Source organism: Dromiciops gliroides, chromosome 5 (assembly GCF_019393635.1).
Source record: "Dromiciops gliroides isolate mDroGli1 chromosome 5, mDroGli1.pri, whole genome shotgun sequence".
NCBI classification, from domain to species: Eukaryota; Metazoa; Chordata; class Mammalia; order Microbiotheria; family Microbiotheriidae; genus Dromiciops; species Dromiciops gliroides.
This window is the reverse complement of record NC_057865.1, coordinates 297,270,094-297,414,272: the sequence shown is the minus strand read 5'-3', so window position 1 is coordinate 297,414,272 and position 144,179 is coordinate 297,270,094. Positions and strand designations below refer to the sequence as shown.

The 144,179-nt window shown below is 47.4% G+C and overlaps 1 protein-coding gene across 6 annotated transcripts; it reads right to left on the bottom strand.

Moving 5' to 3' along the window:
* Positions 1 to 49,277: 49,277 nt before the first annotated feature.
* BRD1 (bromodomain containing 1) lies at positions 49,278 to 118,560 on the bottom strand. 6 transcript variants are annotated; one of them, XM_043965601.1, is made up of 13 exons: positions 118,509 to 118,560; positions 114,099 to 115,485; positions 98,415 to 98,571; positions 89,367 to 89,498; positions 88,976 to 89,104; positions 88,092 to 88,404; positions 81,400 to 81,660; positions 75,537 to 76,028; positions 63,102 to 63,237; positions 61,737 to 61,858; positions 52,665 to 52,774; positions 51,718 to 51,872; positions 49,278 to 51,165 (listed from the first exon to the last, which is right to left on the bottom strand). In XM_043965601.1, exons 2-13 carry the CDS (start codon positions 115,469 to 115,471, stop codon positions 50,982 to 50,984), a joined length of 3,564 nt encoding a protein of 1,187 aa, XP_043821536.1. In that variant the 5' UTR covers positions 115,472 to 115,485; positions 118,509 to 118,560; the 3' UTR covers positions 49,278 to 50,981. The 6 variants fall into 6 exon arrangements, 5 of the variants coding, with proteins under 5 accessions (XP_043821536.1, XP_043821534.1, XP_043821537.1 ...); XM_043965599.1 differs by lacking the exon at positions 118,509 to 118,560 and adding an exon at positions 117,785 to 118,008; XM_043965602.1 differs by lacking the exon at positions 118,509 to 118,560 and adding an exon at positions 117,785 to 118,008 and having other exon boundaries at positions 75,537 to 75,794.
* Positions 118,561 to 144,179: the final 25,619 nt, after the last annotated feature.

Here is a 144,179-nt window from a genome sequence, read left to right as displayed (position 1 = left end):
GCTGTCATTGTCATCCCCATTTTACCAGTGAGGAACTTAGGGCCAGACACCAGTAAGGATCAGAGGACTCACGGGTGGGTCTCCAGACTCCAAGGATGGTATTATTCTACAGTCCTAAATAAACCACCCAGGTCAGAAGACTTGGGATGCAGCAGGCATAAACCAGGGGGTTTCAGCCCTTTCTTCAGTAGCTATCTCCAAGGAGAAGCTTTATTCAGCTTGGCCCCAACAGGAAACACTAGGAGCAACAGGATGAGGACAAAAAAGGGAAGATTTTCTTTCTTTTCTTTCTTTCTTTCTTTCTTTTTTTGGTGAGGCAATTGGGGTTAAGTGACTTGCCCAGGGTCATACAGCTAGTAAGTGTCAAGTGTCTGAGGCCAGATTTGAACTCAGATCCTCCTGAATCCAGGGCTGGTGCTCTATCCACTGTGCCACCTAGCTGCCCCTAGATTTTATTTCAATAGAAGGAAAACCTTCTTGATGATGCAAACCATCCCAAGGTGGCATTGGCTGCCTCTGTACATGGTGGGTTCCCAATCACCAGAGCTCACTGGTGTGCAATATAGAGGGGATTCTGACTTACTCAGGTACAAATCAGGTCAGCTGCTTTCTGAAGTCTGTTATACCCAAGCATGCTGCTGTTCCAGGAATCTGCTAGGAAGGGAAAACTTCTTAACAATGAACACTGTCCAAAAATAGAATGGGCTGCCTGGAGAGGTAGTGAGCTCTCTGTCACAGATGGTCTTCAAGTGGTGGAGACAGGATCAGTATTTTGGATAGGTTCTACACTAGGGGCCCTCCAAAGTTGTTCCCAAATATGCAGTTTGATCATTCCACAACTAGACTTGTGGTCAGATAAATTCAAGTAGACCCAGAGGGGCTACTCGAATTTATCTGACCACAAGGCCAGGAAGACAAGCCATAATGGGGCATGCAAATGTGCTGACAATCCCAGTAATTAGTTTAAAACAAGACATGAATATGTTAATCTGATTCCTTTTGGAATTTAAATACCCATAAACCCACATCTTGTCAAATGGAACAGTAATTTAAACATTAGACAAATCCATTAGAATATTTACCAAGCCCTAGGTGACACCCAGTCATTATAATCTCTTCTTGAAAGGGGCCCAGAGCAGTGGAGGGGGGTGATGGGGAAAGGCCAGACAGAAAGATGGAGAGTCAAGTCAAGCATCAAGGAAAAGTATCTCTACTGCCCTGCTGCCCCTCCCTCAGGGCAGGATCCTGAGTCCATTGTTCACCCCATGGCTAAATTGGAGCCATTAGCAGAACATGAGAGGTCTGGGTGGGTGGGGACATCTGTTTCAGACCTCATGGCAGGCAGAGAATTATATGGGTAATGGGCCACTGGGGTTGAATGATGGCTGCTTGCTCCTTGCCAAAGGTGACGCATAATGGCTTGTTCCGCAAGTCTTGATGTCATTAGACTTCCCTTCTCCTTGGACTTCCCTTTCTCCTGCTGCTTGTGCAGCTTCCTCATGAAAAGCCTTCATTAGCCTAATAGAAAATTGGCTCCACACCCTGCCCCCTATAAAAGGGGGAACACTTGGTTCCATACTCTAGACCCCAAAGCAACCTCAGGGCTAATGAGCAGGAACAAGAGACCTGAAATGTGGGGACTCTCAAGCTGCTCATTAAACCATCACAGAGTTGAATCATCCAATGATAATGGAGCTCAAACTATTTCTTGAATTCAAAAAGTTTTGCTAACCAGCCAGTCAATGACCCGCATTGAACAGCAAAGGAACACGCCCACCACTAGGGTCTAAGTCCTGGTTTAATTTGAAATACCTATAAAATAAGGGGAGGAAAACAGGAGTCCCACTACCCTGGGCTATGAACTCCATCACTTGGGAGTTAACATGCTAATGGAAAGAATGATGCAATAATTAGAGAATTATGGGAAGGGACAATTCACTCATTCAACAGGCAACCAATCATTCAACAAACACTTATTAACCCTTCTGTTCAATGGAATGCTATTTCCTTTAGCATTTATCAATCTCTGTGGGAGGTACAGGGGAAAAGCCAAAATTCAGACGAAATAGTTTCTGCCCTCATAGAGCTGAGTTCTAAAAGGGAAGGAAAAAACCCACATACCCAGAATCTCAGAGGGGACGTGATCTGTTCATTTCCACCTCTACCTGCACAGTTGCTTCTCCTGTATCCCACACAGTTCCATCCACCCACCCCCCATTTTATCCCTTCCTTTCTGTTTCCACAACCACCCAGACCTTCCACAGACTGTGTGTCCTTATTAGGGTCCTCATCTCTCCCACTAGAATAGAAGGTCTTTGAGGGCAGGGTCTGATTTGTTTTTCCCTTGAATCCTCAGAACTCAGCCTGGTACCTGGCACATTGTAAGTGCTGCTTGTTGACAGTACCATCAGACACCACACAAATACATCCATATACAATCATTCCATGGTGTCCTGGAAGTTCTCATTGACTGCTGAGGAACAAACCTCTACATCCCCTTTGCCTTCAGTAAGTAGTGCTTTTCCTCTGATCTTCTGGGTACTTCTCTCTAAGGGGCTGCCCCCTCTCAGGTCCTCAAAAATGGCTGTGTCGGGGGCAGCTCGGTGGCACAGAGGATAAGGCATTGGCCTTGGATTCAGGAGGACCTGAGTTCAAATCTGGTCTGAGACACTTGACACTTACCAGCTGTGTGACCCTGGGCAAGTCACTTAACCCCCATTGCCCCACAAAAAAAAAAAATGCCTGTGTTTCTCTCCCTTTCCACAAGCAAAACAGTTCCCAGTTTGAACAGTTCTTTTAAGGAGATGACTCCATGGAGAGGCTGGAGAACCACTTGTTGGAGATGTCTCAGAGGGAATCACTGCTGGTTGTAGTAGAGGCCCCAGAGGGCTCTTCATCTCTGAGACCTTGTGATATTCAACTGGTTAAGGTGCCCCCACCTCCAGTGCTTTATTGAGACACTTGCATTTTCCCAAAGGACAAGAGTTCACCACCTCCCATCTGGGCCACAAGGTAATGACATTTTAATAATTGATAGCACTGTCATCTTCCATCTCTTCTGCATAAACATACTGAGGGACGTCTCCAGGCTTACCTCAGGAAGAAGAAATCAGCAATGAAAGGGGAGGGGGAGGAGCAGTGATTCATCAATGGCCCATTTTTTTTCTCTGGGCATACAATGAAAAAGCAAAAACAGGCCTGGCTTCTTTTCTAGCCAGTCCAATTTCTTTCTGAAGGCCCATCCTGGGGGCAAGAGAGCAGAGATACTACTCCCTGGTTCTGCTGGGCTCCCCAGGGGGCACCCAGCTAGAGATCTTAACACAGAGAACATAAACCTGTTTGGGTTTTTTTAATAATATTTGACAACTGTTTGAATATAATTGCTGTCTTTTGTAGCCCTTTACATCTTGTTTTGTGCATTTAAAGACATAATGCTGAGAATGGGTCCATAGGCTTCACCAAACAGATGGCCCAGGGGGCCCCTGATACAAAGAAAGGTGCTCTGACCTTCTCCCATTACAGATGCCCAGAGGAGTTTGGGGGCTTGCTCACAACCACACAGTGTGTGAGTGCCAGAGCCAGGCCTCAAGCCTGATATCTGCTAAATCGTGGCTGCCCCCCCCCCCCCGCCCAAGGTATCAAATGGCCCAGCATGGGGAGGGGAGCCCTACCCTTTAACTCAGGAGACTTCTCCTTTTCTGTTGCTTCCTAGGTCTGTGACAAGTGGGCAAGTCATGTAACCTTCATGAGCTTCAGTTTCCTTATCATTAAAACTGAGGGATATTCCTTCCCAGGACTGTTGGGTAAAGTGTACTTTGTAAGCCTTAAAGGATCATGGGAATGTGAGTTATTGTTATTAATAGTATTACTTATAGTAAAGTAATAATAATAATAATGTGTGAATGGAATTCCTGCCCTGCTCTGGCTCCTCGGTTCTTGCTGCTGCCACAGAGGGGCCTAGAAAGGACAGCTCAGGCCCATTAAGCTGAGAGCTTCCAAGGCTGGGGCAGGGGAAGCTTTTCCAAGGCCCCAGTAGTCTGTTGCTGTCATCCTTGTTCTCCCGCTGAATGCAAAATCGGTGTCTTCTTCCTCTGTGCAAAACCACCCTAATGAAGACAAAATGACTTCTCTAACAAGTGTTTTCTCCACACGGCACACAGCCACCAGGGATTCAGAGGAGATTGGAATTTTAAACATCCCCACAACCCTGAGGAGCTGAAATGATTCCAGAGTCACCTCCGGGGCCTGGCTGTCCTTTGGCTGTCAGCGTCCCTCCACCATCAAGCCCACTGGCTACTCCCCAGGAGAATGGGGCTGGGGCAGAGCTGGCCCCGGCTCTCAGAGGATGGGAGGCTTTCAGGGGAAAGGGCATATACCCCGACCCCTTTGTCTTACAGAGAAGCAAACTGAGGACCCAAGAGTCACACAGTATATTTGTATGGTGACCCAATGGAAACTAGAGCCCGAGGCTGGGGTTTATCTACTCTGCCCACCTGCCCTCACTGTCCAATCTCTCATAGATGCCCAAGGACCAGATCACATAGAAGCCTGAGACTTGTTGTCCCCATCTGCAAAATGGAATACCTTCTCCCTTCATGCCGTCTATACCATACTCCCAATCCATTGCACATTTTTTAATTAGTCAACAAGCATTTATTAAGTGCCTACTGTGTACCAGGCCCTATGCTGCATTCAGGGATTCAAAGACAAAAAAATGAAAACATTCCTGACTTCAAGGAGCTGAGATTCTATCAGAATAGACAACATTAACACGTGTAAGTAAATACAGAGGGGGCAGCTAGATAGCTCAGTGGATAAAGCACTGTCCTTGGATTCAGGAGGACCTGAGTTCAAATCCAGCCTCAGACAATTGGCACTAGCTGTGTGACCTTGGGCAAGTCACTTAACCCTCACTGCTCCACAAAAATAGTAAAAAGTAAATACAGACTAAATCCTAGATTGGGAAAGGTGAGCACGGGGAGGAGATCAGGAAAGGCTTGGGAAGAAGGCGGTACCTGAGGTGAGTCTTCAAGGAGAGCAGAGAGTCCACAAAGCACAGGAGAGCATTCCAAGTGCCAGGACAGCCCGTGCAAAGACATAGAGGGAGGAGAGGGAGAACTATGTGGGAGGGACCACAAGAATACCAGGCTGCACAAAGGGAACAATGTATAATGAGGCTGGCCATTTCTACAATATATAGAAAACTGAATCAAATGGATGAGAACACAAGTCATTCCCAAATGGAGAAATGGTCAAAGGATATGAACAAGCAGTTTTTAGATGAAAAGATTAAATCCATCTATAGTCATATAAAAAAGCTCTAAATCACTATTGATTAGAGAAATACAAATTAAAATAACTCTGTGGTATCACCTCACACCTATCAGATTGGCTAATATGACAAAAAAGGAAAATGATAACTGTTGGAGGGGATATGGGAAAATTGGAACACTAATGCATTGTTGGTGGACTTGTGAACTGGTGCAGCCATTCTGGAGAGCAATTTGGAACTATGCCCAAAGGGATATGGGGCTGTTCATACCCTTTGACCCAGCAATAGCACTACTAGATCTGTATCCCAAAGAGATCATAAAAGGGGAAAAGGTCTCATATGTACAAAAATATTTATAGCAGCTCTTTTTGTGGTGACAAAGAATCAGAAATCAAGGCAATGACCATCAATTGGGGAATGGTTGAACAAGTTGTGGTATATGAATGTAATGGAATATTATTGTGCTGTAAGAAATGATGAGCAGGCAGATTTCAGATAAACATGGAAAGACTTAAGTGGACTAATGCTGAGTGAAATGAGCAGAACCAGGAGAACATTGTACACAGTAACAGAAACATTGTGTAATGATCAACTGTGAGAGACTTAGCTCTTCTCATCAATACAATGATCCAAGGCAATTCCAAAAGACTTATGATGAAAAATGCTCTCCACATCCAAAAAAGAACAATGGAGTCTGAATGCAAATCAAAGTATAGTATTTTCACTTTATTTGTTGTTGTTATTTTTTCTTTCTTGTGTTTTTCCCTCTTGTTCTGATTTTTCTTTTACTACATGACTAATATGGAAATATGGATAACATCTTGGGGAGGGGGGAGGGAGAAAAATTTGGAACTCTAAATCTTACAGAAATTAATGTTGAAAACAATCTTTACATGTAATTGGAAAATAAAGTCCTACCAAGAAAAAATTAAAATTAAAAAAGACCCCCAAAAATGTATAATAAGGCTGGAAAGGTAGGTTGGGGCCAGAAGAGAAGATTCCTCAAAAGCCAGACAGAGGGGACAGCTAGGTGATGCAATATATAGAGCATTGGCCTTGGATTCAGGAGGACCTGAGTTCAAATCTGGCCTCAGACACTTGACACTTACTGGCTGTGTGACCCTGGGCAAGTCACTTAACCCTCATTGCCATGCCAAAAAAAAAAAAAGTCAGACAAAGGAGTTTATGTTGTATCTTAGAAGTGACCAGTAGTGGACTAAAATTTATTAAGAGACTACCATAGTCAGACCTGAGCTTGAGGAAAATCACAGCTGTATATGGAATAAATCAGAGTAGGGCAAGTCCTGAGGCAAGGAGTTCAATTGTGAGGGCATGGCAATGACCCAAGCAATAGCTGATGAGGATGACTAAGTACAAAGAAGGGGGTGAATGGGAGAGATGTAGAAGGCAGATGTCAAAGGGAGATAGAAATAGTAAGATTGGGCAATTGTTTAGAAGTGGGAGAAGGGAGAAGGGGAAATTAAGGATAACATCAAGGTTAAAAACTTGAGGGGACAGCTAGGTGGCACCGTGGATAAAGCACTGGCCCTGGATTCAGGAGGACCTGAGTTCAAATCCAGCCTCAAACACTTGACCCTGGGCAAGTCTCTTAACCCTCATTGCCCTGCAAAAAAAAAAAATCCTTGAGGGACCGGAAAGATGTCGGTATGATTGATGGAAATAGGAAAGGCTGGATTTCAAAGGGCAGGTTGGGAAGGTGAAGGAGAAGGTGGTGAGTTTGTTTTGGGGCATGTTGAGTTTCAGATGTCTCTGGGAAATCCCAAAGGCAGTTAGTGCTATGGGACTGAAATTCAGGAAAGAAGCAAGGGCTTATAATCATCTGCATGGAGGTGGTAACTGAACCCATGGGAATTGATGAAGTCATGAAGAGACGTAGAGAAAGAAGAGAGGGGAGCTCTGAGTAGAGCCTCATACTGACACGTCTTGCCTCAGTGCATGCAAGAAGAGCTTCTTCCATACCCAGGAGTCACTCTCTCCTTAGCTCCACACAATGAAATCTTGCTCTTCAAGGCCCCACTCAAACTCCACCTCTTCCATGATGCCTTTCTGATCTCCTCACAACTCCTCTCTATAGATGATAGGCAGAGACTATCTGGTTTCTCTTCTTCCCATCTACAGTGCCAACCACACTGTAAGTGTGCACATAGACACACAATCAGGGTTTGCTGAACTCAGTAGAAATCTTCAAGGGGGGCTGGATGCCTACTTGTGGGAAGTGGTGTGGAGAGTTTTGTTGTTCTGAGGCTGGTGGGACAGAATGTCCATAGAGACATCATGATGTAGTGGGAAGAATATTGGATTGGAGTCAGCAGACCTGGGTTCGAATCCTGACTTTTGCACTTACTACCTAGGGGTCTTTGTGTTTCTCCTCTCTTCCTAAACCCTGTGGGCCTGAGGCTTCTTATCTGTAAAAAGGAGGTTGGACCATGATTTCTAAAGTTCCTCCCACTTTGGGATATGGGGAATTGACTTGAACTGAACTCCTCAGCGGTCTGGAGGAAGACTAATACACCAATAGCCTGGAATAGGGTATGATTATAGCTTGGAACTTGAGATACTGAGTTCTTACCCAAGAAGGGAGGGGCTCTCCCTGGGGCCCAGAGGCAAATGAAATATGTACTTCATTAGCATGAGTAAGAAGACTATAATGAAGTAAAGTAATATGGCTACATTAAAGTAATATGAGAAAATGAAAAACAAACAAAAAAGAAAAAAACCTAGACCCTGTGACTTGATGAAGCATCTCCCACACCAAGAAGGCAGGAGTTCCAAGGATGCTTGTCTTGTCAGTTTGCTTATTAAATGGGTCACGTTCACATTCATCAACAGCCTGAGACTCCCTATGCAGATAAATCCTGGGGTAGATGGCAATCAATACATGGAAATTAAGTCTTCTGAGGAAGAGCTGAGAGAAATGGAGAGGTTTTGCCTAGGGAAGATCAGAGCATTGAGAGACACAGCACCCTAGACTCTTAGGATGGTAAAAAGAACTTTCAGGCATGGGTGGAGAACCACAGTAGATAACCCTTGAGGAATAATGGGGGGGGGGGAAGTGTCAGAAGACTGGAGATGAGTGAAATTCCTCCCAACTTTCAAAATATGGGAGAAGTCAAATTTTAAAATCTGTAGACCAGTAAACTTGGTGTCAATCCCTGACAAAAATCCTAAATGGATTACTAAACAGATGATTTGTGAGCCCTTAGAAGAGAAGGAGATAATTACTCTAAACCCTTATTACTCTAAATCAGCATAGGTTCACCAAGAGCTTGTGATGACAGACCAAGAGCATTTTTTTTAATTCCAGGGTTGCTAAACTGATGGATTATGAAAATACTGGGCACAGTATATTCATTCATTTAACATATTTTAAGTGTATACTGTATATAAGCAGTCTTTTGGGCTCTGAGAGGTATAAAGTTTAGGAAAGACAGTCTTTGACCTCAGAACCTTACAATCTTGTAGGAAGATAAGACAGAAACAGAGAAAACTATAATGTATGATACCATACAACAATATACATATTCACTCAAGGCTCTGATAAAGAGGTGCCCCTTCTACTTGCCAAGGCCAAGCCCTTTAAATGCACCCTATATACCATCACTTTCCGTCTTCCTAAGCAGATTGCCTCTCCATTATCTCTGCTCTCTCTAATCTTTTATCTCTTCCTATCTCCTGGTTCCTTCCATGCTGCCTACAAATATGTTCATTTCTCTCTTACCCTCAAAAAGTTTTTACTTGATCCAACCATCATCATGAATATCATTTTATGTCCCTCTTCCTTTTCATAGCTAAACTCCTTGAGAAAGCCATCTACACTCAGCATCTCTACTTCCTTTCTTCTCACTCTTTTCTAAATCCCCTGCAGTCTGTCTTCTGACCTCACCATTCAACTGAAACTACCTTCTTCAAAATTACCAATGATCTCTCTCTCTCTCTCTCTCTCTCTCTCTCTCTCTCTCTCTCTCTCTCTCTCTCTCTCTCTCTCTCTCAGCAATAAGGGTTAAGTGACTTGCCCAGGGTCACACAGCTAGTAAGTGTCAAGTGTCTGACGCCAGACTTGAACTCAGTTCCTCCTGAATCCAGGGCAGGTGCTCTATCCACTCAATGATCTCTCAATTAACAAATACGGTGACCTGTTCTCAACACCCTTCTTTAGCCTCTCTGCAGCATCTAACACTGTTGACTCCATATCTAGATGTTTTCTGGACTTCTGTGACACTGCTCTCTTCTGGTGCTCTCCTTCCTGCCTGCCCATTCTTTCTCAGTCTCCTTTAGTGGATCTAAATCATTGTCATAGCCCACCCCCACCCCCCAATGTGGTGTTCCACAGGGCTTTGTCCTGGGTCCTCTTCTCTTTTCTCCCTATACTATAGTCCTTGGTAATCTTATCTGCTCCCATATGTTAAGTTTTCATCTCTGCCTATCTGGTAAGGAGATTATTTCTGCTGAGTTCCAGTCCCATGTGTACAACTTCCTATTGGACATCTTGCCAACTGGACATCCCATGGACATCTCAAACTCAATACATTCCAAACAATAATTCATTATCTTTCCCCCTCCCCTCTCCTGAATTTCCCTATTACTGTCAAGGGCACCACCATCCTCCTAGTGTTGACTCCTCACTTTTATCCAACCCCTGTATCCAATCTTTGGTGACATCATGTTTTTGCTTTCACAAAACCTCTCCCTTCCACCCAGCTACTACCTTCATTCAGGACCTCATCCATTCTCCCCCAGATTTTTGGATAAGCTTCCTGGTTGGTCTCCTTGCCTCAAACCTCTCCACACTTCAATCTATCCTTTCTGAAAGCTTTTATCAAGTGCCTACTATGTGCCAGGTACTGTAGTAAGTGTTTTACAGATATGATCACTTTTTTTACTTTCATGAGGACCCTGGGGGCAGCTAGGTGTCGCAGTGGATTAGAGCACTGGTCCTGAAGTCAGGAGGACCTGAGTTCAAATACAGCTTCATACACTTGACACTTACTAGCTGGGTGACTCTGGGCAAGTCACTTAACCCTCATTGCCCTGCAAAAAGGAAGAAGAAAATAAGAAATCACTAATCCAACATAAGTCACCAAAATATTAAACTATTCCCTTTCCTCTTTAACAACACTGGTCATTCATTCAAGCCAGACAACAGCATAGCTCACTGTCCCTGTTGCTTCTCCTTCCCAAAGTAATGAATCCATAATCTAGCTACTGAAACCTGAATTCTACTATAACATATGTCACCAGTACTGCAGGCAGGCAGGCAGAGAGACAGACAGACAGACAGGGCCATGCTATCTGACTCAAAGGGGGCCTGAGATAGTTGAACAAGGGACCCCAGACCTGACAGACCTCTGGGATTACAATGAACAAAAAGCTCTCAGCATCAGCATTTCTTCCTCTTGATCTGGAGTTTCTATCCTTCATTAGGAATAAGTAACACAGCCAATGGAAAACCCATCCATTCTCCATCCTTCCCCTCCCCACTCCCACCTTTCCTTCCAAGTGCGCTTTGCCTGACACAGCATACTTCTCATCTGATATATCTCAGCACAGGGGGAAAGGCTGCCCTTTTGGAGTATTTATTTGTTCATTCATTTTTTGTGCCTTGTTTTTAAAAAAGAGCATACAGGACTGCAATAAGGTGGGGTATGCAGTATTTAATAAAGCCAGCCCAATGGGGGAGGAATCTTGCTTAATCATTAATTGATGGAGTCAGACTAGACAGTGGCTCTACCACAGAAAGTCGGTGGGTATTAATTATCCCCTCAGGCTGTAAAAGAATAGTCAGAACCCTCTCTCATGCTGGTAAGAGGCAGAGTAGGCACAGCTAAGAAACTGAGTCCCAGGCCTCTGTAGAGGACAGAGTGTGTTCAGAGCCTTGAAGGGAAAAGAGCCAGGGGAGGAGGAGATGGGAGAGGCTCTGGGTGGGGCTGCTTGAGGAGGCTCAGAATCAGGAAATCGACAGGGATGATTGACCTGCCTCCATGCAACTTGCTAGGGAAACTGAGTCTCTGTAAGAAGTTGTGGAAGGCTCCATGTCTGTTCAATTGGAATGGTGGATCCTGGCCTGACTCCTAGAATTTTGACATGTTTCTGTACCATAAATAGACTAGAGCGTCCTAAAGCAGGCTTTTAACCAAGGGACTTAGAGAAACAAAGAAAAAGGCAGGTCTCCCCAAAAGGCCATCTTCTTGTGGCAGAGAGGCTTAGAACTGAGCCATCCAAAGGATATGGGCTCAGAGCCTTGTCTCAGTCTTGTCTCAGACTGAGCCTCAGTCTCCCCATCTGTAAAATGAGATAATTGAAGCAGAGCGTTTCACGGGACATTATGGAATTCTGGGATTATTATTCCTGGCTCCATCTGTGGTCTTTAGAGCTGGGGAGCCAGGGACTCAAGAGATCATCAGGATTGAGCCAAAAGGCCATTCAGGGGTCTTTGATTCAACTCCTCTTTTCATAGAAAAGAACCTGAGGTTCCAAGACTTTCAGCGGCTTGCCCAGTGTCACACAGGTGGAATTTGAGCCCAGGTTACCTGATTTCAGGAAAGCCAGGACTCATGCCCTTCCAACTCCGTTCTGAATTTATGTTTCTAAACCAAGAGAGCACATGAAGGAGAAGCCCCCTGGCTCCCAGTACCTCCTGGCATAAGAGACTTATGCGAGGAAAGGATCCTTGTCTCCCTAGCTGTCAGTTTATTCAATGTCTGGGGGGAAAGAAAACTGTTGTGGGGCTGGGACTTGCTCTGCTTGGTCCCCAAGGGAAGAACCAAGAGCGATGGAGACAGATTTAGACACCAAGACAGGCAATCCTTCCCAGCAGGGAGCATGGTGCGGAGGTGGGCTGCCTCCAGGGGGAGTGGGCTTCCCATGCCTGGAGATCTCAGGCGAGGTTGGGGGACTACTTGTTGGGAGGGCATAAAGTGAATTCTTGATCTAGAAAGCCTCCAAGCCACCTTCTGACTCTCCCCAGAAAAGAGATCTTGGTTCCAGGAATGATTCCTTCCCCAAAGTCACCCAAATCCCAACTCCTTAGAACTTTCAGCAGCCCCCAACCTGCTCTGAGCAAATTAAGACTTACCTAAGGCAGGCAGAAGGCAGAGCAGTTTCTTCATGATTAAATTAAGTAGCCATTCCACCAGTTTCCTTGGCCAGTCTGCATGGAAGGACATCTATATGCCCAAGTGAAACGCCGTATATATGTGAGTGCTTTGGGGAAAAGGAGTATATTTAGGAAAGAATTGAGCCATATGTTGGAAAGAGCTCAACACAGCTGTTGGCAGCCTCCCCTCCAGAGCTCCAGGGGCTTCAGACTGAGATTCCAGTTGAGAAGAAAACATCAGAACCCTCCCCTCCCTTTGTCCAGCCCCAACAAGGAAGCCACCCCTTACTCTCCACTCATCACCTAGAACTCCCCTAACGGTCATTCCAGAAGCTTAGGGTGGCTGACATACCTGGAGGACATGGGTCAGATCTTTAAAAGAGCCCTCCCCACCCTGTGAGGGGGGATGTTGCAGGGATCACGCCACCCCATTTTATAAGTTAGAAGCTTTTCCAAAGAGAGAAAGTCATCTGTGCAAGGTTTACACAGCTGGTACCTGCTGGAGCCAGGACCCATCCCCAGGGCTCCTGCTTCCAAGGCCAGGATCCCTTGCCTGGTCCCAGGCCACCATTCAATAGCCTGGGCCTGGCTCCAATGAATGGGAAGATCTTTCCTTTAGACCAGGGATTAGGACAGGACCAGGAACAATGGGGAGAAGCCACAGAAAGGGGAATTTAGACTTGATGGCAGAAAAAAACGCCATATGAGAATAACCACGAAATAGGACAGGCTGCTTTGGGAAGTAGTGAGCTCCCCATCCCTGGAGTGCTTAAAGTATAGGCTGTGAAACCACTAATTAACAATGTTGTAAGGAGATTTCTACTCAAGTATCAGCCATAATAATCGTACCTCTTCCTTTGGCACTTTCTAAATATTTACAAAATGCTTTCCTCAAAGCCAACCTCTAAATGATATAGGACATATCATTATTCTCTGGTGACAGGTAGTGAAACTGAGGCTCTGAGAGGAGAAAAAATTTGCCCAAGACCCCTTGAATGGGATGCCTTCCAGGGCCCCCCTGCCTCTTAGTGTATGGGAGTCAGTGACTCTCCAATTCACACCACTCACCGTGGAAGCTCTCAATCCTTGTTATTTAGACAAATCACACTGGGAAAAATAATTGTTGGGTTCTCAACTCAGTTCCAGTTTCAAAGTCATCATTATCTCCACCCTCTAATTTATTCTTTATTAAAAGAGAATCTTCCAATATACCGTTTTTGCAATAATGCTAGTCTGATCAGTGCTAATTGCCTTAATTGAGCTGTTTATACCTCATCTAAGCCATTACTGGATAGCACTTGCATGTGCACTTCGATCCCCTAATTGCTGGGTAATTACAAGACTTCTACTCAGCTCTCCTATTGTTGAACTCAACTAATGATGTCAAATGGGCAACATTCCCTGGCATCGTCTTTGGGCTGGGCAAGACCATGACTCAAGCCAAAGATTCTCCAAGTGTCCATCTCACTAGAACCCAGTTCACCTGTGGCCAGTGTTCTAAAGGGTCAGTGCTCCAATAAAATGTCCCCCTTTGTGAGTTTGCAGCTCTGTGCCAGGAATGTCACCTATTCCTTCCCTCCTCTCATCAGTGCTTTTTGAATTCCTATCCATCCTTCAAGGACCAGCTCAAATGCCACCTCTTCCAAGAAGCCTTCCTAGCTTCCTCCAGCCAGAAATGATTGTCATCCTCCTGTTTCCCACAGCACCCTGTACCTTCCTTACTGAATAGATCCTGTTCTACTTTGCACTCATCTTACTTGGATATCACAGAGAATCAGAGCTTCCGCACTTAAAAAAGAAGGCACCCAGTCCAACCCATGCCTGAGCAGGAATTTCCTCTGCTATTTCTCTGAGAAGTCATCCCCCATTGACTGGGAGTACACTCTCCCCTTACACCACCTTCATCGCTGGGGAATGTGGGGTCTCTCTCCCTCCCTTTTTGTTTTTTTTGGCAGGGCAATGAGGGTTAAATGACTTTCCCAGAGTCACACAGCTACTAAGTGTCAAGTGTCAGGCTGGATTTGAACTCAGGTTCTCCTGAATCCAGGGCCAGTGCTTTAACCACTGCACCCCCTAGCTGCACCCTCTCCCTTTTTTATTAAAGCAGTATCTACATAGCATTCAGCTCACCAAGCTCATTTCTGAACATGATGTAGCTGAGGGCTGGGGGTACTGATGTCTCTGCCACCTTCAAGCTTCCTCCAATCCATGCCAGGACAACAGGTTCCATGAGACCATTCCTGTTCACCTGAATTCCAGAAAGACCCACCCACAGTTTCCAGCTGTGGGACTTCTGGTGTTGCTCTTCAGGACTTTCTACACTACCCAGGTCATACCCATCTTCACCTAAAAGCATGAAAGGATGGGTACAACAGAGACCCCAAGGAAAGGGTCATGCTCACACAGCTCAGGTGGGGAAATAAAGTACTGGGTCCTCACTCCCCACCAAGAGGCAGCAAGAAAGAGAAGAAGCCTCCCTTTGGCTGCTGAGTAGGGTGCCTTTGGAATGCACCCCAGTTCTGGGGAGCTCAACAACCAATCAGCTGACCAGAATCACTTACAGAATGTCTGCCCAGGCTCTGAGTAAATGAGTAGAGCCCTTCCATTGCACATTCTCATACCTTTCCAGAAGTACAGTCCCCAGGCTTCTCCATGTGGGGATGGACTCCACTGAGCACACTGTGCATGCTCACCAGCCACTGTTACATGTAATGGGCAATAACAGTGCTATAAGAAACAGCCAATAGGAAGCAGACAGGGAGACAGGAGAAGACTCATATGAACTGATGCAAAGTGAAGTACCTAGACCCAGGAAAGCAATATGAATAACAACTGCAAGATGGGGGAAAGAGACAACCAAAACTGAATCCTATGAAGTTCTATGACCCCAAAGAGAGATATAAAGAGATGCCTCCCTTACTTCTCTGAAGAAAATGGAACATCAGACTTTTCAATATGTTGTCTGTTTCTTGCTGAATTTTTTCCTCTCTTTTTTATTCTTCATTATAAGAGATGGTTCTCTGGGAGAGGGAGATTCATTGGGAAATGTAGATGATATTAAAACAAAAGATACTAATAAAAACATTTTAAGATTTTAAGAGATGAACCTAGAAAGGTAGTGTGGCATCATATTGTGAAGGGTCGTGAATGTCAAGCTAAGGAGTTTGAACCCATCCTTCAAGGGCCAATAAGAAGCAATGGGGAAGCAATAGGGAGTCCCTGGAGTTTCTGATCAGGGGAGGGACATGACTGGCTCTTTGAAGAATGAAGATTATTTTTTGAATTTATTATATACTTTATTTTTTGTGTTAAAACTCTAATTTCCTTTTTTTTTGAGTTCCAAATTTTATCCCTCTTCCCCTCTCTCTCTTCCCCTCTCCTTGAGGCAAGTGAACAATCAGACTTAGGTTAAACATGTACAACTATGTAAAACACTACCATATTAGTCATTTTGTGTAAGAAAACTTGAATAAAAGAAAAATGAAAAGAGTAAAAAATAGCATGCTTCAGTCTGTGTTCAATCAATATCAGTTCTTTCTTTGGAGGTGAATAGTGTGCTTCATTATTAGTCCTTTGGGATTCTCTGGGATCATTGTATTGCTGAGAATAGTTAAATCTTTCACAGTTCATCATCAAACAATATTGCTGTCTCTGTGCACAATGTTCTCTTGGTTTTGCTCACTTCACTATACATCAGTTCATACAAATCTTTCCAGGCCTTTCTGAAATCATCCTGCTTGTCATTTCTTATAGCACAATAATATTACATCACCATTATATACCACAGCTTGTTTAGCCATTCCCCAATTGATGAGCGTTCCTTTGATGTCCAATTCTTAGCTACCACAAAAAGAGCTGCTATAAATATTTTTGTACAAATAGGCCTTTTTTCTCTTTTAGAGGATGTCTTTGGGATATAAACCTAGCTGTGGTATTGCTGGATCAAAGGGTACACACAGTTCTATAGCCCTTTGGGCATAGTTCCAAATTGCTCTCCAGAATGGTTGGATCAGTTCACAACTCCACCAACTGTGGATCGGTGTCCCAGCTTTCCAACATCCCCCCAACATCCATTTTTTTTGTTATATTTACCACTCTGATAAGTGTGAGGTAAAACCTCAGAATTGTTTTTATTTTCATTTTTCTGATCAATAGTGAAAATAAATATTATTTTAGTCATGGTACCTGAAAGATTCCTCAAGAGAAAAGACAGTGGAGGAAGGAAGATCTGTGACTACCTATGAGAGGCAGGTGGTACTGAAAACCAGGAGAAAGGAGGAGGGAACAGAAATGAAAAATCAACCAGAGGGAGGGAGACCTCAGAGGCACCAACACTTTGATTCAAACTCAGAACCCTCAGATTAGACTTGTGCCATCACCCTGCTGTGCTAACCAGGTAGCAGTCAGTGTGACTTGGGGGAAATTCTAAATTAATTAATTAATTAATTGCTTTTTAAAAAAATCCTTGGTAAAGTGACTATCCAACCTCTCTTAAAAACCTCCACTGAATATTCCCTGCCTCACAAGATTCCTTTCCGACAACTCTGACAGAAGATGTTTCCTTACTTTGAGCTAAAATCAGCCCTTTGCTGCTTCCCTCCCATTCCTAGTTTTGCCCTCTGGGGCCAAGGAGACCAAGCCTAATCATCTTCTAGATAAGAGCCCTTGCCAACATTTGGGGAGAGCAGCCCTATCTTCTTCCCTTCTCCAGGATGAGACTTCTCAGTTCCTTCCACTGATCCTCCTGTGGACTTCTCCCTTTGTCCTCCTGATCCCTCTCCAGTATCTCAGGATGCTTCCTAAAATGCAAAGTGTTGAGGCCCCAGTCCAGTGCTCCCTCCACAATGGAACCCAGAGACCAGGCAAATAGCCCTGAGCAGGACATGGGATGGAGCAGGTCTCGACCCCAGGCAGAAAGCGAGGGAGTGGGGCAGACAAGCTGACCATCCCCAGCAGAGTCCTGGCTGCAGGCATTGGGAAATCAACCACAGGAACAGGTCCCCTTTCCTCAGGAGACCTGGCCAGCAAAGGTTAAAAAAAAAAAAAAAACAGGGGCACAGGTCTAGAGGAATAAGACAGGAAACCAAAAAGGGCACTCAAACACAGAGAGGACAAAACAGGGACCCCAGCTCCTGGAACAAGGATCTGAGGCCAGAACAGCTCAGCTGCAAGGCTGAGCTGAAGCTGAGTTTACCCACCAGGGCAGTAGCCCAGCCAGACCACATGTCCTCGTCAGTTCTCAGCACCATGATTGAAGGACCCTGGTACGTTGGACAGTGCCCAGAGGAGGACAACCAAAATATTGAAGAGCCTGGAAACCCATTGAAGGAAGAGGGGATATTTAGCTGGGAGAAGAGTAGGGGGGCGGGGGAGGGGAGTGGGGGGGGGAGGGGAGGACATGACAGTTGTGAGATCCGTGTTAAAGTCCTTGAAGGGTGTCATGGGGAAGAGGGATTGGATTTGTTCTTCTTGGCCCCAAAGGGCAGAACCAGGAGAACTGGGGGAAAGTTTCATGGGAGCACACATTGACTAAACATAAGGAAAAAAGTTTAGCTCTACAAAGTCTCCCTTCCTCACAGAGCAACCCCTCAAGTCCAGTCAGGGACAGGACATGTAGACAAAACAAAATGTTCTTTGTGCTACATTAGACAGGAAAGCCCAAGGGGCAGCTAGGTGGCACAGTGGATAGAGCACCAGCCCAGGATTCAGGAGGACCTGAGTTCAAATCCGGCCTCAGACACTTTACACACTTACTAGCTGTGTGACCCTGGGCAAGTCACTTAATCCCACTTGCCTCACCAAAAAAAAAAAAAAAAAAGAAAGCCCAAATTCCTAGAGGAAGAAATGGGGTCTCCAAAGGGGATTCTTCTGGGCTGTCCCTCTCTCTGCTCCAGTCTCACTAACAGGGGTCCATGTCTACTGCTTCTCTGGGGCTGCAAGAACATTTGTCCCCTCAGGGATCCTGAGAAGCAGGGACAGAAGTGTCTGGAGGACACATTTTGCCTCTTTCCCAGTTTGGTTGCACTAAGCAATACAGAGAACAGGATGAATCTGTCAAGGACCAGGAACCAAAACTGGAGATAGAGCCCTCACAGGCAGAAGACAAAATAGGGCTCAATACTAGGGAGAGGAAAAGGAAGTAAGGCATAAAGAAGACACAAATGGGGCCAGAAGTTAGGGGTGAGGAATTAGCCCCATCCTTCAGTCACCAGTAATCTCCTCCAAGAAGCCTTCCCTTATCTCTCCAGCTCCCAGGAACCTCTCAGATCTGAGAGCCCTCACTTGGGCTTAGTAGTTGTTCATTGACCGCCTCCCCTGCTTGGGAATCCTTTTATGTGTGTGAATCCTGCCTCCTGGGCATAGGAAGCCATTCGATCGAGAGCCCGAAGGCGCTCTGAGAGATCCTCTAGGTCAGCAGCTCTTCCCCTTTTTTGTGCCATGGCCCCTCTGACAGCCTGGTGCTGATTCTCCGAATGAGCTATTAAGTGCATAGAGTAAAATACCGAGGAAGGCCAAAGAAGCAATTATATGGGAACACGGCCATCAAGATGTTTTTTCTCATCCAAGTTCAGGGACCAGCTGAGATCTATACACAGACTCCTTGGGGAAATCTCCGAACCTCAGGTAAAGAAGCTCTAAGTCTGAACTACTGACTCAGGGCCTCTTAACCTTATTGTGTCCTGGCAGTGAGTCTGCTGAATCCGATGGACTACTTCTCTCAATCACATTGTTCATTGCATAAAATCAAAGAGGGGATAGCAAAGGGAACCAAAAGTTAGTGACAATAAATGTCATGTTTTTCCTCTCCAAGTTCACAGACCCCCTAAATCTATTCATGGACCCCACAGTAAGAACCTCTGCTTTATAGTCCAACCCCTTCCCCATAGATTTGGAGATCAAGGAAGGGACTTGCTCAAGGTCACACAGCTGTGAGGGCTCAAGGCAAGTCTCCTGACACTAAGTCAAGGGCATCACTGGGCTGCTCTGGGGTGTCTTCAAGTCTTGGGCCATTATTCTCCCTACCCTCCAGGATTCCAGCCTCTTCCTCCTATCCCCAGCCGCCCCCTGAGCTAGGGCAGATAAATGGCCTGGGGATCTCTGAGGGACAGCCATCCCCGAAGCATAGGTCAGAGAGAGAGAGAGAGAGAGAGAGAGAGAGAGAGAGAGAGAGAGAGAGAGAGAGAATCCTTCCCCATGCACTCGTATCTTGAGAAGGTGAGGAGTAGCCTGTCCTCAAAAGAGGAGGGCATTGGGGGCGGGGGGGGGGGGGAGACAGGGGGTAGCAGGTCTGTCAGTTAACCTTCCCCTGGTCCCCTTTAAGAATAAGCCTCCATCTCCAGTCGCATCCCTAAGCCATGGAAACCGCCCGAATCTTGGCTCTCCAAGGTGAGCGGAAAGGGCTGGGGCCGTGCCTGGTCCTTTCGCGCCCCCGTGTGGCCAAGACGGGAAGCGGCGTCGACTCTGCTGCCCAACCAGTCTCTCCCAATATCCACAGAAGCAGTGTCTGTGTGTCTGTGGACGTCAGGAAGGCAGGCGGCCGGGGGAAGGGGTGCGGGTGCGGGGCGCAGCGAGAGAAGCTGCCCAGCCCGGGAGGGCAGCCGGACCGGAAGAAGACCAAGCGAGCTTCGGACAAGTAACGGGGCTTCAACACCCTGCCATACACTCAGCCTCTCACTGATTTCTTTATTCAACAAACATTTTTTAAATGCCTACCGTGTGCAGAGCCCTGAGTCGGCCCCGGAAGGGAGGAGATGGGGAGAAAATTCAAAGGAGAGATAATCTGGGGTCCCTGTTCTGCTGGAGCTCTCACCCCAATAGAGCTGAAGGGCATACAGAGCTCTCTGATACCCTGGTACTTATAGGAGGGGGGTATTCTATCAGGGTAGGCTCCCTGGAAGAGGTGGTGAGGAAGCTGGGTTTTAAAGGAGGAAGTTTCCACCAGGATCCTTAGCTTCCTTCAAGCCTCAGGTGAGGAGCCACCTCCTCCAGGAAGCCTTTCCTGATCCCCCACCCCCAGAGGTCAATCCTCTTTCCATCCTGACATGACTTCATATTTCATTGACTTCCCTGGGTACATGTTGCACCTCCCCAGGAGAATAAGTTCCTTGAGGGCAGGCACTGTTTCATCTTTGTGTCCCCAGTACCTTGGTCACAAATTAGAAACTTATGTTTGTTGGGTTGAATTGAGTTAAATTCTGTGTTTTCCAAAGAAATAAGAGTTTATGATTTTAAGCACCATGAGCTTTCCCAGCGACCCACCTGGAGTGGGACTTTTCTGAGGTTTATCCCATCGCTTCCTCTCTTCTTATTCAAACAAGGCACCTGATGATTATTGGTCATTCCTTCCTGTCCTCCTTGTAGAAATCAATCGGTCATAGGGTAGACAGAGCCCTGGATTTGGAGTCAAAGGGCCTGAGATCAGATCCTATCTCTCCTATCTCTCACCCATTTGACTCGAGGAAAAGCCCTTCCATTCTTGGGGCTTCTGTTTCTCAATTATAAATAAATTGAGGGAGTTGGATGACCTCAGTGGTCTCCAATGTGCAAACTGTAGACACTAGAAGACTTTGGAGTTATTGCAAGCAAATTCATCAGCAAGGAAGCACACCTTCTATAGGCTGAATAAACAATGATTTGTACATCAACATATCGCTGTTTTTCAAATGTATGCAGCTGCGGGTGTTATGAATCAAACATTCAATGAAAAGCACTGTGGAATTCATAACAGTTTTCTGTTATCATGTATTTCTTTAATCAAAGGATGCTGATGGCACAACTGCTTTCTTCTGAGATCTGTGAAGTTTGTATATGTTTAAAAGGAGCCCTCCAACATGGAAAGGTCAGGGACAAGCAGATGGAATGATCTTCAAGGTGCTTCTGAATCAAATATTCCATGACTGATATTCTACTAGGCTGTGATCAAATGGTAACCTTGGGGGCTACTAGGGCTTGGGGGGGCTGGATGCCAGTGATCTTTTGGTCACTGTGTCTGTTTTTTAAAATTTTTCTGTCTCCTCCCTCTATTTCAGACTGCCAGCTGTCACTCCTGGCTGAAGTCACTGTCTCTGCTTCTAACAGGACCACTCTCCCCTCCCTAATTTGCTATTTTCATGTTGTGGTTGTAGTAACCAATGAGCCAAGACTTTGTGAACTCATCTGAAAGAATAAAAGGTCAAGAACCTCAAGGGAAATAAGGTGGAGGGGGGCAGGAGGAGCAACAAATCTAAGAAGGAAAGAAATACTTCTCTTGTGCCTTTTGGTACCAGATATCAAACTGTCCTGCAAAGCTACAATCATCAAAATGACTTGAGACTAATTAAAAAATTGAGAGGTCTATCAGTGGAACAGATTAGGCACACTCTATACAAAAGCAAATCAAAAACTATTGGGAAAACTGGACAGCAGGGTGGCAGAAATTGGGTTTAAACTAGCACCTCACACCATACACCAAGATAAGCTACAAGTGAATTGTTTGGTTCTTCCTTTGTGTCTGACTCTTCATGACCCCACACCACACCCTTCTGTCCTCCACTATCTCTCCAAGTCTGTCTGTCCAAGCTCATGTTCATTGCTTCTCTGACACCATCTATCCATCCCATCCTCTGCTGTCCCCTTTTCTTTTTGCCTTTAATCTTCCTCCACATCAGGTCATTTACAGTGAATCTTGTCTTCTCATTATGTATCCAAAGTATTTATCCAAATGGATACATCATTGTAATCTAAAAAGTCATGTCATTAAAAATTAGAGGAATAAGGAGAACAATAACTCTCCTGCTCTGGCACCACAGGATTCACGAATCATTTTCCTTTTTATAGTTCTGGAAACTGGTAGTAGCAGGTGCATACTCCCCATTTTACAGAAAAGGAAATTGAGACTAAAGGGAATAATTTACTCATAGTCACACAAGCGTCAGAGCTGAAATTCCATCCCCAGTCTCTTATGTCCAAGACCAGGATTCTTTCCTCCATGCTACCACTCAGCCTCAGCCACATTCTGAACCTGTGAAGCTACCAAATGTCTGAGTTCCAGATAAATGAGATGTTGCAGAAGATTCAGTTCAATAAACATTTATTGAGCACCTATTATGCAGGCACTGTGCTAAGTGTTGAGGATACAAAAAGGCAAAAAAAAAAAAAAACCCAGTCCCTGCCCTCAGGGAGCTTACAATCTAAGGGGAGACATACCAAATAAACAAATATGTACAAACAAGCTTATATGCAGAATAAATTTTAAAATAATTAAAAGAGGGAAAGCACCAGAATTAAGAGGCATTGCAGAAAACTTCCTATCTATATCTCAACAAGATCTGAAGTTTCATGAATATGAAAATTCTCACCATCAAAGCAAATTCAAAGTGAAGAAGTGAGTCCCCCATCCCTGGAAATGGATCATTTTTTTCAGGGATGCTTATAGAGGATGCTGGAACTAAATCAATATTTCCCAGCCTCCCCACCTTAATAAATAATCTTCATGAGTTTTGTGACTATATGTGGGAAATATTGATCTAGTTCACATACACATTTATACATATCTCCAGGCTCTGCTGATTGCTACCAGCGTGATCTCATCACCCTCTCTGAGCCAGTTTCCTCTTCTGTAGACTGAGGAGGATGGACTTAGTGGCCTTAGAATGGCTTTCCGAAGGCTTCCTTCCTCAGTAGGACTTTCCAGAACCATCATTTGAATGGTCTCACCATTGAGGTCTAGGGAAGGGGCAGGTCAGTCACACTTTTGGCATGCTCCTCCCCCTAACACCCCACACCCCACCACACTCCCACAAAACACAGGATGTAAATGAGAAGCCTCAGCACCTTTCCTACAAGTGGGCAGGCAGTAGCAGGAGAGAGTCCTCCTAGTGGTCTGAGTTGTTGGACACAGACACAGGAGAAGCCCGATACCAACCCTAGCTGGACAGTTTTACCAGGGGCCAGCCAGAGAGGGAGCTGAGCTTCCTCCCTCCCAAGACAGGTGCTGGAGCCAGAGTAGTAACTCGGAATGTCTCCCCACCCCCTCTCTACCCCCTCCCATCCCAGGGAGCAGAAGAGGCCCTGAGCTGCCACTAATCACTAATAAGGACCCATCAGCCATGTTAAACCCCTCTTCTGCCGATCAATAGCCAAGAATGGAGAAGATTAGATGTGATCAATGAGCTGTGCATCAGAATTAAATTCAGAGTCAAGTGGTTCAAACCCTTTCCAGGTGACATTTCTGCACCACTCCTCTTCCATAATCAGAGTCGGCCTCCTAGCCTGGCATCCAAGACCCTCACAATCAGGACCCCGGACAATGACACCAGCCAGGCTTCTACACACTTACAATTTAGTCCAGCTTTTTAAACATACTCTTCCCTTCCCCTCACATTCTTCCTGCCATCTTCTCTGGCCTTTCCCATCCTTCAAGGTCCAGCTCTAGTCTGGTATCCCCCATGAAGCCTTCCCTGACTAGCCCAGCCCACAATGATTTCTCCCACCTCTGAGGCCACATGGACACCAGATATCCCTCAGATAGGGACAGAGAAACACAGGTGTAATGAGAGCAAGTGCAATGGAGAGGACATTGGGCTTAGAGTTAGAAGGGCATGGGATCCAACCCTACCAGCTGTGTGACCCTGGGCAAGTCACTTAAGTTTGCTTCAGTTTCCTCATCTGTAAAATTATCAAATTGGCTCCAAATGTCCTCTAAATCTATGATCCTGTCATCTCTGGATCACATTTGTCAGGATCCTGGAACATTCTAATCTATAGGGGAAGAAACTAAGGTCCAAAGAAGCAAAGTAATTTGTCCAAAGTCACAGAGAAAATTAATGGCAAACCTGGGCTTCCAACCTCATCCTCCAGTTTCTAAATGCAGAGCTCTTTCCAATGAACCAGGAATCCTTAGCGTTTTGTGTGGAAGGGCCCATCCCCCCCACAAAAAAATTTGGAAAATCTTGATTTTGAGAGAATTCTGAATGCTGCCAAAGCAACAACATGTGGAAAGTCAAGCACTCTGGTCAAGGCAAGGACCAGCTGCATCTTTAGGCGCAGAGAGGCGGCAGACAGCTGGGGCAGAATAAGGCATACTTCTCCATGCAGAGTCAATGAATTAATTTGTTTTGCATCATTGTACTTGTTCTTTTTTTTTTTTTTTTTTTTGGCAGGGCAATGAGGGTTAAGTGAGGAACAATAATGGGAAGGGAAGGGAAGGGAAGGGAAGGGAAGGGAAGGGAAGGGAAGGGAAGGGAAGGGAAGGGAAGGGAAGGGAAGGGAAGGGAAGGGAAGGGAAGGGAAGGGAAGGGAAGGGAAGGGAAGGGAAGGGAAGGGAAGGGAAGGGAAGGGAAGGGGAGTCTCATTCATCTAGGGGCTTCTTATAGATACGGTTCTAGGACAGGGATGTATCTCATGATGCCAGTGTCTTCTGGGCTCCCAAGTGTAGGCAGGGAAGTCCCAGCCTGGCAAAGGGCAGTGACAGGTTCCAAAATAGGGGTCAAGCCCAAATCTACTTACTTTCTGTGTGACACTGACAAGTCACTTCACTCTCATTTCCCCCTCACCTATAAAATAAAGATGTTGAACAATAAAATTCTGCCATTTAAAATTCAAAATAACTTGTCGATCCAGTGGATTGAAACGTCTGTGTCAAGGAAGGTTCTGCCAGGAAATGGCCGCTCTCTGTCATTGCTGCTTCTAACTTTCCCAGTTATGACAAGTGCCCAACTTGGAGTCCGAAGAGCTGGCCCTGCCCTTCCACCTCCATGAACTGTGTGCTGTTGGTCAATCTCCTCCTCTCCCCAGCTCCTTGCCTCAGTTCCCTCTTCTATAAAATGAATGCATTAGACCAATGATCTCTAAGCATCTCCCAGCTCTGGATTTTGTCATTCCACATCCAAATCTCTCTCGATTATAACTAACTGAACACCTGTGCTTTGTACAGAATGGGAAATCAATCAATATTTGTCGATCTGAGGAGGTACAACAGTTAGGGCACTGGCCTGGGAGTCTGGAGACTTGATCAGGACATAAGGGAAGCTCCATCACATGAAAGGGAGCATAGCCTTGCTCTGTTTGGGCCCCAAAGGACAGAGCCAAGAGTGGTGAGGTGACATGGCAGGGGGCAGGTTTGGGCTGCCTGCGAGGGAGAAGCTCCTTCAAGACTAGAGGTGTCTAAAAGTGGAATGAGCCGCCTCACCTTGGGATGGAAAGAGCTCTCAATTTCCCTGTGGGCAGAGGCTGATGGAAGACAATGCTGATGAGAGTCAGAGCCATCAAAGCTATTCCCCATCCTCTCCCCTCTTTCCCTCTTTTCTCCTCTCCTCTTCTCTGTCTCTCCTCCCTCCCTCCTCCTTTCTCCATCTCTGTCTCTGTCTCCCCCACAACAGGTGACAAGTTCTCATAGTCCCACTTACATTATAGTTTGATGGTGGATTCCATTGTCATCCATCAGAGCCAGTTTGGATGGGGTTTTTTTATGGGCATTGTAGAGCTGGTAGTAACTGCGACTGTCCACATGACCATTCTTGGCACTTCAACTGGTAAAATTTGCCCCACATCAATATGAGAGGCCCCTAAGTCACCATCTTTCTCAACAAGGACACTTAATGTTGTCTCTTCTTGAGAGTCAGCAAGTGACATTTAAAGCTGGGTCATTACCTTGTGGTAGCACAGATGCTTTATGGCCAAGACCCAAAGATCCCCAGATCATGGCCCTAGAAGAATTGGGAGAATAGCAGGCATAGAGCTGGAGGCAACTGGGGTGTCCCCACCTCCAACACCTGGCCCCTCAGTGTATCAGCTGAGTCTGGGTGCCCATGGTGTGTGATTCGAACATATCTGTGGATATTTGAACTTTTTCATTTACAGATGAGGAGTAAAGACCACACACAAGGCAGGACAACATGGATGAAAAAAAGGAGTCATCAGTCATGATTTGGAAGAGGGTAAATCAAGGCCTCATTCAGCCTTCCTTGCTGCCACCATCAGCCTATGTTCTACCTTCAGACAAGATCCACAGAATAAGAATGTGATCAGAAGGCAGCTAGGTGACACAGTGGATAAAGCACCAGCCCTGGATTCAGGAGGACCTGAGTTCAAATCCGGCCTCAGACACTTAACACTTACTAGCTGTGTGACCCTGGGCAAGTCACTTAATCCTCATTGCCCTGCAAAAAAAAAAAAAAGAATGTGATCTAACTCCTAGCTTCTTAAACTTTGGGTCAAATAACTAAATGTGGGGGTTGCAAAATATATATGTTTTTTATATACCTATATATCCAGGGTCATATAAAAACTTCTCAGGTAAAAAGGGGTCCCAAGTAGGAAAAGTTTAAGAAACCCTGACCTAATTAACCTCCATTTCCTAGATAAGGCCCATTATTAAAATATACAGAGGGGGTGGTCATATCAAGTGACAATTTTGTTGGAGTTTTTTAAACACTAGCATGTTTGTAAGCAACAGGGAAGTAGTCAATAGGTGGGAAATGAGTGGCGATTCTGAGGCAGCTGGTGTGCAGTAGGTAGAGTGCTGGGCCTGTAATCAAGAGGAACTTAGTTCGAATCTAGCCTCAGACATTTTCTAGCTATGTGAGCCTGAGCATGTCACTTCACCCTATTGCCTCAGTTTCCTTATCTGTAAAATGAGCTGAAGAAGGAAGTGGCAAACCACTCCAGTATCTTTGCCAAGAAAACCCCAAGAGTCAGACATGACTGAACAATGACAACATTATTATTATTACCTCCAAAGGTTGTTGTGAGGATAAAATGCGATAATATCTGCAAAGTGCTTAGCACAATGCCTGGCACATAGTAGGCCCTTAATAAATATTTGTCTCCTTCTCAGTCTTGCCATGACCCACAAATGCCCCACTTAAGCCATGTTTATGAACTCTGAAATTCCCATCATCTGATCAATCTGTTGTCATTCTACCTCTTCCTCAGCACTTCCCACCTCTGCCATGGGTCCTCACAGTGAACTCCAGTCCCTCAACCTTTCAGTTCTTTCCTAGCCAACAAGCAGCGATCCTGTCCTCTCTCCTCCATCTTGACCCTTTCATGAACCGGTCCAGCTCCACACCAGTCTCTGCTCTCCAGCCCCTTGACCCTAACCAGCCAAGCTTCAGCCCCAGAAATTCCCCATCATCAGTCGCCTTCACTCCTATACAAGCGCTTCTGAAAAAAGCAGAAGGAAATCTTGAATCTGGGTTGACTGGATCCACTACTACTTCAAGGCAATCATTTTGTACACCTAATTAATTCACCATTGCAACTGTCCACAGTGGCCCTTCCAAACCTTTTTAGCCCTCCTCAAACTTCCCATGGCTCTCCTCTCACCCTCACAGCTGAGAACTTTACTGGGAAAAAACCTGTGAGTCCCTCTTCTTGCTTCTCCTCATCTCTCACCACTCAGATGCCTTCTGCCTCCCTCTCCTCCTTCACTCCTGTCTCACATGAAGAAGTGGCCTTTCTTGCAAAGGCCAACCCTTCTATTTGTTCAAATAATCCCATTCCATCTCTTCTCCTCCAGCAGATTAACCCATCTGTCATCCCCACTGAATCACTTATCTTTGATCTTTCCCTGTGGACTGCATGTTCCCCTACTGCCCATCCCCATTGGATCCATCCATTCCCCTTGGCCATCATTCCATATCTCCCCTCCCTTTTGTGTGTAAAGAATTCATTATTATTTGAGGTTTTTATGACCCCATCTTTTGACTAGAATTTTTTAAAAACCTCAGCGCACACTGTTGTAGCCATCACCATGGCGCTGGCACCTCACGTCATCACCACTTGCTGATGCCTACATGGGCCCTTCTTCCCAGCAGACCCCAGGCTGACCACACACAGCCCTCAGCCAATTGGCTGGCCACTCTGACAGTCACATGACTGCTCTCACTGGGCTTCCCCTCACTGGAGATCTTCAGAGGTTCAATGGCTACTTACTGAGATAAGGTGGGTGGGTTGGACCAGCCAACCTCTGGAATCCCCCTGAGCATTGAGATGGGATGCATGTGAAAATGATGCGCAGGGCAGTAAGATTCCCCTGGATGGGCACCTCTTGTCTGAGCTCAGAGAGCAGAGTCCACCTTCCACAGATGCATTAACACTGGGAATGGCCAGCACCACTTCACCAGGCTTTCATTCCTTTAGGGGATAAGTTTTCAAGAGAGACTCATACTTAACCATCTTTTAACAAGTATTTCTTACTCCCCTTCCCCAACCCCTGCACCCCCCAAAAAAATCCATAAAGGTTGGAACTGATTGAAAATTTGGAATTATAATGGCATAATCTATCAGCTCCCAGTCATTCCCATTAACAAGGTGGAAGAGTAGAAGGCCTCTGGGAAGGAAAGGAACACATTGATTATTTATCCTCAGCCCTATTAATGCCTAAAGCAATGAATGAAGAAATTGACTTTAAGCCATTCTACCAATAAATTATGTTGTTTTCAAGAAAGAAAAAACAATTAGGTTCTATTAAAAGTGACATATGATTTCATTATTCTCAGGAATAGTTTGTCAGAGTCAAGGGAGGAGGAAGAAAAAAATGAGTGAGTGAATGAATGAAGGCTGAAATCTGACATAGAAAGTGGGAGGAAGCAGCCCAAGATGTCCTGGAGGCAAAATATACCACCAAAGAAATGCTCCTAAATTTAGAGATGCCAAAATCTGCTCCCCACACCCATCATGGATCCTCTGGTCCCTGGACTGAGTGGAACTAAGCACTTAGTAAATGTTTTCTAGGTATGTTAATGAAAGATGAATGGATGTGTGGTTGGGTGGGTAGACAGATGGGCAGACAAGTGAGCACTAAACAAAGAGATGACTGTATGGATGCAGAATTGAGTTACTGGATGAACAATGAAAGTCAATAAATGAACAAGCGATCAGGTGAATAAATGGATAGATGGATGGATGGATAGATGGATGAACAAGTGAATGAATTAACAAATAAATGAGTGGATAGAAAGATGGATGAACAAGTGAGTGAATTAACAAATAAATGAGTGGATAGAAAGATGGATGAAAGAATAGATGGATGGGTGGATGGATAAATAAATGGTTGAGTGAATAAATGAAAGGCAATAAACTAACAAATGATTAAGTAAGCAAATGAATAGATAAATAAGATGGATAGATGAATTCACAAAGGAAGATGAAGGGGGGAAGGAAAGAAGAGGAAAAGGAAAAGATAGTAGCAAAGTTTTTGCTGGGGCGGGGTGTGACATGATGTTATGGAATCTCAGCCATCACAGTTGATTTTCTTCCGAGGTATATCAACAAACCTGGCTAGGTAAACAAGTTTGTTTAATTGTAAGAAGATTGAAAAAACTTGTAAGAAGATTGTGTCTTCTTAGAACCCTAAGTTTCAACTCAGTGAAGTGTCAAGATGTAAAGTAGGGTATTCCTTCTCCTTTGGGGGATTGTCTTCTGATGACTATCCCCACAGTTTTGAATCCACAAATCTTCCTTAGTGCCTCAGTCAGCCCAAACTCAATCACCCACCTCCCCCAGGCCCTCCTCTTGGGCATCTGGTTTGCCTAGCACATCCTCCACTATATCTCAGAACAAGTCTAATCATAGGATTTTCCAGTGAGTGGCTCCTGAGCCATCCCGAAGGGCTCAAACTTTAGCAAGGCTCAGCCAAGAGCCATGCCTATGCATCTATTGGTCATACACCATAAAGAGCAAGGCAGAGCTTCCATGCCAGGACATACAGGTAATAGTAACCCGGGTCCAGTGCTGAACAGCATGCCCAGATTGGGATTGTGTCTGCTGTGAGGGTCTGAGCCCTGGGAGGGATGCTCTCTAACTGCTAACCTTGGGTAAAAGTCATTCCCTCTTTGGGAGTCTCAGTTTTTTAATCTGAAAAACAGTGACAATACTCACACTATACCTGGACCATCATGAGGAAAAAAACTCAGTAAGCCTTAAATTCCTTCAGAAATTTGAGCTATTAATCAATTCACAAGTACTGGCTTTGTACTAGGCACCATACTGGTGTGGAGGATAGATATACAAAGAATGGAGTCCCGGGGACAGCTAGGTGGTGCAGTGGATAAAGCACCAGCCCTGGATTCAGGAGGGCCTGAGTTCAAATCCAGCCTCAGACACTTGACACTTACTAGCTGTATGACCCTGGGCAATGTTAAGGGCTAAAATTCTAGCTAGACTGTCTAAAATCTAATGACTGGTTGCCAATAAATTATAAGCTTTAGCAAGAGTTAGGATTTTAAGCATTTATTAAGGAGAATAAGAATTTGATAAAGAGAGAGAGAAAGGCCTACATTCATCTATCTATTAAAGGGAGAGCACATTTCTAGCTCCGCTCTCTACCAGAGTCCAAAGGAAAGAGAGAGAGACAGAGCACCCGGCTCCCCCTTCCTCCTCCCACCAGCAAACATCACTTCCTGACGCCAAAGAAAAGACGCATGGTCTTGCCCTCAAAGACCTTCCTTTCATGGTGGAGCTTTTCTACAATAAGTCTCCAGCAGGTGGCGTCATTCCAATCATTACAGCAAGTCACTTAACCCCCATTGCCCCACGAAAGAAAGAAAGAAAGAAAGAAAGAAAGAAAGAAAGAAAGAAAGAAAGAAAGAAAGAAAGAAAGAAAGAAAGGAGGATCCCCAACCTCTGGGCATCCTCTTGGGCTGCCCCCCAAACCTGGAATGCTCTACCTCCTCATCTCCCCTGAATGGACTACCTTCAAATTCTAGTTCAGATCCACGTTCTGCAGGAAATCTTTCCTAGTCCCCCTTAGCTCCAGTGCCTTCCTTTTATTGACTAATTCCCATTTATTCTGTCTTCATCTTGTCTGAACATAGTTGTATACATGGTGTCTCTCCCACTGGATTGTGAGCTCCTTGGGAGCCTTTCTTCATATTTCCAGTGCTTAGTTCAATGTCTGGCACAGAGTAGGTATTTAATAAAAACTTGTGGTCTGACTGACCGGCTAACCAAATCACTATATGTTGTATTTCTTTGAGTAATATGTCCCTAACATTTGACTCCAGTTTAATGAGGATTTCATGACCATCACAAAATTTGAGAGCTGGAAGGGACTGTAGAGAAGAGTCCGCATGAGCCATCCCTGGGCAGACATGTCATTTAGAACGCCCTCTGTGCAGGATCATCTAGCCTCCATTTGGCTAAGGAGAATACACAGCCCTCCAGGCAGCGCTTTCCCTGTTGGACAGCTCCCATCGTGGGGAAACCTAAATGTGCCTCTCTGCACCACAGCACACCTCCCGCCATGCTCCTAGCTCTGTTGTCTTGTCCCCCTTCTATAAATCAGCCTTTCGGTCTTCATGTCCCCTCGAGTCTTCTCCATTTCCTTCATAGTCTCCTCACCAACCAAGTCACCCTCCCTTAGATGCGCCCTGCTGGTCACTGTCTCTATTGCTCAGCATATTTTTACTTATTCTGTTAAGCATTTGCCAGTTACATCTGAATCTGGTTAGGGCGTATTGCTGCTGTGGAAGGCAGCTACAAGTCTGACACCTCCTATAGCCAGACCCCTGTCACAGTTAGGGACAGGCCAAACAGTTCTGGGTCTGGACTACAGCCATCGACGGGAGTCCCTTTCTCTCTTATCTCCGGGATGCCTTAATCTCATGTGCCCCACCCTCACCCCTCCCCTCCCCTGTGATGGAGCTGATGCTGTAGTCAAGCTAACACAGCGATCAAATTCTGCTCAAGGTTAGACTTTCCCATTTAAATAGAATTTATTTTCCGCTCAAATGTGTGGTCACACCCGAGGATGATGTAAAATAAAAACAGCCATGAATGATGGCCGGCACTGGCCCACTAACACTTCCTAAATCAGCTCTGGAGCTAATACGTCCCTCCGTGTCCGTTCCTGCCGGCCAGAGCCCCGACACAGCCCCATCTGTATTCCAGACAGCCTCGCCTCCTCTGAGCACTCATCTCCCCTCCCAGCACCAGGCTCAGATTTCAGACGCCCCTACGGGGCATCGTATCTTTGTCCGCCTCCGCTCCAGCCCCCAACCCTGAGCCGGGCTGGCTCAGGACCCTCCTTCCCAGCCCCTCCATCCACACCCACTGAACGAAGCATCAATACAAGCACCAGCTACTGGGCCTTTAGAGAAGCTCTTATCGGGGGCCCTCGGGTCACTCAACTTCCCTGAAACCTCCACTTCCTCGTCTGGGGAACTAGGAAAATAATCCTGTGTTCCGAGCTGCCCCTCGAGGACAGGGAGAGTCTGGTTTGCTTGTGGTTGTACACCCAGCACTGAGCACAGGGCCACAGGAAAGGGAAGAAGCACTGATTAAGGACCTACTGTGTACCAGGCCCTTTACAAATAGTATTTCATTTGAGCCTCACAACAGCACTGTGAGGTAGGTGCTATTATTAGCCCCATTTCACAGTTGAGTACACCAAGGCAGAAAGAGGCTAAGTGACTTGCCCAAGGTCACAGAGCTAGGAAGTGTCTGAGGCCAAATTTGAACTTGGGTCTTCCTGACTACAAGCCATCAAGATATTCTATCTACCTACCCTATGGGACTGATATGACTCCTGCAAGATAATGCACATGAAAATTCTTTACAAATATTGGCTTATCAGGGGCAGCTAGGTGGCACAGAGGATAAAGCACCAGCCCTGGAGTCAAAAGGACCTGAGTTCAAATCCAGCCTCAGATACTTGACACTTACTAGCTGTGTGACCCTAGGCAAATCACTTAACCCTCACTGCCCCACCAAAAAAATGGAAATAGCACCTGAGTTGTGATTTCAAGGAAGCTAAATTCGACAAGGCAGAGGGGAGACAGGAGTACATCCCAGGTGTGGGAACCACTTGTATACAGGTATAGGGGCAAAAAATGAGATATCTTGTGTGAGTAACAAGAAACTACCATTAAAACTTGTGGCTTCTAACTTTAAAAAATAGATAGATAGATAGATAGACAGACAGACAGACAGACAGAGATATTGGCTTATCACAAAGGGGAAACTGAGGTTCATAAGAGGGGAAAGGAACTTGCCTAGACTCACACAGTAAGTGATTGTGGTATGACTAAGATTAGAACCCAGAACTGCAGGCTCTTTTCTCCTGGTGGACAATTTAGGGTAGAAGAGGGTAAGATCTGGGTTCAAACACAAACACACATGTGCACACACACACACACACACACACACTTAGAAATTACTCTGAACAACTTTACCAAGGAGGAAAATGAAGTCCAGAGAAGCCTCAGAGCCATTCAATGAACAGGGTGCCACATTTGGAGTCAGGAAGACCTGAGTTCTAATCTCGCCATTGTCACTGTTGTTGTATCAGCTGATCTGGTTGCTGATGCCCCTATCAAAGGAAAGAAGACACAAACAGGAGTCAGCCCCATCCCAAACATAGGCTTGAAAATAGCTAGGATTAGGGGGCAGCTAGGGGGCTCAGTGGATAAAGCACCGGCCCTGGATTCAGGAGCTCCTGAGTTCAAATCCGGCCTCAGATACTTGACACTTACTAGCTGTGTGACCCTGGGCAAGTCACTTGACCCCCATTGCCCCGCAAAAATAAATAAATAAATAAAAAGAAAGAAAATAGCTAGGATTCAGAATTCTCAGATTCGAATACAAGTTTACTACTGAATTATTAGAAAAAAATTACTCTATTCCTCAGTTTCCCTAGATAAAAAGCAAATATGCTTAGGCAAAGTGCTTAAAAAAAAAGTGACTTAAACAAGTTGAGTGGGAATTAACTATTAACCCAATTCCAAGGTAATTTCATAATTTGTATGCACTTGATAATGAGCCCCAGAGTCTTCAACAGCTTTTTTAAAAATCTAAAGAGAAAATAAATTAATACATAAAGTCCTTATAAAAATATTAGGGGAAAGAAATAGCATCCAGTTTATAGACAATATTATTGCAGTATTTTCCTGTCCTGGGCTTTATAAAACCAAAAATATGTAATAAATAGATATGTCATTTTCTGTACCTGCTTATTTCTGAAATTGTGCTATTGGGTAAAAAGAATCTCGTGTTGCAAATGTGTATTTGATTGAGAGGAAATAACACACAATGGGAAATTAGCCCTGGGGTCCAAAAGACCTGGTGGGACTTGAGGCGCATGAGTCATGTGACTTTGGGGTAAGTCATTGAATGCCTCAGTAACCCAGGCAGTCTAAGACTCTGAGGTCCACTGAAGTCTGTTTGCATTGATGATTGATGGGAGCAGGGGTGTAACAAGAGTGCCCTATGCCAATAAAAAGTGTGAAGGGAAAGAGAGAGATGTTTGTTTAAAGATGTTCATGTGTGTATGTATGTTTATGTACATGCGTTTGTGTTCTTACATATACCTAGGCACGTGTGTATTTGTGTATCTATATGTGTGTTGTGTGTATATATATTTTATATATAATTGATGAGATGAATCCAAGATATCCTTAAAGCCTTAGTCTTTAAGACATTTGGGACAGCCTATATTTTAACTGTTGATTTAACATTAAAGACAAGCATCACTTAAAATCATGAAAAATTTCTGATTTGTTTTCAAAGGTAGGATTAGCTGCTTTGCTTTTAGCAGAGAGACACAGAGACAGAGACATGAAGGAACAGAGAGAGAAAGAGTAGCAGAGATACAGAGAGTAACAGGAAGACAGAGAAAGACAAAGAGAGACAGAGACATGGAGGGACAGAGAGAGAAAGAGTAGCAGAGATACAGAGAGTAACAGAAAGACAGAGAAAGACAAAGAGACACAGAGACAGAAACATGGAGGGACAGAGAGAGAAAGAGTAGCAGAGATACAGAGAGTAACAGACAGAGAAAGACAAAGAGACACAGAGACAGAGACATGGAGGGACAGAGAGAGAAAGAGTAGCAGAGATACAGAGAGTAACAGACAGAGAAAGACAAAGAGACACAGAGACAGAGACATGGAGGGACAGAGAGAGAAAGAGTAGCAGAGATGCAGAGAGTAACAGACAGAGAAAGACAAAGAGACACAGAGACAGAGACATGGAGGGACAGAGAGAGAAAGAGTAGCAGAGATACAGAGAGTAACAGAAAGAGAGAAAGACAAAGAGACACAGAGACAGAGACAGGAAGCAGACATCTAGATAACCATATCTCTGTACCTGGTTAGTTAGATTTCCCAAAATGCTCGTACCAGGCAGACTACTTTTTTTCTTTTCCTTTTTCTGTCCAAGAATGAGGCAAAATCTTAGACTGAGATTAGCAGGATTCATTGATGGAAGTAAAACAAAGAGATGTCACATGGAACAGGTCTGCCGACATCTCTGTAATGACGTCTTTTCTACATCAAGGACAGTGGTTCTACCACATTGGAACTTGAACATCTCAAGGGCAAAAGTAGTATGAGCAGAAATAGAAACATCACTGAGGAAGATGAAGTCAGAGAGTGCACAGGGTGGGGAGGAGGGGCGCAGTATGGTAGAGATCTGACCACCAAATGTATCCAGAAGAAGAACTGTGTTGGAGATAAAACCATATGAAAGATGCTCAGAGACAAATTTTCAAGCCAATTCAAAGTGGAAAAGATTCTCCAAAAGGATGGGGGAAAAGTGTGGAAGTTATTATCACAAATAAAAAGAAGCTTTGAAGAAACCAACAACTACAGTCCCATGTGCTTATGAGGATGATCCCTTATAAGGATGATCTCTGTATCCAAAACAGAGGAGTCAATATCTCCCCCCACCCCAGCACTCCTGCTTCCAAATTTCCTTGTTACCTTGTTGCCAAATCTCATCATTTCTACATCCACAACACTTCTCGTGCCTCCTTTTCTATCCATCCACAGCTGCCACCTTCATTCAATTTGTTTGAGGCAGAGAAGATCTGGAGTAAGAGGACTTTGTGGAGTGTTTGAAGGATTGTCCTAGAGAAGAGGGATGGATGAGACTCCTCTGCTCGGCCCCAAGGGAGGAAGCTTCGGAAGTGCTCGTTTGTTTCCATTATTACATCCTCCTCACCTCTCATCTGGACCATTGAAACAGGCTTTCTCCCTGGTCCCCCTGCTCCAAGTCTGTCAGTCACCGTGTCCATGCAACGTGCTCTCAGGTGTCAAAGAATAGATCTGACCGTGTGACCCCCCCATCTTGGGACCCCATCCCCACTCTGTTCAGTGAGCTCCAGCAGGAGCCAATATCAATCCCTCTAGCTGGCATTTAAAGCTCTTCCTGCCTTGCCAGTCTTGCTCTTACTCCTCCCCTCCTCACACTCTACAATTCTGCTACACCAGCCAAGGAGCATTTCCTTGAGCACACTCTCCAGTTCCCATCCCTGGCCTTTGCAGGGGCTGTTCCCCTTCCTGGAATGTTCTCCCCACTCATCCCTGCCTCCTGGCTTCTCTGGCTTTCTTCAAGACATTATGCAGACCCCTTTTCTGCTCCCCCACCCACCCCCAGATCCTAGTGTCTTCCTCTCTCAGGTTACCTTTTAGCTACTCTCTGTGTGTTTATACAAAGAGAGACAGAGAGAAGATGAAAGGTACAGAAAGTGTAGGTATATATGATAGAGATATTGCATATCTATATCTGGACAAGTCACCTCCATTACCGAGAAAGAGAGAGAGAGAGAGAGAGAGAGAGAGAGAGAGAGAGAGAGAGAGAGAGAGAGAGAGAGAGAGAGAGAGAGAGAGAGATTATCAAGGAAAACTGCCCTGATATTCTAGAACCAGAGCATCAAATAGAAATTGAAAGAATACATTCACTTCCTGAAAGAAAATGAAAACTCCCAGCAATATTACAGCCAAATTCCAGAGCTTTATATTTATATAATATATATATTTATGTATCAAACATACCTAGTTATTTGCATGTTGTCTCCCCCATTAGACTGTAAGCCACCTGAGAGCAAGGATTCCTTTTGCCTTTCTTTGTATTTTCCCTGGCACAGAGTAATCACTTAATGAGTGCTTATTGACTACCTGAAGGCATCCTTAATGGACAGGCAGGCACTTGTAGGTAATTTTCTACCCTAGACCAAATCTTCCCAATTCCAAAACTGAGAGTTGCACAAAATGCCTGACGCTACAGGATAATTGTTTCCTGACAGTTTTTTTGGACTTGGCACAGTAACAGTCAGGAGCTCAAAGAATCACAGGCTTTTGGAGCCAAGAGAGACCTCAGAGCTTATCCACTGCAGCCTGTACTTGAACCAAAAACATGCCCCACAAATGATCTTCCATCCTGCACTTGAAAGAGGATGCTACTGTATCCTGAGCTCACCCATCTCATTCTTGGATAGCTTGAATTCTTTCCTTGAACAGAAAGTGTCAGCTCCGCCAGCCTTCCTCTGTCCTACACCCTCCCCACACCCCCTGCCAAGTTGGTCCTAGTTTTGACCCCCAGGACCAAGAAGGGCAAGTCTCATTCCTCGTCTCTGTGACAGCCCTTCAAATACCTAAGGCAAATGTCATGTCCTCCACCCCCCAGCCCCTAAATCTTCTCTACTCTAGGTTAAATAAAGATACCAATCGTAGGACCTCATCAGTACTTAATGCCTCAGTGACACTTCCTTCTAATGAGGCCAAAGACGATTCTCATCCTGTGTGGTTCAGGTCCATGTAAAATCAACTCAATTCCATGTTTATTATGTGCCTACTGGATACAAAGCCCTGCTCTAGGCTGTGGACAAATGAAACTGAGAATGAAGAAATCCCTCCAGGACCTTATATCATACTTGAGGTCAGGGGAGGGCAGGGGGAGCCCCAAGGGGACAATGTGTGAACAGCTAAGTCAATGAAATAATGACAAGAGAAATAAATCTAGTAACATCCCAATATGGGTTTCACCTCACGCTCTGTGGATCACGCTCCTGTCTTGCCTAGATGCAACATCTTGGCCTGTGACAGAGAAAGGACAAGTGAGGCAAAGGCCTTATTCCACTCCGGGCTTTCCTAACTCCTCAGACCTCTTCTACCACACCACCAAAGGCTCCTCACCCTGCAAATTCACTTCAGCCCTGGACTCCACCCCTCGGGTCCCTTCCTCGGATTGACTGGTTCTGCCCAGAATGTTCAAGGACAGTGCCCAGGTCAGCCATGTCTTCAGTCCACTCTGGGCTCCACTCCTGAATCTGGACTTTCTCTGCCATGGCCCTGCATGGGCAGCCTCTCCTCCCCCCACCTTTCTTCAGCTTCCTTTTATGTGCTGTCTTCCCCAATCAGAATGTAAGCTCCTTGAGGGCAAGGATCGTCTTTCTTTCTCCTTGTCTTTGTATTCCAGCACTCAGCACACTGCCTGGCACACAATAAGCACTTAATAAATGCCCGCTGACTGCATTTGACTTGCTACAATGCCCAGCTGGCTTCAGAGTCCACAGACTGCTGAGGGGAGAGGACCAGGACACTTAAGCATCCTCCTCCGACACGCTGAATATTCTCATTGCTACCACAAAGTGCTCTGAGGGGCAGTGATACTCTATCCATCGGTCACAGAGCTCAAATATACTCGGAGTGTTCTTGTGCTGTCATAAATGGTGAATATGAGGAAGTCAGAAAAGTACAGGATGACGTGTATAAACCGATGCAGAGGGAAGTGAGCAGAACAAGGAGAACCTCACGCAGAATGACCACAATGAGGTCAAAAGAAAGAACAAAGACTGGACGCTGCGTAATTATCATAACCAGGCAGGCAACTTCCCATCCCTCTTTGCAGAAGCAGGAAGTGGGGGTATGTGTATGGAATGCTGCGTACACTGACAGACCGAATCTAAACGTAGGGTTTTTTATTGAAATAATCTTCCCTTTCTTTATAAATATGAATTAGAAAAGGTGACTTATTTGGGGAAAGGAATGAGAACATATTAAAATAGGAATGTATTTTAATGAATGCGATATAAAAACAAAAGGCATTAACAAAATTAAGATTTTTCTAAGTACTCCAGGGTTTAAAATGAGGAAGAGCTCATTTTTTGATTAGTAAAACTAGGGAAGGTGTCATGCAAGAAGTGGCATCTAGGGGGCAACTAGGTGGCGCAGCGGATAAAGCACCGACCCTGGATTCAGGAGGACCTGAGTTCAAATCTAGCCTCAGACACTTGACACTTACCAGCTGTGTCACCCTGGGCAAGTCACTTAACCCTCATTGCCCTGGGGAAAAAAAAAAGAAGTGGCATCTAGGGCAGGCCCTGACAAGTATACTTATCCTCATCTATGTGAATCATCCACTTGGTTTTCTCAGTTCATGCTTTGAGTTAGTTTTCTATTTTTCTCTGAAGAAGTGGCCACTGTCCAGAGGTTATTCTCACCACTGCCCACACACTCTGGACTTAAAGAGTTCTCCCAGAAGCAACTATTAAGATGAGCAGTGTTGTTGGGGCAGCTAGATGGCTCAGTGGATAAGCACCGGCCCTGGATTCAGGAGTACCTGAGTTCAAATCCAGCCTCAGACACTTACTAGCTGTGTGACCCTGGGCAAGTCACTTAACCCCAATTGCCTCACCAAAAAAAAAAAAAAAAAAAAGATGAGCAGTGTCCCTAACCTTCCTCTAAGTAACAGACCAAACTGGGGCATGACAGTGTAATAAGAGAATTATAGTACTGCCGCTACTTGTTTGAAACAAATCATATCATTGAAAAGAGCTTGCAGTTCAGGTAATTAATTGGTTCGTGAAAGATCAATTTCTGGCTCAGTTTGATTGCCCCTATATACTTAAGCTGAGCCATCAACTATATAGCACTGGTGCTATCTGGTTAGCTCTTGCACTGTTTGTGAAATTACAGCTGGAGATCACAGCTTTCGCATCAGTGTTTTCTGATCAGTTGACTATTTTACTTGATGTAGATCTTCCCTCTTTTGCTATTGGTTCTATGTTGTCAATCTTTCCCTTCCCCTTCAACTTCTGTAAAACTCTAACATCCTGCCCGTGTACCTAGAGACCATTCAGAATTGCTGAAAATGTAATTCAGGGCCCATTGGTTTTTGTATACCTTGGGACTGTGCTTCAAGAATATAATAAACCAATTATTAAAATGTCCCTGTGTGTTAAAAAGTATGATTGGCAACAGTACCTATCAACAACTAATCATAGGACAATTTTTACGTCAGCAAGAACGAGATTTCTGGCTATTTAGGAGACCAAGGAGAGAAAAATAGAAATTCTCACAGATGAAGTAAGGATCCTTTTAAAGGGAAATTTTTAAATGAAGATTAACAGTCTGTGGGTACAGACAAAATTTACTTGGGAAAAAAAAGCTTCTCTGAATATTTATACTCCTGCTCTAAAAGGGCCCCACTCGGGAGTCCAAATTCAAAAATAATGAAAATCTATGGATCCTTTCAAGGACAATGGATTAGGACAGCTGGAGACTGGGAAGGAGGAAAAGAGGGTTTTCAGAAGAGGCTCTTTATAAAGAGAAGCTCAGACTGATTCCAGTGTCAGGAACAAACTGAGCCTGGACTTCAGACCCAGGCTAGAATTCAGTGGAAATGCACGGAAAAAAGCAGCTCCTAGAGAGTTTAATTTCCCATAACCTTCATTGAGCACTTATCCCCAGTCATGTGAAATGATGAAGAAGGTGGTTTCAGAGGAAGTGAGGAAAATTTCCTGAACTGATACAGAAGGAAGTGACAGAACCAGGAAGACAGTTTATACAATGAAGTACAACCCTATCAAAAGAGACCGTCTGCAAGGCTTGAGAACTCCAATCAATGACACAAAGAACCACATTTCCAAAGGAAATGTTGAGGAAGCTTGTGATTGAAGTGCCAGACTCAGGGGACAGGGAGAGTTACAATTTCTTGGATGTGGGCAACGTGGGAGTTTGGTCTGCTTCGCTATCTGTATTTGTTATAAGGGTTTTGATTGATTTTTGTTCAATCAAAATTTCAGTTCAAATTTAATATCAAAGTTTATGCCTGACACCTTTTGCTGTCTGAATGAGAAGAGTGTCCAGCAGCCCACCTTGCCTGTCCCCCAGGATCATGGAGTCATGGACAGATGGGGCAGCTCCCTTTCAGCATTTCCCTTGGTTTTGTTTTTGGTTTGGTTTGGTTTTTTGTGCAGCAATTGGGGTTAAGTGACTTGCCCAGGATCACACAGCTAGTGTCAAGTGTCTAAGACTGGATTTGAACTCAAGTCCTCCTGACTCCAGGGCCAGTGCCACTGTGCCACCTAGCTGCCCCCACCTTGGTTTTGAAACGTGGTTCCCAGTGAGTCATGGAGGGTGGGTTGAGGGAGGCAGGTTTTTGTGCTTGAAAGCGGCTGGATCCTCTGAGGGCATATTTCCAGAAATGCTGGCAATGGGAAGTTGCATCAGCCTTGGAGTGGAGCTGAAAAACAGCCTGACAGAGGGGTGTTGGACTCCTGGGGGCATTGTACAAGACACGGCTTCACTCCCCTCTTCTGGGGTGTTCCCATGGGCCATGAGGCAGCTGCAGCCTGAGCTGGCTTTCTGCCAGCCTTTTTTCCCCTAAGTCTCTCCCATTTGGGGGCAAAATCATTTCTTAACTTTGGCTTCCAGTGGCTAGAAGGTCCCTGGTATCTTGTCCCCCAACAGATCTGGGGTATAGCAGGCTCCATAGTAGCTGGCCAGGGTCAGAGGTTCTCTCTCCTCTAGCGAGACATGCGGGGGGGGGGGGTAGATTCATAAAGCACAAATTAACTAAGTGGAGGTGAGGGTCTGGTTCTGGAGACGACAGAAGACCAGACTGTGGATCCCAGCACCATCTTAGGCAAACCCTTTCTCCACCTGGACCTTCAGTCTTTTCATCTAAGGAGAATGGTCTCTCAAGCCTCTTCCAGATTCAGCTCCTGATACAGAAGCCGGTTTGTGATGTGGAACAGCCCAGGGGGAAAAGCGATGTTTACAGCTGAGGAAACTGAGGCCAAAGCATTCTAGGCCTCATCGTCCTTACCTGCAAAGGGTCCCTTCGAACCCCAAAGTCAACAGTCAATAAACACTGACTAAGCACCTACTATGTGTGAAGCTCTGGACATACAAACACAAAAACATGAGAGACAGTCCCTGCCCTAAAGGAGCTTTCAATCAAATGAGGTCTACAAGAGGAAGGGAAAAGGGGGAGGAGGCATGATGGAGAAAGTCAAAGGGTGCAGAGTCAGGTGACAAATGAATATTTAGCTGGCCTGTGCCCCCACCTTAAATGGAGTTCTGACTGAGGACAGGGAGAAAACCAACAGCCATGGCTCTGGACTCTCATTCAGGGCCCTGCCCACTGCACTACACAATCTCTCCTGCCTACTAACAGAGACAATACTTGGAAAACAGAATCACCTCCTATTATGAAAATAAAACTGGCCAGGCTTTATTGATCCTCAGGAATGTTTTTAAAAATGAGTGGGGGGGGGGGCGGCAGCTAGGTGGCACAGTGGATAGAGCACTGGCCCTGGATTCAGGAGGACCTGAGTTCAAATCCGGCCTCAGACACTTGACACTTAGTAGCTATGTGACCCTGGGCAAGTCACTTAACTCCAATTGCCTCACTTTAGAAAAAAAAAAATGAGTGTAAGGGGCAGCTAGGTGGCGCAGTGGATAAAGCACTGGCCCTGGATTCAGGAGGACCTGAGTTCAAACCCGGCCTCAGACACTTGACACTTACTAGCTGTGTGACCTTGGGCAAGTCACTTAACCCTCATTGCCCCACCCAAAAAAAAAGGAGTATAAGGGGCAGCTAGATGGCGCAGTGGATAGAGCATTGGCCCTGGATTCAGGAAGAACTGAGTTCAAATCCAGCCTCAGACACTTGACACTTACTAGCTATGTGACCCTGGGCAAGTCACTTAAGCCTCAATGCCCTGCAAAAACAAAATATGAAAAAAAAAATTTTTTTTAATTTTTAAAAAGTGTCAATGTGGCTGAGGCCAATGGAGTCGGAGAGACCAGCTCTTCATTATCCTCAGGGGTAACCACTGTGCCCCTGCTCAGTATGCATGGGAAATTATCTGGGAAGGCCTGCAAGTAGGAGAGCAGCCTCTGCCCGCCTCGCTCTGACGGTGGCCTGGGGAGGGTGCTGCTTTTGCATTTTGGTGGCTGCAATCAGCACCCCAGAACCTCTGAACTGAAAGCAACCTATGGAACAGCCCTGACACCGGACACTGACGGTGGCCATCTAGTACCTAAGCTAAAGCCCCTTTGGTGATGGGGAGCTCACTCCCCACTGAGGCAGCCCAATCCGCCACTGGACAGATCTGCCATTGCTGAAGTCCCAAAGTCGCCCGTCAGCACCCCCGCACATCCCCTTCTGCCCTCTGAGGCCAAGCGATGAGGCTGACCCTCCTCTCAATGCCTGAAGGCTGTGGTGCCTTTGAAAATATCAGACGGCCGGCAAACAGGGGTCAGGAAAGGCCAAGTCACTGGCAGACACTGGCAGAGGCTGGAGGGCAAATGAACCCAGTGGGAAAGGGGCTTTCCTATTGTTAAGACCAGCCCGGGTCGGGCTCTGAGGCCCAGCGTCTGCAAAGGAGTTAAATTAGGCAACTGAGAAGAAAGCACCCCGCCCCCCACTGATCAGCTGAAGTATTCTCCTCAAAGAAGCACCAACCGCGGACTTTGGAGAGTCGGACCATTAGCCAACAGTTGGCAGAAGCCACACCCGCCCTCCAAAGCATCCGGGGTCAGGACAGAGCACCCCATGCCAGCCCGACTGCCGCGTTCCCTGCTGCCTGGAATGATGCCCTGACAGATGGGCACCCGGGGACGAGAGAAAGCATCAAGCAAACCGAGGAGGTTTCGAAGGCCGGATGTTTGGAGGACCCAAATGAAGGCATGCCCCTGAGCCCAGGTCTTCTGCCTCAGCCCCCAGCCCCGCCTTGTTCCTGTTCTCTTCCCGGGCCACCATCCGCCCCCCACCCCCCCAGCACCTCTCAGTGTCTTGTGCCCACCCAGACCTTCCCATCCTTCAAGGTCCAGCTCTTCTCTGACTCCTCCAACACCTGCTAGCACTAGCCCTCCCTGCCCTTGCGGTAGCTCTGCTTAGCCTGTCTTAGCCTGATATTTCCCTTCCTTTCCCACGTGAACAAGCTCTCTCAGCCTTTGGGGTCCCTGAGGGCAGGCAGAGGCTGCTCCTCCTCAGGCTCCCACATCCTTTAGCCACAGGCTGGTCCAGACGAGACGCTGAATTTGATTTTTAAACAAGAACTTGAGAAGGGTGAGAACAGGCTCCTCGTTCTGAACCAAACGGCTTTGATGAACTCCCGGGGGCCAATTCAGGGCTTCCAAACATCCAGCCAGCAGCGGCCTCCGGTGACGGCCAAGTCAGACGTCCATTCGTCAAAGCGGACGACCTTGGACGTCCCTTCTAAGGCTGAGCTTCTGTGGTGCGGGGTCACCAACTGGCAGAGATTTTACAGTCGAATTCATTTCAAATAAACCCTGGTGACTGGGCCGGCTGGTGGTGAGCAGCTCCTCATCCCAACACCGCCATCTGGTGGCCAGACCTCTCCTCACTGACCCTTACCCAGATAAGACTCTCAGAGACCCGCCCACCCAACCCACCCTCCAGAGAAAAAGAAATGATTCACTTGCCCTAGGAATGCCTGCTCCTGTCCAGCCCTCGGAGGGCATCTGGTCTAAGTCTTGCCTAACCAGGAGTTCCCCCCCCACACACACTATTCCTCAGGATGGTCCTCAGTCTTATGACCTTGAGTGATGGAGAACTCACTACCTGTCTGATCTCCTCTGACTCTTCCAGCCTTAGTGGATGGATGAATGAGTGAGTGAGCATTTATGAAGCACACACTATACACAAAGCACTATGCTAATTACTGGGGACAATGTCATTGCCCTTGATCAGTCACAGTTAGGGCTGGGGGAAGGGAATTAGCACCTACCATGTGCCAGGCACTGTACTTGGTGCCGTACAATTCTATCTCGTTTTATCCTCATAGCCGCCCTAGGAGATGAGTGCTATTATTATCCCATTTTATAGCTGAAGAAACCAAGGCACACAGACTTAAGTGATTTGTCCAGAATGACCCAGCTAAGTGTGAGGCTGAATTTGAACTTGGATCTTCCTCACTCCAGACCCCGTGTATCAGCTTTATCTTCCCCACAGACAATGACTCTTGTACAGGCTACACATCTGGGGCAATCTCTGCAGCAGAAAACAATCCTGTTCCTTGATCTCCCCTCATTATTTTGCTTTGCTAGAGAGTGCAGCACAGTGGACAGCGAACCAGCAAGACCCAGGTTCAAGTCCCACTCTGGCTCTGGAAGTGTGGCCAAGTCATTGCCTCTCTGCACTCTGGGCCAGATGTGGCCGAGACTAAGGCTTCTGACACTCCAGCTGAACCAAGCCAAGCAGTCCTTGGAAAATACTTAACAAAACAAGTACAACAAAACATCTAAGTGGCTTTTGAAGTCACCAGGTTGCACCCCTCCCACACAGAAGCCAAGAAGAATGGTCCCTAGGTGGCTTGGTCCCCACTCACCTTTGCCCCACAAGACTGAAACCTGTCACCTTCTGCCTCCTTCTGAAGACCCCTCCCCAAAACACCATTACTGATTTCCCCCCATCTCACTCTTGGCCAGCCCTGTGCAGCAGAATTAAAAGCCCAGACCTAAATTACAAGAAAGCTTAATCTTGATTAGCAAAAGGAAGACCGCCTTGTCAGCAAGCAGACATGGTCCCGCATCGGGCAGTGAGCTCCCTGTCACTCAAGCCACATGAGTGTGTGGGAGTGTGTGCACATGCTTCTGTCTGCACCCCAAAGGCGCTTCCCTTCCGGATGCGGGCTCAGGCGCCGTCTAGACGGGCCCCCTCTTCTTGGCTCACCGGCTTGGCCCCGTCCCAGCCACTGCCCCCATCTCTTTAGCACGTGCTGGCACTTGTCCATGCCAGGTGGGAAAGTCTCAGCTTTGGAGTCATTGGCTGCACCAGCTGCAAAGGCTCCCAGCCCCCACCTGGTGTCTCCAACAGCTGGAAGGGATGCACTTCAAAATCCTGGAGGCCGGGGAACCCCCCATGCACCCCCGACATTTGCCCCAAGAACAAGGAAGAAGGAGCCAGGGGTCTACCGGGCCCAAGTCAGGGGAGGGATGGCCGAGCATCCCAACAGATGTCCCCGGGATGGGCCAGGCGGACAAGGAAGAGCCAGATGTTGGCATTTCTTGCCTGGTGCAGTGCTCCCTCTAGTGTCCACATCAAGAAAACACAAGCAACAGTAAATTCTGAAAAATAGGCCTAAGGACACACCTGCACAAGAGATTGGGGTAAAAGAAGAATTCCTGCTCTTTTTAAGCAATGTGATTTAAATAAACACCCCTGGGGAGGGGGGGGGGTTCTCCTTTGGGGGTCTCAGTGCTCTGAGAACAGAGCATGGAGTCCAAATCCCCTGTCTCAGGGGCTTCCTCCCCATGACACTGGGCCAGTCACCTGTAAAAGGAGCACCGACCTTGCAGGCTTGTCGTGAGGCTAAGATCAAGTACCATCCAAGCGTGAGCCATTCGTGTAGTTGTTCCAGCTTTATGACCCCATATGGGGTCTTTCCTCCTCAGCTCATTTCACAGGTGAGGGAACTGAGGCAGGCAGGGTAAAGTGACTCACCCAGGGTCACGCAGCTAGCAAGGGTCTGAGGCTGGATTGGGACCCCCATATGCCCTCCGGGACCATACAACACCCCAGGGGTACACGAATCCCAAAAAAGGGCCACCAGGAAAGCCAAGTGGCCTATGGGAACCTACTTTTTAAAGGGAGGGAGGGTCATCCAGGAAGACTCCAACACTGACCTTTTAAGAAACAATTAGTGGGGGCAGCTAGGTGGCGCAGTGGATAGAGCACCGGCCCTGGAGTCAGGAGGACCTGAGTTCCAATCCGACCTCAGACACTTAACACTTACTAGCTGTGTGACCCTGGGCAAGTCACAACTCCAACTGCCTCACCAAAAACAAAACAAAACAAAAAACAATTAGTAACAATAGAAGGAGGAGGAGCTGCTATTTCATAGGCAATAGAAACTCCAAAGTGAGGAATTTCCTTTCACTAGTGCACGTGGGCACCTCCTCCACAGTCTTAGGAGTTATGCCTTGTGCCAGGTCACACAGCAAGGGGTTCGGAGCACTTGAACTCAGGTCTTCCTGGCTCTACCCATTACACCACCTTGCACAATAAGAAATCTAGATGGCCTTGAAGGTTTGTCACCCCCAAGAGAATGGTGCTTTTTATGTGCACATTAACTCTAAACCTAACTTGACAAGCAGAGATCAGTTCATTCTTTGTACTCCTAACACCAGGCCCGGCACAGTGACCCTGGGCAAGTCACTTAACCCGTATGGTCACATAAAACAACAACAAAAAAAGGTGGTTTGACTGGGGCTGCCAAGGACAGAAGACTGCATCAACAGCAGCTAGCTGGGGTTTTAACCTTAAAGGCTGGACGAGCTTATCCCTCGCCACCCTTTCTCCTGAGCAAAAGCATTCCTGACATCTCTACTGACCCTGGGGGTTCAGGATTGGTTTGTCCCCCCAGCTAGCTGGGACTCACCTGATGGCAATGGCTGCAGCCAGGAAGGGGGTGGGGGGTGACAGCGGCAGAGGACTGGGGTCTGGGTCTAATATTCCGCCTTCATGAGATGAGGCTCCTGAGGGGCCAAAGAGGAAAGAAGAGAGCCTTGTGGCCGGCAGGAAGGACCCCAGGGGGGATCTGTTTCTGCCTTTCTGTGTATCTCCAGGGGCATACAGTAGTCACTTCATAAGTGCTTATGGACTCAGGACTCTACAGCTCAGCACTTCCTTCTATAAAAACCAAACAAATGGAGAAAGAGTGCACAATGGGGGTGCCGCTGGAGAGCAGCAAGGGGCAGGAGTCAGGGGGCCTGCTGTGCCATAGCCTGTTACCCTGTACTATGTCCCTTCCCCTCTCAAGGCCAATCTCGGCTACAAAAACCAGGCAACTGGACAAAATGTTGGCTTTCCAAATCCATGGCTGGCAAGACAAAACAACTGGTGAGGTAGGAGTCCCTCCTCCGCCGCCACATGCTCCCACCACACCCTGATCCAGGGGTGCAAGCGGCAGAGACTGGATAGGCTGACTTTAGGGGGTGGGGTGGGCTGCCTCTGGATATCTTCTTGCCCACTTATGCAGGATGATGGGATGCCTTAAGATGTGGCCGCCAAGGTCTCTCTCAGGCATGACACTACTCTTGCATTGTCGACTGGCCTCCATTTGTCTCCTCTAACTCCCTCTCCTCTGACCCCATCGCCATGCCACCCTAGATCAGGTGCCCACCCCAGTCAAGCAGCAGCCACGGGCAGCTACAGGGATTTAGCTATTGCACCGAACAGAGCTGGGCTTGGAGCCAAAAACCTGAGTTCAAATCCAGCCTCAGGCACGTGCAACTGTATGACACTGTAGGCAAGTCACTAACACGCTGCCTGTTCCCTCAGCTCTTCAGTGGGGATGACAGCAGGATCAATTCTCCCAAGGTGGTTGTGAAACACTTAGCACAGTGCCTGGCACTTTTCCCCCTCCCTAATTGACGTCCCTGCTTCGAGTCCCTCTCCACTACCCAATGATGCATCCTCGGCACTGATGCCAATGGAAAATATTCCTAAAATGCAGATTTCACCAGGTCACTCTCCTGCTCCAACAACTTCAGCAGCTCCCCAGTACCACTAGGATAAACTACCACCTGGTCAGCCTGGCTCTGAAAGCTGGCTCCAAACCACCTTCCACAAGGCACTTCTACATCTCAGCCAAACGGCCCACACGTGGCTCCCGGCAATCACCTGTTTCCCCAAGGCTCAGCTCAAGTGTTCCTTCCCGGGAGGCATCTCTGGGTGCTCTACTTCCTCACCCCCAAGTGCCCGGTGCAGAGAAGGGGCTGGGCAGATGCCGGACCTGAAGAGTGGAGTGATGCGGGCAGTCACAACCCACCCACGCCCAGAACGGCCCAGGCCCAGCGGAGAAGGGGGAGAACGTGAGCTGACCCCACGCAGCAGCTGCTTGGTGGGCAAGACATCTGCCAAAGGGAAGACAAGGAAGAGTCAATAATGGTTTTTATTTTCAAAGCTTCTAAGGGGGTATTACAAACAATGGAGAATTTAAAAAAGAAACATCAAAAGCTATTTTAGAAGTAACTGAATGACCCTTTAAAATAAAAATCTGAGATTAAACAATGACAAATGCTAACCGATCAAATCTTTTGAAGATGAAAAACATGAGCTTTGCCTCCTTTGCTAACCCATTATCGGCAGCTGGGCGCCGATGGTCTTCGCAGGTGTCGGTGGAAGGCGGCGGTGGACGGGACAGCCGACAGCCGTGCAGCGACACGGGCCGAGGAGGCTATTCCTCGCCGCACAAGAGCCACAACAGGGCCATGCTCCCACGGGCAGACACAACATCATCCTTCCCACTGCTACCTACTCAGCATTTCAGTGAACGTAAGAATAAAGTGGCGACAACAATCCAAATCCTGACTTTATTTTTTAATATAAAAAATGCAGTTCCGGAAACCCCCCCTCCTCTTGCCCTAACATAATGCTTTACCTCTTAAAAATAAAAATAAAGTCCTAATTCTATATACATCACATGTACCATACAAAAAGGTATCCAAAGTTTCTATTGCTACCAAAGGGTTCTAAAGAAAAACGCGTTACAGAAACCCCCTCGTTGTAAACAAAAGATTACAAGGTACAAAACCCAATTCCACACAAGCCACCGGGTGCTTTTCGACAACAATTGTGATACAAGTTTCTCCCATAGCGAGTTGAACGCTCATGTGCCTGTATAAAAATGCATATCAATAGACTTTTTCAAATTTATTTTTCATTATAAAGCAAATTAATACTTTCTACAATAAATAAATCACAGGGAGGCACACCTAGGAAAAAAATGACGTCACTGGGAGATGGATGGGAGGAGATTCTGAAAGGAGCTAGATGAGAAAAAGATCGGGGGAAACCAGCGGGCTCAGAGCCACCAGAAAGCAAAGCACGGCAAAGAAGCCGGGGCTCCCGGAGCCGTCTGGGCAGCAATGGAGTGTTTTTGGTGATTTGCAAGTGATGTACATAGCATAAATTTACTCTCCACCTCTTTCCACAGAGGACCCTTCAAAATAAGGTCCTTTTCTTAAAATACACTTTTTTGTCATTGTAAATTTACATCAGTCTTATTAAATAAGTGGTACTCTGTGCAAAGAGGATGATTTACAAAAATTATTAAAACATTCAAAAGTCTTTAAAAAAAAGCCACAGACCCAGGAAAGAAGCAAAGCAGCACCGTATTGTAGGCCAGAGGATCGAAGCCGCCAGACGCCTGGGATGTCACCGGATCTTGGGTTTAATGGGGCCGCAAAGTGGTGCTCAGGTACCCAGATTCAGGTAGAAACCATGGAAGTAAAACCACCCCCACCCCCCAGCTGGGGACAAAGAAAAAAAGAAGGAACTTCTACTATAAACCAGAATAAGTTAAGTTCTCAACAATATACACCTATATACAGAGGTTGGGGACACTATGGACAAAGACACTTGGAGCAGGGTTGTCAAGGCTCCTCCCGGCAGCAACGCAATGATACAATCATTAATCAACGGGACAATGGCGAGGGGAGAGCACGCTCAGTGACGCGCAGCACTCGGCCACTGAATCCATCAATGATTCCGGAGCTAGATCTTCAGGACATTCCTTGGGAAGAAGAGAGTCCCAGCCCCCTGAGGCCTGCTCGGGGTCTCGGCTGTGCCGGGCGCCTAGTCAATGTCGCTGAAGTCACTGACCGGATCGCCGTGGACGCGGCTCAGGTGGTTAGTGGCACGGTCAAAGGCGATCCTCACAGCTTTGCGGATGCTAGAGTTCCGGCCCTCCATCATTTTCAACTTGTCTATCGTCTCATCGATTCCAAGGGGGACCATTTTGGATTTCGGGAGCCACTGCCTTTAAAAAAGGAGGAGGAGGAGTCAGGGGCAGGGAACCCACCCAACTAAAGGGGGGCTCCCATGGGCCACTGCACACCAAGTGCACAGAGGGGGCTTCCTGGCCAAGTACCAGGCCTGCCACAGGAAGGCCTCAGTCTTCTGCATTCAAACCACTCACAAATTTGAAAATTCTTTCAAATTCTATTTTCCTGATGAATGAACTTTAACCTTGGTTTCTCGTAGGGTGTCATTCCACAACACCCTCACCTCACCCCACCCCCAACTCTGGCCAAACAAATACATTTCTTTAAACAAAGCTACTCCCCAACAGCACTTCATTAGTGCCTACCCCACCCCCAGGAATAAAACGCTTCTCTCCAGGCCTACCACACAGCGTCCCGGCCATGGCCTGGGAGCTGTCTCCCCATCATCAGGCCTCGACGCCCTCGCCCTTGGCAGGGGTGCTGAAAAGACTCCGAGATTCCACTCCATGGTCTCAAGGACCCTGTACCAGACAGAGCAGCCTCTTTTATCCTCCATGTCCACGTGACATTTCAAAGGGCAAACTCACCAACTCCTTTTATTGTCAAAAAACAACACTAAGAAGAGCTTCTCATCGGCCTTGGTCTGCATCTGCTCTCCGACCTTGAGCACATCCAGGGGCGGGGCTGGGATGGTGACGCCGTTGTGATGGCCGGCCACACGGGGCATCTGGGGGTCAATTATCTAGAGGGAGGAAGAGGAGAGAGCAATGAGAGGGTGAAGCTCGGCCCCACCTTCCCCATGGGGGGGGCCTGGCTATGGAGGATTGGGGGATGGGGACAGAGTGACAGGGGTGAAGAACAAGAGGCATCAAAAGAGAGAAGGTAAGAAAGAAAAGCAACCCGACGGTCCTCATGTGCGTCCCCAGCCGTTGTCGCCTGCCTTCAAGACCATGAGAACCTCCCTGACCAAGGGCCTGTCTTTGCCCAGCCCGCCAAGCGGCACCATTAACTCCGAGGTTCTTTGCCCCGCCCAGGCCCCTGGATGCAGGCCTTTCTCAGAACTCGCCTGGATGCCTGTGGCAGCCAAGAGCAGCTCGGCTCCAGGGGCTCCCTACTCTGGCCAGGAGCCACAATGGAGCCCCGTGAGGCTTCGGAAGCCCCACGACCGTTACTGGCTTCTCATTGCCACCCGGTTCCCCGCTGCCTTCAGAATGGAAGCCACCCAGGAATTGCTGCTTTCTCTTTCCATCTCTAATGCCCATGGGCAGAGTGTCTGGCACACAGTTAAGTACTTAATAAATACATGACTGTTCTACACATGCCTGTTCTTCAGCACCAAAACCAAGTGGTTTCTTTTGGTGACATTCTCTCAGCCATTTCCAACCTTTACTATGAATTCTCAAAGAGCCCACAGGCGGGGAAGCCAAGACCCCAGCACCGCCCCTCCCCAATGACGTTGGTAGACCCGGCCTGGGCACTCTCAGCAGGGGCCCAGTGCTCATTCCTGGGAGGGGAAAGCAGAGACCCCACTTACCAGGGCGGGGTAGGAGGGGTACCCGCTGCACTTGGCCCACACCACCTTCAGAGGCTCCAGGACAGAAGCCGCCGCGTCAGTTGAAATCCACATGCTGTTCTGGCCGACTTCTGAGAAGGGACAAGAAAAGCGACGACAATGTCACGAGCAGAGCCCCAGGTGAGCGGCGGCCCCAACCACCACATCCCAGAAGGCTCCCTGGGCCAGCTCAGGCATCAGGAGATGCCCAGGGCCCTCCACACCCCCGCAGGGCATCTTAGCAGCAAGGGGGCCAAGAGCCCCTTCTCTGATCTGAACACAACTGTCCCTGAGCAGCTAGGAAAACCAACACCAGACCCAAATTGGGAGCCAGCACAGAGGCTGCAGCGCGGTGTTCTTTCTGGGGGCTCCCCACGTGGGTACACTGAGGGCCACTGAGTAACACACCAGGCCCAGCATGCCCCCCCCCCCGCCCCACTGCCCATAAGCCTGCCCCTGGCTCTGCTCCAGAGCCTGATTGCAGTCACACACGTGCGTACAAACATGCATGTGCGCGCGCGCACACACACACACACACACACACACACTGTCTCTGTCTCTCTCACCCTATAAGGGTGCTGGGACCCCACAAGAGAAGAGATAGGAAGAGCCAGCTCCACTGGCTTTCACTAAGCTGCCCCCAGCCTCCTGTAGTCCCTGCACTGCTGCCAGCTCCCTTCAGTGACCACATGCAAGGTGGCACCACTGCCTCGACCCCACAGCGAGGGAGAACAGATGAAAAACCTTCACTGGGAAGATACTCCAGGCTGTGTCTACAACAGCATCTCACCAACACCTGGGCTTTGTCCACCCAAAGTCCCGAGGGGAGGGGGCTTCTTCTGCCTCTTCCAGCCTTTGATTTCTATGACAAATTTCTGAAGTGTTCAAGACAAAGGGACAAGGAACAGTCCTTCTCAGGCTCCCCGAAGGTGGGAGGGTCCACTGCAGGCCTGGGAGCAGCCCACACGCCTGGGCAGCCTGGGGACCAGCTGGCCAGTCCTGTGAAGTGAGGGCCCAAGGCACCAAATCACAAGTCTGCAATCTATGTGCCCCTAACTTCTGGAGCAGAGCCACGACAAGGTGGAACAGGACCCTGGGAGGGGAAGCTGGAAGAAAGGAAGGAGCTGAAGGCAGAGAGCCCAAGCAGGAGGGCACTCCAGCCATCCAGGTGAAAACCCCGAGAACGGCTCCACAAAGCAGTCAGCACCGGTTGAGCACCAACTGTGTACCAGGCCCACTGTGAACCATGGAGGCTGCAAGGCAGGACCGAGCCAGCCCCAGCTGCCCCGAGGAGCTCATGGCCTAGTGAGGGAGACGACAGGCCCCCACCTCGGCCCAAACAAGCCCCCAACAGGACGGCCCGGGGACCGTCTCAGAGGAAGGATGCAGACAAAATCAACCCGAGGAGGGCACCCTATGCCCACGAGCCCCTTCAGAACGTCCAGGCCCTCTCCATCTGCTTTTCTTGGAGAACACATCCATGGCGCAGAGGCAGGAGGCTTCGAGGCCTTCCCTCTTCCTGACCCACGTTTCCAGTGCATTTCTCACCGTCTGCACCTTCCTACCGAAGGCCCCGAGGACCAAAGTCTCTGCTGACCAGCTTCGAAGGAAGTCACCAGCTTCCTCATGGACTTTCTCTACTGCAGGGGCTGGGTAAGGCAGGCGGTGTCTCTGCTTTTATGAGGGGGTGTTTTTTCTCCCAAACATATTATCAGGAGCACAGCAACAGGAGATGACCAAAAGAGCTACCTGTGGAAGGTCAAAGTCCACTGTCCTGACTGCTTTACTTTTCTTTCCAAGGGGAACCAGAGCATTTCTTCCCCTTAATTTGCAAATTGTTTTTACTTCTGATTTCCTTTAAAGCAAAAAATGTCCAAACAGAAGGGACTCCAGTTGCTCCATCGGTGGTTCCTAGACACCATTTAGAGGGCCCGCAGCCAAGGGCAGATAGAAACACTCTGTGATTCCAGGGTGCAGGCCACTGAGCCCTTCTCAGGACCACTCATCCCCCTTTGGTGTCACCCTGTCCCCCAGCTCTCACGTGTGACTATAAGAAGCTGTAGCACTCACAGTGGCTACACCCTGGTAAAGCATCTCACAGACAGGCTTTAAAGCCATCAGAGAGTTAGGAGGAGGTATCTGAAGAAGGCACTTAGAGGTCAGACGCTGAAGAGCCCAAGGTCGTGCACTGCATCCCAGGCATCATCAGTCATCCTGACTTTTTGTCTTCCACTGGACTCCGATGACTCTGGGAAAGTGAGGTGAACCACCTCATGCAACCCTGCCTCACTTAAATCTGATTCACGCACAAGTCAAGATATCACCCTGGGGTGTCAAACAGGACCAGGTTCCACCCAGGATCCAAGGCCATGGGTCAATGAAGTCAACAACACATAGTGAGTCCACTGGCAATGAGCTTCTCCATACTTACTTAGCAGGGACTTCTTCCTCTCGTGCCCTAACAGGTGTTAAGGCTAAAATTCTAGCTAAACTATCTAAAATCTAATGAGTGGTTGCCAATAAACTATAAGCTTTAGCAAGAGTTAGACTTCTAAGCATTTATTAAGGAGAATAAGAATTTGGTGAAGAGAAAGAAAAAGGCCTAGCTTCTTCTATCTATTAAAGGGAGAGCGCATTCCTAGCCCTGCTCTCCGCCAGAGTCCACAGGAAAGAGAGCGAGTCAGAGCGCCAGGCTCCCCCTTCTTCCTCCCGAAGCAAAGGTCACTTCCTGATGCCAAAGAAAAAAAACATGGTCTTGCCCTTCACCTCATGGCAGAGCTTTTCTACAGTAAGTCTCCAGCAGATGGCGTCATTCCAATCGTTACACAGGCTACAAACCTTGTATGTCGTAGGCTGATCTCTCCCTACAATGACTTCCTCTGTCCTCCCTGCCCTTCCTCTCCCACCAACATCTTTCAGAGTCCAGCCCAAAGTCCCTGACCAACCACTCCAACCCAAAGTTATCTCAATCATCGAAATCCCAAGAGTATAGATGGTCTGCTGTTTGTGTGACACCACGAAATGAGGTTTCTTCTCCACACAAAGAATTACCATCACTCCCCCCATCACCATCAGCAAGCATTTAGTGAGCACATGCTACATGCCAGGCATCATGCTACGTGCTAGAGAAAGGCAAATGCACGGGCGCTCATGTTCTAAAGGGGGGGACGACCTACACAGCACAAGTGGGAGGTGATCTGAGGAAAAGCCCTGGCAGTGAGAGGGACCAGAGGGACTTCCAGCAGAAGGCAGGACATGAGCTCAGTTGGTAAGGCTGGGAGGCAGAAAGGAGAGAGAATCACATTCCAGATGTGGGGGGGAGGCTGTGGGAAGGGGACAGAGAACAGCAAGAAGGCCCCCATGGGTGGAACATTTTCTGTTTGATCCTGGAGATAAAAGGGAGGGAGTCACTGGAATGTACCGTAGGGTTGTGACGCGGCCTGAGAGCAGGCTTCAGTGAGGAGGCGAGGCAGAGATAAACCCCAGGTCTCCCGAAAGAGTGCAGGCACAAGGCGACAGGGGCCTCCCCAAAGGTGGAGACATAAGAGACAACAAGACCTGGCAACAGTCTTGATGTGTGGGGTGAGGGCAAGTGAGAAGTCAAGGAGGCCACGGACACCGGGAACAGGGGGCCCAGGGGGCCGGTGCTTGACTTCGACAGGGACGGGAAAAGATAAGACTGACCTATTGAGCCTTAAAAAATAATTAATTGATTGATTTTTAAAATTCTTTTTAAAAATTAAAAAACAAAAAACCCAGACCTATTGAGTTTAAGATGACTGCGGCATAGCCAGACTGCAACGACAAACAGGAGGCTGGAGAAAGGAGACCAGAGGCCACATGGGAGGTCAGGGCCAGACAAAGACCCGAGAACCATCTGCAGAAAGATGGCTGCTGAATACACAGCCCAGGTGAGGCCTACAAGCTCAGGGGTCTAGAGGGAGAGAAGAGGGCCCAGGACAGCCTGCAGTCACCTCTGGGAGGCATCACGCAGGCCCGGAGACCGAGAACCAAGGCCAAGCGGGCACGCACAGAGCCAAGGAGGACGAGGACTGAGCAAAGGCCTTGGTCATTCTGGACACGGCTTCAATGGAACGGCAGAGCCCTGGCGGGCTCAGCAGAGAGGATGGAGGGGAGGAGGCCCCAGAGAGGGAGGCTGGTGAGGTAGGGAAGGTTCTAAGGTGGCAGGGCCTGGGCCCTCTGTAAAACAGGCCTCCTGGCACTGTTGTGAGACCATCGCTGTAAAAAGCATATCAGCCCTCCAGAGTGTGCCATCAATGCTACTGCTGCTGGGGGGAGACAAGAGAGGGAGCAGGATCAGGAGGGCACGCAGCTGTCCGTAATGGGGGCTTCCTCACAGTGGGAGGCTGACAGTGCTCACCAGAAAAGAACATGAGGGGCAGCTAAGTGGCGCAGTGGATAAGGCGCTGGCCTTGGATCCAGAAGGACCTGAGTTCAAATTCTGCCACAGACACTTAACACATACTAGCTGTGTGACCCTGGGCAAGTCGCTTAACCTTCATTGCCCTGCCCAAAAACAACAACAAGAGAAACACAGAAAAGAACATGAAATGTTTTCGAACAAAGAGCACGTGTACAGGGATCTGCTTTGGACAAGGAAGAAGACTATCTCTTCCAGGGAGGCAGGGGTGGAGAGGGGCGAGCGGGGACCAGGTCCCCAGGTATTTTTATTGAAAGGTTGCCTTCATTTCCAGGCACCTGCCCCTGCAAAGCAGAAGACACGTTTTCCTCTTCCCCAGGGCTAAGCCGGACCCCTAGGGTGAGACGGCTCCTGTCATTCCCACTGCTGGGCTCACGGGGGGCACTGTGTCCCTGCTCCCTCATGTTGCTGCGTCATCTTCCCAGGCTTCTGTGAACGTCTTCACCATTTCGCGCCATGTAGGGGTAATGTCCGGCACAGCTGGGCCATTTCTCAGCGCCATGGCCACACGTTACTGTGAGGGGGTCCTCACCTCTACAAAAGTGCCATTCGATGTGCTCTGCAGTGGAGGGAATTTCTCCGAAGTTCTGTGCCAAAGGGCTCCGCATCTCAGGATCCTCCGTGGCATCAACCCAAACCTTTCCCCAGCATGCTCGGCCCCCAGGGGTGAGTGTTTCTGCCATCTTGGCCAACAGGCCAAGGGGATGGGATGTCTGGCCCCAAGCCCTGTACCTAGCAGTCCTTACTCCAAAGAACAAATGCTCTGATCGAGACAAGTCAGAAATGCTGCCACTGCAAAGGAAGGTGGAAAAGAAGGACGGCCAGCACCTGTGCCTTCCCTTTGTCCTGGTCACAGCTGCTCTTCACTTGGCATGTGTCAAGAGCACCATGGACACGTCAGTTGTTATTCACTCCTCTCCATAAGCTGTTCTGGGAGCTTGATCCCAAGTGAGTGACAGATACTCAGGAAGAAAGGAGGCCCATTTGTGGCTAAAGGGAAGGGCGGGCACACACGCCAGAAGAGCACGATGGAGGAGGGCTTGAAAGCCACCCTTTGGTGAGGTCAAAGGCTAAGTCTGGTTGAAAGCAATTAAAGTATAACCAAAAGACTAATATTTTAAAATGTAAAACTACTGCCAAAGAAAATCCACGCGGCCATCGGGAAATGTGGGAAAATGTGGAATATTGGGGGAGAGAGATTAATGCTAAATAAGTGGCAAAATTCTGATCTCCAAACTCTCCAGGGAACAGACACAAACACCGGAATACTAGCCATTTCCCAACAGATAAATGAACAAAGGATACACATTTTCAAAAGAAGAAATACAATCAAGACATTTTTTAAAGGAGCAAAATGAAAATTAAAAGGGGTTTGAAGTTTGGCATCCAGGCCGTCAAGCTAAGCTGGGAAGCTGCTAGAAGGCGTGCGCTCAGGAGCCACTGAAGCCGATCCTCGTCATTCGAAGCATTTCAGTCACACAGTCTCCCCTTTGTGTCTCTGGCGCCAGATGTCCGTCTGCAGGCAGCTCTAATCCAAGGCATTGTGCTTCTATCACTGCGCTATCCTAGGACGCAGACGTATACCCACAGCTGCTTGGCACTGACCAACTAGGCGCCGACACCCCACCCCCAGCCCCGAAGCAGACAGAGGAACGGGGTCGGCACTCAGAAATCCTCCACACCGGAAAAACTCGCCTTATGCATCCAAACCTAAGCTCTCTCAGGACCACAGAGAAGAGCAGGCTGAGGAGGAAGGATGCTTGGCTGGCAGCTGCCACGCAGACTGAGCATCCCTTCTCTCCCTCTCCCTCAGAGAGCCCAGGGACCACCCTACACAGAGAGACAGAAGGAAACTACAATAATGCTCATCCCGGAGAAGGTATGGGCAGCAGCAGGCACACTGGGCACCCACATCGCCCTGGACTTCTGCAGTCAGGCCACATCCCCCCATCAGCACTAGGTCTCTATTCAGCGGTTTCCGTTAAACAAGTGTGGGATAAATAAGGGACAGAACGCTCCTCACACGAGTGGCCACACTGGCCCTTACCCAATGACTACAAGGAAAACACAGTCCTGAGCTACCGATGAGCCTCCGAAGCTATGCAAGAGAAAGAGAGTCTGGGTGAAAAAGAGCTCCTCTCATATACAACCTATATTAGACTGCTTTCCATCCTGGGAAGGAAGGGAGAAAAATTTGGAACCAAAAATCCTGTGAAAACAAATGTTGAAAACTATCCTTATATGTAACTGGAAAATAAAAAAGAAGGAGGAGGGAGGAGGAGACGACAACGACGAAGAGCTACTCTGCTCTAAGGGACACACGGACAGGGCCCAACCAGAAAGCAAGGTGGACGCAGCTCTATGACAGGGATCTGCCTGGGGTGCTTGGTTATCAGTGGGGTTTTCTCAGCCCAGTGTGTCATGCTCAAGAAGCCTTGAGCTCCCGGGTTTCAGCACCAAAAAAAAAACAAACAAATAAACAAAAAGAAGTCTTGAGCTTGGGGCAGCAAGGTGGCTCAGTGGATAAAGCACCAGCCCTGGAGTCAGGAGGAACTGAGTTCAAATCTGGATTCAGACACTTGACACTTACTAGCTGTGTGACCCTGGGCAAGTCACTTAACCCCAATTACCTCACCCCCCACCCCCCCCAAAAAGAAGTCTTGAGCTTGCACTGGAGGCCTGGCTCTCAAACAGCAGGGGAAGAAGAGTGGCCCTCAAGAGAAGCATGAACACCACCGGCTCAGCGACGCACACACAAATGGGCCATGCCATATAAAAGCATGAGCAGGCTGGATTCCCAGACAACTGGGAAGGCTGACGAGTCCAATGCAAAGTGAACAGGCAGTTACCAGCCAGAGGCAAAGGGCTGAGGGGCAAGCCTAGGAGCAACCTGCTTGGCCTGATTCTACCTCTGCATCCAGAGGGACTGCATCTCCTAATGAAGCAAGACTCCTTTAGCTTCCATAAGGGGTGAGTTGGTGGATAACAAGAGTGATACCAAGGATCCGAAAGGCTTTTAGCTAAGGAGGGCAGACACCTCCCCCACCACCAAGATTTTCAATCCTCTATCAACAGGCCAGGTTTATTCATGTGCTGCTGGTTCAGGGGAATGCTAGGGCGTGTCTTGATTTCAGCATCTGGCCACATGTCATAGAATATACTAATGGATCAAGGGGTGAAGGGTGATGGTATGGGGATCTAAGGAACAGAATATGTCAATTTAAAACTTCTTTTTAAAAACAAGGGAGAGGGGGCGGCTAGGTGACGCGGTGGATAGAGCACCAGCCCTGGATTCAGGAGTACCTGAGTTCAAATCCGGCCTCAAGACACTTGACACTTACTAGCTGTGTGACCCTGGACAAGTCACTTAACCCCCACTGCCCCACAAAAACAAAACAAACAAACAACACTAGGCAGTGTCTGAGAAGGGCAGCATTTCAGATGGGGAGGAGAGAGGCGTTGTGTGCCCAGTAGGGGGCTCAGAGGGTGAGGAGCCTGGGGACCCTGCACAAGAACAGGCCCTCACCCATGTGGCCCAGCCGGGTCATACCACATGGCCTGGAGCAGACTCCTGTGCCCTGCGCAACGACCAATCAATAACAGATCGCTGCCACAGACGCAGCAGGGCAGACGTTGGGACTGGACATGCCAGGGAGCAGGAGGCTGATGTCTGCCCTACCAGAATGAGCAGCTGAGGATGTGGGGCTGGGGGGATCTTCCAGGCTCCTTTCACCTTCGAGGGCCTAGTCTCCTGACACCTGGTTGTGAGCTTTCCCTGCTACTGTTCCTTGGTTTACATTTTTATTATTACCAGGAACTGGACACATGCAAATGTTTCCCCAAAAGGAGGATTGCATAGGAAGCCAGGGGTCACTACTACTGACAGCCTGGGTTGGTTTGTTTGGGGGGCGTTGGGGAGGGGTTTGAGGGAGTCCCCAGTTTAACATGGCTGGTCCACCCCTTTCGTGGGGATCTCTGACTCCTTCCATCAGTCCTTCAAATTCAACTGGACAAGGGGGTAGATAAAGTGTGTAACCAGGTGGTCATTTTAAAAGACTGGTATCTCTTGGCTCTGAAACCTGGGTTGTGCCTCTGATCCAAAGATCCCCAAGGAGGCTCCTAACAAAAAGGACCCCAAGATAGCACAAGATGTATGGCAAAGCTTCCTGTAGTAGCAAACCAAGATGGGGCCCACTGAAGGAGCAGCAGCCAAACAAACTGTGGGACATGAGTATGACGGAAAATGGCTGCATGGCGAGAAGTTGTGAACACAAGACCCAAAAAAAGCACAGAACACGATGATGCTAAGCACTCTAAGGATTCGAGCAGGAGCAGCCACAGGACATTTTTGTATTGCTTGACTAGGCAAATATCTCTGATTTGCAGCTGACTGGCAGAGTCTAACTGGAAAAAGATGAATTTACACATGACGACGCCCAAGCTTCACCCCAGAGAAAAGCTTTGCAGAGGCTTCCTCCTCCTTTTTTTTTTTTTTGGGGGGGAGGAGGGTGCCAGGGACAAAGGCAAAAGGTAACAGAGAGGGGCAGGGGAGAAGGCAGAGGGGAGGGGGGGCTGGGAGCCATGACTGCTACCACCCGGGCCTCCTTACTGACCAGCAGCGATCCTCGCGGCTTTTGCATAGTTGCCATTTTCAATGCAGGAGATGAGCTCGCTCCGATCTTCCAGCGTGTGTCTTCGTATCAGAGCTGGCTTGCCCTTGCCACACTTTGGTAAGCTGAAATGGCACAAACAAGAGGACACTGATGGAGACAGGCCCAGGGTGCTCCCTGCCAGGCACTAACCAGGCCCCAAAGGGAGCCTGCAAGAGGTGCTCACAGCAGCCCCTCAGCAGAGCGGGTAACCACTCTGCCCCTCACGTTCTGGCCTGTGGGATTCCAGGCACCCACACTGGAAGGGGAAGCTGGCCGTAAGAGAGCAGCCATGGGCGCAGGGAAGGCCTGAGACGGCTACCCCACCCCCCTCAGAGGCCAAAGGGTCTGGCCCGTATGCAGGTGCTGGTCCTTCAACACGAGAGAACTGACAAAAGGCCTGTGGTAAGATAATGGAATTTGGCAGACCGACTGGGATGGGCCACACCTGGCCTGTCCTGAGTGACGTGTGCCGCTGATGTCAGCAGGAGAAACCACTCTCCACAGGCAGTTTGAAGGACCTCCCCTTTGGGGGGAGGCTGAGGGGAGCTCGGTCTCTTTCCCTTTGTGCGAGCTGCAGGAGCGGGCAGAAAGAGGTTTTTTCCCTGGCAGTTTGTCCTGTGGGCCCTGGCTGCAAAGCTGTTTCCCATTGAAGCTACGGACCCCAGGTGGTGAGTTAACATAAGAGCCCGGCTCTTCTGAATGAGCTGAACTGGAAGCGAGTTTGGGGATTGTTTAGACTTAGGTTAGAGTTAGGGGGATTATCCATTTTTCTTTTTCCCTATTCCCTTGTCTTTGATTTTATTAATTTCACCTTTGCTGTGTATTTTATTCCCATTAATAAAACCTGATTTGTTTGTGGAAAAGAGGCTGTCAGGCTCCTTTCTTATTGGCCTGGGAGAAATATCTAAAGAGGCAGTTCAGAGGGGAGGGAGCTTTGGGCCTAGAGGTCCCTTGTTATTTTCGGGACCCCAATATTTCAGCGAGCCACTCAATTAACTCTCCCTATATCAAATTTGGCCCCAAGAGGCTGAAGACATTTAGACTCCCTGGTCAGCCTCACAGCAAAGCTCTATCACCCAACCAAAGATTCTAAGAGGTGAAAATCAGCCAAGAAGGAAGGAACAGAAGGCCATGACACGGGACCTCACGAGGGCTCTGGGCGGTCTCTTCTGCCCCACAGGTCTATGCTGCAGGGACAGGAATAGGTGGCTCCTCAGACCTGCCACTGGGCCCCGGGGACTTCCTGGGCCCCGCCACCTCTAGAGGGTGGGGAGAAGCTCCCCCCTACACATCCCAGCGTCTCCCAAGTCCAGCTGCCCAGCTCACCTGGAGTTACACAGCAGGCTGTTACTCGAGGAGATGCTGGACTCGGACGCGCAGCGGCGCCGAGGCTCCACCCTCCGTCCAGGGCCATCGTCCGGCTCTGGCTCCTTCGCTTCGCCTCCAAAGCCATTGGACAGACCTAGAAAACAGACACAGAGAGGGCCGTGCACAGCTGAGCGTGGGCAATGATGGAGGCCAAGAGTCAGGGAGCCCCACCAGGCTCCATTTCTAGGACCCAAATGTCAAGGGAGTGATGAAAAACCCAGCACTACTAAAGTTCATCAACTCTGGATTCCCAAGTCAAAGGGTATCTTGCCACTCTCCTCATCTCCACCTTTATTTGGAGGGCGGCAGGACAGCAGTTAGAATGAAACCCCGGGGCAAAGGAAAGAGCCCAGGGGCGGGAGAAGGTCTAAAGTACCACCGACAGGCAGAGTCCAGACATTCTAAGGTGCCTAGGCATGGAGACAATTAAACCAAAGTGTCTGAGAATCACTAAAAGAATAAGCACAGGGGCAGCTAGGTGGCGCAGTGGATAGAGCACCAGCCCTGGAGTCAGGAGTACCTGAGTTCAAATCCGGCCTCAGACTCTTAATACTTACTAGCTGTGTGACCCTGGGCAAGTCACTTAACTCCAATTGCCTCACTTTAAAAGAATAAGCACAAGGGGGCAGCTAGATGGTGCAGTGGATAAAGCACTGGCCTTGGATTCAGGAGGACCCGAGTTCAAATTCAGCCTCAGACGCTTGATACTTACTAGCTGTGAGACCCTGGGCAAGTCACTTAACTCTCATTGCCCCACAAAAACAATAACAACAGCAAAAAAAAGAATAAACACAAAACTTTTCAGAGGTGGGCACAATTCTGGGGTGGAACTGCTCACAGCCTACAAAAATGTGGAGATATCATTTATCTCATTTCTTTAACATGAAACATTGTCCTTCAAGCAAAATGCTCACATTTTCGAGTTCACATGTTAACTATCTGCTTGGGGTTGTTGAATTGTTTCAGTCATGTCTGACTCTTTGTGACCCCATTTGGGGTTTTCTTGGCAGAGATCCTAGAAGAGTTGGCCATTTCCTTCTGTAGCTCATTTTACATGTAAAGAAACTGAGGCAAACAGGTGAAGTGACTCACCAAAGGTCACAGGGCTAATAAGTGTCTGAGGCTGGACCTGAACTCAGGAAGAGCTGTCTTCCTGACTCCAGGCCCGGCACTCTATCGATCGCACCCTAACTTATCCAATATATACCTAGAAAAAAGCCCACACCTAATCTCAAACTTGCACCTATATTCTCATTTCTGCTCTACAGATAAACAAAACTTGTGTTTTCAGATACTTCAGAAACCCAGGAGTGAAAAGAAAACTCCCCGTCACAATCACCGACAGGCCTCCAAGCCCAAACCGCACCTTCCTTGGGCCCCCATCTTGCCTTCCTCCTCCCTCGGGGCTCTCTCCCCCTACGGCTTGTTAAGAGACAATGCCTGGAGCCCCAAACCAGAGCCATGCCGGTGCCCAGGCCAAAAGGCCATGGAGGGGGAAGTTAGCCCTTGGTGAAGGCCTGAGCTCTGGGGCTAAGAGCTAGCCACCCTGGCTGCAGAGGGCTCAGTGACGACGGCCGGGAGACCCCAGCAGGGACCCGTCACCAGAGCATCTGTGGACTCAGATTCCTATGGGGAGATGCCCTTTCAGAAGGAGGGGTTCCGCATCCCTGGGACTGTTTCCTCGGAAATGTCTGTGTGAATGTGGAAATTTGAAGAAACCTTTTGCAAAGTCAGCTTCTACATGGCTCAAGTACATATGCAAGGAAGCTGCAGGTTCCTGAAGCAACTGCCAATGGGCAGGAGGAAAGCCAATGATGATGACAACCTTCACCACAACCACCTGCAAAGCCCTCTACAACAATTCTCTCATCTGATCCTCACAGCACCTGGGGGATATCAGTCACTCCTTTTAGAGTTCAGGAAACTGAGGCCGGCAGAGGTGAAGTGACTTGCTCAGGGTCACCCAGTAAGTGTCTGAAGCTAGATTTGAACTCGGGTCCATTCCTCTGGCCTTATACTTACATGCCCACTTCGGCCATCTGCCTAGTCCCTTAGCTGAGAGCCAAGGTAGGGCAGTGGGGCAAGCCTCCAAAGGTGTGAAAAGTCTGTCACCGATGACCAAGAATCCTGCCCACAACGACACACCCCACCCTAAATCTACAACCCCCAACTAGGGGAATCAGAGCTCCCTGCCATCACCAGCAGGTGAATGAGTGTCCACGCTGCGCTCGCTGGGCCCTCTGCAGCCTTTGACCCTGCTGGCAGCGGCCCCAGCCACCGCAGGTGGAGAGAGAGGCCCACCCCAGGGTGAAGGACGAAGTGATGCTTCTTCCCTCCCTCGTTCTGCTTGTTCTGGGGAACAAAGAGGCCAACGAGCCAATGGTCCGGCGTCCACTGGTCTGGCCACCACTTCCAATGCTATGGGAAATCTAAGTCTCTGAGCCTTTCCTACCTCAAGAGAGAGACAGGCCGGTAGCAGATGGTCCGTTTTACAGGCATGCTTTGTGCCTCGTGATCAGGGGGACGTTTGTCTGTGAGACCCTACTGGACACTGCTGGTGTCCCAGGGAAGTGACTACAACATTGACGCCACAGTTCTCTCAAGAAGATGTTCTTTCGTAAGCTCTAAGTCAAGAAATACCCCAGAGGGGGCGGCTACGTGGCACAGTGGATAGAGCACCGGCCCTGGATTCAGGAGTACCTGAGTTCAAATCCGGCCTCAGACAATTAACACTTGCTAGCTGTGTGACCCTGGGCAAGTCGCTTAACCCCCACTGCCCTGGAAAAAAAAAAAAAAAGAAATCCTGGAGCTACCTCAGAATCAAGACAGGAGGGTGCGCTCCAGTCAGGCACAAACTAAGCAGGTTTGTTCTGCAGAGCTCAACAAGAGGTCAGAGAAAACAAGGTTTACGTGAAGAGTCTGCCTAAAGAAGCACCAGCCCCGTGTGGGGCAGAGAAGCCCGGACTCCAGGGGAGGAACATGGAAACGCCACCCACTCTGCTCAACTGCTCTTGGCTGGGGAGAGGGAGGTTCTGACAAAGGACCCCGGCCTTTGAGCAGAATACCAGAGGGAACATGAGCTGCCTTCCAGCAGAAGGGCCTGGCACTGGCCAAGCCGTCACTACCTCTCCCACGGGGCCACTGACACAAGGCCCCTTCCTCCTCACTCTCACACCCAGAGCACCAAGGACCTCGTCCCCCTCCTTCTGGGTCAGCTGGGACTGAAGGAGACAGCACTGCTTGTAAGCTCAAAGAGCGGAGGATCGGCCTCCAAGTCTGCCAGACCCGGCCATGTGGATGCACGCCCACGAGTCTTGGGTGACAGGACCAAGCACCAGAGTGAGGGGTCCCTGGAAAGGTCAGAGAGGTCCTGCTGCTGCCAATCCCACCCTTCCAAGCCAGCGGCAGCCGACTGGGGGCTTCTCTGGCCTCCAGCCCTCCCAGAAGAGCCTGCCTGCCCTGGGACGCCCCTCCCAAACCCCCCAGGAAAAACAAGGCTCTGGCCTGGAGACAGACAAGCAGCTTTCTCTCATCCAAAGCCTCTTGCTCAAGGATCTCGGCCTCCACAAAGCTTTCCCCAAGCCCCTCCTTTGTGGGCTCCCATCACATCCCTGGGCACAATCAGTACACCAAGGTCTGCAGGGCGACGATAGAGATTTCTGGACTGGTGTCCTTCTGGGTCCCCCTCCTCTGCCGACCACTGCCTCTGCCCTCGCTTTCCCACCATCACCGGCCACCATGGGCTAGTGAAACACAAATCCAAGTGGGGCTGACCAAAATACAAAGTGAAGGCAGCAAACTACTCTCCCCCTCAGAAGGGCCCGCTGGGCTGCCCGGGAGGCCGCAGCAATAGCCAAGGCTCCGTTTTCCAGAATGCTGAGAGCAGCCACCCCTCGGTCATCAAAGAATTGCCCCAACGTGAAGAAGCAGAGCCGTCGGAGGGCATCAGAGGGGTCCTGCGCAGGGCAAACAGCACAGAGCCTGCTGAGGGTGACCTGGGCTCTGAGCAAACCTCCCAGGGAGGGGTAGCCAAGAGCCCTGAGAAAGCCCAGTTGTCTTGTGCTTATGCAAAGGCTAGATCGATTCAAGTGAGCAATAACATGGATAAGAGCCTCCTCTAAGGGAAACGGGCACAAAGACCCAAAAGGACAAGCTCTGGCCTCCAGGACCTCCCACTCTACCGAGGACACAACACAGAGAGAGAGAAGCCGAGTCAAGACACGACACTGAGGCAAGAAGCCCTAATGGCTGAAGGCCCCTCGAGAGGCTGAGAGGAGGAGGGAAACTGTGAGGTCTGTGCTCATGCCTGTCCGTCCTGCGGCACCCGGTCTCTCCTCTTGGCCATCTACCTCCTCCACCCTGTTCCTCATCTCTAAGTCAAACATCCCCAGTTACCCAGCAGTTCCCATGTCACCAGCCTCTGCACACAGCCCAGCTGGTCCTTGTCTCTGAAGTGTGGAGCCCATAACTAGAAGCAATGGCCTCTGCAAGGGGTGCCCGACCCTAGAGGGCAGCCCAGATTTCACGGGCTCTTTGGTGGCCACACCACACAGAGGGCTCGGCCCAGAGTGCTTGCCACTGGAATCTAGCACTTCTGTGATGACTTTTTTGGGGGGCAGGGCAATGGGGGTTGACTTGCCCAGGGTCACAGAGCTAGTAAGTGTCAAGTGTCTGAGGCCGGATTTGAACTCAGGTCCTCCTGAATCCAGGGCCGGTGCTTTATCCACTGTACCACCGAGCTGCCCCTGTGATGACTTTTTAAAAGCTCAATTGCAAGACAACACACTCATCCCTGTCACTCTCCAGCTGGAGCCTCCTGTGAGGACTCACTTCCCCCATTTGGTCAGCCCGGAGAACAAGCAAGCGCTCTGTGCCCTGAGCAGTGATGCCCCAGACCTGGCTGCCAGCTACCGTGGGCTCTCTGGGGACGTGAGGATTGCGCTCATCTGGGAAGGACCAGCAGGAGAATAGAGGCTGCCTCAAAGGGCAGCCCCAGTCCAGGGCTGGCTTTTTCAATGCTCTTCCCCAAAAGCTTGCCCACTGCTCAGCACAGGGTCCAAGGGGACATCAAAGGAAAGCCTGATTAAGTCATTTTAACACACACCCCATCAGGAAACCCCTAAGGAAAACGAGCTCATCGGAATGAGCCTCAGCTCACCTGGGCACCAGGTGAAGCACCCCCTGGTCCTGCCCTCAAAAGTCCAACATCACGGCACTGGCGCCGGCACCGTGGGAGAAAAAGGAGCCCAAGGGCCATCATCATCATCGCGAAGAACCCCCGGGGCCATGGGGCCTGCCAAAGCGAACTTGCTACTAACAGAGCCCCATCCCAGCAGCCTAAGAAAAAGGCCCGATAAAAGAATTCTCCTGACTCTTGGAGAATACACACAGGGCAGAACTAGCCCAACTGCCAAGAGCCTACCTGCAGCGGCCTCCCCAGTCTGAGCTTGGCTTTCACCATCAGAGAGTGAGCCACCTGGGGATGGTCGGCATTTCTATCCACAGCCCTCAGCACAGGGCCTGGCTCCTTCCATGTCATGGGCTGACTCAAGCATCCAAGCAGAGAGCAGATGCTCAAGGGTCCTCAGGCTGGAGAGAGCTCCCTTTGAGGCTGCGCTCCTCTCCAGACTGCCCAGAGTAGGACATCAGGCACTTTGGGATGGGCAGCTCCAGCCACAAACATTTGCTACACATTATTGGTGAGACAGCACTTTGGGACACTAGGCCCAGAGGCCTCAGCCATAGTAAGCAGCTTTATCATACCTAATTCATCACCAAGATAAATGTTACTGCTGGCCTCTCCTCCCTTGTCTCCTTAGCTAAAGTCAGAGGTTAACAACAGATCACATTTTGGAATCTGCAGCCATCACAGAAGGAAATGAGCAGAACCAAAGGGGAGTAAGGGTGGTGACAAGGGTTGTTTTTTTTTAAAGGAAAGGGAAGAAAATGGCCAAACAGGGCAGAACCTGGGCAGGCCTGGAAGGGAGGGCTGAACAAAAGCCCTCCATTTGCTTGTGATTTGTTCATTCATTTGATTCTGTTTTATCAAAACCTAAAGGTTTTGTTTTGATGTACTGGCCCAACTTTTATAGCTGACCTTTTTACTTAATGGCTATTTTTATAATGGGGAGTAATCACTTAATAGGAAAACCAACAGAATCGCTGCGACACTTAAGCATATACAAGCTTTTATCAATTCTCATCAGTGAATTCACTAGGCTCCGCTTGGCAAAGGCTCCCAGGCAAAGAATTCCTTCTTGGGGAGCCACATCACTTTGTGTTGAGTGAGGGAAGGTCCCCCCCCAGAACCAACTGCTCCCAGTCCAGCAGTAGCTCAGGATGCCTCAGGAGGTGTCTGCTGAGCTTGGACTCGAGAGATTGTTTGCGAGCAAAACTAGTGGCTGGTGGGTGGATATGGGTGGCTAGGTGTTGGGGGCATGTGGGGATTAGTGCCCCTGAGAGCTAAGGACTTGACACCTTATGCCTAGATACTGCAATCCCTCCAGAGCAATATCCAGGCCACAAAGTCTAAAAGTAAGGCCAGTCCATGTCCTAGAATCCCCATCATCTTGTCAAGAGGAAAGTGCTGAAAGACACAAGACAGCTCCAGAAATATACCAGGAATCCTGAAACTAAAAGCATGTGTAAAGGTCCTAGAGAAAGAGTCTTCCCCATTAAGACCATCTCTCAAAATGTTTATAATGGCAAATTTCAATTTGCTACTGCTGCTGCTAAGCGAGAAAGAATTTGATGCTCTGAAAAAATTCATTACAAATTAATTTTTTGAAAGTGTATAATGTAAAGAAATGGGGATGGGGGGGGGGAGGTGTTAAAAAACCCAGAACACTTGACACCCCCCGCCCCCAGATCTGCTGCATTACTTGTGATTCTATTCCACAGTTTGCAACTAGTGGCTCCAAGGTCTGATGACCAAGCCAGATGGAGAAGACATCCAGTGGTGGTGGCCAAGCAAAGCATCAGGCATTCATTCACTGGTGCAGAAGGACCGGGCCACTTCCAGGTTCTCCTAAAGCACTGCTTGTGGAATGCTTTTGTAACTCTGGGTGCACAGTAACAATGTGTGCCAGCCAATCACATTCTTTTTAAGTAGAATGGGGTTAAGTTGACTATTAAGTAAATAAACAGTGCTATGTATATCTCTAATTTTCAACGGAAGGCAAACTTTGACAAGTCACTGAAAACCTTCCCAAATAGCCCTTACAAGCAAATGATGAGCTGAGAGCTCTGGGAATTGGAGAGATGGGAAGAGGAGAAAAACGGACCAATGCCACAGAGAACCGCAACGTGTATGACTTTTAACTTACAGAGATGGGGAAATGGACTGAATGAAGAGCTTAGGTTCATAAATGTCAAAGATTCCTCCAACAGTGTTCATGTTTTTGATTTGTTTTAAGGATGGCTGGCGTCTCCAACATGATCCAGCATAATTACTTGAAATGCAATGGTCTTTCTGCGTTCCAAAATGATCAGTTAATAGAATTCCAATCCAAGTTGAAGATAATAGAAAATAATTAGGATCCAAAGAGATAAATACCCCGGCATATTAGTAAATATGAGAACCTGGAAAACAGTGAAAAAGCCATTTAGTCTGACTGAAAGGAAACAAATACACCAGCCATCTTCCCACTGAGTCCAAAGACACTGAAACACATCTATCCATCTTTCACACGGCTAAAACCAACTAACAAGAGTCTCACAAGAGGAAGCAAGCAAAATGGAAGCTTAGGTGCTGGTATGGTTGTTCATTTTTGATAAATAACTATTTATGAAGAAAAAAAGTTATTAAGAACACAATACAACCTTCTTCAAATGTGCCATCCATCAAGACTACGGCATTCATATGTTTCTAACTTGCTTCCAATGAAGGATAAAAGAATGATGCTCACTCCAGCGGGAGGTATGTCACTACTTTCTTCCACCAAAAAGCACATGGCTCTCCAAAGAGGTGACGTTTCAAATACACCCCAAACCCCAACAGGCAAGAAAATAAACTCCACAAAGTTGCATGACTGAGTCTGAGTGAGCTTGAACAGGATCTGAATCCAGGACTTTGGAGAGCATCCCTATGGTTCAGGGTGCCCTGATGAATCTCTGACAAGATCACGAAGGCTCAGAATACTTCCGAGTCCTCAGAGAAAGAAGGCAAACTGGAGCAAGAAATCCCAGGGCTTGCAGAAGGCAACCAAAGGTTCAGATGAGGACATAAATGGTTGACAGGAATTGAAAAGTTCTCAAACTTTGCCCCCAGGTACTTTGGTCTGGATCAACAGCTCAAGAGAAGCAGAGAAACTTGGGATGAGCCCGATGTAGTAAGAGTGTTCATTAAACAGACAGACACATCGATTGACAGGTTCCCTGGAGTTCCTGAATGATGGAATTTTGATTTAGTGGAAATGTTACTAAAGGCTCTTGGCAAAGTGTTGTTCGTGTTAAGCATCTTTTTCAGAAGTGCTTAGGACTTCATGCATCCACTGAAATCTACTGGCATTCTGGAATAAGAAAGCAGAAATCTCCATTTCAGTCAGGATCAAATGGGTCAAAAGTATCTTCCTGGGGCTGGTCCTAGAAGTTGACTCTGAATCAAAGCCAAGCCCAATTCCTCCTAACACAACACACCAGGGTCACCACAGGAAAGCTGCAAAACAGTTGAGTATTAAGCACCAAAAGAGAAATGGAGAAAGGGATGGCTCAGGATTGTTTGGGGACAGGAGTATGGCAAGGGAGTGCCAACAAGTGGTTCCGCTCATCGTCAAAGGAATGATTAGGAAGTTGTTTCAACACAGTCTGACCCATTTGAGATATGGACAAATAACTGCCTCAAAGGAAAAAAGCAGCCAGTCAGTTTGAGATCATTTGTGAGTAATTCATTATGAGTGCAATGATTATTTAACTACAGTAAGCACAAGTGTAACCAAAGGGTATTTGTCTGTCTGTCTGTCTGTCTGTCTGTCTCTCTCTCTCACACACACACACACACACACACACACACACACACACACACACACGGGCAAATCATGACATAACGAGGAAAATGAAAGAGAATAAACACTGGCAAGTCTACAAAGAAGTAGGGAGTTTCTGCTGGAAAAGCAGGGGATGGACTGAAGTCTTAATCTTGGCCATCCTTAAACCATCCTTCTGAGACAACAGGCCATCCTAAAAAGCTGAATGCTCAATTATACCCTCTGTGTCAAATGTCGGTTTCGACTGATGTTACCCTTATGCCTACAGTGTGCTGCCTTTTCTTTCCTCTGCAGTAGATGCTGAGACCGTCGACAGACATTAAGGCATGGGATTTCAAACAGGAAATGTGACCGACTTGGCTGAACGACCAGCTCAATGTGTCAAGACTCCCCAACCCTCCCTAAACCATGTGAGTCAATGCTTCTGCCTCAGGAGAACCGCATACTCCCCTCTCCCCCAGCTGAGGATCATCAGTCCTGAAGACGTTCCCTTCAGAGATGTTTTCGACAACTAGGATGCGGCATCTTGAGCTCAACAAAACATGGTAAAATACTACCAGACCGCTTCACTATAAACTAGGATGCTTATGATAGCGGGCTAACAAGAATGAAGATAACGGATGCAAACAGCAAACAATCATTTGAAAACAAGACATTTTTCTCATGTAGCACACTGATCTTCAAGCTCTAGTTAAGTATTAGAAACCAATGAGCTTATGAACTCCCCCCCCCCCAGGACAATGGGGGTTAAGTGACTTGCCCAGGGTCACACAGCTAGTAAGTGTCAAGTGTCTGAGGCCGGATTTGAACTCAAGTACTCCTGAATCCAAGGCCAGTACTTTATCCACTGCGCCACCTAGCTGCCCCAGCTTAAGAACTTTTAAATGTTTATTCCTCTAGTTGACACAAGATGTTTTTAAAGGGACATAAATCTACCAGAATGCAAACTAACTCTTCAAAAAAGAGAGTCTGCAAATAGTTCATTAATTCCACAAAATATACACTTCCTTGTGGATACATACAATTTCTTGAATCATCTTGTATTCATGTACATTCAATCCCAAGTAGTTTTCAAAATTTACTTAAAGTGTGTGTGTCATCTAACTTTACCTATCTTATAAGTGAAATTTGGAAAACAATTACTCCTCTAACTAAATTAAGCTATGCGACAACAGCAGGATGATTTGGGGTTTTCTCAAGAAAACACACCAAAAAATGCTGAGCTAAGAACTTGAAAGCAGAAGGGAGCTCAGAATGCAACTGCCTCATTTCACACTTGAGAAAATGGGGGCCCAAGAAGGCTACAGGCCTTGTCAACAATACACAGGTATCCGTGACAGGTAAGGTCCAAGCCAGGGACTCTTTCCGCTGCTCCACAATGCGCTGGCTCCTATTCCAAGACTGGAGGGCTAATGAATGAAGCAGACTAGCCAACCTGTCGAAGACCCTGGTCTAACCTAATAAATCCATCTGCCATCTTCCTCTTTTCATCCCAGGGCGCTCATCCCATCACAAGGTTCTCCAATATGGTAGAGAGCTAAGCGCTGGAAGGCAGAACAAGAACCTGGCATGATGATTAACCCTCTACTTCCCAAAGAAAAGCAAACAAAAAGAGGTGATTTCCCTGGTGTGAACCCCAGGAGTCCCACTGCCTGTAACCAACCAACCCAGGAGCTAAGGCAAACTGGCACCAGGTTTTGCAGGACCCAGTGACACCCCATCAGAGCAGAATTAAGCAAATTCAGAAAGCTCCACATCCACCAAGTAGTTCCACTCCACTGTGTCCACTCTTCCATGATTAGTCCATCACACCCCGGGCTCTGGAAGGCTAAGCCAGCAGAGAATAAACTCTGAGAAGTCCTACCAGGACACAAAGACTTCGAGGCCATTTCTGGGGACACTCAGTCTGCTGTTTACGCCCCACGGACCACAGACCACCTAGGGCAGGGCTCATCACTTACAGTGGCTAGCCAGTCAGGAGAGAATCAAGTCTTTGGCCAAGGCAACTCGTAAGGCAAAGAACTTAAAAGGTTATCAGTCTTGTCCCTTCTGCCAAAGAGCAGGGCAGTGGCCAGAAAGAGGAAAGACGCACAGACTAGGCCTTGAGCTCCCATCAATGGGCTCACCCACTCAAGGACTGATGGGCACAGGAACATAATAAATGTTTCAGGAGCAGATGAAAAGCAATACCATGACAACATTAACAGAGATTTTCCATTTCTCCCACTACAATCCTTCAATGAAGGATTACCTCCAAACACAGGTTCTGAAGGAGAAGCAGCCCCCAAGGCCAAAACAAGGCGTTTCTGTAAAGTTCCGTGAAGGAAAACATGCTTCAGCCAAGGTCACTGAGAGAAAGGCTAGAAAATCCCTTGGGGGGTGGGTCTCAGGATAACCACCTTCCCCTTATATGCAGACAGTGGTGGACACCCACCCTGCTAAAAAGGATGCTCACTCAGCCTTGACAGTACCTCAAGCGAGCAGCCCCCACTGTTTCATTCTTATGTGAGGTCATGACCGTGCAGGACAGTCGCCCACCAACTGTCTCAGTGCCTGCGCCACAGTGACCTGTCCAGCTGCCCTGAGGATGCCTCAGAGAGAGTCACAACAAAAACCACATTCACTTAGCATGGGAAGCTGCAGGTCACAAACAGCATGCTTGTACATTGAATTCCTCTTTTCACCCCCCCAAGTCCCAGCCGTCCCAATATGCTGAGCACGGCACAGACACCCCAATTCTGTGTGTGCAAAGCACAAGCCAGAGTCCTAGAGGAGATGCAGCCAAACACATCTCCTAAAGGGCTGCTCTCAGCATGTTTCAGCAGCACATGGCAGACTCAGGCCAAGCAGTAGAGAAAAGAGGGAGATGTCAAGACACATGCAAAGGCCGACCGGAGGGCCTAGGAGTGAGTGCAACTTTGCACCCAAACTTCAACCCCCTGACTTAATGGCTTCCGGGGAGTAGAACTATGCTCTTCTCTCCTGGAAACCAAAGAGACCAGCAGAAGCCAGATAAACAGCAGGGGAAAATGAATGAGTGAGTGTGTGTGCATTGGGGGGTGGGGGGTGCTGCTGCACAGGGAAAACGAGCTGAAACCCACCTCAGCACCCACTACTACTGCTGGACTCCAAGAACAACTGTGGGGACATGAGACATAGAGCACAAGGCTTGACCAGATGGACATTGCAGATTCAGTAGAACTAAACTCGCTGGTTTTGATCTTTTTAAAGAATCAAAATTGTGGTTACTGAGATTATAATTGGTCTTTCCCGCACCCACAATGCCATGCACATACACCCATACAGGCATCCACGCTCATGCGTGCACAGGCACGCACACACGCGTGTGTGTACATACACAGGCACGCCCCCAAGGACAGCAGCCGCCCCACCAACGAATGCCACTTACCTGTGTCCAGGCGCTTTCCCGGGGACTCCTCGTCTGCTTCGGAATCTCCGCAGGCGCTCCGGGACCTTTTCCTTGGCTGCAGAAGTGTCTCCAACCTTGGAAGGACTACAGACAAAAAGGTTTTGGTCCCTAGCTGTGGAGAAGTTGGCTGGGTCTCAGTGGTCTTGGCAGGCTTGGGGGGGCTTACACTTTTCGATTTGCAGAAGAGAACAGAGGTACGTCTGTTTACATCGGTGGATGACTCAGCTACTGCAGAGACTGTCGAATCATTGAGATTACTGTCAGGTTTATGTTCTGGAGTGTGTCCATTTACCATTTCTTTCTGAATGGACGTGCTATATAATTCATTATCAAATTTTACTCTTTTGAATAGTTTACTCTGCTCTGGATTGAGTTCTACTGGTTTGAGGGTTGGTGGTTCTGAATTAGTCTCCGAGTTTGAAGGAAGAGGTAATGCATCTGATGGTTCAAGTTTAGGGGGAGATTTATCTCCTGAAAAAATTATAAATAAAGGGTGATTTTTGAAAACTGATCATTAAAAAGATGTATTATAAAACTTCTTATAAATGTGAAGTCCACCAAAATATCACTTTCAGTTAAGGAAACAGCGCATAATATTTGAAATACATCCACGTCTTCTAGCCACCAGCTCTCCTAGTTAGTAGAGTGTGAATGTTTCCTATGATTAGACCCTGCAGGGCAGAGCTAAGCTGAAAGGCAGTGCCTGCCACGTCCATCAAACAGCAGAGGGCGCTACAGTCCGGCCTTCTGTGCTTGTAAAATTACTTTGAGCAAAAAGATGGGGAAAGGTCACTCCACACACGCCACTGGGACAAGGCACCTTTGCATTCCTAAACAAATGTCACCTGAACATTCAGCTCACCTGAAGGGGAGGCCTTCACAACACGGAGGACAATCTGCTCAAGTTGCCGTTTCAAGCCTTGTACCCAAACGCAGCAAGCTTGACAAGCAAAACGGGGGCTTAGTCTGACTCACTTGGCCCAGACAAACAGCCCAAATCCCTCTAGAACTAACTACCTCAAGAGATCAGAGAGCTTGCCCAGGGCTTCCTGGTTTAGTAAAGCCTGTTTAATCGTAAAACAACTGGTGGGAGGCCAAAAGCTTGGTCACCATTTAGAGCGAGCTCCTCCCCAGTGCAGGTTCCTGACACAGGGACATCCAGGCACAATGGCACTGAACGCTTCCGGGGCCACAAGTAGAAATGGCTCCTCACAAGACCTGGGGAAACTTCTGTTAGGGAAACCATCACACCTCCTCCATTCACTTAAAATACCCCAAAATTATTTTGTGACTTAGCACAGACCAAAAGAGGTGGCCTGGAATGTTTTTCAGACCAAAAATGACAGCCTTTTCCCAAGTTTACATTATCCAACAAGCCCCTCTGGGTAGGAGATGGAAGGGGAGCTCTTAGGGCTTCTCCCCTAGGAGTACTTTCAAGGAGCAGAGCAAGACTTAGGCCCCGGGACCCCGTGTGAAACAGGCAAAAGACTCCAGTCTTCCAAGTGGATAGAAAGGAAACAAGGAATTTTAGGGACCAATCTTCCAATCGTTTCCATGTAGTTAAAATCTCAGGGATTAGGTTACTTTTGAATCACTAATCATGGGAGGATTTCTGTTGTCCCATCAGACCATTCGGTCCTTTTACTGAACATTAAAACCTAACAAATGGGAAGCATCGTCGCTTCCTGCAGGGATGGCCATTATCACTGCTGTAACTGTGTGACCCTGCAGATGTCCTCATCCCCTTCTCCCCTGCTCATCATCTACTCTCTCATGAGGCTCTTTATGCCAGGATTTGGGGAGGGAGAAGAGAGTTCTGACAGAAAAGGCTTTGTCCACAATTGTGGGAAAGGCAGGGCAGGGACACCACTTGCTCTGGGCCAGGCACGGCCCAAAGCTCTTTTATACAAAGATGGCCTGGCTTGATCCTCACAGCCCTGGGGGATGGGTGCTATTACTACAGATGAGGAAACTGAGACAATCTGACGTTAAGTGACCTGCCCAGGATGACCCAGCTACTAAGGCTGTGAGACAGAATTTGAACTCAGGTCTTCCAGACTCCTGGTCCACCCTTCTTTGCACTCTGCTCCTCTGAGACTGTCTGAAGTTGTGTTTCTGAACTTTAAAAATACATTCTCAAGACATTCATATTTTTATCGAAACACACTACAACATTTATCTAAGTTCTCACAAAATGGTTAAGATCAACTCACTTCAAATGCTAACCCTGAAAAAGAAAGACTTTTTTTTTTCTGAACAAATACTCTAAAAGCAAAGCAGGTAAGAAACTCCTCTGACTCACATAAAAAGGGCTAGAGAGGGTGAGAGTCTAACACTCCCTTTCCATGAGGGGCACTTTTGAGAGAATGGAGACATTGTCTACCATCCTGATGAAAAACCAGAGCCATGTGTGTTGTTATAAATGCCCTGGAGAGAGAGGTATTGGAAGAGTGTGAATATTGCCTTGATCACGTAAAAGTAACTAGGACAATGTAAAAAGAAAACAAAATTACAGCCTTCCATTGAGTGCCCACACTCAATGGGCCAGACCCAAAGGCTAATGGCAAACATCTCTCTTTCAGCTCCAGGAAAATAGGGGGGCCAAGGGCGCCCGAGGCCTCCTCCCTCTGAAGGGCAAGCAGCGGGCTGGCCTTCTGTTGTTGTACTCTGACAGAACTAACGAGGCCTCCTGCACCTAGGACCTAAAGAAGGGCTCTCCTGTGGCCAAGGGGAGAGACAAGTTGTGCATGGATCGTCTTTATTTATCATTATCTATTAATTATTCCACTTTCTCTTCAGGGCCAAATTCTCCCCCTCCCCCGCCCACTGAGAAGGCTGTGTAGACAACGGCCTTGTTAGGAGGCAGACAAATCAAAAACTGATATGTACAGGATATTGATGCCCAGGAGGTGAAGACCACCAGTACCAGCTGTCAAAGGGAAACCAGGTCAGTGACTTCCTAAAGCCCTGGGCTCTGCTCCCTGCGGGATCTGAAGGCATCCAGAGTAGGGGACAAGGCCAGGGAAGCCTGGCCGGAGTGCCCGGGCTGGAGGCTCCTGCCCTGGGCAGGCTTCCTAAGGTGCAGGCTCTTCAGGGGGACGGGCTTCAAGAAAGGATCCTAGTCACTTGGCCGTCAGGCTCCCTGCACCGACACTGGGGGTTTTGTGCAGAACAAAGCTGACCTAACCCATCATTCAGTGACTCCATCTCTCGAAGCAAGACCAAGCCTGCCAGAATGGCCAAGCCCCTGGAGAAGGCCGGGTGACCCCAAGGCTCTGGCTTTTCTTTTTTTCCATGTATTTTGGCCACTGTATTTCACTCCTTTGTCATTCTACACTTTCTGTATTTACAGATCACAAAAATTTAAAAAAGTAAAAAGGGGCCCACAGGCTGCTCCAGGAGACCACAGAGGAGAAGGGAGAGAGGGAGAGAACACGTCTTTATTAAGCACCTACTATGTGCCGGGCACTGGGCTAAGCACTTTACAACCATTACCTCATCTGATCTTTACAACAACCCTGGGAGGGAGGTGCTATCATGATCCCCATTTTAGAGTTGAGGAAACTGAGGCAGACAAAGGAGAAAGGACTTGCCCAAGAACCCACAACTAAAGATTCTAAGGCCTGATCTGAACTCAGGTCTTAGGACATTCAAGCCACTTGGGGCTACAGGATCTGCTCGCTGTGGTTCAGGGAACACTTGGGGAAATGGTGCATCCCTTCAGCGCTGGCCTGCTAACCACGACCTCTTCAGGCTGGTCTGGACCTGGCCATGCCCCAGGTAGGAGGGTGTCAAGAATTCATCTTACGTTTTGAGATGACCAAGTGAAGTATGGTGTGCGTGAATTGATGTAATTCATGGGACTTACGTAACATCAGGATTCTCTTCCTAGAAAATCCCTCTCAACAAAATAGCGGTTTGTGTCTAAAGCTGCACCAGTGACCCTCCCCTTCTATAGAAGGGAGCAAGTTCCATCCAACAACTCATCCTTCAGTAAGGGCCTCGGCTTCTTCCGCTAAATTCAGACAAGGTTTTCTTCAAGAAAATAGCATCCTGCAAAGAGCCATTAGCCTGGTCTCCCCTTTCCCATCTACTAGGATGGGAAGTCAGTGGGTCTCTGTCAATCCCTCTCGTGGAAAAGAGGGACAAGAAAGCCCCCAAACCAAAGAGGGGGGCCTGGCCATAGTCACCCCACCAACCGCTGCCCATGAGGATCCAGGAGGAGCCAAGATGAGGAAGGAGTTAAAGCTACAGCGACCTCTGGCAACAAATGTCCAGCAGGCCAGAGAGATTTCAGACAGTGCTCCCAAGAAGCAGAAAAGTGCCTGGGAGGTCATGACCCTACTCAGCACTAGACAAGAAGTACCTGAGTGAGCAGGGTCCCCAACAAACACCACCACCAGTGACACACACAGGGCCTGGCACCCAGGAGGTGCCTAATGACTGACTGGAGGTGGGAGGAGGGCTGCAGACAATCACTTCTAAAGGGAGAATCTGTTTTCTTAGATCGCCAGCGATCAACTGATCTAAGAAATCTCAGCCTCCACTCATCTAGAGCCCAACAAATGAATCAGTAGCTAGCCTAAGTGAGGGACAAAATAAACAAGCTGTCCCCAAAAAGGCTTAAGACTTGCGTGTCCCAAGGCTCTTCCTGGATCGGTCAGCTCCTGCTCCTTTGGGGAGCACCCAAACACTGCCCTGGGAGTACTGCAGGAAGCCAAAGGTGACAGGTACCATGACCAAGCACCCTTTGTGCCATCCCCAACCCTGAAGGTTTTGAGGGGATCAGAAAGTCACACACAGGACTGGGGGCAACTATTCACTCTAGGCCCTAACGCCTTTCTTCCTCACAAAAACTCCCCCTGAGAAAGGCAGACAAACTGTTCCTAGGCTGGACTCTGAGGCCAGAGCAGGCAGACTAATAAATAGCCTTCAAGGCCCCAGTGACACAGGGCATGCGTACAGAAGCTGGGGGGGGGGGGGGGGGGAGCGCCACAGAGCAACCAATGTTGGCTGTGCATTCCTCTGTTTTGTTCTTTTTTAAAAACCTCTTCCTTTCAGGGACTAGGTTTTCTGATTATCTCAATGAGGGGTGAAGGTGGGAGAGAGGGAGAGGGTGGGCCTGGGAGAAAAATTAAAATGAATTTTTGAAACCTCTTTCTTCTAAGTGCAGGGTCTCCAGGAGAGGGAGACAACTCTGGGGACATGAAGGGACAGACCCCCATGAAAATCAAGTTCTTAACAAAAGGGCTCATGGAACAAAGGGAACCTCAGTTCCTACCCGAGAAGCTCCATCTTTTCTATCAGTTTGCTGCGGATCCCAACCAGCAAAACAAAGGCAAAGGATGAAACCAACAAAAGATCAGAGAGAAGAATCAATGGGCGAGCGGCCAGCCTTATCTTCTCAGCAAGGAAAGGCCGGCCAGGAAAAAGCCAGGCTTCTGGCCTCTCCAAGCCACACACAAGCCATCGGACTGAGCCCCAGAGTGATCTGGAAGCAGGTCCTCTGCTTCTAGCTCATTCAATGTCCCTGTAAGATTCTAGCCCAGGTTTTTAGGCTTCTTTTGGCCGCCTGTTAAGACTGTAACCATTTTTTTTTAAATCAATGGTTTTTAAATATAATTTGTGAACAAATAATTTTAAAAGAGACCAAATACAGCATATGCACTAACTTCATTTGTCAAAGCCAAGATGTTTTGACAGGAAGCCCTTTGAGCAGAAGCACTTTTCTGACCAAATGTCTCAATAATGAATCCGTGCCCCATTCTAATCCTATATGCACAGGGGAACAAGCAGCCCCCAACCAGCCCAGAGAAGCCCCAGGCCAGAGGTGCCTCCTCACCTTCCTCGTCTGCTTCCTGTTCTAATGGCGCCCCTTCCTCTTCAAAGCTCCCAATACCTGACTCCAGTGGAGGGGGTTGGCTGTTTGGTTGACTCAGCTTGTTTCGAATAACAGCAATTTCTTTTTTTAATAACTTTGCTCGTTTACTTCTTGACCCACTGGATTTCATTGAGCACGTCATATCCAGTTTGTCCAACAATTCTTTTAGCTGTTCTTCCAAGGACATGTGCGCTCGGTTAGCTGGATTTAGTAACCGATCCACTAAAGTAAAAAGAGAGAGAGAGAGAGAGAGAGAGAGAGAGAGAGAGAGAGAATTGAAAGTCTTTTATTAACAATTTGTTTGCATAACTGTATTGTAAACAAGCACAAGAAATAACTGCCCCAAAGTGTTTTCCTAAACCTGTTTTTGGGTGCCAAGTAGTTCTACTACTCGGGAGGGAATGATCACCAAATCTACTAACTGCTAACATGACAGCCAATAAAGGCAAGAGAAACCATGTTTCCAAAAAAGTCGATGCATGGAAACAGATCCACTACATGACACCTAGAGCATAACATAAAGACACAATGAGGGGGCAGCTAGGTGGCGCAGTGGATAAAACAACTGGCCTTGGATTCAGGAGGACCTGAGTTCAAATCCAGCATCAGACACTTGACACTTAACTAGCTATGTGACCCTGGGCAAGTCACTTAACCCTCATTGCCCTGCAAAAAATTTAAAGATAAAAAAATAAAAAGACACAATGAGGGGGGCAGCTAGGTGGTGCAGTGGATAGAGCACTGGCCCTGGAGTCAGGAGGACCTGAGTTCAAATCCAGCCTCAGACACTTAACACTTACTAGCTGTGTGACCCTGGGCAAGTCACTTAACCCCAACTGCCTCACCCAAAAAAAAAAAAAAAGACACAATGAGTATGCATGTGCACATGGGCTGGGCCAAATCCTGTCCTCTAAGAGTCCCCAGTCATGACGTCGGGCACATGAGTCAACCCAGCTCAATGTCCCTCCACCTATGACTCGGGAAGATAGTCAGATAAAGATCTAGCATATCGAACAGGCCATGGGCAAAGCCCCAAGTGGCACTGCCAGCACAGACCTGGTCCATAAATCAAATGGGAAAACTAGGCTTTGTTAGCGAATATTCCAGTGCTCAACATGTGACCACAGGGCAGCCAGCTACCTCCCACATGCACCAAGAGGAAATGCAAGTAGACTGTCTCATCCCACCAGTTGGAAGGGAACAGCCACACGGTATGAAATCAAGCATTGTGCCGTCACAGAACAAAGGAAATCAAACCCCAAGCTCTCCCTACTCAATGCCATTCGCCTTCCCCCGCCCCGAGCCCTGGACAGTGAATCCAGCCCCCCCCCCACTCTGCAGCATCAATGAGGCACCCCTCAAGATCCCAAGAGAAGCCCCTCCAGACCGTCAGTTTCACGTGTTACCACACAGTGAGGACACCCGGAAATCATGCGCCCCAGGGGAACACGCAAGGGAGGGACATGAGAGCAGGGAGCAGCAACACTCACTTCTGGCCCTGACTTAGCGCAAACACAGCATTAAAGTTATTCAAATATTTGACAGTCCACTTTTAAGGAGAATATTTTTTTCTCCTCCTGCAAAACATGTAGGGTTTAGAAATTTGCTGTGGAGGCTGAAAGGCCAGTCTGGACCTTGTCGATCTCTCCAATTGCCATATTGTTTTCTGGGAGCCATGGAATGAAACTCCCATGAAGATGCACTTGTGGCCTTCCCTGTTCCAGGCCTTTTTTCCCTTGGCCCAAATAAAATCCTAGATTTGGCTGTGTCAACTAAAACCTAAACTAGGGAAGGCTGAGGGCCCCTTCTCAATAGGTTCCTCTCTGAACCTGCAGGTCCATCAACCATGGTTGGTATCCTGATATTTTGCATTTGTTTAAAAAAAACAAAACCATGTTTGCTGTTGATAAAGTTAAGAAACCACAATCTAACTGTAGGCCAGCTGAATACCAAGTAACTTGGAAACCACACAAGAGTGGCAAAGGTGTGCTGGCCAAGGAGTCAGCGGTGGCTGCAAAGCCAGAAGCGCCCAAAGAACCCAGGGTGCTGAGTTCCCCGACCACAGGTTTATGAAGAGAAGAGACATTCTGGGCAGCCTAAGTCCAGATTATAAATCTGTTTTTACAGAGCTCCAAATAAATGCCCAGAGAGCCCTCCCTGAGGCCAGAGCACCCAGGCCTCCTGATCTCATTGTCACTGAGTAGAAGCCAGGGGCAATGACCTTTCTGCTACGGCCTGGCACACAATGTGCCCAGGTGGGTGGACAAACCTCCTGGAGGATCAGCCCAGTGGCCTAAAGACAAATGGAATTCCTCTTCCACGGAACAGAGAACAGCTCCCTCAATGATGGGAGGCAGCTGGCATGGCCCCCAAGGTCTCACCAATGCAGATGCTTCAGTCAGATGCCACCTGCCCCTCTCCCCACAACACCTTCCACCTGACTAATGGCTTGCCCAAAAGCTCATGCCCACAGGGGCCAGATCTCCTCCACCGAAATCCCCAGATCTCATTCCAATCCACAATGGCCACACGCACGCCCCAGCCCCCAACCTCTTCCTCTCTTTTTTGACCCCAAGTCTGAGCATTCACCTTCCTGCCATTTGGCCACCACCCCCCAATGGGTTGAGCCCAACATTCTAAGCTCTGAAAAGCATCCTGGGTCACTCCGTCACGGGCCAGGCCCTGCCTTGCCTTTACCTAGAGCCGACCTTCCCAGCGAAGAGCCAGCCTTCAGGACTCGGGCTTACACTCCGCCTCTCCATCTTTGCCCCCAGGTCAGCACGACAGACCATCGGAGTGCCAGCAGCCCATCTGCCATGTTCTACCAGGCCAGGACCAAGTCCAAAGGCCCAAGGAAGAGGAAGCCGACATCACTGCTGGCTCTGCGACCGGTCTCGCCAATGATACAGGAGCTATAGCCAGTGAGTCGGCAGCCCAGACACTCCCCTTTCTCAACATCAACATGCTGGCTTTCTTCCAATCAGACAGCTAGCGCCACTCCACTTTCCAGTCTTTCAAGATCAATGACAGTGGCTCAACAGCCATAGCCACCAGTGGCCTGGAGGAGGGCCCATGCAGCCCAGACTTGGTGACCAGCCGATAAAGCCCTGAGCCCTGAGCTCCAATGTGGCCTGTGATCCCAGACTAATCCCTTCACCAATGCTTGCCTCAATTTCCTCATCTGGGAAAGGGGTAATCACACACCTCCCTGCTCAGGTTGTTATGAGGATCCAATGAGAAGTACTTGGCCCTAGGACTGGCACAAAGAAGTGCTAAATGCGTGTTAGCTGCTATTGTCACTGCTGTTACCATTAAAAACTCCATTTCCCACCATTTCAGGGCTGTCCTTGGCAGAGAAAAGAAGAGCCTGCTCGCCCTCACCAGAACACGTGGCTTCCCTTGCTCCCATCCCCTAGCTTTTTAAAAACCTATGCTGGCCAATGAAGTGCCCTGGGGACCCCCACGGGGCTCTGAACCAGTCCCACCTTTCGTTGTCTTCAAAGACCACCTGCCATCCCTCCTGAACTGATCTCCCCTATCAGAGTTCTAGCCCCAGGCTCTTACTTCTCCCCTTCCTCTGCACCCTAGGAAATATGCTCCCCCCAAAGCTAAGGAGCAGGTCAAGGTCTCCCCACACGTCCTCTCCTTTATCCCCAAGGCCAAGAAGACTTAGTCACAACTCCACCCCAGCCCAAACTTCTCTGCATTATTTCTGCCCCAGGGAGTTAGAATCAGATGCAGAAGGTCCTGGATCCAAAATCCTCCTCTGTCACCCACTACTGCTGTGACCCTGGGCAAATGATTTCACCTCAAAGGGACTCAGTTTCCTGACCTGTCAAATGAGTGTTGAGGTACCAATCAATGTCCCAATGGAATTACCACTTTGGGTCAGGCGGCCAGATGGAGAGCTCTGACAGACAGGAGCCCCAGCGGGGCAGGAGGTCTGACTCAGCCCGCCCTTCAGTGGCCCACTCTGTGGCAAGGACCAATGGCCAGTGATTCTCCTGCGGGCTCACTGTCTTCCCCCAAGTGCCCTTGCCCACACCTCTTCCACTCCTACTTCCCACCTCCTGCTCCTAAATTTCCTCATGGGAATATAGGCCTCTGGCCTCCTGTCTCTCTAAAGTTGCAGATCTGGGGGCGGCTGGGTGGTGCAGTGGATAGAGCACTGGCCCTGGATGCAGGAGGACCTGAGCTCAAATCCAGCCTCAGACACTTGACACTAACTAGCTGTGTGACCCTGGGCAAGTCACATAACCCTCACTGCCCTGAAAACAACAGCAACAACAAAGTTTAAAAAATAAAGCTGCAGACTCAAATTCCCACGAGCCCCATCCCACCCAGTCCCCATCATGGAGGAGCACTGGGATAGCCCAGAGGTCTTGTCCTTGTGACCCAGAGCCTGAGGGACATTCAAGGAGGTGAGCTGTCATGCTGATGGCGCGCCTGGGTTTTTATTCCTGGACTGGTGACTGAGGGCTTCTTATAATTCCTACTGTGAAGCTTCTCTGGCTTAGCAAATATCCATGCTGAGTATTCTCCCATCCGTTCCTTTCCACTGGAATGTCTCCGAGGTGATAGCACCATATGTCAAAGACTGGTTAGAACTAAGATGATCCTGCCTGATCCCCTCCCTCAGATAAATCAAAGCCCTCACATTTCCTCAGAAACAACTCTGTTCTGGGCTGGTGCCATCCTGAAACACAACTCTTGGTCTGGACCCACTTTCAGTTGAGACAAAAGAAGATCAAAAAAGAGGTAAGAGGCTTCCAGGGGACAGAGCCAAGATGGCAGAGGAAAGGCAGTAACTGCTCAGACTTCCTAACACGGTTACCCCCCAAAACCTTCAAACACAGCCAGCAAACACATCCTGGAGCAGGAGACCCCACAAAAAGATGGCTGAGATTATTTTCCAGTTAAAGACACCTTAGAGGTTCAGCAGAAGGGGGAGCCGGGCTGGACAGCACCGCAATCGAGCCAACACAGATACAGCCTCAGGCAGGCTGCACTGGGAGAAACTTCCCCCCAAGACTCTGAATCAGCTGCAGTGCCAGCATCTTCTGGAACGAAGCTCAGGGTCTGGTGAGAGGGCTGAGAGGCTGGCCAGGGGGAGTCTACAGGGGCGTATGCAGGAGCTAAGGGGGCATTTGGATGTCCTACCCCAGCAGGGGAACCAGGAAGAAACCTTGAGAGGTGGCAGCCCAGGTGGGGGAGGGCTGCAGGCTCATCGGAGCTAGCACCCACTGCACATCAAGTTTTGCTGTCTGGATGATTGGCAAATTGGCCTGCGGCTATCTACAGACCAGAGAAAGGGCCAGGTGAGTGAGGCAACTGCCCCTCATTAAATCCTAACACCTGAGAGTCCCTGAAACTTGGGACAATATATCATGGAAGCAGGACCCCACACTAAGAAGGAGTTGAAAGTCAAGTGAAAGACAGGCAGGCTGAGCAGGCAGAGAAAAGTGCGAACCAAAGAAAGCTTCTTTAGTGACAAGGAAGATTGAGGCCCATCCTCAGAGGAGGATAGCAACATCAGGGCCCCTACATCTAAAGCTTCCAAGAAAAATATGAATTGGTCTCAGGCCATAGAGATGCTCAAAAAGGACTCTGAAGATAAAGTAAGAGAGGTAGAGGAAGAAATGGAAAGAAATGAGGGTTGGGAAAGCTAGGTGGCACAGTGGATAAAGCACCAGCCCTGGATTCAGGAGGACCTGAGTTCAAATTCAGCCTCAGACACTTAACACTCACTAGCTGTGTGACCCTGGGCAAGTCACTTAACCCCCATTGCCTCACCAAAAAAAAAAAAAAAAAAAAAAAAAAAAGGACATGAGAAAAAAGTCAATGGCTTGAAAAGCGAAATAGAAACAACTCTGTTCTGAATTTACTGAAATGACATGAGCAACTCAACCTCATGCACAGTCAAGTAACTGACCCCCTAAGTCAGCCACAACCTGGATAGGAGAGCCACAAAATTAAACATGCCAGGGGCTAAAATAAACTCTCAATTAAAACAGACTATAGCATAAAAACTTAAGGGTTAAAAAAACCCACAGAGGAAAAAGAAAAGTATCCAGTAGGCAGGGAATAAACTGGTTTGACTCCTATCTGAGTTCTCTAAGTGCACATGGGTCACTTAGCCCAAGCCACACTTCATTGGGAATGCCTGTTCCAATGGTCCCAGGTGATTGTTCAGTCTGCTTTAAGGCCTCCAACCACCCAGTGGACAGCTTCACAAGGCAACCTGTTGTATCTTGGGGAAAACGAAGTCAAACTGAAACATCCCCAGGCAGTTCCTTGTTCTGTTCCCTGCGGCAGAGCCCACCGAGTCCTACTCATGTTACCAGAAAAGCCTTTGACACACCCACCGAGCGTTCACTCATGCCCTCTTGTTCTTCCCACCAGTCACCAATGGCACATTTCCCCAACGATCCTGCACTGAACACTTGTCAAAATCCTTCATAAAGCACAGTGCCCCAACTGCCCATGATGCTCCAGGCATGGTTGGATCCCAGGGGAGAACAACAGGGCGGTCCCCTCCATCATTTAGGACCCAAGGCAGAGATTATTCATGAGGCTTTTGAGCACAGATCACAACCCCCAGGCCCTTTCTACTGACTCTATGCAGGTCATAAGTTTGAAACATAACTTCTTACCGTCTTCCCAAGAGAAGGGCCGAGGAGGCTCCAACTGTGGCCGTTCAGGTAAGTGCATTCCAGTTTCATGGTCGAAGCCAACCCCTTCAGCGTCCCGCCGCGTCTGCCTCAGGACAAGCCCGCCTTGGTCTCTCAGCCGTACAGCTGCTCTATAAAATATGGTGTCCTTGGCATTGTATTTCATACAATTATCTATAATGAGATGGAAATCTTCTTCAAACTCATTGAGGTCTCTGTAACCTTGAGCATCTAACCGTTTCCTCATTGTGGCAAAGTCCATGGGATGTTTAATGTGATCCAAATAATCTGGAACCTGAGGTTTGAGATTAAAAACAAAAAACAAAAAAACAAAAACAAAAAAAACAAAGAAAATTATCTAAAACAAAAAAACAAGAAAACAAGGTAGTTTTTCTATATAACAAATAATACACATTTAAACCTCATTTAAATTAGCCATGAAATCAATCATAACAGTAATAAATTGTAAAGCTAAGTGTATTGTCTGAGAGAGAAATAAAAAGACAAGGTTGGTTTTTTTTTTTTTAGGTTATACATTAATTTAAGGAACAAATAACTCTCAAATTAAGCTTAAATAAGTATTAAAGATTTCAAAGCACACCACTCAGAGAACCAAAGGGTGGAAACACCTTGCAAAGAGAACAAACCAAATATGAAAGTTTGGTCAAAATGTTTAAAAATGCAAGCATGCCAGCTCCAGCCCCCACAAAAAAAAAATGCCAGCAACACCAGCCAAACCACATCCTCATACTAGAAAATACAGAAAATAAGCAGGGAGATAACATTTTGTGCTGTTGGACATTCTGACAGAAGGACATTCACAGGAAATTTCAAAGGAAGACTGAAGCCCGCAGCCAGGCACACACCTCTTTCAGATTCACCGGCTGCGCAAAGATGCGTGCAGGGTCTTTCTCTTGCAACTGGTCCAGGACTGAGCGTAAGAGAACCGTGAATGGTGTCAGTTGCAACTCCAAGGCGACTTGCTCCACCTTCACCTACACAGAGCAGAGGAGGGTCAAGAGTGGAACAGAGAAGCCAGGCACGGCGAGGCCTCACCCCTTAATGCAGAGGGTCTTTAGCCAATGCCCTTGGGTGAGTCTGCTGGGGGGGACGCCACCCACAGATGGGAAAAAGCTTCCTCCCCACTCCCATTCCCAGGCACCTGTCACAAAGGACACTGCACCACAGACTGAGGACTCTCGACAAGGCGCCACAAGAAAAGCCCATGAGCCACCACTCTGGGAAAATCCTCCTCACCTGTTCTCGCTTCAATTTTTCCCGTTTCCGGATGAGCTCCACCAGCAGCCGCGCTCTCTCCAGGTCATGCCGCAGCCTCTGCCAATACTTTAACTTCTCTTTCAAAGCCTGAATTTCTTCATCGTCTTCTCTCTAGAGAAGCAAACGCAAAGGTTTTGAACAACAAACATCAAGAAGCCAACCTCCCCCCCCAACACTGCTGACGAAATGCTCTGCGTCGCTGCCCTGGGTGGCTGCTGACAGGAAGGCCACGACACCCTGTCCCCAGTGGCCTCCTGTGCCCTCATTCCCCTGCTTGGCCGCTCTCACAAGAACTTTCCCAGTGAACTTTGGTGAACAGTCAGACCCAGCCGGGGGAGCGAGGAGCCAGGTCGGGTCATGCACCATAGCAGCACCCAACTGGGAGCTTGAGAAGACCCAAAGGCCAGGCTGCTCGGCCACAGAGCTCCCCTGTGCCCCTGGGCTGCCAGCACCAACACGCCAGACAGGTGGTGGGAAGCGGGCAGGCAGTGTGACTTCTGAAGCCAGCTCTCCATATAGTTTCTGTCCCTGTTCCTCCCTCTTCCTCCTCCCTCCTCCCCCAGGTGTCCAGAACAATGTCTTATTTTGGAGCACATGTGGTCTAACCAACTCCACCCCATAAAGGGGTTTTATGTTCCAACTTTGTGCTACTCATTGATGGCCGTTTCTTGTCTTGCTCCCCTCCACTCACACACTCTCTCCCCACATCCTGTTCACCAAAAGCCAGTGCAGTTCAGCGCAGCTGCCCCCCCAGGGCAGGGGCACTCCCTGGCAGCAGGTCTGGGAGCCTGGCGCTCACCCGCTATGATCCCCGGAAAGGCATTACTCAACCTCTTGCGAACCCCCAAATGCCACCCACTTTCCCGAGGTCCTGAGCACAAGGCTTTTGGCAGCTCTGACAACTACAGAAAAAGGAAGTACAAAGAGGCTTCTTCCCAACCAGGCCCAGCTCTGAAAAGTTCTGAGAAAGTAGGAAGCAAAGAAGGAAATGGGCAGCAGATACAGAAGATGGTGCTAGTGAAATATATGGGGTGCATGGACAGTGATGATTTAAAGCGAAAACCTGTTCTTAACCAGATTCAAGACTGAGGCAACTACCAAAGAAAGATAAAATAGATAAGCTCTGATTTCTGGAAAGTGAAAAACTGCTCACACAACATCATTGCACCCTGCTAGGGAAGGGAAGTGGGATTACCTTTCTGCAACAAAACTTTAGCAGTCAAGATATAGTATCAATTAACATATGTATGTGACCCATAGTCATTCCCTAATGGAGAATTGTTCAATGGCTCTCAAAAGAATTGCAAAGAATTCACAACCAGGTGAAAGAGGGCTCCAAATCCCTAAAAATAAGAGAAATGCACATCAAAACCACTGATATTTCACCTCACCCCCTGCCAACCAGCTACAAGGACCAAAAACAGCAACAGCCAACACTGGGGAGTTGTGGAAGAAAAGGCATACAGATACATTGTTGGTGGAGCTGTAAAATGGCACAATCATTTTAGAATTACACAAAGTATCCATACCCTTTGATCCAGAGACCCCAGGAAACCATCAACAAGAAGTCTCCACACACTCCAATACATTTATAGTAGCACTTCTTTGTAATAGCAAAGACTAGGAAACAAAGTAACTGCCACAGGCGCTCAGCATGTGGTGGCTAAAAAAATCCCAGTCTGTGTGTGAGGAACTGATGAAGAGGGAGATGAGCAGAACCAAGTTAGGATAGCCAGGTCAATGGTAAAACACAAGTGACTGCAACACAACTATCAAGAAGCCATACCTAGCCTTGGCCTTGGCCAGGCCAGTCTAGTCTAAGTCCAGCCCAGCCCAGCCCAGCCCAGCCCAGCCCAGCCCAGCCCAGCCCAGCCCAGCCCAGCCCAGCCCAGCCCAGCCCAGCCCAGCCCAGCCCAGGTTTCCGCACTTTTTGCAAGGTATCTGGCACTGGTGCTGACTTATTTTTCCTCTCCAAAGTACAAGGGCTCTCTGGGCTGGGATGGGGGAAGTGATATAAGAAACAAAGACATCAATAAAGAACATTTTTAAAAAGAAAAAGAAGAGATGAAAAGGAAGAAAGAAAATTAGTCAAGGAATCATAGCTTCAGAAGAGGACACAAAATAACCCTAGCTTCTTGCATTGTTAAAATGTTGTTGTTGTTTCTAATTAATAGCATTTATACACAAAGAAAACCAGTCCTTCCTGAAAGAGCATCCCAGTGAGAGGGAACTGCAGGCACAGACTTGAAGGCTACAGGAACGCACAAGCAGTTCAGAGCCAGCAGCCGGCCTGTAGGACACCAGAGCCACCATCTTACCCAGGGGCCACTGTCCAGCCTAAGGAGGCCTCCAGCCTCACACCCCAGTCTGAAATGAGGGAGTTTCTGCCTGGGGTGAGAGAGAATTTTACAATTTTGCTGAAATAAATTCTGGCCATGGGCTAACATCCATCTAAACCACTTTTCAAAACCTTGTATTTCTTTTCAAATTTTCCTGTTCTGTGTAAGGAATATGGACTACTGAGAAGAGGACCCCGAGCTGATAAGGATGCAAAGTGGCTGCTAAGAGAGACAGATGCCCTTCCTGGAGGTGTGCTGCAGATTAGACCCGATGGGTGGAGGCCAGGCACCAGGTTTCTCCTTCACACCGAGAGCAGGGAGGGAAGAGCTTTAGCAGATCCAATAAACCAGCACGGGGCAAACACCAGCCACAGGCAGGCCTGATGCCTGAGTAATCAGAACTGGCCTCAGCTCACTGAGAAAGAAGCCCTGGTGCAAGAAGCACTCCTTTACTGCTTCCCATCAGGCTCACTGGCTGTGATCATGATGTCTCTGAGTGACCTGCTCCCCCCAACAAAAGCTAAATGACATAGACCGAGTGTAAGCTCCACTGGGCACCCCAAACAAAGCAGGTACCAGCTCAGGCACCATTGTGCAGCCTCAAAGGGCGTGGAGCAGCAGCAGTACCAAGGAGTCAATGGCAAAGGCAGCCCCTCTGAGGACTGACCAGCAGTGAAGACATCTCTGTCTCTGACATGCCTCCCAGCTTGGGGTCACCGAATATTCCACCCGCCGAAGCAACAGCAGCTCCTGGGCCCTCCAAGGTATTTGCCACAACTAATTTCTTCCACTTTAATGTAGAGGCCAGCTCTGGGTGACCACCCTGTCAAGGGCAGTCTGTCTCAAGGTCAGGCTGATTCCACAAGTCACCCAGATATATTAGTGGATCCCACACTCCCAAGGTTCCCTTCCTCCCATTCAGTCATTAAAAGCACAATTTGGACCTTCAAGCAAAGCCCCCGGGGTTCTGAGAGAACCACAATGGGATGGAGATGAACAGAGAGGCAAGTGATTTAACCAGGGGCGGCTGAGACTGGTCATGGCTGGCACCAACCAAGCTTCAACAAATGCCGTTCTTAAAGAAGAGCACTAGACCACAACCCAAATCAGGTGCACCCGCTATGTGTAAGCTCAAAACCAACACCACAAGAAAAAAGTGAACCCACTGACCAATCTGAAGTCGGGAATGGGAGAGGAATGGGGAAAAGAACTCCCCAAACTGGCCCTGTACATGAAAAAGAGGATGAAATGATCTTCAAAGCCAACTCTAAGTGACATAAATAGAACCAAGAGAAAGGTGCTTCTCTCTTCCTTGGAGCCTTCTCCACCCTCAGGCACCCCCAGGCGGCACAAGGCTTCAGGGCTGGCCATTGTGAGCAGAGCGGCATTACCAGCACCAACATCAAACCCCACCAGAATGTCAGATCCATGAGGAAGGTCTCCCTTTAACACTTGGTTTAAGACATTCTGAATTGAACTCATCTGAGAGCTGAAGGAATTCCTATGCCACAACTCTCATTAAGACTGGCAAGAGAGGGCAACTAGGTGGCTCGGTGGAGTCAGGAGTACCTGAGTTCAAATCCGACCTCAGACACTTAACACTTACTAGCTGTGTGACCCTGAGCAAGTCACTTAACCCCAATTGCCTCACAAAACAAAAACAAAAGACCGGCAAGAGGCAGGTATTAACCACCCCCATCTTCCCAAAGAGAAAAAGATAAGATCTAAGTATATTGTGAACTTGGTCCAAGGTCAGAGGCAGTGGTGAGGCCAATCTGGGTCCCTGATATCTCAGGCAAGTCATGTTCTGACCTTTAAACATGGCTTCTGATGGGGGGGGGGGGGGACAGACACAAGACCAAGATCAATCTCAATGACTGACACTGGCCCATGAGAAACAAAACCAGTCTCTGAACTCTTCTTCAGAATTAGGACAGCTAAGCGCTTTTTAAAAAGCCAGAAATAACAAGGTGAGCTGTACAATGAGGGAATGCTGTCCTGCCTGCTGAACCTCAATGAGTGAAGTTACCACATAATTAAACCCATTCTTCTCAGATGTCAATCAGAAAGGTCAGCAGCCCAGTCATTATTCTACCAGGTGAGCCCTTCCACCTCCTCCAGGTTACTTGTCCTGAATGGGGGGAGGGGGAGATGCACACTCCTAGTTGTGATTAAGGTGGATCCTCCATAAATGTTGATGTGATTTGGCCAGGGGCCAATTCCTGACACAGGATTACAGCAAATTCATTCATTAGGTCCTGCTTATCCATTAACAGCAAAGACTAATCATCTGTTTCCTTCACTCCTCCAAACACACCCTACACCACATGGGAGGTACTATACCAGCCCCTGCAGAGGCCACAAAAATGAAGTAAAGCAAGGCCCTGCCCTAGCCAAGAAGAGTGTACAAGCCATCAAAGCTACCCAAAGCAAACAGCAACAAATGTCTCTAAGAGGCGTAACACCATGAGACTCCAGAAGTGGGACTGCTTCAAGAAAGGCTCAGGGACACAGCACTGACTTGGTGAGCCATGGGAAGCCCGGCAAGGCCTTGGCTCAACACGTACCACTGGTCAGTTTAATCTGGCAAGAAGATAAAAAAACAGGGCCTCTCCCTCCCATCAGGCAGATGCCAGTCATCGCTAACTCAGCCTCCTACCCGCCGCCCACCTCTGGCATCTGTGCCCTGCTGACTCACAACCACCAAAGCCCAAGGTAAGGACGGTTCTCACCATCTCTCAGAAGCCCAACACTGCCTCAGACAGCCCAGCCAAAGCCACAGCCATGACTTCAGAAAAGAAGGTCTGGGCATACACCTAACCCTCCTCCACCATCAGATTTTCTCCTCCAGGAAAAGGACATCAATGTGAACCATCACACTCCCCCGCCCCCCCCAGCCATGACTTCAAGTAGAATAAGAAAATAATAAAACTTATAAAATTCAAGAAAATCTTGGTTTGGCTTTTAAAGCCTCTCACAAGCTGGCCAATCCTACCTTTCCAGTCTTCTTTTCCTTTCTAGCTCCTCAACAGAGACACAAAGCACCATCTCCCCCTCTTCACTGGCTGATGCCTGCAATGCCATCTCTCATCTCCAAGCCTCAGCTCCCATCCCACCTTCTCCAGAAAGTCTTTCCTGCCCCCCCCCCAAGGCTGCTAGGCCTGTTCCCCTCCGGGATGACCTCTGTACTGTCTGGGTATTGTCTCCCCCATTAGAATGGGAGCTCCAGGAGGAGAGGGGCTGCTTTGGCCTTTCTTTATTTGCCCAGCACTTCACACAGTCCCGGGTCCATAGCAAGTACTTAATGAATATTTGCTGACTGAAAAAGTCGTTTGTCCCAGGTTATGCAGCAGAGCAGGGGTTCAAACTCTCTGGCCTTGAGTAAATAGGTGAGTTAATCATTTATCCTTTATCCCACTGACAGAACTGCTCTAAGTCAGCTGCATACAGTCCACCTGCCTTTGCCCTTCAGGCCCTCCCAGTGTGGGACTGTCCTCTCTTTCTGGCCTTGCCTAATAGCAATGTCACTTCCCCAAAGAGGCCCTGGTCCCTAGATACCTTCTGCTGCCACCTCCCCCCCCTTTCCCTCAAAGTATTAACACCATCTTTTCAAACTGACCTCCACTGCCACCTTCCCTAGAGAGCCGTCAAAGACCCCTAGAGGACTCTAAGACATTGAAGAGCACTGGGCAGCTGCTAACTCACCGGTTACAATGTCTAGTATCAAAACCTGTGGTTTACTGGCCCACCAAACTGTAACCTTCTCAAGAGCAGAAACTCTGAGCCCAAAAAGCTTTCTAAAAACCAGACTTATCCAAAAATGGAAATCTGCTGATTGTCAAATAGTAAGGCTGTCATCACTGCCAGAGTTCACGCAGGGGACAGATAATGGGGATGAGCTTTGAAAGCGGTAGGGAGGCGAATAATTGATTTCCAGCCTGGTCAATCTCTGGCCCCACCCATGCATCTCCAATCCATGCATCTCCCAATCATCCCTTCACTGAAGGCCCCTCCAACCCACTCACATGCAAATCAGATAACAAATCAGATAGCCATTGGCTATCTCTTACATGGGGAGCAAGTGGAAAAGGCGGGGCAGCCTTGTCTTCCAATCCACACAGAAGTGCTGGGCTGGACCCCTGTCCTAGCTCTGACCCTTTGGTGAAAGTAGGAGCAGAGTCTCATATCAACTCATTAACTCATTTCCTGGGCACCCTGGCAAACAGGTACCACCAAATAACAAGCCAAACCATGAGCATCCTCTTCGCCACAAGAGACTTGCCCTGACACAGCTTCAGGTGGCCTTTTTATATTCTCAGGGTTCATTTCCAATCACAGAAGAAAAAGGAATGCCTTTGCAATTTTGTTCTTAGAAACCAGACAAAGCAAATCCTTCCAAAGGGACAGGGCGACTTTGTCTCCATTTCTCTGCATAGGTACTTTGCCCTCGGGTTCCTCATTTTGATATTCCTTTATTATCCAATGGCAATGGGACCACAGAGGCCTGAAATTCTCCCCCCTAAGGGTAAACACTTTGACTGTTTTTCTCTCTATTATATCATTCAAAAGACCAGAGAAATCTTCAAGAAAAACCATTACAGCCTCTTATTTCACAAATGAGGAGACTGAGCAAAAAAAAAAAGCCACCCAAAAAGCAGGCTACAAAGTCAGACTAGGCCTGGCCAAACCAGCCTCCTGGGAGCCCAGCCCCATTTCTAGGCCCCTTTTTCTCCTTACTTTCATCTTCAGACCCTTCCTCCTTTGGCCTAGGCCCATCCTGCCTTGCTATCAGCTGTTCACAAATTCCCAAGGTGACAAGAAGAGTTTCAAATGCTTTCTAATCCAGTGACATTTCCTGTTCCTGGAAGACTTTGACTGGAATTCAAACATCTTCAAATGAATTGTTCTCCCCAGAGAACAAGTCTACTGCTACAGTCCTCTGCTCCACCTCCTTTGGGAGATGGGCTCAGGGAGCTGGAGGCCCCAACCCCAACTCTTTCCTAAGCTCTTATCCAGAAGCATCTGCCTCCAGGGCTGCTGTGAGTAGCTGCTAAAGAGAGAATGAATGCACAGAAAGCCCCGGGCGAAGCTCCAAGTGTTCTCCAAGTATTGATGCATAGGGCGACCAAAGCCTTCACAGCTTTTTAAATTATAACCTGTAATTATTTAATATTTAAAAAGTTCAGCCACACTGGTGTGAATGTGCAAAATGGGCAAAGTGGGAAGGATGCACTGATAAGTAAGAAATCAATATGCACAAGCTATCAGAACAGAGGAAAGACAGGGCAGGAGCAGCTAACAACAAGCGCTCCAACCCTCTAGGACTGGAGTGAGAAATACAGCTTTTGTAAAAAAGCAATGTAAAACTGGACTGGAACTAACAAGAAGCTATTTCAAGTTTTCAACTTATGTGGAATTGCTTGAGTTCTTAAGGGGAGTGGGGAGGGAAGGAAGGAGGAAGAGAATCTAGAACACAGTTTTAAAAATTGATGTGAAAATTTCTTTATACATGTAACTTTGGGAAAATTCCGAATGAATGAATGAATGAATAAATAAATAAATAAATGAAGTCTGCTAAATTAAGTCAAACCAAGAACTTTAAAAATTTTACTTTAAAAGGTGATGCATTTCTAAAATTAGCTAGCATGTACGTAACTGCTTTAGTTTTACAAAGCACATCCCCAGATTGTATTGGATCAGAACTCATCTGACTGGCATGCTGGCAGAAAATGCCACTGAGTGCATCTAGAAATTTACACTTAGAAGCACTTAAAATACATCCATCCCTCTAGGATGCCCATCCACTGGGGAATGGCTGAACAAACTGTGGTACAGGAGTGTCATGGAACACTATTGTGCTGTAAGAAATGATTAGCAGGTAGATTTCAGAAAAACCTGCAAAGACTTACATGGACTGATGCTGAGTGATGTGAGCAGGACCGGGAGAACATTGTACACAGGAGGAGCAACACTGTGATGATCAACTGTGAAAGACTTAGCTTTTCTCGGCAATACAATGATCTAAGACAATTCAATAGGACTCATGATGGAAATTGCTCTCCACGTCCAGAAAAAGAACTATGGAATCTGAATGACGATTGAACCATAATGTTTCTACTTTCGTTTTTGTTTTTTCTTTTTTGAGGTTTTTCCCTTTTGTTCTGATTCTTCTTTCTTAACATGACTAATGCAGAAATATGTTTAATTTGGTTGTATATATATAACCTATATCAGATTGCTTTCTGTCTTGGGGGGGAGGAAGGAAGGGAGGGAGGGAGAAAAATTTGGAACTAAAAATCCTATGAAAACAAATGTTAAGGGGGGCAGCTAGGTGGCACAACAGATAAAGCACCGGCCCTGGATTTAGGAGGACCTGAGTTCAAATCCGGCCTCAGACATTTAACACTTACTTACTGTGTGACCCTGGGCAAGTCACTTAACCCAATTGCCTCACTCAAAAAAAAAAAAAAAAACATTAGATGAGGGACAAGTCCAACTCTTGGTTTTCTACAATTAAGAAGCAAATCCCAGGCCGCCCCTAACTGAATGCTCAGTCACCCCTTGGCAATTCGGCACTGTGAGATTTGGGGAGGGGTGGCTTTTTTTCGGGGGGAGGGAACAGAAAAGACATTTATAAACTGATGGACTTGAATGTTTTCTTGTAACCAAAGAAAGAAGTGCCACCTACCTGTTGAGTGTTTCTTTGGGACTGTGAAGTGGACTGCAGCCTCCGCAACAAGGGCACGCCGTTCCTAGACAGTCTTTTTAGTAACCAGTAACTGTGAGCTCGCTCAACAAACTGCTTCTTCCGCTGAACGGCCACCTGAGTCATAATCTTATTTAATCTAAAATACGGAAAAACTCAAAGTTTAATTTGTGAAACAACACATTCAAGAGAGGCTTTTGATTATGGAAAGTAGGAAAAATCTCAGGGTAATCCTCCATTTTTCTTTCAAAACTACTTAAAAACCAACAGGCAATGATACATTCCCCCCATCTTAATTACCAACATACTTATATATGCTGCTTGAACTACTCATGCATTTAAATCATGAATTGAATAAACACATAATTTACCTAAAAACCTGTCAATCCACCTAAAACTTTTTGAATGATTTTAAGAGTAATGTTAAAACCTAAACAAGTAGGGCAGCTAGGTGGCGCAGTGGATAGAGCACCAGCCCTGGAGTCAGGAGGACCTGAGTTCAAATCCAGCCTCAGACACTTAACACTTACTAGCTGTGTGACCCTGGGCAAGTCACTTAACCCCCATTGCCTCACCAAAAAAAAAAAAAAACCCTAAACAAGCACTATACATCTTCTTTTCATTTTTTTCACTATCTTCTTTAAACAAGTTGACCCTGATCAAAGATAAAATAACAACTTTTATGCTAACAATTATTTTAAATTCTGTACACTCACATTAATAAAAAGAAACAAGTCATTTAAGAGTTATTGAAAAATACCACTTTGTAAAAAGGAGTTTTCTGTCAAGTATTTTGAAATAACTGGTTTTTCTTCATCTAAAGAAAATGATGACATCAGCCTAGAACTAAAACTGATTTACAGGAAAAGTGAAAGCCTTGTCATTAAATCTTGAAATAGGAGACCACAGAAGTCCTGTGACTGCTCTGCTCACAGGTATAGGGAGGCTGAACCAGCGAGGGGTTCTCTTTGCTATTGGCTTCATACAAACATAGTTGAGTACTAAGTAACTATGTTGTACAGTTTGCAGAAACCACAGAATTTTCATTTTCCTTGTTTAACCCCTTAGAAAATGAAACCTTTCTGAGGAGATGCCAGGCTCTGAGCACCATGAGCGCGCGCACACACGCACGCACGCATTCAGACTCTCCCTTTATCTGCTCATAGAACCCTGCAGAATATAAACCACACTGCTATTTCTGTTTCTCCAATTCACTTTCCAAAGCTCGCCTTTCCTTCCCTAAATCATTGCCACATCAAAGTAACCCCAGCAGGTAGCAGAGTGCAGAGGTGCCTGGAAGTCAGAAGGCCTGGCTTCAAACCCCACATGCTGGCTGTGTGACCCTCAACAAGACATCTAATCTCTGAGTGCTCTGAGCCAACTCATTGAAGAGAAGACGCCGGGCTGCAATGGGGGAAGATGGCTTACCTGGGAGTCCCCCATACCAATAACATACAGGTCCAGACCCCCTCCTTAAATAGGTAGTTGAAAAATTATTCTGATAAAGCAATTTTTGCCCAAAGAAATACCTCAAAAAGCGAGTGTGGGTGTCAGATTCCCTGAAAAATGTCGACCCAACCTGATCACAGAGGCCTGTTTGGGGAGGCACCGAGCCCAGTACTTTCCTGCCATCCCACTGTGCTTAGGGAAGTGCCAAGAATGTAAACAGAGGTTTCCTCAAAGGCAGGAGATTTTTCAATGTGATCGTAGTTGACTTCCTTGTAAAAAGTGATCCCTTTTTAAAACTTAAGGATCAAATTTTTCCTAATGAAAGCCAACATTTCCTAGATGTCCCCCTAATTCCTGATTAAATACTCAAATAGCCTATTTCAAAGGGGGACAGGAAAGACCTAGGGAAAAGCAGAAGTGAGAATTATAAATATTTCAGTTCAGAAACTTAAAGCAGCTTCTAAATTATTCATGGGAAATAAAAGACAATCGGAACAAAGAAACCAAGTAAAAATTATTCACCACTCTGAAGCCTTTTCAAAACCCAGGTTCTATAAAAACCCAACCCAACCCATGTTCAGCGGCCCAGGTCCCTCACAGCTCCTCCCTCAGTAGGTGGAAGACTTTCTGCCTAACTCAGTGGCAAGTCAGTTCCTCCCCCCTACACAAGGCATAGAGTGAGGCTACAGGGTAACAGACAGAAGCCCTGGCTCAGAATCGAAAGCCCTGCTAATTCTGTTGCATGCTGGTGACCTGACCATGGATGGGCAAGTCACCTCACTTCGGAGCCTCAATATCCCCATCTGCAACATGGGGATAAGTTTTGCACAGGGTTCCCCAAAGTAGAGCACTCTATAAATCTTAAGGCTTCTATAAAAGTGGCTGTGGGGTTAATTATTATGCTCTAATGGCATGTTAACTCATACGTTAGTCAACAGTATTAGATGGACTTGGGCCTTCCCTAAGAAGTCCAGGGAAATGCAAACATGTGCAGCATTTCAAACACTCTCTCTGTGGTAACAAGAATTCTAAGGACGGGACTTTGGCAACACAAGTACAAACACTCTACCTACCCCAGCACTGATTAGGCATAAAGCAAGAATGCATTCATGGGCATGCACTTCACTCTTCCTCCCCCAGATAGTGACTAGCTAATGTCGATTTTTTGCCCGGCTCCATTTTATAAAATCTTTCCTGCCACCTGAATACCCAAAGACCCTTATAAACAACACAAATCTCTTCAAGAGACATCCCTGGTCTGACCGCTCCTCTGAGGCGGGTCAAAAGGAGGCCAGCCCCCCCCCCCCCCAAGTCACTCCAGAAGTCACTCGCCTCAAACAGAAAGCCATCTGCATCGCCGATTTAGTCAGTTAAGAAACTTAGAGAACGAGGGACCCTCACCCTTAGCAAATTAGACCATGTGGAATTTTATGGCCCATTCGCTTTGTTTCGATGACTCTCGTGTCTATTCCACAATTATCATTTCTGATTTCACCACAAGCATTTATCACTACCACCCATGAGGCAGAGAGATGAAAAATAAGACTGAGAACCTGGAGCTGCTGCTGTTACCTGGAGCCTGAGCTAACCCACGTTTTGTCTGTGGGCACCCGAACCACGACCTCCTGGAAGAAACCACCACTCTCTGTGGGCCCTGTGCTCCCCTAATCCTCCAGCCTTGCAGCTCTCTAGATCACTTGCTCCCAATCCTTCCTGCTCTAGGGATCTTCCAAAGAAATAGCTCTGACCACCTCACCCCCTCTCTCAAGATATTCCCTAATTCCCCATGTGCCAATGAAATGTCCCACCTCCTTATCCTAAGCAGGCAGCCTTCCTCCAACCCGGTCAAGCACAACTGCCCCTCACGACAACCAGCATCATGACCGGGTGCTCCCTACCACTTCCTGTGCTCTTCCACCTCCAGGCAGGGACAGGCCCTTCTCTGATACCCACAAGGTACACTTGCTACACCTCTCCGGGCAGAAAACATTGCTCTCTACCTCCGAGGCCAACTTCAGCTTCCAGCTCCTCCCAGAAATCCTTTCTGATCCTCATATTTTCCCAGAGTATACCAAAATAAGCAGGCAATTCTGTTACACTTTTTTAACATTTAATACAGACATCCCAAGTTTCACATACAATTCTCTTTTATGTTCTCTTGTATACTGGAATGCTCATATTGGTTCATTAAGACTTTTTTTGAAAAAAACTTACCAAAAAAAAAAAAAAAAAGGTTTTGTACCAGATGGTCTTGAAATGAGATCTCTTCCCAAATCTCTCGCAAACCTATGTAACTTCTCTCCTACCGGGCTGCTATGAGGCTCATAGAAGATCATGTTTGCAAAATGCAAGATAGAAATGTCAGCTATGATCTTCAAAAGACTAATCTGGGTATTCAAACCTAGTTTCCCCAGAGTGGTTGGGCGTGGCTCTTTGTCCTATTTACATTCTAACAAGAGTAGGGACCACAAGGGACGACCGACCCTGCAGCTTCTTCAGTCGCGATCTCAGGTAGAGAGCAGAACTGAACTGTTAAATCTATTTGTAAATGAAGACATCAAAAACATTCAAATCAAGTAACAGTAAAACCCTGCCCTGCTCCTGGTGAGCACCCGCTGTTTTATGTACTTCCCAAGTCCCATCTAGAACCAACAGAAGGCAACCTGAAGGGGAGGAATGGAGTCAGGAAGAAGATCAGCTGGGAAAGCACTCCCCAATGAGTGGAGCTGCTTTGGAAACCAAAGAAATGGCCACATTTGTATCTCTACAGCCAAGTGAGGAGTCCGTAGCTCTGCACGCGCACACGAAATCAACATTAGCTGATTGGTCACTTCATCTGATGCCAACCTGCATACCAAATACTCCAAAAAATGCCCAAGTCCTCTTTTACCCCTCACGGAGGTTACAGAGGGTGGAATCTTAGCCTCCTGGCTATTGGATCCTGGGCAATCCACTTCAAGTTCCATTTCCAGCCTCTATAAAACGGGGGTAGCTGTAGAGCCCACCTCCCTCCATACAAAGTACTTCAGAAACCTCAAAGTGTTGTCTCTGTCAATTTCTCTGCCATCGTCCTCATTCACAGCAGCACCACCTGCTTTAGGAATTGCCGGCCCCACCCATAATCCTGCCTGGCATGCTCTCCCTTCTCCCGTATCTCTCCCCCCCCCCATAGGACACCTTTTCCAAGGGTCCGTCATGCTAGCGCCCTCCTGCTGGGGACTACCCCAACATAGCCTGCCTTGATCTCTGTACAGGTGTCTGCATATTGTCTTTCCCCATTAGACAGGGAGCTCCCAGCAGGTAGGGCCTGTCTTCTGCTTTTCTTTATATCCCTGGGACTTAACACAATGCCTAACACGGAGCAGGTGCTTAACAAATGCTTGTTGACTTTACTTGAAAGTAATGACAAACAGGAAGAAATAGGGAAAGACCTATGTATATGAAATGATTCAAACACACACAAAAAATGCTATACGTACTTACGATTATGTAAATAATGGAAACAAAATCTAGAAAACTACAGCTGAATCTCAATTAGTGCGGCTAATGAGGCCCCTGCAGTAGTTACATATATTACAATTCCCAATTATAATTCAGTTATAATTACATAAAACATGGCAATAATTAGTTGCAGCCCAAAGGAAATAATACAATTTGAATTCGAATAATGAGACCACTTCAAGATTCAGAGCCAGACATTTGGTGATGAGCTTATTAAAGTTAATAAACATTTCTTCAAAAGGAAAACTAAATACAGAGGGCTCCAGGCACCATTTTGTTGCTCTTCGGTGCAGCAAAACATTTTTGGATCATTCTGTGTACACTATGGCTAGGAAAGGTCCTATTTGCTTTTATTCTTGTACAACAGCAATGCCTTCATTCACAGACTCAGAAACACAGCTCTATGATGACGTCCAGTCTCGACCATTCTCCCTTGAGGGCCAATGAGTGGCCTTGTCAGGGGTCAAGAGCCCAGCTCAGCCACTTCCTACCTTCACGACCTTTGGCCGAGGCCAGTTCTCCTCTGGGGCCTTGACTATAAGGTCCCTTCTAGATCTAAAGCCTATGAACCAGGAACCTGAGGGTCACCTGGGGTCCATTCAGGTAATAGACCAGGACTGAGTCACAAAGAAGGCTGAGAGGAGCTTGGGAAGATTGTCTGAACGAGTGCAGTGAAGTGACCAGAGCCGGGAAACGACATGAATACTTACACTTCAACAAAAACGACACAGAAATGCTGCTGACCTCAGACTAACTACACTTGCCAAGAGTGGCCCCAGAAAAGAGATGGAGGGGGCAGCTAGGTGACGCAGTGGATAGAGTAGCAGCCCTGGATTCAGGAGGACCTGAGTTCAAATCCGGCCTCAGACACTTGACACTAGCTGTGTGACCCTGGGCAAGTCACTTAACCCCAATTGCCTCACCAAAACAAAAGAGATGGAGAAACCCATCTCCGCTCAGGGGGAAAGCAGGTCACTGCAAGTGCAAAATGTCAAGCACACTGTCAGGCCTGCCTGTGTATGTGGACCGACTTGGTGTAACTCTGTTACAAGGGACGGATCATAGGAAATCACTGATGGAAACACACACCAAACAATCAAAGTGATTTTTAAAATTAATCATATGAACCACGAACATCTGTAGTAAGTCTTAGTGTAATTTGTACAGTAACCAAATCATTCTGAACCAAGTAACTTGATCAACTAATCCTATTCACTCAAACTCTCTATTAAAGTCCCAAGTTTCTAAGATGTCTTCTCCCACCAAATAGACACCATATAAGGAGGATCCCACCTCTCACTCATCAACACTTCCAGGCCTGGAGGTCTTCAGAGGGAGGGTCCTACTCTCCACCACTTTCAGGACCTGGATCTCCATCAAGAGATCCTAACACCTGGGGGCAGCTAGGTGGCGCCTTGGTATAGCACTGGCCCTGGATTCAGCAGGACCTGAGTTCAAATCCAACCTCAGACATTTGACACTTACCAGCTATGTGACCCTGGGAAAGTCACTTAACCCTCATTGCCCTTCAAAAAAAGAGAGAGAGAGAGAGATCCTAACACCCAACCTTGGCCAACTGTCCTCTGTTATCACAGCCAAAGTGCTGGGGTCAGGCCTCTGGAGGCAACTCTGAACTTGGCGCTTAATCCATCCGGGGACCACACACTTCCAGCCCAGGACTTACCTGAACTTTCAGGGAAGGCTTAGAGTCAGCTTGAAGCTCGCGCTCGCTCACTCTCTCTCTCTCTCTCTCTCTCACACACACACACACACACACACACACACACACACACACACCCAGAGCAAAAGCAATGAGATAATACAATCCCAAAGTTTTCCTGCTTCCTTAACTATCTGAAGCACAGACCTCTACTTTTAAAATGGAAATTTTAAAAACACTCCTCACCTACAGAAAATCCTGTGGCTGACAGGATGAGGCCACTCCCAGCTGGTGCCCAGCACCATTTTTATTCCTTGTAGTTCTCTCTCTACCCAAAAAAATCTGCTCACCAGCTGTTCTTTATTCAACCCCAAGAGGAGGAAATTCCTGGATGAAGATGGCCACCCTTCAGGATGCGGAATCCAGCCCCTTCTGGTGAAATTCTGCAGCAGCTGATGCTCAGGTGCTTTTCCCAATGACATCAATTCCCTTCAAGTCCCTAGACCTCATTGCCCTGATGAGATACCAACAAGTAGAACTCCTGGGCCTGAGGTGAGGCAACAATTCCCTCCACTTCCCACCTGAAGACATCAGGTACCTTCAATACATGTATTTATGACAACCACAGGCACAGGAACGAAGCCATCTAAAGAAATGGTGTGCAATCCTCCCCACAAACTGTCCAAGCCGTTATCACTGTCCTCCTGAAAAATCTCCCTTTTTTAAAGAGTCTGTGGCTCAAGTAGACGTGGAAGCGGAGCTTGGAAGGGGAGCTAGTAAGCCCAAGAGAGCACCCCAGGCAGGGTAAAGCATCCCCTAGGGTGCCTGCATTTCTACTTCGCTGCCTGAAATAAGAGGTTCAGTTGAGTTAACAAGCATCCTTTTTCCAAAATGCCTCTCTGGGGGTAAAGAAGCCACAGGGTCAGACACAGTGTGAAATCAATTCAAGCAGGTTACTTTTTCCCTGATACCTGCTGCACCAACACGTCAAGAGTTGGAGTTAGGGGGAAAGGACAGCAGAAATTTGGGACCATGAAGAACTGTGGAGGACAAGGAAGGGGGTAAAGAGAAAGATCGGTGGAGAGTGTGTGACGGCAGCCCTAAGACACTGGTCATCTGGAGAGGACTGCTGAGAAAGGCTCGTGGGATGGGAGCTAAGAAGGTGTCCAAAACATGCTGACTCTCTTTCCGAGTTTGCCCAAGAGGCAGCCCTGGGAGGGACAGAAGCAGCAAATACCTTCATCCCCTTTCCAGGATCATCCACTCACTGTCTCTTGGCTACACTTTGGCTTCAATAGGGAGGCTCTGATAGGCTGGCACAGGAATCTACCTAGGCCACAAGTCATTGTTAAGTGTTTCCCATGTGCCAGACAGCATGCCGACAGCAATCCAAAGGACGGCAAGACCTGTGCTTGCCTACAAGGTGCTCACATTGCACTGGGAGATACAACATGCAGACATAAGATACATATTTATACAATATGTAACCACCACTTACAATACTGTTTCCATGGGGTGAGGGAATTTTCAAAGAGAATTACTTGGGAATTTTTGGAACACAGCCTGCCTGTAGTTGCACTAGCCCTAGACGGCTCAGAATTTGGTACCTCTAAGAATCAAGCAGCATCAGTTGACACAGTCCACTTTTTTTTTTTCCATAAAGCAAAGAGAAGAGAGAGCAGGATGGAAATGTTTATTTCTGAGTACAATTTGCAATATTTTTGCATCAATTGACATGCCTAGTCCAAGTGTTAATTTAATTAAAGCTAACAGTTTCTTATTTTTAAAGCCCTATTTGAATGACCAACACGGTAAAGAACCCAACCCTTTGCATGTGCAGTAATCGTTTCAGAAAATGACAAAGTGCTTGGACGCACCAAGTCCAGGGACCGCTTGACTGCGTGGGGTCTGCTCGGTAGCAGTGACACTCTCCCTCCTACAGATGTTTGTCATCTGACCCCAAAAAGCCCTGGAAAGCCCTGGCTCCACATCTCATTTGCTACTTGAAAAGGCAGGTGCTCGAGTCATCTTTAGGAAAGGGTTTCTGTGGCTGCCGCCCAGAGCAGATGAGGTCAGGGCCTGGACAAATAGTCCTTCCCTTTATCATCCCCTTCAAGATAAACCAGCACAGCTCGTTGCTCCTATAGCAGCAGTGAGGACCTAGTCAATGAAGGCCTCTCCTCTACCCCACCCCACTCTCCTCCCAATCCCAAGGGCCCTGCTCACTTTCTCCCCATCCTTCAAGTCTGTAAGAAGCATAAGGGAACACTGTGTGTTGTCTTGTGGAGGCAAGGATAGGGATGGAGCAGAAATCAGGAGGAAGGTGTCAGAAGTCAGGGATGACCCTTCAAATAAAGGAAGCAGCTGGGAGGGTCAAACCACGGCCACAGATGGGGGAGAAATTGAGGTGCATCCTGCTGGCTGTCTCCAGAGCGGAGAGAAGGCCTGACTAAATGACCGACTATCAGGGTTTGGTTTGGGATCTTGCTTTACCTCCTCTCCCCTCCTTTCCTTGACCCCTCCATAGAGGTGTTCCTTGCCCACTCTAACCCAGAACAGTCCCAGTCTCAAAAGCCCTCCCAGATCCTCCACTGAAGTTTGGGATTTTATCAACAGCTGGCAGCCCGGGTGTCCTCAGGGAGGTAGTCAGGGCTCTTGTCTCAAAAGCAGGTGATGCCCAGACCTGTCTAAAAGCAGCCACAAGTGACGAGAGAGGAACAACGGATGAAGTGACTCTCCGAACTCAGCCATCCGACTAGTCCTGGCTGGGGGCCTCTCACGAGGACACTGACCTCAACCCACTCCGTCCTCCAGCAGCCTGGACTCTCCAGGGTGCCAGCCCTGTCCAGAGCCCTGAACAGGGCATTCCCCAAATCTTGATGGTCACACCCCACAGCAGTCTTCCCCAACCATCTCTCAGCTACAAACAGGCCCCTTCCTGGCTCCATAATCACTTGAGCCTCAGCACCAGCAAGTAAGAACTCACTGGGCTCTGAGAGACACATGGTTCTGTTGGGGCCTGGAATCCAGGCCCCAAACCAGCTACAGCAACAACTGGAACCTCAGTTTGGGGGTGTTCTCCCCCCGCCTCCCCAATCCCAATCAAGCAAAGCCAAAGATAATGCACATCAGGGTCTTCGTCTCTGCCAAGGGTGTGCTCAATGAACTCACCCACGCGTCAATGAATCCTAAAAAAGGGGAAGTCACAGGACCTCAGACCTTCATCCCAGGCTTCCACATCCCATCACAACAAAGAATTCTGTCCCTCAGCTTGTGTGCAGGAGGCTCAGGTCAGAGACAGGTGAATAAGAAATTGGCTTTCAAGGGCCTAGGACAGGACTGCTACTGTCCCTAAGAAGAGGACAGAAGCTACTTGGCTGGGGAACCAAGAGTCCTGGGGGAAAACAGAGTTGTCGGTCATCCAGCAAATGGTTATGGGTGGGATATCATCAAGACCAAAGGACTCAGAAAACTTTTCATCTGAGCCCATACTTAGGATGGGGGCTCACACAGCACCCAAACGGAGCCTTCTCCAGAGCAGGCCCAGGAGTCAATCCTTGACCCTTCTGAAAGACCCAGCATCATGTCCTCTGATCCTCATGCCAAACCCCTGGCAGGGAGGCCATGCAAGTGTTTCCCTAACCTGTGGCCTGGTGACCAGCTACCAAATGAGAGGCAGGACCCCCACCCCACCCCCTCTCACTCCCCCATCTAGTCCCCTTGGTGACATCACACTGGCTCCTCCCTTCTACTCTGAGACTGAAGATTATCTACAAGTGCTCAATTCACCTCAGGAAGCCATACAGAAGGCTTCCTGATATGCTGATGATTCTCAAATGCATCTGTCCTGCCCCAACTCTCTGCTGACCTCCAATCTCCCATCTCCAAATGCCAGCTCAATCTCACTTTGGCCAGATCTTTCCCCCCAGACCCACCTCTCTCCTGCCTCCTCCCATCTTCCCAGTCCCTCCTCTGCTCCTCCCTCCCTCATCCCCCATATCTAACCAGGTGCCAAGGCCTCGAGTCCACCTTTGGAACATCTCTCCAATACATTCACTCTTCTTCCCCGACATGCCACCAACCGCTCTATCTCCCCTCACACCTGGACTGAGGCTGCTGGGGGCCTGCCTGCCTCCAGTCTCTGCCCCCTCCAAGTCAGCCTTCAGTAAAGCACCAAAGTGATTTTCCTGGAGCGCACGACTCCCTGCTGCCTCCACTCGATGCCCTCAGATCCAGCGATCTGGCCACCTCCTCACAGCTTCCCATGACAGACTCTCCAAGTCCCAGCATTTCCATTTTCCAGGCCCGGATTGCTTTCCCTCTTCATCTCAGCCTCCCTCCAAGTGACAGCTAAGATGCCCCCTTCTACAAGGAGCCTTTCCCTGATCGCCTGAAGGCCAGTGCCCGCTCATTCTTTCCTACTTGTCCTGTCGTGAGCTCCAAGGGCAGGGAACATCTTTTGCCTTTCTTTGTGTCAGCAGTGCTTAGCACGTTGCCAAGCACACAGTAGGTGCTCAACAAATGTTTACCCACTGCTGACCAATTAAAACAAGATAGTCAAGGATGGGAGCCATCCTTGAATCAGGAATCCTGGAAACAGCCCCCCCCCCACTCCCCCCCCCAATCAGCCCAGTCCACTGGACAGCTCCCTTCCACAAGGTGAAATCTGCCTCCCTGATTCATCCCTGCTCTGCCCTCCCCCCCCCCCCTCCTTCAGACATCTGACTACATCGGCCACACCCCCTACTCTTCAGAAAGGCCCTCCGATTAGACAGAAAATCTGTGGGATCTTAAGGGTTGACAAAGACCTCAAGAACCTCTAGCACATCGGTGTCCCTGTGAACAATAGACACTGGCTACAAATCAAGGGCTGGGCCACACACATGTTGGGGGGGACCCTGGCTAACATCTTCGACTTCCCCTATAGCACAAATAAGATGGCTGGGAGGCAAGTCAACCTCAGACACTTCCTAGCTTTGTGAGCTGGGCTGGCCTCAGTTTCTTCAACTGTAAAGGGGGGGGGGGGGTCACAACAACACTACCTCCCAAGCTTCTTCTTGTTTGGCCTTCATTCTCCCAGAGTACCAGGACATCAGGAGGTGATGTCATGACTTTTGCACTGAATTGGATTTAAGGGAGGGAGGGCTGTGAAAGGTCACCAGCCTCACTCTCTCCTCCAGAGCCATCTGGGTCCAGTGGCAAGATAGACATCGGGACAACTGGAGAGGACCCCAGACATTTCGGGTGAAGTGCCTTGCCCAGGGTCACACAGCTAGTGTCTGAGGTGAGATCTGAACTCAGGCCCTCCTGATTCCAAGGCCAGTGCTCATTCCACTGTACCACCCCGCTGCCCGGGCCTTGCTGTAAGGATCAAATAAAAATACCTGTAAAGCACCTAGCACAACGCCTGGCACACAGAAACTGCGGAGCCAAGTTTCCTCCCTTCTCTTCCCTGGCTTCCTACCTCAATGCCCTTGGATCTTCACTGCCAGGCTGCCCTTCAGACACTGCCTCTTCCATCCAAGGCCCCCCAGGCCTTGTCTGGGACAAGTGAGGTTCCTCTGGCCTGCTCTTACCTACAGGACGCCCTGCATCTCCATCCGCCTCATCTCTGGCCTCCCTCTGCACCTTCCTCCCCTTCAACGTTGAGGCTCCCCACACTTCCAAGAGCTGACACACAAATCTGGGTCACTGTTCTGGACTAGGTTCCTGCTCAGGCCTCCCCTCAGCTTCCCCCACAACCAATACCAGACCTGCTGGGCCCGCCCTCTGTGCCCTATGGAATGCCTGCTCTGTAATTAACAAACCTTCTCTCTTTCCATTTTCTGGCCCTCCCTGAGGCCCAGCTCTGGGTCTCCTTCTGGGCCCACCTCCCTCAGAAAGCACTAGCCTGAGGAGGTGCCACAAGCTGCGGATCATTCCCACCAGGAGCCTCCTGGGCCACCATCATCTGAAGTCCTCCCAGCAGCAAGACCAACAATCTCTTCCTCCGTAATTCATCCACTCTTGCAGGGCTCCCAACCTCCCCTCTTGGTGCTGTGACCCCATCACCAGCAACTCCTTCACTCCAGTCTCCCTGCCGATGCCAGCACCTGAGTGGCCACCCTGGATCCCACCCCCTCTCCATCAGGTAGGTGTAGATGAGTGTGTATAAAATCTCCAAACCCTCCCTGTCGGCTGGCTCTTCCCTCTGCCCATCTGTAAAAACCCTTCACTTGATCTAACCATCACCGTCAGCTATCCTCCCTCTATCTTTAGGCAGCTAAGGAGCACTGGGGTACAGAAGACAGAGCCCTGGGCCTGGAGTCAGGACCCGAGCACAAATCCAACCACAGAAACGCCCAGGTGGGTCCCTTCCCTACTGTCTGTCTCAGTTTCTTTGGCTTTAATGGAGATAATAAAAGCACCAGTGTCAATGGGATGTGAAGCACAGGTAAGGAAGGCACTCTGATCCACGATCACTATTATCACACCATCTCTTAGCAGGAAGAAAGCCATGGACAATAACTCCCTACACACACTTCTTTTTCTCCTAAACCCTCAGCCTAGGGTTTTCATCCAAATAAAAGTGATAGCAGATCTCTTAATTACTCTCTTCCTCAACTCCAAGACCTCAGGGCAGCCTGCCCCCCCCCCCCATTCACCACCTTTTCCAGATTCCTGGCAACTCCCTAAATTTTCATGACAATGCTAGCTGCTCCAGGCTCTCCAGGTAGGACAAAGCCTCCTCCCTACCAGGGTCACATCCCCTGACGCAGCACCCCCGCAAGGCCCCCGTCCTAGTCCTTTTTTCCTAAGCAATCTCACTAGGTGGTCTCATCCAGTTCACAGGTCTGTCTATCTCTTAAACAGATGATTCTGGTCCTGCTCTCTCACAAATATCTCCTGGACATCCCCGGATGGACATCCCTTAAGCTTCTAAAACTTCACATGTCCAAAACAGGACGTGTTATCTCTCCCCAAAACTCCCTAAACCACCATCTTCCTCTGAGTCCACAATCTCAGTGTAACTCACTCCACAGAGCCAATCCCCAGCCAAATCTGGCCTTTTTACCTTCAGGACATCTCTCCCACACAGGCCCTTCTCCCCCCACAGCCACCACCCTCATTCGGCCCCTCCTCATCTCTAACCTGAACTCAGGTGTCCAATCCATCACTCAGCAATCTGGCCAAGTCCCCTCCTCAGGCTACCTGCCCTCCCCTCCAAAACCAAGTAGAATCAACTCCTTTAGAGCATTTAAAGCTTTTCCCAGCTTGGCTCCCTCACCCCTTTCTTCTCCTGTCTCCCAAAGCCTGGGATGCTCTTCCTCTGCCTGTCTCCTTGGCTCCTGCTGGAGGCCCTCCCCCAGATACTGATGCCTTCCCCTTTCAGATCACTTCCTACACACTGCGTGTATCTTATCTTGTATGTAGCCTCCCTCAGTATTCAAAAGTAACCTCCTTGAGACCAGGCTTTTTTTCCTCATTTCAAATCTTTCAATTACCTCCATGTTTTAACCTTAAAATTCCTTATTGCTAAAAGTAATCTGAATAACCAAAAAAAGCAGATTAATCCATCCAGAATGTGTAATTCTAAGTTTAAATGACTATGTTGAATTTGGGGATAACTTCTGGCACTTCCTCAAACTTCATGTGAAACACAACCCTAAGTGGGTGGATTCAATTATTATCTCCACTTTACAGACGAGGAAATTGAGGCAAACCAGACCCACAAGAAGCAGACTAAGTCCCAACCCCTTCCCTTTCTTCTCATGACTAAGATCAGATATCAGAAAGCTAGCTGGGAAGGAGCCCAAGGCAGGCAATTTCAGCTTTCCAGATGAATTTCAATACCATATTTCCCACATAGCAATTCCTAGAATTTTCATTAAATGTGCACCTCAAGTTTGTTTACAAAGCCAATCGACTAGCACTCCATGATGCCCTTTGAGATCCTTCCCAGCCACTTTCAGCCCAATTCTTAATAGGAAGTGAACATGCAGCTTCCCTACCAAAGCCAAAGAGGATGCTCCACCACCACACCCATGCAAGCCCATGTGGAGAAACACCTGCAAGCTTCAACTCCCCACTGCTAAGAGGGGCAACGAGACAGCAACCACTGTTCACAGCTGCATTTGACAATACAAACAGAATGCACTTAGGAGAGTGCTACAAGATACTAATACCAAGTGATCTCTTGCAAATGCTCTTGACAATTTCTTAAAATAATCGAATCCTCAGAGTTATTCTCTAATCAGCCAATTTCCCCCCCAAAGGCCATTAGTTTATACATGTATAACATTAAAAGCCAGGGACAGAAAGTGATTCTATTGTGTTTTATTGCTTAATTCTCATACAGTCCTAGGAACCTGCACCAGGTCAAAGTCAGCACAGGACTAGAGAAGCCTCCCTTCCTAGGCCATGCTAGTAAAAAGACTACTGGTGTCATGTCACTTACCTTATGGGAAAAGAACACAACTGGAGACCAAGGGCTAGGCAGGAAGGACCCCCATCAAGAAAACAACTTGGGGAAGGGGAGGGGGAGCTAAGTGAAGTCAGTCACCTTAATGAAATGGGCACATTGGAGTGTAATTAGTGCATAAAATGGGATGCAGACTGCAAATCGGCAAACTGGCTACAATGACAGCCATCACATAGAAGAACTGGAAGTCTAGTTCTGCCAATAAGGAGCTGGGCATCTTGGAACAAGTCAGTAGGCCTCTTAGAGACCCTGTCCAGGCTGCCTTCCAGGTCCAAGTCTGGTGGCATGAAACAGCACCAGAAAAAAAGGGGAACCCCAGCTGAGTTGAGGGACTTTTCTTCGGCTGTATTTGGTTGTATAAACCTACTCTGGGCCGGAATAAATTTGGGGAACCTTCTTCAAGGGGCCACTGGGTTCTCCAGCCATCAGTCCAAAAACTACACGCTCACCCATCCCAAGGCCCATTTAGAGCACTGCCCAAGCAGGATGCCCACAAGCCACCCACCACCCCCACGCCCTCCCAAGCCCAGGGCTGGAGGGGGCCCTTCTGGCCTGGGAGCAGAGGTCTGCTGCTGCAGTCCTCCGGCTCGCTTACCTCTGAGGGGGAATGTAAGGAGCAGACACCGTGGGCATAACTGTACAGGGCTCGGCCAAAGCTTTCTTGGATTTCTTTGTTTTCTTCCTGACTTTGGACGTCGACCTGACAGCTTTGATGGTGCCCTCCTTCCGGCAAACCCCGTTTTTCATCTCGCCGTCCCCATAAATATTGAGGGGCCGGCGGATGCAGCCCGGGGGGGTGTGCGCATCACAGTAAGCAGTCTTTTTGACAGAAAAGGTGGTGCCGCTGCCCGTCACCTCCTTCACAGGCTCCATCTTCATGTAGAGGCCGGCCTTCTGGGCACACGTCACGTGGAATGCTGTGTAGCAATTGGCTTTGTGGCACTGGATGCAGGCACCCACCCCCTTCTGCTTGCAGAGGTAGCACGTGAGCTTCCACCGGGCCGGGGGTATGTTCCGCACCCCGTCAATGGGCTCGATGAAAACCGTGTTGGCGAATCCCACCTCGGGAATCCACAGGGCACAGACCACGTGGCCCCAGCGATCATCGTCCGTCTTTTTAAAGGCACCTCCCTTGTTGGGGCACAGCACACAGTCGACGGGCCGGGCGCGGGACTGCAGGCAGTGCCGGCAGAGCCACTGGCCCTCAGGGATATAGGGCACCCCATAACACTCCTGGTGAACGGCGAGGTTGCACAGGTCACAGAAGAGAATAACGTTGCTGTTTTGGCACTCCCCGTCCATGCAGATGCAGCACACGGCGTCCTCGTCAATCAGACACTGAGGGTCACCCTGCTTCTGGTTCTCGCAATAGGACTCCTTCTCAAAGCGGTCCATCAGGAACTCGAACATGTTCTGGGACACCACGGACACACCGTCGGCTTTCCGCCGCTCGTTCATGATCTCTAGCCAGGCGTAATCCTCCTCATCCATGTCGTATTCCACCTCGTGGTCCAGCTCCTCGGCCGACTTCTCGATGAACTTGTAGTAGACAGGAGGCCGCCTAGGCGCAGAAGGCGGGCTGTACTCCACGACTCGCACCCGGGGCTCCGGGAGGGGGCTGGCGGCGGGGGCCCCGTGGGCACCGGGGGCACCAGGCGGGGTGGCATTCTTCTTCTTCACCTTGTTGTTCTTGTGCCGCTTGGCTCGCAGACAGACCGGGGGCCTCTCGCTGTTCTCTTTATTGCTGTTGCACTCACTCAGCTCCTGAGCCGTGAGGTCATCTTCCAGGATGATCTCCAAGGGGTCAAAAATACTAATCCTGTGCAAGCGGCCCTCGATCTCGATCTCAACCATCCTCTGCGCTTGGGCGTATGTCAGGGTTTCTCGGGTAGGGGAGTGCTTAATACCGCACGGGGAAGAAGAGGGCCGGGCTGCGGATACTCGATGGCATCGTCCTTTCCTCCTCATTTGGCAATGACTCCCTGAAACAACAAGCAAACTTCCAGTCAAGGCTTTCAAGCAACCAGGTGGTTGGCCCGGCTAAATCTAAACGAGATACACAACCAACAGGTCCGAGTGTCCTAGGACAGCTCAGGGTTCGACTCAGAGGCAGCAGGCCACTCAAGCCTGGAGCCAGGACAGCACGAGCTCGAATCCTGCCTCAGACCCTTAGTGGCTGAGCGGGCAAACCACAGAACCAGCTGCTCAGCTTCCTCAACTGTCAAATGGGGCTAACAGCACTACAAGCACAGCCCCCCGAAATACAGGAGGTCCTCCCTATATAAAGGCTGGCCTGAGAAGCGAAGGCTTTGTAAATTCATTCATCTCAGAAGGTGAAGTCTCCAGTTACCCCCCAGCCCAGAGCCCAGCCCTCCTCAAAAGAGATGGGATTTCAATGTTACAGAGGGCAACGAGGAGGCAAAAGCAGATGGCACTAGGGAGGGAGGAAGATTAAAGAAAGCCTTACTTCAACAGGAATAAATACAAATGTAGATGAAGGGCTTTTAATAAACAATAGTGGGGAGGAGGATGTAAGTCCTAGAAATGTCTGGGGGGAAAAGAGGAAAGTTCCCAAAGAAGGAAGTTCAGAAGGGCAGCCAGATGATAATGGCAGTTGGCCCTCCTTGTTAAGCTTGATGTTTTCTAAAAAGCTATACATACATTAATGGCTTCAGATGCTGTCTTTTGCATATGGACATGTTTGTGCTTTCTGACCTTCGAGATAATTAAAGCATTTCACATTTTTTAAAAGGATTGTGCAAAATCCTTTGTCCATATCACTCAAGCCCCATACACAGGGACATCTGTGTGTTAAAGGACAGAGACAGAGGAGATAAAGTGGGGATGGGCTCCCTCTACCTTAAAATCTTATTCCATGGGACCAATAATATTGAATCTTGGGAGAGATAGAGACACAGAGAGAAAGACATACCCTTGCAGGGGGAGCTAGTTCCTCCTGCCCATATTATCATTATAATTACAATTAATGACTGTCTTTGGCCAAGTGCTTGGGTGGCTAGTTGTACCAACAAGGAAGCAACAATGAGGACCTGCCCAGCTCTGTTCTGTTTGAAGCCAGGGCAAATTAACTTATTAACTTCACTAGAGGGAGGGAGTCCCCTCCCTCCCCCTAGTTCATCCTTTCCCTCTTTTCCCACCCTCGGCTTGTGGGTAAGTCAACCAAGTGACCAAAACAGAAGGGAGGGTCCAGAAGAGCCCCCGGGGGAGGGGCCCCACATTGACAACCACTGGGTGAAAGTTTCCCAAGTACTTAGAGGAGAAAAGAAAAAGCAGGCATGGAGACAAGGGTGACAGACTCAGAGCAGCCACCCTCCCCAAGACCTCAGACACCCTAAAAAAAACAATCATCTGCTGGGGCTTGTTAACAGCAAGGATACTCTTCCCACTGTCTTAATACCGGCATACTCTTTCCCTACTGGAGATTGCACACCCTGCTGTTTTTTGGATTTCCTTAGAAAAATCACAACAGAGTAGTATTGACCCCGGAGAACTGCTAATCGTATCCTAGCATGCTCTGGAATTGGGGCAGGGTTTGGTCACAAATAACAACCTTTTGTACTGGGGAAAAACAATCAGTTGGCTGCTGGAGCTCAAGCCCAGTTGTAATGTGGAAAACCAGACCACAAAGAGCCAGGCCTTAGGGGTGACCATGAGTAAATCTTGCTCCAAAGCTTCCTCATGTCAGGTCATCACTCCATTGAATCAGACACACACTCCAGGGCTGTGGCTCTTCCTACCTGGGTGTCTCACTGACCTACCCAGCACAAGGACTTCAGTGCAAGCATCCTCCCAACAACCCTGTGGGGGGGAGGGGGGGTAAGAAGGAGGGGAGAGAAAGGTGAAGTGACTTGCCCCCAGGAAGGGGCTTCCTAACCTAAGTCCAGCCCTGCTGGTTGAATGACATCATATCAGAGAGGAACATGACAGCCCCGAGGTTTCCAAGAGCAAGTTGCTGGGTTATTCCAAGTCAACAAATGCAAGGGCCAGCTACTGTTTTCAATGGACAGTCCCCATCGGTGCAACAGGAGTACTCAGTTATGGTACAAGGGATAAGATGCCTAAGTACCGTTCCTAAAATTACAGAGACTTGTTGAATTTCCAGTCACCACCCAGGTTTTTCGGGTCTTTGCAGAGCCATTTCTTGGATGAAGCTCACACCGAGCCCCATCCCGCAGCACGGGCGTAGGACTTGGGCAGCAATCGTTCACAAACGAAAGCGCTGCCAATGCGACCCCCACTCTGCAGCCTTCGGCGTCCTACCCCGAGTCAACGAGCGCATCGATTGCAGCCAGGAAGCCTCCCTCGGCAGTTGGCTCGCCCTAGCCACAGGACTGGTCTCAGCTGCTCACTTCCTGGTCGGCACCCGGAGCTCGCAGGCAGGACCGCGATCCTCCCCCTCTGGGCGCCTCAGCCCACCCGGAGAGCACCGGGGGTCGTGCCGGCCCAACTTGGCTCGGGGTTTTGTGTCGGCATTTCGGAAAGCGAAGGGTGCCGGGCCTCCAGACGAGACTGCCGGGGGAGTGGGTCAAAGTCAGAAGCTCCCTGCCCTGCCCCGCCCGGCCCGCGGGGCCGCCCCCTGCCCTCCCCAACGCCACCGCGTCCCCCTGCCCAGCCCCGGTGCCCCGCAGACCCTCCGCGAGTCCCGGGAGCCGGAGTCAAGCGAGGCGGCCGGAGGACCGGAGGCGCCGCCTCGGTCAAGGCCACGGCCGCCGGCCGGACCCCGGGGGCAGCGCTCGGCCGCCCCCGCCGAGTCCAAGGGCACCGGGCTCCTCCGGGGCCGCCTCCGGCCGCCTCGGCGCCAGGCAGCGTCTCGGGGCCCGCGGCCGCGCAGGGACCACTGAGCGACCGGACAGCCCGGCCTCGCCTCCCGGCCGTCCGCGCAGCCCGGGCCGGGCCGGACAAAGCTGCGGCCGCAAACATGGCGCCGCCGCCGCCACCCGCCGCCCGGCCGTCCCTCCCGGGCCTCCCCCGGGGACTCACCCACCTGGCTCCGGGGCTCGGGCGGCTCCGGGGGCGGCGCTGGGGGCGCCAACGGCCGCGGGGGCCTCGGGGACGCGCGGGGCCCGGGCGGGGCCGGGCCGGGGCCGGAGCCGGGGCCTGCGCGGCGGGCCTGGCCCGGCGAAGGCGGCGGGGCGGCGGGGCGACTCCTCACGCGAGGCCCCGGCTCGTGGGGGGGCCCGGGCCGGGCCGGCCGCGCTGCGCGGCGCCGCTCTCCAGGGTCGGGGCCGGGGCCGGGGCGGCGGCGGCGGCAGCGGCGGGCGGGGGGCGGCGGCGGGCTCGACTCGGCTCCGGCGCTCGCTCCGCTCCTGTCCGCTCGCTCGCACCCTCGGCTGCGCTCCTCCTTCGCTCACTCGCTCACTAGCTCCTCGCTCGCTCCCCCCGTGAAACAAACAATGCGGCGGCGCTCCGCCCGGCCGCGCTGCGTGACGCCGCCACGCCCGGACACGCCCCGACGCGCCCGCCGTCACTCCTCCCCCGCGCGCACCTCGCACTGCGCCGGCGTCCTTCCGCCCCCGCCCCGCCGCCTCCCGCGCGCGGGGGCTGCCGGGAGCCGCAGAACGGAAGCGGCCGAAGGAGCCGCAGAACCCCAGGGAGCTCCCGCGTGCGCGCGCCCGGCCCCGTGCGCGACCCCGCCCGCGCTGTCCAGACAGGCCCTCCACTAAAACCATACCCCCTCCCCATTCCCTCCGGTTCTCTCCCTCACACACACGCCCCCATGGCTAGCCTACACATGCGCAGAGCTCGGAAGGTTGTGCCGCTCTGCCCTTGACCCCGTGTCGTAGATTCGAAGCCGCCGAGATGCGGCCGCCCTGCTCGCCCACAGTCCTAGCGCGGGGCGGTCCCGGCCTCGGGGACCCAGGTCGTAGCCGCCCTCCGGTGTGCGGGGCACGGGGCCAAGCGGGGCGGACACCAACCGAGACGAAGCCCCGCCCCCTCCTGCCCTCGGGGAGCTTAGCGTCTGCCTAGCGGGCCGAGGACGCGCCGCGAGGGAGGCTGAGCTGGGGGCGGGGAGCCGAGCACCCCGCTAGGGAGGGGACGGGCCGGGCCCGAAGGCCCAAGAAGACCGGAAGGAAGGAGGAGGGGAGGCGAGAACCCCCGCGGGCGGGGCGGGGGGCAGGAGCCGGACACAGCTAGCGGGAGGGGCCGAGGGTTCGGCCGCAAAGGGAGCAGACCCCTGGGAGCTCCGGCTGCAGGCCGCTGAAGAAAGCTGGACCGAGAGCTCGAGAGAGGGCGAAGGCCTCGGAGCAGCTGGGAAGGGACCCGGGTCCGATGAGAGGATGCTGGAGATACGACCTGCCCTCCCGTAGGGAGTTCATCTACTCCCCCAGCGACCCCCGATTGAGAAATATGATAGCCCTGCCTTTGGGGAGTTCCGGGGTGGTGGAAAAGACATAACCCCTGCCCCTGAGAATCATAATCTGATGAGGGAAAATTTGGCTCCTCTCTTTGGGGATCCCTCTAGGACAGATGGGAAAGACACGGTCCTCTGGGCAACTCCCAGTCTGATGGGTAAACAGGGCAGAGAAGTATAACAGGATGGAAGAATACCTACTCTAGAGGCGTATTTTTCAGCAGGAAAGATATAAACACAAATATCAACTGTCAATTCCTTCTGCTTCTCTCCCCCCCCCCCAAAAAAACCTCCTCACTGAATACTCAGTAGGTCCAAATCTCTAAACCACTTGTTCAACTGGTGTTTCTTTCTCCAGGGCCAAAGTTCTTTATTGCAAATGTGTGAAATTGCACAGAGGCTAGGAAATCCTTTGCTTTGATTTCGATTTTTGTGGCCAAGGACCTTTGGCGTGGAAATAAAAAGTGGTTAAGAGGGAATTAATCAGCAAAAGGAGATAGATAGTGAGGGAGCACCAAGCTGCCCTTGGCAAGGTCAAGTCACAATGTCATGTGATCCTAATTAGACAGGGGACAAGGTATTGAAAGAACTGGCTTTAAGGAGAGTGCCCAATGGATAGAGAGTTCACCAAATGTGGCCTAGATCCAGAAGCACCACACTGCCCTCCAGTCATCTTCATTCAGTGTCACCAATTACCCTACTTAAATGTGTCCCACCCACTTTTCATCCCTAGCTGGGGTATCAAAACAACACATTCCTAGGAAGGACCAGCCAATCAATTGCTCCTTGGCTGTATTCAACATTAGACTCCCCAGACCTGAAAACTCTTCTCTGGCCACCACTCCTGCTCAGTGCTGTCTTCCCCTGGTACAGTGTAAGCTACTTGAGGGCAGGGACTCTTGATTTCTGTAGCTGAATCCCCATCATTTCACCCAAAGTCTAATGAATGTACTAAAGGCTTAATAAATGCTTTTTCAAGCTGGTGTTTGCTGAACCACTTGTTAGTGATATTCGAATAACTGTGGAGAGGGTGCAGGAGTGTAAAACAAGACATGTGTCAGGTTTTGTTTTTTTTTTTCCTAGTATACAGATCCATTTTTGCTGGTTATTTTTTTCTCTCCCTCCTTTTTTTTCTTTTTTTAAATAAATAAAAGTCTTTTATTTTTTCCAGTTACATATAAGGATAGTTTTTGACATATGTTTTCATAGGATTTTCAGTTCCAAATTTTTCTCCCACGATCCCTTTCCTCCCTCCTCCCCAAAACGAAAAGCAGTCTGATATAGGTTATATATGTACAATCACATCAAACGTATCTCTGCATTAATCATCTTGTGAAAGAATCAGAGCACAAGGGAAAAACCTCAAAAAAAGAAGGAAAAAAACAGCCCAAAAGTATTAACAGTATGATCCAATCTGCACTCATAATCCACGGTTCTTTTTTGTTTGATTTTGGGGTTTTTTTGCAGGGCAATGAGGGTTAGGTGACTTGCTAAGGGCCACACAGCTAGTGTCAAGTGTCTGAGGCTGGATTTGAACTCAGGTCCTCCTGAATCCAGGGCCAGTGCTTTATCCACTGTGTCACCTAGCTGCCCCTCCACAGTTTTTTTTTTTTTTAAGTGAGGCAGTTGGGGTTAAGTGACCTGCCCAGGGTCACACAGCTAGTAAGTGTCAAGTGTCTGAGGCCGGATTTGAACTCAGGTACTCCTGACTCCAGGGCCGGTGCTCTATCCACTGCGCCACCTAGCTGCCCTTCCACAGTTCTTTTTTATGGATGTTGAGAACATTTTCTGTCATGAGTTCTTTGATGTTGTTTTGGATCATTGCACTGCTGAGAAGAGCCAAGTCTATCCCCATTGTTCATCACACAATGTTGCTGTTACTGTGTGCAATGTTCTGGTTCTGCTCCTCTTAGTCAGCATCAGTTTGTGTAAGTCCTTCCAGGTTTCTCTGAACTCCTGCTTATCGTTTCTTACAGCACAATAGTATTCCATTACATTCATATACCATAACTTGTTCAGCCATTCCCCAGTTGATGGGCATCCCCTCGATTTCCAATTCTTTGCCACCACAAAGACAGCTGCTAGAAATATTTTTGTACATGTGGGTCCTTTTTCCTCTTATAATCTCTTTGGGATACAGACCTAGCAGTGGCACCACTGGGTCAAAGGGTATGTACAGCCCCATAGCCCTTTGGGCATAGTTCCAAATTGCCCTGCAGAATGGTTCTTCCTCTTTTCTTTAAAAAAAAAAAAAAACTTTGTTATAGGAGATGACTCAGGAAGAGGAAGGGTTAGAGGGGGAAATTTACACTGTAAAAATAACAAAAATTTATTTTAGATAATTTTTTTTAAAAGAACGGAGAATGGGAAAGGTACAGCAGAACTGGCAAAGGCAAAAGTTTTATTACCAAAAAAGGGAAGAGAATAGAGTCTTGTAAACTACAGTCAATAAGCATTTATTAAGTTTCCACTATGTGTCAGGTACAGGGCTAAGTGGTAAGGATACAACAAAACACAAATGGCAGTCCCCACCCTCAAAAAGCTCACAGTCTAATGGGGGAGACATTGTACTAACAATAACATTCAACAAGCTTTGGGCAAGATAAACTGGAGATAATCAACACAAGGAAGGCACTACAGACCAGGGAGCTTGACTTCTACTCATCACAAAAGTCTAGAACATTATTAAAGAGAGAGCAACTGGAATAGACTTTGATGATCACAAAAAACCAGCATGGCATCATCAAGGACATATTGTGTGAGACACGTTTTTTTAAGGTGTCTAGAGTTAACCTAGAATTTAGGAAAACATGTGAAAAATCATCTGCCATGCTCTTCTTGTGGAAAAGATGAGATGTGGGACATCTTTTTGCCATTAGCACGATTCAATAGATTTTGAACTGGGTTGCATAGCCAGAGCTGGAAAAAAAAAATGTCATTAATGGCTGCTGGTCAACCTGAAAAGAGTTAGGGAGTCCCAAAAAGCTTTGCTCAACTTTGTTTAACATTGCTATCAGTGACTTGGACCAAAGTATCATGAGCATACTTATCAAATTTGGAAATGGCAAAAAGACTAAAATAAATTGATACAGAGTGAAGTGAGCAGGACCAGAGCCATTTATATAGTGGCCACAACATTACAAAGGAAAATTGAAAGAATGAAGAATTTGCATCGATGCAATGACCAACCATACCTCCAGAAGACAGAGGATTATGAAGCATTTCTCCCTCTGATAGGTAGAGGGGTGATGAACTAACTATAGGTAGAGAAGGAGACGTGCAATTCCAGATTAATCCATGACAGCACAAGTTTTCTTGGATTCTACTTTTAGTACAAGAGAAGTTTTTTTGGTGTTGGGGAGATAATAATGACCTCAAAAGGCTAGAACATTGGGCCAGACCTAATAAGATGAAACACAAGAAGAGTAAATTTAAAATGGGTTGGAAAAAGTCAACTTTACTAGTACAAGATGGGGAGATAAAGCTAAAAAAAAGTTCTAGTTCAGAAAAAAAATTTTGTCTTGTTTTTCTTTTTTCCCCCCCAGTGGACTTAATATAAGCCAACAGTGTAAGATGATAGCCAAGAAACCTAGTGCCCTCTGAGTGGATCAAGAAAAGTTCAGCATCCAGAAATATGGAGTTCTGGAGAATTGTGCTCAGTTCTATGTCACGTTTTGTGAACAATAAAAAGAGCTCATGATTATTTATATAGTTCTTAAGGTTTGCAAAGCACTTGACTTACATTATTTCATCAGGTAATGTATGCAAGGGCATTGATAAGCAGGAGTGTGTCAAAGGACAATCAGGCTAGCCTGGCCAAGAGCCTTAAGTTCATGGAAGCAATGGGAGCCATTAAGCCTGCAGAGGAAAAGCCTGATTAAAAACAGGAGAGATATTTGAAGGGCTGTTATGTGGAAAACAGATTTGACTTACTCTTCTTGGCCCCAGAGGGCAGAACAGGGAGCAGTGGGGGAAACTGCAAAACACTGAACAGACTTGATGAAAGGAACAACATCCCAAATACTATCAAAAAATGGAATGGTGGGGGGTGGCACAGCTAGATGGTGCAGTGTATAACTCACTGGCCCTGGATTCAGGAGGACCTGAATTCAAATCCCCTCAGACACTTGACACTTAGTAGTGTAACAATTGGAATGACACCACCTGCTGGAGACTTACTGTAGAAGAGTTCCACCCATGAAGCGAAGGTCTTTGAGGGCAAGACCAGAAGTCTTTTCTTTGGCGTCAGGAAGTGATGCGGGCTAGTGGGAGGAGGAAGGAAGAGACTGGCACTCTGTCTCATGCTCTTTCCTGAGGACGCTGGTAGAGAGGGGAGCTAGAAATGCGCTCTCCCTTTAATAGATAGGAATCTAGGCCTTTCTCTCTCTCTTTACCAAATTCTTATTCTCCTTAATAAATGCTTAAAAGTCTAACTCTTGCTAAAGCTTATAATTTATTGGCGACCACTCATTAGATATTTTAGGCAGTTTAGCTAGAATTTTAGCCCTTAACAGTAGCTGTGTGACCTTGGGCAAGTCACTTAACCCTCATTGCCTGCCCCCCCCCCAAAAAGAAAACCTGTAATCAGCCACCTCCGGAGGTATTACACTCTCCCTCCCTCATTTGAAGTCTTCAAGCAAAGGCTAGAGACCCACATGTCAGGTGTGCTGTAGGGAGATTTTAGTTTTCAGGTACATTTTGGTCTAGATGGCTGCTAAGGTTCCTTTCGACTCAGAAGCTCTGTGAATCTTTGAAATGCTATAGTAATAGGGGCAGGTAGGTGGCACAGTGGATAAAGCACTGGCCCTGGATTCAGGAGGACCTGAGTTCAAATCCGGCCTCAGACACTTGACACTTACTAGCTGTGTGACCCTGAGCAAGTCACTTAACCCCAACTGCCTCACCAAAAAGAAAGAAATGCTATAGTGATAAATCTCCTGAAATGGGGTATCGGAAGCCCCAAGGCACCTTCTACTCTTGGAGTCTGCCACTGGTTTACAATTAGTAGTTGGGCAAAGTTCCTTCCCCTTTTGGGTTCTAGTTTCCTCACCTCAAAATGAAAGTTTTGGATTTCATTGCTGTGACTCCTTCTAATATGTTTTGTCCAAGTTATTATTCAGTTGTGTCCAACTCTGCCTGACCCTATTTGGTATTTTCTTGATAAAGGTACTGAAGTGCTTTGCTATTTCCTTCTCCAGCTCATTTTGCCCATGAGGAAACTGAGGCAAACAGGATTAAGTGATTTGCCCAAGGTCACACAATGCCTAAGGTCAAATTTGAACTCAGATCTTCCTGACTCCAGGCCCAGTGCTCAATCCACTACACTACCTAGCTGCAGTATTATAAATTCCTTGAAGGTTGAGTTTACACCATAATTCATCTCTGCATCTCCACTTCCTAACATGGGGCCTTATAAATCATATACACTTAATGATTGTTGTTGAATTTGATTCTAAAGGACTTAAACCAAGAGAAATGCCTAAAGGAAACTCATAAAATTTACTTAAATGTTAGGACAGTTTTTAAATTTATTTTTGTCCTCCTTGGAATGATACCTGGGTCTTCCCAGCCTCTTACAAAAGGTGAGATAAAGCTTCATTTTTGGATATAGCCTACGTAGGCCTTTGACTTTCTTGACTGTGTATATTTGTTACTCATAACAAAAGTTTTTGGTTTGCTTTTCTCTCCCTGCAATGGTGGGGGTCAGGGGAGAGAGAGAAAACATACTTATTAGCTGAAAAAAACCCACAATGTTATTTTTTTTTCACTTAACATCTTTTTTCTAAATTTTTTTAACTAACTAATTTATTTATTTAAGTTTCCAACCTTTGTTTAGATAAGATTTCAAATTTCAAATCACACAGCTAGTAAGTGTCAAGTGTCTGAGGCCAGATTTTACCATGTCAGTTTCTGATGTTGTACCATTTAACTTTTCCCAAGGATGGTTGTGGCCAGAACTTTTGTTTTTTCTTCTGGGTCTTCAGTGGCTATGTCTGCAGAATCCTCAGAGCTAGTGGCCAGGCTACATCTCCAAGGAGGTTGTTTCTTGGGATGATTTCTTCAGAAACTAAGATGGAAGCAGAACCAGTCATCTGGGGCATGCTGCCACTTCTGGGCTCTTGGTCTTACTTACCCAGCAGTCAATGGCAGCTGGTTAGCCTTTGGTGGGTGGGTGGGTGGTGGTAGTGGTGATGATGGAGGAGGAGGAGGAGGAGGAGGAGAAGGAAGAGGAAGAGGATGAGGAAGAAAGGAAGGTGAGCTCTTTCTCCACAGATTGCTTCCCTCTTTGATGGTTGCAGGCAGGGCCTGGGCTAGGAGTAGATCTGGGGAGCACAGCTATTTTCAAGACTCCTCTGTTTTGGGTCCTGGGCTGTCTCCATGAGGGTTTAAAGAGAAATGGTAGTCTAGATAGTAGTGGTCCTTTGACTTGCCCCACCAACTCACAGCTGTACAGATGGTAAATCATTGTGCTAATCCTATCACCCCTCCAGCATTTCTAATTTTCCATTTTTGTTATCTTTGCCAATCTGATAAGTATTAGAACCTCAGAGTTGATTTCACTTACCTTTCTCTTATCATTAGTGATTTAGAGCATTTTTTTCATCTAGTTGTTAATCACTTGGATTTTCTTTTCCCTTGAAACTTGCTTGTTTATATCCTTTGGCCCTTTGTTGGTTGGTCATTTCAGTTTTGTCAGACTCTTCATGACCCCATCTGAGGTTTTCTTAGCAAAGATACTAGAGTGATTTGCTATTTCCTTCTCCAGCTCATTCTTACAGATGAGGAAACTGAAGCAAATTGGGTTAAGTGACTTTCCCAGGGTCACATAGGCAGTCTCTGGTGCCATATTTGAATTCAGGAGGCTACATCTTTCTGACTCCAAGTCTAGCTCTGCACTACCCAGCTGCCTCTTTGACCCTTTGTTTATTGGGGAATAGCTCTTATTCTCATGTGTTTGAATTAGTTCAAACAAGTAATCAATCAGCAAGCAATTATTAAGTTCCTCCTATATGCCAGGCACTGTGTGCTAGTTGCTGGGGATACCAAGAGAAAAAAGAAACAGACTATGTATCTTGACTATCAGTTCTCTATGAGAGAAACTTACTGCAAAGACTATTTACAGGTTAACAAAATTTGAGAATTGAAAGGGACATTTTTTTTTGCCAGTTAACTCTTTCCTTTCTAATGTTAACTGCATTGATTTTGTTTGTGTAGAACACTTTCAATTTTATATAATCAGAATTATTTCTCTCCTGTGATCTTTTTCCTCTATTCATAGCTATGAAAGATATCTTCTTTCCTACTCCTCAAATTTATTTTTGATGTAACTTTTTATAGATAATTCATGTTTCCATTAAGAAGTTATTGAGAGGGGCAGTTAGGTGGCACAGTGGATAGAGCACCCGCCCTGGAGTCAGGAGTACCTGAGTTCAAATCTGGCCTCAGACACTTAACACTTACTAGCTGTGTGACCCTGGGCAAGTCACTTAACCCCAATTTCCTCACTTAAAAAAAAAAAAGTTATTTAGGTCTATTGTGTAAGATATTGGTCTACACATAGTTTTTCCTGGACTGTTTTCCAGTTTGCTAGCAGTTTTTGTCTCAAAAACGGAGTCTTGATTCCAATAGCTGAGGTTTTCATGTTTATCAAACAGGAAGCTGCTACATTCATGTTTCCATATGGTATGGTACCTAATCTGCTCTACTGATCAACTTTTTTATTTTTGATCAGTACCAAATTGTTTTGATAATTATGGCTCTACAATATATTTGGAGAACTGGTACCACTGGACTCCCTTCCCCAACATTCCCCCCCCCATTATTTCTCTTGAAATTCTTGATCGTTTAGTCTTCCATATGAATCATACTCCTTTTTCTCAATCTACAAAATTGCCCTTTCTTTGGTAGTTTGATTGGCAAGGCTCTAGCATTGTCATTTTTATTATATTGGTGTAACCCCTGTCCCAAAACCCATTGGTATGGGACTGTCTCCTTATTGGTGGAGATGAATGTCCTGTCCTTTGAAGTGGGAGGGATAGGGTGGAGGTCAGAGAGCTCAGGACTCTTGAAGCATTGAGTCACTCTGGTTTCCATCTCTGAAAGGATGGAAGGGGCCAATACAACTTCAGGTTGCTTAATGGAAATACTCTCAGAACACATGAGTAGAGCTGGCAGTCACTGTCATGTCCCTATCCCCAGCTTGCTACTCTAGAGACTTTAGGGAGTTTTCCTCTTGAGTGAGATCCAAGACCCTTTCTCTCGTTTGAGCTGGGTTATTTTACTCCCAAGGGGAGAGCTCCTTCACTCTGTATTGTTTGGTATATATCCTCCTGTGTATATCTTCTTTAATTTCTGTTTTGCTGTGATCTGTATAAATGGGGTTTTTTTGTTTGTTTGTTTGTTTTGCTTATTCTCTACGTATGTTCATTGTGGAACTAGTGTTAGGTAGGAAAGGGGTCAAACCTTGGATATAGAGCTTGGGGGTCTTCCTTCCCCCCAAAAATGAATGACAAGTTGATCAGAAGTTAGATGGAGGGGCAGCTAGGTGGCGCAGTGGATAGAGCACTGGCCCTGGAGTCAGGAGGACCTGAGTTCAAATCTGGCGTCAGACACTTAACACTTACTAGCTGTGTGACCCTAGACAAGTCACTTAACCCCAATTGCTTCACACACACAAAAAAGAAGAAGTTAGATGGAATCTAATCATATCCCATATACAAACAATATTTAAGAGAGCAAATAGACATACATCTAGCCTGGTACCTCCTCTTCCCTCAAGGATGGTTCCTATGGGAAACTGGATAAGATGAGTCTGCCCTGGTCAAACCACATCATTTAGAGAATTTTGTTCCATTATGGACACAACGATTGATTAAAGAAGTTGCTCAGGATGACAAAAAGACCAGAAACCATATCATACTATTGGAGGATCAAGTGAAATAAATGGGCATGTACAGCCTGGAAAAGAGAAGGCTTAAATGTGGCAGCTGGTGCCATGGTAGATAGAGCACAGGAAGATCTGAGTTCAAATCCAGCCTCAGATACTTACAAGCTGTGTGAGCCTGGACAAGTCTGTCTGCTTCAGTTTCCCTCCTAGGGTTGTTGTGAGGATCAAGGTAGGATCATAGCAGTTGCCTTTTCTCCTTCTGCACATGGCTGGGGGCTTTCGCTGATCTCTTTCCTCCCTGCTGCCATCTGCTGGTAATTGTACTTGCTCTCTGTAGGTTTTCTGCTACTACCACTTGCTGGTGCAAGCATGGAAATGAAGCTGCTCTTGAGTTTTTACCCACAGGGAGAGGTCTGTCAGTTCCTGTTCCTTCATAACCCACAAGACTCTCTCTTTTGTGAGTCTGACTCATGGTCATCCAGCCAGAGAAGCACATAGGTTTTAACTGCTTTGCTTTTGCTTCAGCTGCTACCCATAGAATTATGTTTATTCTAAGTTTGAATGACAGAATAGCTGGTAGCTCACATAACCTCCCCTCATGCTCAGTCTACACCATGCAAACCATTCTCTCTATCTTCAAAACTAGAAGAGCACGCCAGACTTGGCAACTTTTGTCCTGCCTTACTGCTAGCGTCAAGCTTCCAGCCTGCCCAATATAATTTGCTACAAGTGAGAGTTCTTTCAGAAAAAGTCACGTTTCCTTTCCCAAATAAGGAGATCCTCAGCCTCCCTACAAGTCAGAACCTGGTAGGTATTTCTTACATCTACAGGAAGAGGAAAACAAAGCTTTTTCCAAGGGCAGTGTGAGGAAATGGGGAATGGTCTCCTCTCAATAAGAATATAATAGTTGCCATTCAAATTACACTCCTCCTGACCTGTTTGAGGAAAAAGGTCTCCCCCCTCCCCCCCACCAGCAAACAAAATCACATGGTTTAGGGAAGCCCTAAGCTGGTCTCAATTAGGTCTGCTCCTGAGCTATGTCCATATAAGAGAGGACTGAAGAATTGTCCCTGTATCACCTCCCCCATTGGCTAAGAAATACTGTGTTCTGGTTAGTGAGTTTTTGTGCATAGAATGTAACCCTTGAATAATTGGACCAGTGATGAAAAGGGGGAGGGTCCATTCTCATTAGGGACTAGGGTTAAAATGGGCCTGCAAGCCCCTGTTCTTGGCACCCATCAGCTGCACACTGAGTTGCCCATTCTCATGAGAATGACAAGAGATGAGTCTGACACATCACTGCCGCTGAGTTCCAGAGAATTATTGAGCAGGAGTTGTTTTCCTCATGGGCAGCAAGGTACTCAAGAAGCCATGGACCCGGCTTTAGTGTAGACTACTTGTGTAACTCTTAGGAAAATCTTCACTTCTCTTTCAAATGAGGGAGTTGGATCAGATCCCATCTAGCTCTCAGTTGGCGATCCTGTAACTGCCTCCCAGTTTTATGCTGTCCTTTTTACTTTCTCCATTCACACAAAAGGCACTGAGGTACTCTGGCCCCTCTCCTCAGTGTTCCCACCAAAACGCATCACTTGTTCTTCCTAAAGCAAGGCATTCCCTCTCTCAACTCTGCTCCCTTTGGACAGGCTATTCCCCCTGCCTTCTCACCTGCAGATATGAGAACCTTCAGCTCTCTTCAAGTGCACTCAGCACAGGGGCCATCACCTACCATCAGCCTTTGCTGACTTCCCCAATTGTTAGTGCTCACTGTCCCTAAAAATAATTTTGCGTCTAATTGGCAGATATTTTTGTTGGCTTATTTGTGAGTATATTTTTCCTTCCAGTAGAATAGAACATCTTTGAGGGCAGGGACTCTCTCCTTTTCCTTTTATTTCTCAGCCCCCTAGCACAGTGCCTGGTAGAAAGTCCTTAATAAATGCTGGTGGAACTGTCTAATTGAATTGAAGTTGTTAACATTAAAAAGCTAAGGGCAGCTAGGTGGCACAGTGGATAGAACACTGGCCCTGTATTCAGGAGGAGCTGAGTTAAAATCCAGCCTCAGATACTTGACACTTACTAGCTGTGTGACCCTGGGCAAGTCACTTAACCCCCATTGCCTCAACAAAAAACAAAAACAAAAAACATTAAAAAGCTGAACATTTTATCTTCAGCAAGTAAGTTGCTTCTGAAAACTTTAGAGGGTTTAACAATTTCTACTATACTGGAAAGATATTGAGAAAGAATTAAGAAAACTACTAATGTAGTAAACCATATTCCTACCCATTGAGAAGGCAAACAATATGATACACATTATATATGTGAACTCATGCAAAACATATTTCCACCTTTTTTTTCCCCGTGTTGCAAACAAAGAAGGAAAAAAGCTAGAAAACAGTGGGGGGAAATAGGCTTCAATTTGCCCTCAGTTCTCTCTCTGAAGGGGAAGAACATTTTTCATCATGAGTCCTTAGAACCTTTTGTGGATCATTGTCTTGATCAGACAGAGTAGCTAAGTTTTTCACAATCAATCATCGTTATAACATTGCTATTACCACATACAATATTCTCCTGGTTCTGCTCACTTCACTTTGCATCATTTCATACAAGTCTTCCCAGGTTTTTCTGAAACCATTCCCTTATCATTTCTTATAATCCAATAGTATCCCATCACAATCACATATCCCAACTTATTCATTTATTTCCCAATTGATGCACATATCAAATTTCTAACTTTTTGCCACCACAAAAAGAGCCGCTGTAAATATTTTTGTCCATATGAGTTCTTTTCCCTTGCCTTTTATGTCTTTCAGATGCAGACCTACTAGCGGCATTTCTGGATCAAAGGGCATGGACAGTTTTATAGGTCTTTGAGCAAAGTTCCAAATTGTTAGCCAGAATGGTTGGCTCAGTCCACAACTCCACAAACCTTGCACATGTCCCTATTTTTCTACATCCCCTCCAGAATTTGTCATTTTCCTTTTCTGACATGTTAGTCAATATGATAGGTATATGAGAAAATAATCATTTTTTAATTATAAAAGTATTTTATTATTTTCCAGTTACATGTAAATAGTTTTCAGCATTTGTTTTTATAAGATTTCTAGTTTCAAATTTTTCTCCCTCCCTCCATCCCTCCCCAAGAAAGCAAGTAATCTGATATACGTTATATATGTACAATAACATTAAACATATTTCTGCATTAGTCATAAGAGAGGAATCAGAGCAAAAAGGAAAAACTTCAAAAAAGAAAAACAACAGCACCAAAAACAAAAGAAATAGTATGGTTCAATCTGCATCCATAATCCATAGTTCTTTTTTTCCGAGAGAAAATAATTCTTTTTTGTGGTTTTTTTGTTTTTGTTTTTTGGTGAGGCAATTGGGGTTAAGTGACTTGCCCAGGGTCACACAGCTAGTAAGTGTCAAGTATCTGAGGCTGGATTTGAACTCAGGTACTCCTGACTCCAGGGCCGGCGCTCTATCCATTGTGCCACCTAGCTGCCCCCAAAATAATTCTTAATAATGAATTTCTAGGAAAGATCCAGACATCAGTTTAGTTGCTCTCTCCCCCTCACCCCAGAAAGTTTAGCTCAGTGCCTGAGATGAGCCCAGGTGAACAAAAGGAATGCAGATTGATTCTTTTGTTTAGCTGGGAAAAGGAGCACACCTAGACAAAGGAATTTGCTTTTTTTTTTTTTTGTATACTCTCCAGACCACCCTCAAGTCATGTTAATCAATGGAAATGAATGAGGCTATAACCTATTAGCTTAGTTCAATATATGGTGACCCACCTCTATCTAAGGGGGATAAAATCCCTGGGCATACCAGGGTCAGTGTCTCTTCTTGCCCTCACTCTCTGGTCTCACTCTAGGCTTCCTGGACCTGTTCCCCTGGCCCAGAACGTAGGCCTAAAAGCCTGAGGCTCTGAGGAAGTTAGGGAGACATGTGCTCAATACTTTACTAATATGTAATATTGATTAATAATAAATACTGCCAAAATGGGCACAATAGTCATTAATATATAAGTAGCAATAATTTTAGAAAGTACAGTTAAGCCCCAATAATTTAAGAAACACACTTGTGAAGTGGTACCTCAGGATTGTCTTAATTTGCTTTTCTCTAATGATAACTACAAATTTGCTGAGAACTGACTGATTCCCCAACCAGTCCCCTTCCCGGGCCAATGAATGGCCTGGGGCTAACCAATCTTGGTCGATTCCAGACTCCTGATGGACTTATGGACCTCCCCCATCTCCTCCCAAACAAAATGATTCCCTACCTTACTCAACTCTATTTAGAGTTAAGTAGCATCCATATTAACTCAGGAGCTGTTCTATAGTTTCTCTTGTTGAAGGTTCATTTACATTAAGTAGTTAGGTGACTCTGGAACCTTCTATTGGTTCCCTTTCTTCTGTTACCCCACAAAAACCCTGTGCTCAGTTCCCATCTTTAGGTATTCCTAGCTTCTTTCTTTGTGATACCACCACCTCTGACTTATTTTCTCCTATATTGTTTCCTTAATTTACAGGTTAACATTAATTATTAGTGATTTAGAACATTTTTGTTCTTATGACTGTTGATAGCTTTGATTTCTTCCTTTGAAAACTGCCTATTCATATCATATGACCATTTATCACTTGGTGAGTGGCTCTTGTTTTTATACACTTAACTCAGTTTTCCTTCTGATTTTGACTACTCTGGTTTTGTTTGTGCAAAAACCTTTTTAATCTTGAGAGAAAAAGGCCATATTTGAACTCTTCTCAGAGTCCTGGGGTTAGAGAGTGGGTTTAGTTTTGTAACGATTGGAATGACGCCACCTGCTGGATACTTACTGTAGAAGAGTTCTGCCCATGAAGGGAAGGTCTTTGAGGGCAAGACCAGGAGTCAGGAAGTGACGCGGGCTAGTGGGAGGAGGAAGGAAGAGACTGGCGCTCAGTCTCGCGCTCTTGCCTTTGGACTCTGGTGGAGAGCGGAGCTAGAAATGTGCTCTCCCTTTAATAGATAGGAATCTAGGCCTTTCTCTCTCTCTTTACCAAATTCTTCTTTTCCTTAATAAATGCTTAAAAGTCTAACTCTTGCTAAAGCTTATAATTTATTGGCGACCACTCATTAGATATTTTAGACAGACTAGCTAGAATTTTAGCCCTTAACAGTTTCAAATCTGTGACCTTGTTGCTTGAACTTCCCATTGGGGGGACTGCTCAGCATACAAAGCCCTGGGAAGTCAGGGCTCCTGGGAGTTGAGCCGGAGCAGGGATTGGAACCAGACTTGAAACTGGGCCTGCACTTCATGGGAAACAAGCTAAGCTATGGGCTCACCTTGAGGTGCCCCAGATGATCCCCATGTGACCCCAATGTTCAAACCCTGACTTAAGTTTCGTTTCTTGAAAAGTTATGTATGTTAACACAGTATTGTTCTAAGGAGGAGTGGACACTAACCCAGAATAGATTAGGGCCTGGTATTGTATTTTGTTTACTCTGCTTGGTTGACTGGTGCCACCTGACTGGTTTTTAGTACTGTGATTGGTCTACTTGGTACAATCTGATTGGTTGTTACTGTTATTCTGTATGTAAATAGGGAGAATAGTAAAATACTTTAATGTGATTGGTCAGGAGGGACCCCTTGGTGGGTATAAATAGCTGAGCAGGACCTCCCTTCAATGTACTTTCCAGCACATTCAGAAGAATGCCAATCTTCACGAAAACAAAATAAAGAAGCCTTCAACCACACTCTGCTGTCTGCTTGGATTATTTAGGCTGCTAGCAACACTTGAGCTGTGCAACACTAATTCAAGCTGTTAGCTGCATTTCTAACAATCTCATGTAATGAAAATTATACATTTTATTTCCCATGATCCTCTCTACCCCTTGTTTGGTCATAAACTCTTCCCTATTCCACAGATCTGACAGTTAAAATTTTCTATGCTCCCCTAATTTGTGTATGAAATTACCCTTTAGGTCTAAATCTAAATCTAAACCCATTTTTACCTTATTTTGGTATACAGTGTGAGACGTTCCTTACTTAGTTTTTGCCAGACTGTTTTCCAGTTTTCCCAGCAGTTTTTGTCAAATAGTGAGTTCTTATCCCAAAAGCCTTGAGTTTAATCGAACACTGGGTTTCTGTACTAATTTACTTCTGTGCTAATACTCATCTATTCCACTGATCAATCATTCTATTTCTTGTTTGTTTGTTTTGTTTGTCCGGGCAATGGGGGTTAAGTGACTTGCCCAGGGTCACACAGCTAGTGTCAGGTGTCTGAGGCCAGATTTGAACTCAGGGCCGGTGCTTTATCCACTGTGCCACCTAGCCACCCCAATCATTCTATTTCTTATCCAGTAACAGACTGCTTTGATGATTACCACTTTATAATATAATTTGAGCTCTGGTACTGCCAGACTGCCTTTCTTCACTTTTTTCCCACTAGGGTAACACATCTAGTAAATGTCAAGGGTCTGAGGCCGGATTTGAACTCAGGTCCTCCTGATTCCAGGGTTGGTACTCTATTCACTGTGCTACCTAGCTGCCCTGATTCCCTTGATATTATTGACCTTTTGTTTTTCAGGATGAATTTTGTTGTTATTTTTTCTAGATTATAAAATCATTCTTCAGTAGTTTGGTTGCTATGGCACTGAGTAAGTAAATGGATTTAGATTCTATTGTCATTTTTATTATATTGACTCAACTTACCCATGAGCAATTAATATTTCTACAGTTGTTTAGATTTGTATTTGTGTGAAATATGTTTTATAATTGTGTTTATATGTTTCCTAGATATATCTTGACAGGTAGATTGCCAAGTACTCGTCTACTATTACTGTCTGCAGTTATTTTAAATAGAATTTCTTTTTCTATTTCTTCCTGATGGGTTTTGTTGGTAATATATAGACATGCTCTTGATTTATGTAGGTTTTTTTTTACATCCTGCAACTCTGCCATGGTGTTTGGTTGATCAACTAGTTTTTTAGTTCATTCTCTAGGGTTCTCTAAGTATACCATCATATTGTCTGCAAAGAGTGATAATTTTGTCTCCCTGTTGACTAGTGTTATTCCTTCAATTTCTTTTTTTTTGTCTTATTGCTAGAGCTAGCATTTCTAGTAAAACAATAAATAATAATGATGATAATGGAAATCCTTGCTTCATCCCTGATCTTACTGGGAAGGCTTCTAGTTTGTCTCCAATACAGATAATGCTTGCTCTTAGTTTTAAGTAGATACTATTTATCATTTTGAAAAAAGTTCCATTTCTTTCTATGCTTCCTAGTGTTTTTAATAGGAATGGATATTGTATTTTGTCAAAAGTTTTTCTGCATTTTTGAGATAATCATATGATTTTTAAAAATTATTTATATAGTCAGTTATGCTTATAGTTTTCCTAATACGGAATCAGTCCTGCATTCCTTGCAGAAATCCCACCTGGTCATAATGTATGATCTTTGTGATATAGTGCTTTAATATCCTTGCTAGTATTTTATTTAAAATTTTTACATTAATATCTATTGGGGAAATTGCTCTATAGTTTTGTTTTTGCTCTCCCTAAATTTGTTATTATTTTAAAAAATATTTTGATAACTGTATTTCAACATAACTGGCTTCCTTTGTAATCCCATGTATTTTTTTTTTTAGTGAGGCAATTGGGGTTAAGTGACTTGCCCAGGGTCACACAGCTAGTAAGTGTTAAGTGTCTGAGGCCAGATTTGAACTCAGGTACTCCTGACTCCAGGGCCGGTGCTCTATCCATTGCGCCACCTAGCTGCCCAATCCCATGTATTTTATTGTATGTATTTATAAAAATTATTCTGAGAAGAACCCCCTCTTGACCAGATCATCTGCCCAAAGATTTGATGACACATAAAGAAGTGAAGAAATCCTGACCCAGAGGAAGGTCTCCAGCCTGGGGGAGGAAATTATTCTCTCTTAATTGCCCAAATTGAACAGTCCATTGTCATGTGCTTACTAGACCCAAAGATACATACATACATACACACACACACACACACACAAAATACAGTGTCAGCTGTGATGGGGCAAGGAATCGTGGCCACTCAGTTGAAGTGTACCCTGAGAGTATCAAGAAAGCTTCCCTGAAGAACTGAGCTGAAGCTCAAAGGGAGAGAAAGTATATCTAGGGAGCATTTGAGAAAGGACACAGAATAGAATTACTCAGGACAACTCATAATCATAGATACACTGAAATAGAAGGCTCCAAGAATCAGAAGTTTCCATGTATGGACTACTTTACAATTTACAAAATGTTTCCTTCACAGCCACCCTGCATGGTTGGGAGTATAAACATTATCCCCATTTTGCAGATGAAGAAACTGAGACTAAGAAGGCTTATGACTTTTTCTTGTTCAGTCATTTTCTTTCTTTCTTTTTTTTTTTTGCGGGGCTATGGGGGTTAAGTGACTTGCCCAGGGTCACATAGCTAGTAAGTGTCAAGTGTCTGAGGCTGGATTTGAACTCAGGTGCTCCTGAATCCAGGGCCGGTGCTTTATCCACTGCGCCACCTAGCTGCCCCCTTGTTCAGTCATTTTCAGTCATGGTTGATGCTTTCTGACCCCATTTGGGGTTTTCTTGGCAAATATACTGGAGGGGTTTGCCCTTTCCTTCTCCAGTTCATTTTACAGATGAAGAAACTGAGGCAAAAAGGGTAAAGTGACTTGCTCAGGGTCACACAGGTAGTGTCTAAAGCCAGATTTGAACTCAGTAAGATGAATCTTCCTGACGCCATACCCAGCCCTCTGTGCACTATGGCGCCACCTAGCTGCCCTGTGTAGCATGCCAGAGTAACAAGAGTCAAAGTCTAGGACTTTCAACAGTAGTGCTCTTTCCTAGCACGTTATCTTTCAGTCCTGTCCAACTCTTTCTGACCCTATGGCCCATAACACACCAGGCCCTTCTAGCCTCCACTATATCCCTAGGTCTGTCCAAGCTCATGTCCGTTGCTTCCATGACACTGTCTATCCATCTCATCCTCTGCTATCCCCTTCTTTTGCCTTCAATCTTTCCTGGGGCAGCTAGGTGGCTCAGTGGATAGAGCACTGGCCCTGAAATGGGGAGGACCTGAGTTTAAATTTCACCTCAGGCACTTACTAGCTATGTGACCCTGGCCAAGCCACTTAACCCCAATTGCCTTAAAACATCTAGGGCCATATCTAGTCATCCTGATATCAAAGGACAAACAACAAACTTTCCCAGTACCATAGTCTTTTCCAATGAGTTGTCTTCTCATTATATATTTAAGCTTCAGCTTCAGTATTTGAGTTTTCAATGAATATCTTGAATTAATTTCTTTATGTATTGACTGACTTAATCTCCTTGCTATCTAGGGGACTCTCAAGTCTCAAAAGTCTTCTCCAGCACCACAATTTGAAAATTTTGCAGCACTCAGCTTTTCTTATAGTCCAATTCTCATAGCCATACATTGCTACTGGAAAAACTAAAGCTTTGACCATACAGACCTTTGTTAGCAACGTGATGGCTTCACTTTCTAGTCTGCTGTCCACCTTGCCGTAGCTTTCCTTCCAAGGAGCAAGCATCTTTTAATTTCATGCCTACAGTCTCTGTCTGCAGTGATCTTTGAGCCAAAGAATATAAAATCCAACACTGCTTCCATTTTTTTTCTCCTTCTCTTTGCCACGAAGTGATGGGCCCAGTTGCCAAGATCTTAGGGTTGTTGTTTTTTTTTAATAACAAACATTTTTATTTAAAGTTTTGAGTTCCAAATTCTTTTTCTCCTTCCCCTCCCTCCTTCCTGAGGCAGTAAGGAATCAGATATAGGTTATACATGTGCAATTGTGTAAAACATTACCATATCAGTAATTTTGTATAAGAAAATTTGAAAACTTATATTGACTTGCTTGAGTTCTTGGGGTGGGGGTGGGAAGGGAGGGAGGAAGAGAAGTTGGAACACAAAGTTTTTTAAAAATTGATGTCAAAATTTGCTTTTACATGTAATTTGGAAAATAAAATTCTAAACAGAAAATTTGAATAAAAAATTAAAGAAAGTGAAAAATAGCATGCTTCAGTCTGTGTTCGTTAAACATCAGTTCTTTCTTTGGAGGTGGATGGTATGCTTCATCATTAGTCCTTTGGGATTGTCTTGGATCATTGCATTGCCGAGAATGGTTAAGTCATTCACAGTATTTCACCAAATGATATTGCAGTCCCTGTGTACAATGTTCTCTTGGTTCTGCTCACTTCACTATATATCAGTTCATACAAATCTTTCCAGGCCTTTCTGAAATTATCCTACTTGTCATTTCTTATAGCACAATAATATTCCATCACCATCATATACCACAGCTTATTCAGCCATTCTCCAATTTATAGGCATTCCTTTCATTTCCAATTCTTATCCACCACAAAAAGAGTTGCTATAAATATTTTTGTACAAATAGCTCTTTTTCTCTTTTGGGGGATGTTTTTGAGATATAAACCTAGCAGTGATATTGCTGGATCAGAGGGTATGCACAGTTTGATAGGCCTTTGGGGAGAATGGTTGGATCTATTCACAAGTTGTTTTTTTTTTTTAAATGTTAAACTTCAAGTCAGCATTTACACTCTCTTTTTTCACCCTCATCAAAAAGCCTCTTAATTCACTTTCTGCCATCAGAGTGGTATCACCTGCATATCTGAGATTGTTGATATTTCTCCCAGCAACTTTAATTCCAGTTTGTCATTCATCCAGCCTTGCATTTCACATGATTTGCTCTGCATATAAGTTAAATAAATAAGGCAACAATATACGACCTTGTCATATTATTTTCCCAGTCTTAAACCAATTAGTTATTCCATGTTCAGTTATGACTGCTGCTTCTTGGTCCACATACAGGTTCCTCAGGAGATAAGATGATCTGGTACTCCTGTCTTGTTCAGGACTTGCCACATTTTGTTGTGATCCACACAGTGAAAAGCTTTAGTGTAGACAATGAATTAGAAATAGATGTTTTTCTGGAACTCCCTTGATTTCTCCATAATCTAGCAAAGGTTGGCAATTTGGTCTTTAATTCCTTTGCCTCTTCAAAAATCAGCCTGCTCTTCTGGTAATTCTTGGTTCACATATTACTAAAGCCTAGCTTGCAGAATCTTAACCTTGCTGGCATGTGAAATGAGCACAATTGTTAAGTAGCCTGAACATTCCTTGGCATTGCCCTTTTCTAGGATTGGAACATAAAATGATCTTTTCCAATCCAGTTGCCACTGTTGTATTTTCAAAATTTGCTGACATATTGAGTGCAGCACTTTTAACAGCATCATCTTTTAGGGTTTTAAATAGTTCAACTGTAATTCTGTCACCTCCACCAGTCTTATTGTTAGCAATGCTTCCTAAGGCCCACTTGACTTCATTCCCCAAGATGTATGGCTCTAGATCAATAACCACACCATTGTGGTTATCAGGGATTTTAAGATCTTTTTTCTTTTTTGGTGGGGCAATTGGAGTTAAGTGGCTTTCCCAGGGTCACACAGCTAGTAAGTGTCAAGTGTCTGAGACTGGATTTGAACTCAGGTCCTCTTGACTCCAGGGCCAGTACTAAGATCTTTCTCATATAGTTCTTTTGTATACTCTTGCCACCTCTTCTTTTTTTGTTTGTTTGTTTTTTTTGTTTTTTGCCGAGGCAATTGGGGTTAAGTGACTTGCCCAAGGTCACACAGCTAGTAAGTGTTAAGTGTCTGAGGCTGGCTTTGAACTCAGGTCCTCCTGACTCCAGGGCCAGTGCTCTATCCATTGCGCCACCTAGCTGCCCCATATTGCCACCTCTTCTTAATCTCTTCTGTTTCTGTTAAGTCCCCACCATTTTTGTCTTTTATCTTGACCAGTTTTGCATGAAATATATTCGAACAGATATCATTCTATCATTTTTGCAATCACGTCCCATTACTGTTTTTGTCACCTTTGTATTTACAGGGGAGCCACTCCATTTTTTTTTTTTTTTTTGGTGAGGCAATTGGGGTTAAGTGATTTGCCCAGGATCACACAGCCAGTAAGTTGTCAGTTGTCTGAGGCCGGACTTGAACTCAAGTCCTCCTGACTCCAGGGCCGGTGCTCTATCCACTGTGCCATCTGGCTGCCCCGACTCCATTTCTTCTAAAGGATTCATGCCCACAGGAGTATATGTGGTGATCAATTTGCCCATTCCCATCCATTTCAGTTCCCTGACATCCAAGATGTCAGTGTTTTATCCTCCTGTTTGACCCATCCAGTTTACCTTGGATCACACATCATACATTCCAGGGTCCTGCACACTATTGATCTTTACAACATCAGACTTTCCTCATTACCAGACACATCTGCAGCTGAACGTCCTTTTGGCTCTGGCCTGGATGTTTCATTAGCACTGGAGCCACCTGTGGTTGTCCTCTGCCTCCCCAGTAGTGTGTTGGACACCTTCAGACCTGAGGGGCTCATCCTCTGTTGTCATCTCTCTTTTATCATTTTCAATAGCGTCCATGGGATTTTTTTGGCAAAGATACTGGAGTGGTTTGCCATTTCTTCTTCCAGTGGATCACCTTTTATCAGAATTCTCTCCTACGACCTATCTTAGGTAACGCCAGGTGGTATAACTCAGTTTCATTGAGCTATGCAAGTCCCTCTGCTAGTGAACTAGGAGGGATTCCAAGCACACAATAGGCACTTAATCAGGGCACACATCTTCCCAATAGTGAGTCAGCATGCCCTAAATGTTTGTTTGGGGGATATAGTAGTTTTTTTAAAAGGTCCCTGACCTCAAGGAGCTTACTCTTCACTGGCAAGGATCCAACATATACAAATACATCCCTTAGGAGATAGATTTCTCCAGTCGTTATCCCAGCCTCCCCCTACCCTTTCCCAGATCCTTCCCTCCTTGGACAGCTTTCTGCTAAAGGGTATTTATTTCTGTGCTGCTCCAGGCTGATCTTCAGGCAATGGCTACTTAGCTGTCAAAGGGCCCATCTTCAAGCCTTCCCATTAGGGCTGGCTCTACCAGCTCTTGTTCTTCACTGGCATAGAATGCATAGCAGGGAGAGACATCGGAGGAGGACCTTAGTAGAGGACTGGACTTCTGACTATTGAACCTGATTTCCCAACCCTCACTGAGCTGTGAGTTTCCTCACTTCCTAGAGGGAGAAGGCTCAGCTACTAATGGGTCATGTTCAAGCACCGATCTCCTCAGGCTCCATCGCAAGACCTTTTCCCTGGCTTCACATATCCCAGTTCAGCCATCACTGGCTGTGGAATTCCAGTTGTGGAATTTCCCAGAATCTCAGGTCCTTTGTGTATATAATAGGTATTTGACATGGATTCATTTGACCACAGCCCACTTATTAAGCACTCACCATTTGGAGACAAGTGTACCTGAGATATACATGTAGGCACAAAGTTTAATGAAAATGTAGCACTCATCCTCAGGGAATTCAGTCTTGTAGAGGATCGTTCAGTCATCTAGTCACGTCCAACTCTTCTAGACTCCATGGACCACAGCACACCAATATTGTCCATGGGCTTTCTTGGAAAATATAATGGGGTGGTTTCCCATTTCCCTTCCAGTGGATTGAGGCAAAGAGAGGTTAAATGGCATGCCTAGGGCCACACAGTTCGTGTGGATTTGAACTCAAGTTTTTCTGACTTCAGGTCCAATACTTGTAGAGTGATAAAGCACAAATACAATCAATTTTAATACATAATGTTTTGCAATAAGTGCTAGAGAGGGAAGATTGTATAAGATTGTTTAAAAAACAGTAGCTCACATTTATCTAACATCTAGCAACCCTCAAGGGAGGAATAAGCATTTGTATAGCACCTACTATGTGCTAGGCACTGTGCTAAGCACTTTTTACAAATATTATCCCATTTAATCCTCACCACAACCCTGCAAATTAGGTGCTATTATTATTCTCAGCTTACAATTGAGGAAATGGAGGCAAAGAGGGTTAAGTGACTTGCCCAGGCTCACATGGCTAGTAAATGTCTGAGGGCAGATTTGAACCAAGGACTTCCTGACTCTAGTCCTAGAGCTCTAGCCACTGTGCTACCACCAGCCTCTACAAAGCTTCCATTGCACCAACCCTGTGACGTAATTAGTACAAGCATCATAAACCTCACTTTACAGATGAAGAAGCTGAGACCCAGAGTGGTAACATGACTTGCTCAGTGCCACACAGCTCTGACTTCAAGCCTAATACTTCTTCCAATGCACTAGGGAAGATCAAAGGAGACTTTGTGGAGAGAGGACTTCTGAGTTACAGGAGAGTGATGTGGTCAGACCTGTACTTTAAGAATATCACTTCAGCAACCGTTTCAAGAAAAAACTGGAGGGGCAGCTAGGTGGTACAGTGGATAAAGCATCGGCCCTGGATTCAGGAGGACCTGAGTTCAAATCCAGCCTCAGACACTTGATACTTACTAGCGGTGTGACCCTAGGCAAGTCACTTAACCCTAATTGCCTCACAAAAAAAAAAAAAAAGGAAAAAAGAAAAAAATTGGAGAGGGGAGAGACCAGGGGTAGGGAGACCAGTAAAGAGGCACCGCCATAGTTGGGGGGAAGCTAGGGGAGGGGCTGTGTAAGTGGACAGGAGGGAATGCAAGCTAGTTGGAGTCATATGTAAATGGAATGGAAGATTACCAGACATAAGAAATGATGAAAGGCAGACCAGCCTCTCCTTTCCCTAGCCAGCTTTCTTGTTCCTGCATTGTTTCCATTAGCAAAGCTTCACCTCCAATCAGCTCAGCAGCCAGCAGCTGATAGAAAGCCTTTCTTTCTTCAGTCACATTCCTCTGAACCCTTCTCTCAACTCTTTGCTATGAAACATCGACTCAGCTGAGCTTGGCTAAACTTGGCTCCTTTGAGCAGCAGGAGATAGTCTTCATCCTTTCTCCTTCACATTGCTTCTATAGTCTTTTCCAGCTTCTTAGTCTTGCCTCAAAGCAGGGTGTCCTGTCCTCCCTCTTAGAGGAGGAAACCACAAATTCACAGTTCTGTCAGGCATGCCACAAACTGGCAATTTACAATTGTCCCACAGTCATCAACACATTCTAAAAATCCTATGCATATTAGTTGTTGGTTTAAAAAAAAGGCACTTTGTCTATCTTTGCCTTCAACAAGTTTTTTTTTTTTTTTTATCTAAGGACTGATTTCTCTCAGGTCCTTTCAAATTTGTGTCTCTCCCCAAGTACTTTTTTTTTCCTGCTTTCTTTGAGGTTGAGAAATGTACAAAAAGAAAAAATGAAAAAAAAAGACATTGATGAAACATTTTTAAAATACAGGACAGCAGAGAGTTTAGAAGGGGATACAGGTAAACAGCTGTCTTGTTACTACCATGTTAAATTTAATATGCCATTAAAAAACAAATTATACATGACAGAAGTCCACAGATTCCTACAATCCTCTTCCCTGTTCTCTGAATACTGAAATGATCAATTCTGTTGATGTTCATTAAGCTC

Excerpts from the sequence above, each read along its gene's own strand:
- BRD1 (XM_043965599.1), bottom strand. Across the intron at positions 98,572-114,098 it reads CCTTACATTCCCCCTCAGAG|ATTAAATAAGATTATGACTC; the intron begins GTAAGCGAGCCG and ends TCCGTATTTTAG. Across the intron at positions 61,859-63,101 it reads AGCCTGCTGTGTAACTCCAG|CTTACCAAAGTGTGGCAAGG; the intron begins GTGAGCTGGGCA and ends GTGCCATTTCAG.